This window comes from Zootoca vivipara, chromosome 7 (assembly GCF_963506605.1).
Source record: "Zootoca vivipara chromosome 7, rZooViv1.1, whole genome shotgun sequence".
In the NCBI taxonomy this organism is placed as follows: Eukaryota; Metazoa; Chordata; class Lepidosauria; order Squamata; family Lacertidae; genus Zootoca; species Zootoca vivipara.
The window spans coordinates 93,362,819-93,478,317 of NC_083282.1; the positions used below are offsets into that span (position 1 = coordinate 93,362,819).

Sequence of the window (115,499 nt, forward strand, 5' to 3'; positions counted from 1 at the left end):
GCGAGGGCGAGGCAAGGCATGGCCGCACCCACGACGGCTCCGAACAATAGGGTGAAGTGGTGAGCTGTCAAATCTTGCCTGGGGATATCTGCTCCATTGTCTTAACTGCTTAACTACTGGTAGCCACTTTGCTTTATTTATTTGATGTGTTTTTGTTACAGCTGTGTGTCCCCCCCCCCCCAGCAAGTGGAGACTGAGCTGCTCTTGCTAAAGCAAAGCCCTTTCCACTTCAATTTTTGGAGGGGGAAAGTGCTGGTTATGGTCTGTAAAATACATTAATTTTTTGCTTCTGGGGGGGGCAGCTGCCCCCTCCTGCCCCCCCTGCCTACGCCCATCATCCCAAACCAGCTAGTTGGGGATGGTGGGAGTTGTAGTAGCCCAACAAAACCTGGGGACCAAAGGTTTTCTCTGACCTGCAGCAAAGCAGAGCAAGGTCAGTATGAGTCCATTTGGTGGTGCTTTGGGGAACCACGAGAGGGTGCTGTCCTCTCTCCGTAACACCCTACCCTTTTAAGGTTTGTCTAAGGCAGAATGGTTTGCCCCTCGTGGAGCTACAGTTCCCAGCATTGCTAACTACAATTTCCCGGGGTTTTTTGCTGGGTAAGTCATGTGCTTTCAATGAGTGGCTTGTGTGCTACCTGTGTTTCTTGGCTCAGCAGTGGCCCTTATAACTCGTGAAAATCATTCCTGTATAAGGTGTTTTCCACATCAAGGTCTGTCCCTGGAAAATGTGAAGGGCAGGAGAAAAGCCGTGTGGCTGGATCAGGCCGAAGGGGGTCCGCCTTGTCCAGCACGGATGCTGGAGGAAACAGTGAGCCCTGATGGCTAAGTACTTTCCCTCTACCTCCTCCTTCCTCAATTCTCAGATGACTGAGCAGTGAAAAAAAGATTCGTGGGTTGCATCAAAGTGTCAACATGGAGCAATTTGCATTTCAGAAAAGGAAGTTCCCCCTCTTGCAATTTCCGAGAAGAAGCCCAGGCCTCCTGTCAGCTGGGTGGGGCGAAGGTTGCTTCTCATTTGGTACCTGCTGGCCCCACAGACGGCCCCAACCAGGCTGGAAGGTGAGTCACCAGAAGAATGCACTTGTGACATCATTCCGGAATCTGCACCAACTTTCTCTCACCATTTCGGGCAAAGCTTTGCATTTTTGCAACGTGGTAAAAACCACATTTTGCGGGGAAACCCTGTAGAAATGCTTAACAAAATATTACCGTAGTAAAAGAAAAGTCCCAGGTCTTGAAGTCTTAATTCCATTGGATCACAACCCCACTGTCCACTCCCCGGACAAAAGTCTTAAATCCCCCTTTTAAATCTATACTGTTTTTTTTATTTTAAAAAATGCCTGGATAGCTCAGTCAGTAGAGCTATTAATCTTTATATTGATTTTGGAAGTGTTATGTAACAAAATTAGAGAGGAAAAGAGCATTATAGGTATACAGCTGGGAGAAAATAAATACAAATTGAGATCTTTCGCGGATGACCTCATGATTACCACAGAACAGCCAGTGGAAAGCATACGGAAAACGATAGAAATCATCCAGGAATTCGGGAAAGTGTCAGGTTTTAAGTTAAACATAGACAAAACAAATTTATTAGTTAAAAGCATACGGAAAACGATAGAAATCATCCAGGAATTCGGGAAAGTGTCAGGTTTTAAGTTAAACATAGACAAAACAAATTTATTAGTTAAAAACTTAACAAAAGCAGAGCAACAAGAATTGGAGGAAGCGACACAATTAAAAATACACACTAAAATCAAATATTTAGGGATCTGGGTAACCTCAAGAAATATAAATCTCTTTGAAAACAATTATATAAAGATCTGGGGAGAGATAAAAAAGGATATGGAGATGTGGACCAAGCTCCAGCTGTCTTTTCTCGGGAGGATAGCGACAATAAAGCAGAATGTTTTACCTAGGCTTCTCTTTCTTTTTCAAACGATACCCATTATAAGAAAACTAGATTGTATAGAGAAGTGGCAAAAAGAGATATCAAAATTTGTTTGGGCTGGGAAGAGACCTAGATTAAGACATAAAGTTCTAATAGACATCAAAGAAAGAGGTGGATTTGGTCTACCGGACCTGAAAACATATTACGAAGCCGCTTGTATGGCTTGGTTAAAGGAGTGGATTCTTCTCGACAATACGAAATTACTAGACTTGGAAGGGCATGACACCCGCTTTGGGTGGCACGCCTACCTAATATATGGGAAAAAACGGGTGCATAGTGCTTTCACAAATCATATAATAAGATATTCGTTATATAAAGTATGGGAAAAGTATAAGAGGTTCCTAGAACCAAAGACACCAAATTGGGTATCCCCACTAGAAGCGCTAGCGGTAAAAAGGAGAAACATGAAAAGGGGCTGGGCAACGTACAATAATTTATTAACAGAACATGAGGGCCAAAAGAAAATTAAAAAATATGAGGAAGTGAAAACTTACTTCACAACTTGGATTGAATATCACCAAACACACGAGTTGTACAAAAAAGACAAAGAATTAGGATTCCAAAAAAACCCATCAAGACTGGAGAGCGAATTGATAAACAATAAGACAAGGATAATATCCAGAATGTATAGGCTTCTGTTAGAATGGGGAGTAATGGACGAGGCAACTAAAGTGAGTATGATAAAATGGGCCCAAGACTTTGGCCGGCCTATAATGATGGAGGAATGGGAACACCTTTGGAAAGTAGAAATAAATTTTACCGCTAGTTATGCTATTAGAGAAAACATGTTAAAGATGCAACATCGTTGGTACCTTACTCCCTCCAGACTCTCAAAAATTTATAAAAACTTATCAAATCTGTGCTGGAGGTGTGGGGGGAGTAGGGGTACTTTGTACCACATGTGGTGGACCTGTGAGAAAATAAAAAAGTTCTGGGGGCTGATATATGAAGAAATAAAAAAAATGCTTGGAATATCATTTTCAAAAAGACCAGAGACACTATTACTAAGTATAATAGGGAAAGACATACCGAACCCAATGAAGGAATTATTCCTATACGCAACAGCGGCGGCCAGGATTCTGGTCGCCAAGAGTTGGAAAGAAATAGAGGTTCCCACAGTATGTGATTGGCAGGGCAAGTTACAAGAATTAGCGGAAATGGCCATTTTGACTAATAATATTCGAGGTAAATCAAAACAAAATTTCACTGAAAAGTGGGAGAAATATAAATTATATGTGGGAAAATATTGTAAAGGAATATTACCTGTTTTATTGCCGGATTGATACTTAAATGTGGCGGGATAGTAGACGTTTGGATAGTAAAATATTGGTGCAATAAGAAATATGAACGTATTTGATATTAGATATAGATAAGTGCATTGTGTTGTGTACGTTCAAAATTAAGACGGAATTATGCATCGGGGAAGGCGGGAAGTTTGAGGAAGGAAATAAAATTAAGCACAACAAGGAGTCAATAGGTCCACCCTCTTATCCCACTCCTTATTGGTAAGGGTGAGGATGGTGGACGGGTAGGGTTTGGGGAGGGAAAGGGAGGGGTATGATTTGTTATCATTTATTTACATCTTTATGCATATTTTACTCGGCATTTTGACTTAGATTTTGGACTGATGTTTGCTGATTGTATTTTTATATGCAAAATCAATAAAAAAAAATAATAATAATAATCTAAACGTTGTGGGTTCAAGCCCCACGTCAGGTGAAAAGATCCTACATTGCAGGGCATTAGACTAAGATGACCCTCAGGGTCCCTTACAACTCTGTGATTCTATGAAATCCTAGGATAAATGGGTCTGGCTAAGCCTAGCCTAGCAGATCTCCTTTGTGCGTTGATCCCTGGCTTTTTGAGTAGTTTGTTGCTGTTGTTGTTTTTTTAAAAAATTATTCATTTTCTATTATAACACACACACACACACACACACACACACACACACAAAACAAAACAAAACAAAACAAAGCATCACAATACAATATCAAAACCAACAACAACCACATACAATTACAAAAGAAAAAGAAAAAAAATTCTATTCTCAACTCTAATTTTCTAAACATCTTAGGGTGACTTCCTCAAATCCCCCCATTCTGAGTTCCATTATATATCATCCTTAGCAATTTTCTAAATTCATAATTTTAACCATATTTTCTAGTATAACCTTATCATAACCTTAATTTCTTAACTCCATTACCATTAATTTCCTTACAACTAATCTCTACGTCTACACCTACAGCCTATAACAACTTTTATATATTTCAAAATTTCAAATACTGCAATATTTTTTAAAGTATATTTTGAATTTCTTCCAATCTTCTTCCACCGACTCTTCTCTCTGGTCGTGCAGTCTCCCTGTCAGTTCAGCAAGTTCCATAAATTCAATCATCTTCATTTGCCAGTCGTCCACTGTTGGTACTTCTTGCGTCTTCCAATTCTTCGCTATTAAAATTCTCAACAGCAGCAGCTTTTTGAGTAGTTTGGGGTAGCTAAGAGACCATTCATCTGCACTGATTCCCAGATGAAGAAATCAGTAAATCCCAGTGTCTGTGGAAAAGAATTGCAGACTAGCAGTTTTGAGTCAGAACATGGCTATCGTATCACCCCTTAACCTTCTCTTCTCCATCTCCTTAACCTTCTCTTCTCCATCTCCTTAAGCCATTCCTCATACGGCATCATTTCCAGGCCTTTGACCATTTTGGTTGCCCTCTTCTGGACACGTTCCAGCTTGTCAGTATCCTTCTTCAACTGTGGTGCCCAGAACTGGACACAGTACTCCAGGTGAGGTCTGACCAGAGCAGAATACAGTGGTACTATTACTTCCCTTGATCTAGACGCTATACTCCTATTGATGCAGCCCAGAATTGCATTGGCTTTTTTAACTGGTGCATCACACTGCTGACTCATGTCAAGTTTGTGGTCTACCAAGACTCCTAGATCCTTTTCACATGTACTGCTCTTAAGCCAGGTGTCTCCCATCCTGTATTTGTGCCTTTCATATATATATATATATATTTTACCCAAGTGTAGTACTTTACATTTCTCCTTGTTAAAATTCATCTTCTTTGCTTTGGCCCAGTTGTCTAATCTGTTAAGGTCATTTTGAAGTGTGATCCTGTCCTCTGGGGTATTAGCCACCCCTCCCAATTTGGTGTCTTCTGCAAACTTGATCAGGATTTCCTGTAGCATTTCACAGGAGAAGTGGGGTGTGCAAAACGGCACATTAGGTCGATGAGGTGGGTGGGTGTGGGGTTCAGTGAAGAGAGAAAAATCCACCACCTCATTTTCTGCAGAAGAGCAAAGGCTTTCTGTTTAAATCTTGCACTCAGAGGCTTTGCTAGTTCCTTCTTTGAAACAGAAAAAGGTGTGGGTACGTGTATGTGTGTGTGGGGGGGGGGGTGTATTTATATAAGTAGTCCATGAAAATGATAACCAGATTTCAGCAAGAAGGGCTTGACAGAGCTTCTCTTGCCGTGGGGAAGTGGACATGGTTTGCATGGCACCAACCTCAGCTGAGTTCTTGCAGGGAACTGATGGCCTCCTCTTGTTGGATCGCAGGCATAGCTGCCAAGTTTTCCCTTTTCTCGCGAGGAAGCCTATTCAGCATAAGGGAAAATCCCTTTAAAAAAGGGATAACTTGGCAGCTATGATCGCAGGCAGGAAGGTGTCAGGCACAAGGGATGGGGAAGAAATCTGGCTCGCTTCACATTTAAAGACAAACTAACCTCGTTCACACTTTCGGAAACAATATGCAAACCAGTGCAAACCCTTCAAAATGCACACTTCTCTGGGTTTTGCAGCACCAGTAGCGTCTTCAGCTTGTCTCGCGCCCTGGTGCAGGGATCCCCCGGGGGACCCCCCCCACCCTCCCACACGCATGCCTGCAGCCTCGCCCGCACTTTCCTCAGCGGCTGCCATGGCCAGGGAAGAGCAGCACCGAAGCCTCTTGGGGAGTGCGGTGCACCTTACTGTCAGGCCCCGACCACAGTGCCTCGTCTTCCGCTGCCGCCACATCCCACAATAGGCCTGCCGTGCTCACCGCCTCCCCCTCGCTGGGAGGCCTCAATACTCCACCTCAGCTGAGCCATCGCCACTCGGAGAGCTGCAGGGCCGGAAAGGGGAGCGAGGGGAAAAGGAGAAGGAGGCGCAGCACAGTGGCGGGACCAGCATAGGGCTTAGTGGCTGGTTGCGCCCCGCCAGTGCCCCCCAGAAGCTGGCGCCCTGGCGCAACATGCCACTGGGCCCTATGGCAGGTGTCAGCAAACTTTTCCAGGAGGGGGCCAGTCCACTGTACCTCAGACCTTGTGGGGGGACAGACTATATTTTGAAAAAAATATATGAACGAATTCCTATGCCCCACAAATAACCCAGAGATGCATTTTAAATAAAAGGACACATTCTACTCATGTAAAAACACCAGGCAGGCCCCACAAATAACCCAGAGATGCATTTTAAATAAAAGGACACATTCTATTCATGTAAAAACATGCTGAGTCCTGGACTGTCCATGGGCCGGATTTAGAAGGCCATTGGGCCACATCCGGGCCCCGGGCCTTAGTTTGGGGACCCCTACCCTATGGCAAAGACGCCTCTGTGCAGCACAGCTCTTCAACAAAGTTGAGTTGAGTTAACCTCTGTCTTTGGAGACAATCAAGTGCACCTTCTGGGATGAAGTCAAACCGCTGTGTTGGCAGCACCAAACCAACATCCCCGGGGCATGGACACAACAGCAAGCCGAACCCCATGTGAAAGGTTACTTCTTTGGCGATCCCTCGTAGCCAAGTAAGATTGTCTTCCATGAACACAGTCTTAACAGTGAATCCGTAAGAGACTGTGGAAGCCAATTCTGGATCCACACTTCCTTCCACAGTGGGGACACAGGTTTCTGGGCAGGAGTTGATCATGGTGAGGGTTTGCCAAACATGCCTTCCTCTTAACGCGTTTCTCCCTTGCATCCTGAGTTCGAGTGTCTTCAAAGCCCATGACACCTTTGGTAAAGGCTGTTTTCCAACTGGAGCACTCACAGGCCAGTGTTTCCCAATTGTCGGTGTTTATACAGCATTTTTTAATATTTGCCCTGAAAGAGTCTTTGAACCTTTGTTGACCACCAGCATTACGCTTTCCATTTTTAAGTTTTGAATAGAGTAGTTGCTTTGGAAAGGCGATAAACAGGCATCCGCACAACATGACCAGTCCAACGAAGTTGACGTTGAAGAATCATTGCTTCCACACTGGTGATCTTTGCTTCTTGCATTACACTGGTGTTAGTTCACCTGTCTTCCCAAGTGAGGTGTAAAAAATTTCGAAGACACCGGTGATGGAATCTTTTGAGGAGTTGGCGTTTAAAAGTGGTCCGTGTTTCACAAAGGTTACTTCGTGAAGAGCTATGCAATGTTTGCAGGTTGAAGAGAAATGGACAACATTCCAAAACTGCTAATAAAAATATGGCCCTGAGTTCGCCCCACGGCATAATTGAGATGAGATTGAGTAGAGTTGATTTAATATTTGGATTCCTCTTTCCCAAGTGGCTCACAAGAACCCTAGAATTGTAGAGCTGGAAGAACACGGTGATCACTGTAATATCAAACACAATAGCATATACAGTGGTACCTCTACTTACAAATGACTTGACTTACGAATGTTTCTATTTACGAATGGAGCTCCGTCTGCCATCTTGGATGCTGTTTAGATAGGAATTTTTCTACTTACAAGTTTTTAGATAGGGTTGCTTCAACTTATGAATTTTTTCTCCCAATGCATTCCTATGGGATTCGACTTACAAATTTTTTCGACTTACGAATGTGCGCTTGGAACGCATTAAATTCGTAAGTAGAGGTACCACTGTAAAGCAGACGACAACCACAACCGCACATTCATCAACACAATCAGTACAATTCAAGAAAGTCAAAGTAACTCGTAGTATTGCCAGAATACCTCCCCCAGAATGACAAAGAAGTGGACTAGCTGTTGGTTATCAGGTGCATTCACTATACATGAATTATAGACACTTACAAAGAACTATAAATTTAAAAAAAACATTTCAGGTGGGCAGGCAAATTCATTGAATCCATGGTGGCTGGTCAGCTTCAAATGTGGTTGTAGGAAAAGGGTTATCTGGACCTCTTTCAGCCTGGTTTTCCCATGTAGCAACATGTTAGAGATCTCAAAGAAGACCACACGGACTGAGCTTTGACCGAGAAACCTTGAACCAGTTGCAATCTTATCACCTGGCCCACCTCACCAGATTGTTGTGAAGGTAAAATGGGTCAGGGTGGAGAATTGTGTGCGCTACTCAGAGGCATAGCTGTCAAGTTTTCCCTTTTCTCGTGAGGAAGCCTATTCAGCAGAAGGGAATTTCCCTTTAAAAAAGGGAGAACTTGACAGCTATGCTCAGAGGAAAAGAGGAATATAAATGATAAATTGATGTAGAAGTCCAAGTCAGTTTCTTAACCTTTTGGAATGCCAGGAGTCTCAGCAACTTCCCTTCAAGCAATCGAGGGCATGACTCTGGTCCAACTGGACTGGCTCTCAATTTTTAAGAGAAACTTGAGAGCTAAAGGCAGCTATGTTTAGGGAATTTTTTAATGTTTGATGTTTTATCGTGCTTTAAATAATCTGTTGGGACTCACCCAGAGTGACTGGGGAAACCTAGCCAGATGGGCAGGCTATTATTATTATTGATAATAATAATAATAATAATAATAATAATAATAATAATAACTAGCTGACCCGGCCACACGTTGCTGTGGTTCTTTCCTGTGACCCCCACCCACCCTGTCATGATCCATGACTGGCTTATCTCATGAAGTTTTGAAGGATGGTATTAATTTTTGTCTTGTGGATTTGGGGGGGGGGGTAGTGGTGCTAAATTGTAGAGTAAAAACCCCTTGCCGTGCCCCCAAGTGCGATGCTGTAGGTTATCTACCCCCCCCCCTACGTCAGCCCATGACCTATTTGGGCTCCTCCTCCCCCCACCTCCCACCCAGGGCTCCATTTGGGATAGTATTTAATGGGCTGTAGGCAGGCCCCAACCTCCACTTGGCAATGTTGGTTTTTTGGTGGGTTTTTGGGGGGTGGTGGTGTTGCTAAATGGTAAAGTTAAAACCCCTTGCCGTGCAGGAGTCTACAGAAATCAAAGGCCGTGCTGCGGTCTGTGCCACACCCACCCCCAGGCAGGCCCCAACCTCCACTTGGCAATGTTGGTTTTTTGGGGGGTTTTGGGGGGGGGATTAGTGGTGCTAAATGGTAAAGTAAAAACCCCTTGCCATGCCCCCAAGTGCGTTGTTGTGGGTTCCCCCCCCCCGGGCCTGTCAGGGGCCTACATTAAACAAAGGCGTAGTGGTGTGATAATGGCCGCCTTGGGGGTTTCAGTTGCTTGGTTGACGATGATGTCATTTGGTTTGTGGGTGTGGCTTAGATTTCACAGGAAGGGAGGGGGTGTACTGTGGGAGGAATTCCACTTGAGGGCGCTGTTTGACTTGGTGGAAATCCAGGTCTGTACCTGCGCAGGTGTGCGATTTGAGGGATTTTTGCCCCCAACAACGCTCTGGGAGTGGCCTGGATCGTTGTGTCAAAATTTCAGGACGATCGGTCAAGCGGTTATGGAGAAACTTAAAAAACGCAGTTTCACGATTTTTACATTTATATTTATATTATATTTTTACATTTATATATATATATAATATATAATATCATCATTACTAAAGCTGAACAAGTTTCTTATCATCTTGGAAAAAAGGGACAAGTGGGGTACCGCAGGGTTCTGTCCTGGGCCCATATTTGGAGAACTGGGCCAGAACTAATAAAATTAATTTCAATAGGGACAAACATAAGGCTGGAAGAACCAGCTGCACAAATATAAGATGAGGGACACCTGAATTGCCAATAGTATTTGTGAAAATGATATAGGTGTCTTAGTAGACCACAAGCTGAACATGTGTTGACAGTGTGATGAAGCAGCAAAAAAAGCTAATGCTATTCTAGGCTGCATCAACAGAAGTCTAGAAAGTCCAGATCAGGGGAAGCAATAGTATCGCTCTAACGTGCCTTGGTCAGACCACACCTGGGATACTGTGTCCAGTTCTAGGCACCACAATTTAAGAAGGATGTTGACAAGCTGGAAGGTGTGCAGAGGAGGGCAACCAAGATTATCAATGGTCTGGAAACTAAGCCTTATGAGGAATGGTTGAAGGAACTGGGTATGTTTAACTTGGAAAAGAGGAGGCTGAGAGGAGATATTAGAGCCATCTTCAAATATTTCAAGGGCTGTCACCTGGAAGGGAGAACAAGCTCATTTTCTCCCACTCCGGTGGGTAGGACTCGAACCCATGGCTTCAAGTTACAAGGAAGGAGATTCCCACTAAACATCAGGAAGAACTTTCTGACCGTAAGAGCTGTTCGACGGTGAAAGGGACTCCCTCGGGAGGTGGTGGACTCTCCTTCCTTGAAAGTCTTCTAAACAGAGGTTGGATGGCCATTTCTCATGGATGCTTGAGTGGAGCTTCCTGCATTGCAGGGGGTTGGACTAGATGATCCCTGGGGGTACCTTCCAACTCTACCATTCTATGATTGTGGCGAGTGGGCAGTTATTTCACATCAGTGAAGTGGCACAGTTTGTGTCGGGAACCTTCTTCAGCTCGCCGCGATCAGGGCAGTGACCACATAGAGGCATGGAGGGACTGAGAAAAGAACAAAATTGTGCCTTCTTTTTCATGCCAGTGCCTTGTCAAGCGGGGGAAATGACTCATGGTGCTCTTAGACAATGACCCCCATGCCGTCCTGTTATGAAGTGTGGGAACTTGAAATAATAGAATCCCAAATATTTTCTAGCCACCGCCCGCTTGGTTCCATAAACTCATCTGCACGCAGTGGCCCTTATACAGTGGTACCTCGGTTTATGAACACAATGGGTTCCAGAGGTCTGTTCATAAACTGAAGCGTTCATAAACTGAAGCGAACTTTCCCATTGAAAGTAATGGAAAGTGGATTAATCCGTTCCAGACGGGTCCGCAGAGTACTCAACCTGAAGCGTACTTAACCCGAAGCATGGGTGTAATTGGTTCCGGAAGTCTGTTCATAAACTGAAGCGTTCATAAACTGAAATGAACTTTCCCATTGAAAGTAATGGAAAGTGAATTAATCCGTTCCAGATGGGTCCGCGGCGTTCGTAAACCGAAAATTCATAAACCGAGGTGTTCATAAACCGAGGTTCCACTGTACGTTTATTCAAAATTCAATTTAAACCATACCCTCCAACATTTCTCTGATGAAAAAAGGGGCATCCAATTTAATAATAATAATAATAATAATAAATAATAATAATAATAATACCCCACCCATCTGACTGGGTTGCCCCAGCAACTCTGGGCAGCTTCCAAAATATATGAAAACATAACATCAAACATTAAACTTTAAAAACTTCCCTCGGGGAGATCATTAACTTGTCCTTGGCACGGGGACTTTCCCAGGCGAGTTGAAGGAAACAGTGGTGTCTCCGCTCTTAAAGAAAACTTCTCTAGATCCTTTAGATCTTTCCAATTACCACCCAGTTTCGAATCTTCCGTACCTGGGTAAGCAATTGAGAGAGCGGTTGCCAAACAGATGGGTAGATTTCTGGATGAAACATCGGTGTTAGATCCATTTCAGTCCAGCCTTCGCCCTGGTTATGGGACTGAGACGGCTCTGGTCGCCCTAACAGATGATCTCCGTAGACAGCTGGATCGAGGCGGGTCGGGACTGCTGATTCTTTTAGATTTGTCAGCAGCCTTCGACATTGGTTGATCATGAACTTTTAGACCACCGCCTTGCTGACATGGGGATTCAGGGCACAGCCCGACAATGGCTGCGATCCTTTATCTCAGGTCGGGGACAGAGGGTGGCACTAGGGAGGGAGTTGTCACCGCGGCACTCCTTGGTGTGTGGAGTCCTGCAGGGCGCAATCCTTTCCCCAGCGCTTTTTAATATCTTTATGCAACCCCTTGCCCAGATTGTCCAGAGTTTTGGGCTGGGTTGTCATCAATATGCTGATGACACCCAGATTTATCTGTTGATGGACGGCCGTCCTGCCTCGCCCCGGACACACTGACCAGTGCTTGGAAGCTGTGGCTATGTGGGAGCCGGTTGAAGTTAAATCCTTCGAAGACAGAGGTCCTCTGGTTGGGTCAGGATGACATGGGGTTGGGGGGCCAACTCCCATCTTTTGCGGGGGCTCAACTAGTGCTAGCGCCTTCTGTCAAGAGTTTGGGTGCAACCTTTGACGCCTCCCTTTCCATGGAGGCGCAGGTTGCATCCACAGCAAAGGTGGCATTTTCCCATCTCCGCCGAATCAAGCAGTTGGTCCCTTACCTTTCTTGCCCTGATCTGGCCACAGTGATGTATGCGATGGTCACCTCCAGGCTTGATTATTGTAACTCGCTCTACGCGGGGCTGCCCTTGAAGCTGACCCAGAAACTCCAGCGGGTGCAGAATGCCGCAGCGAGGCTCCTTACGGGGTCCTTGCCATGGGACCACATTCACCCAGTGCTTTACCAGCTGCACTGGCTCCCGGTGGAGTACAGGATCAGGTTTAAGGTGCTGGTTTTGACCTTTAAAGCCCTATGCGGCTTGGGACCCTCGTACCTACAGGACTGCCTCTCCTGGTATGCCCCGCGGAGGACCTTAAGGTCCACAAATAACAATATTTTGGAGATCCCGAGCCATAAGGTGGCTAGATTGGCCTCAACTAGGGCCAGGGCCTTTTCAGTATTGGCCCCGACTTGGTGGAACTCTCTCACACAGGAGACCAGGGCCCTGTGGGATTTGACATCTTTCCACAGGGCCTGCAAGACGGAGCTGTTCCGCCTGGCCTTTGGGTTTTGATTTGGGCCATTTTAAAGTGATGCTGCATTTTAAAATATTTTTTAAATCTAAATTGTATTTTAATCTGCATTTTAATCCATTGTTTTTCTTTCTTTTACGTTTTATTGTAATTTTATTGATGTCAGCCGCCCTGAGCCCGGCTCTCACTAGGGAGGGTGGGGTATAATTATTATTATTATTATTATTATTATTATTATTATTATTATTATTACATGGCTGCCTTCTAAAGTTTGCATGATTACTTATCTCCTTGGCTCACAGGTCACATAACTCCATACCTTCCAACATTTCTCTGATTAAAATAGGGGTGGCCTAAGGCAAAGAGGGGCATTCCATGATCAAATCAGAAAATAGGAAGACTTACGTAAATCTGTGGAAAATAGGGACACTTGGAGGGTCTGTTTAAACTACTTAGTTCAATTAATTCAACCATGTTAATGAACTTGATCCAGGGATGCCAGCTTTTCAGAGATGGTCATTTACACCTCTAGCAGCCCTTGAAACTCTCTTGCCTCTTTGCCCCCCTAGGAATTCTTAGGGGGCCCCCATGGCTATGAATATATATCCTTTGGGCCACAGCAGCGAGGCTTGGGGTGGGGGGGGTGTCTTGTTGTCTGGGAACCCAGGAGCTCCAGACATCCTGCCCAGGCTTGCACCCGGGGAGATCACTTTGGTGCAGGAAACACCCCCAGAGGTGCACTCCATTATCTCTTGAGACGGAAAGAAGCCAACATTCGTAGCTACATAAATATAAGCAAAATTGTATTGAGGGGACGTGTTGACGGCCACCCAGCCAGGAGCTGCCGTTATGCACTGGTGCGATACTTCAGCCACATTCTGGGTTTCAGTCAGTTAAAAAAGAAATGTTTATGTCGCAGGTCCTTTGTAGGGTTCAGCTCAGAGCAAGACAAGCTTCTGTGTCTCCAGCTTCCAGCACCAGCCACAAGTCTCACACATTGCTCCTCCCTGGCCTATTGCTCTCCATTCTAGCATGAGTTGTGAAAAGTCCCATCCATTTGCCTCTATGGCAACAGAGCTCACTCTTTGCCCACGTAAACTTCCGTCTGTGCTTAACTGACCAGCTAAGGCCATTGTCTTACCAATAAACCAGTCTGACCAATTCTCCATGCTTCCTCTTGTAGAATCTAGACTCACAATGGCAGGCTCACCGATGTGCAAGGGAGTCACGGGTTGTGACTCGTGACTGACTAGCCCACAACCTATAACACTATTCTCAATGTGATCAGCTTATGAATTTCCTTTCTGTAAAGGGTTGGTGTTGGTGCACAGTTAGATGAGAGGTGCTTGTGGTTTTTTCATTTGCTTTGTCTTTTGTTTTTGTTTTGTCAACTGCGTACCCTGGGGCTTATTTCGGTATAAAATCAGCACATAAGGAACAAATAAAAGGTAAAGGGACCCCTGACCATTAGGTCCAGTCGTGACCGACTCTGGGGTTGCGCGCTCATCTCGCATTATTGGCCGAGGGAGCCGGCGTATAGCTTCCAGGTCATGTGGCCAGCATGACAAAGCCGCTTCTGGCAAACCAGAGCAGCACATGGAAACGCCGTTTACCTTCCCGCTGTAGCGGTTCCTATTTATCTACTTGCATTTTGACGTGCTTTCGAACTGCTAGGTTGGCAGGAGCTGGGACCAAGCAATGGGAGCTCACCCCGTCTGTTATGTACTGAGCTGAATCCTAGAACAATAGGATTCAGAATCAGCGGGAGCTACCCAATCCAACTCCAGGTGGAAGTGAATCCGCAACCTGATTGGCCTGCTGGAGCAGCCAATCAGGCGGCTGGCAGAAGTGAATCTGCTACCTGATTGGCCTGTAGGAGCAGCCAATCAGGCTGCAGGCAGAAGTCAATCCACAATATAATTGGCCCACAGGTGTAGCCCTGAAGTAGCCAATCACGCAAGGCCCATTGTGTAAATAATGTATATAAGCAGATGGTTTTGGGAAAAGAGCCATTCTTCTTCTCCTCTTCTCCTTGATGACTATGAGCTGAATAAAGAGCATGAAATTCACTCTCGACTCCGAGTACATTTCACTGGCGACGAAGGTGGGATCCTGCTGAGCTGACCGCCACCACGCACTGCACCGCAGCACCGCCACCTGCTGCACCGCTGCATCGCACCGTGCATCCAGGCTTCAGCTCCAGGACCCAAGGAACCCAGAATGGCAACCGACAGCAGCTTCTCGCCATTCAAACCAGCATCAGGAGACTGGGAAGGGTACGCCGCCCGTTTCAACTTCCTCCTGCAAGCGAAAGAAGTCACCAACGATGCCATGAAGAGGGCGACATTCTTCAGCGTCTGTGGAGAGGAGACGTTTGAAATCGCCCGGGCTCTCCTTGCACCTAGAGATGTCGCTACCGTCTCTTACAAAACAATAATGGAACGGCTGAAGGAGCACTTCTCACCACAGCCCTCGGTGGTAGCTTGCCGAAATGCCTTCTACGCAAAGCGGCAAGCCCCGGGGGAAACCATAACTGGGTTTGTGACCTCCCTCCGCCAAGCCGCCCGGCTATGCAACTTCTCAGAGTTGGAGAACATGCTTCGTGACCGCCTCGTCGGTGGCCTGAGGGACGAGATGTTGCAACGACGCCTCTACGCAAAAAAAGACCTCACGTTCCAGATTGCTCTGGAGGAAGCCCTGGCAACCGAAGCCGCCGAGAAGTCAACGCAAGAGGCACGACCGGCCCCGCCATCCCAACCGAGGGTCTACCACGAAGACCTCACCGACGAATCCGAATCTGACAGGGAGGAAGTACACCGAGTACAGCGGCGCACTCAAGCAGCACACACACCACAGCAGCCTCGACGAGAAGGAGGGAACTGTGCAAGCTGCGGGGAGAACCACGAGAGGAGGACCTGTCGTTTCCGCAACGCAGAGTGCAGGCAGTGCCGAAAATTGGGACACATCGCCCGGGTGTGTCGGGCTCGACTCACCCGTCGACAAGCATCAGATGACCGACCCAGGAGCCCCAGGTCACACGGCACCATGCACCAAGGCAACTCGACGGAGATCACGGACTACCAGGTATTCCAGTTGCCCCATCCCAGCACAGAGAAAATTTATATAGAGGTACAGATAGAGGGAGCCCCATGCCGCATGGAGCTGGACACGGGTTCAACTCTATCCATAATCTCGGCCCGAACATTAAGGGAACTGTGCCCTAATGGGGGTCCCAAACTAAGGCCGGCCCCATTCACCCTCCGGGACTTCCAGAAACGTAAGGTCCCTACAATGGGGGTGGGGACCTTCAGGGTGCAATATCGAGGGCGAAAGCAACAATTGGACTTGCTGGTAGTTAAGGGCCCCTACGTTAGCTTACTGGGACTGGCATGGTTTGGACCTCTGGGGCTAGCCGTTACCGGGGTGAACCGCACTAGCTTACAAGTGGATGTGGACGCCATATGCAAAGAGTTTCCAGGGGTTTTCGATGGGGCATTGGGACGATATACAGGACCCCCCATTGCCCTACAGCTAGACCCCGCTGTACGACCCATCAGGCACAAGGCCCGCCGGGTCCCGTTCGCCCTGAAACCCCGCATAGACGAGGAATTGGACCGGCTCGTGGAGCAAGGAGTGCTGGAGCCGGTGCCCAACGCCCCCTGGGAAACTCCAATTGTCACACCCGTCAAGCCTAACGGTTCGGTCCGCATCTGTGCAGACTACAAATGCACCATAAACAAGGCTCTCACGGCCCATGCATACCCAGTGCCAGTGGTCAGCCATGTCCTCGCCACCCTGGCTGGGTCAAAAATCTTTGGCAAACTGGACTTGGCCCAAGCGTATCAACAGTTACCTGTGGACGAAGCCACAGCAGAGGCTCAGACGATTGTGACGCACAGAGGGGCATTCAGAGTAAAGCGGCTGCAATTTGGCGTTAGCGTGGCACCAGGCATATTCCAGAATCTAATGGACTCTCTCCTTAAAGGGATTCCTGGCGTCACCCCCTTCTTCGATGATGTACTGATCGCCGGGCCCACACCAGAGGAATTTGAGGACCGCCTCCGCTCCGTCCTGCACCGTTTCCAGACGGCGGGCCTCAAGGTGAAGCGGGAAAAGTGTTTACTGGGAGTGCCGCAGGTGGACTTTCTGGGATTTAAGGTGGACGCAGAAGGGGTCCATCCAACCGGTGACAAGGTACGGGCCATTTGTGAGGCCCCAGCGCCCAAGAGCAAGCCCGAACTTCAGTCATTCTTGGGACTATTGAACTTTTACCATGCCTTCCTTCCCCATAAGGCAGCGGTAGCGGAGCCCCTACACAGACTCCTAGATAAAAGGGCCCCTTGGGTGTGGGGCCATCGACAAAGGGCCGCATTCCAGGCAGTCAAGGACTTGCTCGTCTCGAACTCGGTCTTGGCACACTTCGACGAGAGGCTGCCAGTGGTGCTGGCATGCGACGCCTCTCCCTATGGCATCGGCGCTGTCCTGGGACACCAACTCCCGGATGGAAGAGAGGTGCCGGTGGCATACTTCTCCCAGACGCTTGCTGCAGCCGAACGAAACTACTCACAGATTGACAAGGAGGGTCTGGCAATCGTGAAGGGCGTAAAAAAATTCCATGATTTCTTGTACGGGCGGCCCTTTACCATAGTGACTGACCACAAGCCGTTGCTTGGCCTGTTTGCCCCCGAGAAGCAGACCCCCCAAGTGTTGTCTCCACGTGTCCTCAGGTGGTCAATTTTCCTTGCCGGCTACCAGTATGCACTAATCCACCGCCCTGGGAAGGCGATGGGCCACGCAGACGCCCTCAGCAGGCTACCACTACCAGAAACAGGCCCCGACCCAGCGCCTGCGCAAGAGGTTATGACCCTGGAGCTGCTTCCCGACCGACCCATTCAGGCACAAGAAGTTGCGCACCATTCCACAAAAGATAGGGTCATCTCCCGGGTCCTGGACTGGGTGTGGCGAGGATGGCCCAGCAGCAGCCCCGGGCCAGAATTCGCTGGCTACACAAACCGCAAACATGAACTGTCGGCCCACAAGGGGTGCCTGTTATGGGGAAGCAGGGTTGTTGTTCCCCAGCCCCTCCGCAAAAGGGTCCTCACAGCCCTACACGAGACACACCCAGGGGTAGTGAGGATGAAGGCCCTTGCCAGGAGTTATGTGTGGTGGCCGGGGATTGACAGAGAGATAGAGGCCTGGGTCCAACACTGCCAGACCTGCCAAGAATCCCGCCTGGATCCCCCAAGGGCCCCAGTCCAGCCCTGGGAGTCCGCCCGACATCCAGGGTCACGCTTGCACGTGGACTTCGCTGGCCCCTTCCAGGGAAAAACATTCTTCATAGTGGTGGATTCCTACACCAAATGGCTGGAGGTCGCACTGGTACCGTCCACTTCTACGGCGGCAGCCATCCGGGTACTACGTAAGCTTTTTGCAACCCACGGGCTCCCTGACACCCTCGTCTCGGACAATGGAACCGCATTCACGTCAGAGGAGTTCCAGATCTTCACAGCGCAGAACGCCATCCGCCACATCCGCTCAGCACCATTCCACCCGGCCACCAATGGCCAAGCGGAGCGCATGGTGCGGACCACCAAGGACAGCCTCCGCCGCATGACACAAGGGGACTGGGAATACCGCCTTGCCGCATTTCTTCTAGCACAGCACAGCACCCCAAGCACAACGACGGGCCGGAGCCCAGCTGAACTACTAATGGGCCGGCGCCTTGCAACTAGACTGGACCGACTTCACCCCGACAGAGCTCAGGATGAGGTAGTGGTGGGGAAAGGCAGGAACCCCCGACCATTTGTGGCCCAGGACGCAGTGTACGCAAAGAATTTTGGGGCAGGCCCAGCATGGGTACCCGCCACAGTCACCAAGGTGACCGGTCCCGTGTCGTACGAGGTACTAACGGAAGGGGGGCAATGTTGGCGCCGCCACTGCGACCAGCTACGGCGACGATTCCCAGGAGGAACCCGGGAGGAGAGTGGGACAGAGGGGTCCCAAGGGGACAGCAGGGCAGTGAGGCCTGTAGAGCGAGAGGGGTGGACAGGGGAAGCAGAAGCAGTAGGCACAGAGGGGCGCCCCGAGGCTGGAAGGACACCGGAACCAGAGCCACAACCTAGTGGTTCAGTGGCGCCAGACCAGACAGCCCCGGCACAGCCAGCAGCCTCGGAACACGAGCCAGAACCAGAACCCCTGACCAAGGAACACCCCAGGCCACAACGCACACGGAGGCGGCCAGCAGACCTTGGGGACTACGAATGCAACTTCCCGGGCAGGACTGGAACTTAGAGGGGAGGGGTGTTATGTACTGAGCTGAATCCTAGAACAATAGGATTCAGAATCAGCGGGAGCTACCCAATCCAACTCCAGGTGGAAGTGAATCCGCAACCTGATTGGCCTGCTGGAGCAGCCAATCAGGCGGCTGGCAGAAGTGAATCTGCTACCTGATTGGCCTGTAGGAGCAGCCAATCAGGCTGCAGGCAGAAGTCAATCCACAATATAATTGGCCCACAGGTGTAGCCCTGAAGTAGCCAATCACGCAAGGCCCATTGTGTAAATAATGTATATAAGCAGATGGTTTTGGGAAAAGAGCCATTCTTCTTCTCCTCTTCTCCTTGATGACTATGAGCTGAATAAAGAGCATGAAATTCACTCTCGACTCCGAGTACATTTCACCGTCACAGGGATTCGAACCTGCCGACCTTCTGATTAGCAAGCCCTAGGCTCAGTGGTTTAACCACAGCGCCACCTGGGTCCCTAAGGAACAAATAATGAGCCCTTAAAAATGCAGTGCATTTTGGTGGGGAGGTGGCCTGCAGGACAGCAAGCAGCCCAGGCTTTGCTGTGGCTTCTAATGCTACCCCAGAGTAGTTCTGCTTCAAAGTGCAGCTGCCAGAGCAGCCTCCTCCCTCTATTTTCTGCACGTTCCTGTTTTAAACTTTTAACAGAGAAGCAAGTCAGCAAAGCTCCCTTCCTCAGTGACCCCGGAAGATGAAACTCCCGTGGGTGGGGGCTGGGGGGGTTGGGCTCCAGAGTTGTCATGCTTTTTTGAGCTAGAGAGGGAAGTACTGTACGGGGGAGAGGGATGTTTCCTCTTTTCTTCTCCCCAGAGAGTGCAAGGTTATTTACCGGTATTTATGCAGTAGAAATAGACTGAAAGAGCATCTTCACCCCCATCATTCAGCCCGGATACCGAGGTCCAGCTCCGAGGGCTTCTGGTGGTTCCCTCACTGTGGGAAGTGAAGCTACAGCAGGGATCCCCAAACTAAGGCCCGGGGGCCAGATGTGGCCCAATCGCCTTCTAAATCTGGCCCGCGGACGGTCCGGGAATCAGCATGTTTTTACATGAGTAAAATGCATCTCTGGGTTATTTGTGGGGCCTGCCTGGTGTTTTTACAGGAGTAGAATGTGTGCTTTTATTTAAAATGCATCTCTGGGTTATTTGTGGGGCCTGCCTTGTGTTTTTACATGAGTAGGGTGTGTCCTTTTCTTTAAAACGCATCTCTGGGTCATTTGTGGGGCATTGGAATTGGTGCATTATTTTTTTTCCAAAATATAGTCTGGCCCCCCACAAGGTCTGAGGGACAGTGGACCGGCCCCCTGCTGAAAAAGTTTGCTGACCCCTGAGCTACAGGGAACCAGGCAGTTGCACCCTCCCTGTGGAATCCCCTCCTGTCAGATGTAAAACAGATAAACAATTTTATTACAGTACTTTCAGGAGTACAGGGAAGTTTTTTAATGTTTGAGGTTTTATTGTGCTTTAAATATTTTGTTGGGAGCCATCCAGAGCAGCTGGGGAAATCCAGTCCGGTAGGTGGCATATAAATAATAAAACGAAAATCAACATATAGATGGTCATTAAATGAAGGATTATTAAAGAAGCCAGAGGTATTGGGGAAAGTCCTAAAAGATTGCTTTGAAATTAATATAATTAATATAAGCAAAGGGACAGACTTAAATATGGTACGGGGTGCCGGTAAGGCAGTAAGTAGTAAAAGAGGCTTCTTTATATGCAACAAAACACTTTCCAAAAGAAATCAAGAGAAGCCAAGAAGCAAGAGATAATAAAAGAACTTACTCTGAATGAAAATAAATGAACTGAAAAACGGGGAAACACGGTTGTAATGCAGACTATTAAAATGCTACAAACACAGTTATCAATTCTGACTCTACATGAAATGGATCGGAAATTAAAATATCCTAAACGGAAACAGTCTGAACTTGCAAACCAACCTGGAAGATTGTTGGTGTGGCAATTAAAGGAAGAAAAGAAATCTAATGTGATTAACCCACCCACCAGCCACCGACACTCCGGAGGGAGAAAAGAAAGTGACGGTTTGGTTTTAAGTGACTAACAAAGCAAAAATTGCAACACCGAACTGGGTATTTGGTGGCTGGATTGTCCGACCACAGGCGGCCCATCTAGCACAACATCCTGCTCCCAGAGTGGCAAACCTGGTGCTCCAAAGGGAAGGCCATGAGCAGGATGAGGCCGCAAGAGCATTCAGAAGCAAACTGCCTCCAGCAGTGGAGATAGGAGCCAATGGTGGCCTTATCCTATGTGATTTGGGGGTGTTCAGAAGGGGCAAACAACTGCATTTTGGGGAGAGGCTCCACCCCACATTTCTGAAAGACGAACAGCAGCACATTCCACACAAACACCTGGCGCTTATTTTCTCCGAAGGAAGTCCTGTTGGTTTTTTTCAGGAGTTAACGTTCTAGTGGTTAAGGCAGCAGCAGCACCCTTATTTGAATTTGCAGTTTGTGATTTGGATACTGAGCAGTGCAAGTAACCGCAGGGGTCCAGTTGTGGGGAGGGGCAAGCAGAGAAATAAGCCGCTTGCCAGGGAGGGAAAGCCCCGTTCCCTCCCCCCCCACCTGCCATAACCCTTTAACCTCTTGAGAGGTCAGGTGCCCCCATGGGAAGCACACAAGCAGGATCTGAACCCAAGACCCCTCTCCCCTCCTGTGGTTTCCAGCAACTGGGATTCAGAAGCATTTCTGCCTCCAACTGTGGAGGCAGAACAGAGCCATCATGATTGATAGCCATCAATACCCACGAATATGTTTAATCCTTTTTAATTCTTAAATGTATATCCCTAATCCCTCTTTAAATCCATCTAAATTGGTGGCCCTGTCTCCCTGTGGGAGGGAGTTCCACAGATTTAATTCTGCCTTGCATGAAGAAGTCCTTCCTTTTTTCTGTCCTGATTCTTCCAACCTTCAGCTTCATGGGATGCCACAGAATTCAAGAATTGTAGAGTTGGAAGGGATCCCAAGGGTCATCTAGTCTGACCCCCCTGCAATTGCAGGAATCTCTCGGCCATCAGGACCCTGAGGTTGAGAGTCTTATGCAGCTCCACCGACTGAGCTAAAGAGTTCTAGTGTTAGGAGAGAGGAAGGAAAACTCTTCTATCCAACTTAGCCATGAATTTGCCTAGTCTCTATCCGAAGTGGCGACTGCCCTTCGCCTCTTGGGAGAGTGAAAGGGAACTATTTGCTGAGAGAGAGCCCTCTTTTTAAAAAGTGGAAGGGCTGGTGGGGACAAAGAGGCTGGTGGGGGCGAGGCCTTCGGGAAAGAGGCGCGGCCGCCGTGGGGCTGGGCGGTTCTTAAGCGCGCGGCTTCCCCATCGCGGGCGCGTCGGCTGGGCTTCTGGGGCGCGACGGCTTCTGCTTGCGGACCTCGAAACCGTCGGGGAGCCGCAACAACCGCTGTTTTCCTGCTTTGCTGCAGCAACTGCACGGGGCAGAGACCTTTCTCCCCCCCCTTGCCGGGCATTTTTGTGGGGTGCGTCCCGCCCGAGGACTGCGTACAGCAGGCGAGAGCCACTCTGGAGATGTTCCTGGCCCCCGAAGAGGCACCAGCGAGCGCGCAGGAGCGGCCGGGCTGCTGAGAACGCGCCGTCGAGGGAACGTCGGAAGGCAGCAGGCAGGTGAATCTGGGGAGAGACGGGGGGGGACAGGGGGCAGCCGCGACCCTCCGCTCCCCCGGGAATGGCAGGAAGGAGATGGGCCGTACGAGGGAAGCGTAGAGAATGCTTAACCCGGAGTCTTGTCTGTGTGCTTATGGTCCTGGAGCCTGTGAAATGCTAAGGCAGCGGGCAGCGTGCCCTAGAGCATGTGCAGAGTTTGTTTTCCTCTTTCCCCGAGTCATCACTCACCTGCGCTTTCGGCTCATCTGGGCAGTCGTGAGCCCCGGTGCTTCTCTGTTGCGAAGGCTCTGGGAGAGACGTCTCCCTTTTTAGGGGGGTTTGTAGGGGACATGCCAAAAAAAAAAAAAAGCCCTCTATTGTTTGCATTGTATAGCTCACAAGTCACCCCACTGAATTTCAGCGGCTGTCGCGGCAGGAGCTGAACCTTGCAGCTGTGTGTTCCCCCTGTTGTAGTTAAAAAAAAACTGGAGCCTGGAGGGCACCGAGTTGGAGAAGGCTGCTGGAATATGTAGCCAGGTGGTGAAAGAAAGCAGTTTCCCAAGGACTCAACTCACCCTTTCAACGAAATTTTGAGCCCTCATCCATGCTATTCAGTGTGCACATGATGAGAATGCGCTGCACACTGCAATTGAACCGGAGTTAAGTCGCGCAAGCTCTGGTGCCCTAAGGCCTTTCAGCACATCATAGTTTCTAGAGGCACAGCGGAGATATTCTAAGGGAGGGAACAATGGAGGAAATGTAGCATCTTGATTCTGTTTTAGTCTGTATCGCAGCTCTGGGGGAGGGATGTCTAGCTCTGTCCTCCTGGTTGTTTATACACACCTACCCCTACTCCTGCAAAAGCTACAATCCACTGGGGGATACAAGTACCTGTATTTTTCTGCCAATAGTTGTGTGAGGAAAGGCTAACCATTGGCCTGGCTGCCTCAGAATGTTAAACCATGGTTTATTAAAACCACACACACAAACTTTGTCCAGAGGCATAACTATGGTTTCCAACAAACCATGGTTTGTTATTGGTTTCATGAACCTTGGTTTGTTTTAACTGCATGCTTGAACTCGACACCCTTCCTGAACCAAGGTTTGTTTGGCCACTCCACCTCAATTATAGGAGCAACTGGAAAAACAACAACAAGCCAACAAACTTTGGATAAATAAGCCATTGTTTGTTTGATTGTCTGTGCAGCAACTCATGGTGAACTTGTAGTTTGTTAAACCACAGTGTGGTGTTACATGCAAACCAAACAATTTTCTCCTCCCACACTGCTGCTTTTGGGGGTAAAAAACTGACCCCACCTCTCCATGCAGGGTTTCCAAGCAGTTTGGACTGGAATGTGCACCTAATATTTTTATTGTTGTTTCCTTAGGTTTGGTATATTTGAAAATCATCTCTCTTTCATTTTCATAAATAAAATGAAATATTGGTTTGCTTCTGTGACCCAGATGGCATGTCACAGTAAACCATTGATGGTGGGTTGTCCTGTCCCCTCAACACACAGAGGAAACAAACCATGGTTCCTAGTGTCAGGCGCATTGCACATAGGTCTAGGGCACAAATTTACATTAGCTATTGCAAATGTATGAATGCTTCTGAGCAAATTGTGCAGAGTGTGTTGTGTGTGTCATAGATATATCTCCACTGGGCATACCTGCCATGTTCCTGTCGGAGAAATAAGGGATTGGACCAGAAGTAGCAGACCGGAAGTAGCACTGCTGCCATTTTGGAACTGGGCAGAGCATGCTCAGAAGCGACTTTTGATGCTGCTCTGTCCAGTTCCAAAATGGCCACCACGCCAGAAGTCGCACTGCAGCCATTTTGGAACTGGGCAAAGCAGCATCAAAAGTCGCTTCTGAGCATGCTCCGCCCAGTTCCAAAATGGCCACCACGCCAGAATAAACCGGGGGGGGGGGGGAACAAAAAAAAATCCGTTTTTTCAGCTGGGCACAGCTGGAAAAACGGGGGTTTCCCGGGGAATACGGGGGACTTGGCAGCTATGCCACTGGGCCACCCCCTAACAACTTTCCTGCTGGGTGAAGTATGTCCATTGTGGTTGGTTTTGCTCCAACAGAGCACGAGGTCTCTTAGAGGCCAAGGGATGCTCATGTGAGATCTTGCGGGAACTTGGAGAGCCCAGCAAGATCTCGCAAGAGCATCCCAGAACTGGTGCACCAACAGGGCTTTGCCCGCCCCCCCATCCCCACCCCCACCCCCCAGAAAGGCAGAGAGCTGAAGAGCTCTTACCACACTGTTTCTGCTTGGCTTACGTGGTGTGGAAAGAGTTTTCAAGCTCTCGGCTTTGCTTGCATTTAACTTGCAGAATTTCAACCAGACGGCCCCTAGCTACATATGGTTGAAATTGCGCTATCTAAATGGCCAAAAGATTTGATTGTACTGTATAGCACACTCTCTCTGCAAATGCAGGCGGCTAAAGCATGACTCGGCAGGTTTGATGTATCAGGCAGGGGAGCCCCGCTGTCACTCAACTTCAGCACACCTTGAAAATATTCCCCGTCCCGTCAGCACCATTTTCTTCGAATTGATCTCATAATTTGTACTTGCACATGTTTTTGCCAATTAAAAAATATTTGTGCAATGGTGCTTAAGTGGAAAAAAAAATCTGTTGGTGCAGGTTTAAAAACAGATTTCCTTCTTTCTTTTAGAAAAGAGCAACAGGCACCCTTTCCAAGTGGGACAACTTTAGGCCACATTCATGCCATATTTTAAAAGTTCTGTGATACCACTTTAGACAGCCTTAGCTTCCCTCGAATAATTTTGGGAGCTGTAGTTTGTGAAGCTTGCTAAGAGGACTCCCTCTTTTCTGCTGCTCCAGAGAAGCGGACACGGAGCAATGGATTCAAACTACAAGAAAGAAGATTCCACCTAAACATTAGGAAGAACTTCCTGACAGTAAGAGCTGTTCAGCAGTGGAATTTGCTACCAAGGAGTGTGGTGGAGTCTCCTTCTTTGGAGGTCTTTAAGCAGAGGCTTGACAGGCATATGTCAAGAATGCTTTGATGGTGTTTCCTGCTTGGCAGGGGGTTGGCCTGGATGGCCCTTGTGGTCTCTTCCAACTCTATGATTCTATGATTCCCCTCACAGAACTACCATTCTCAGAGTTCGCTGTGAAGAGAGCTCGGCTTTTAAACCATTCTGGGAATTATAGCTCTGTGAGGGGAATGAACCTCAGTAATTTTTTGGTCTTTTCAGACAGGCCCCCTGGAGTTAGAAAGTTTGAGAAGCCTTGGCCTAACCCCCTTTTAAAGTCACAAAGCTGTGGAGGCCATTATGTCATCGTGTGGCAGTGAATGCAAACAATTAAATTCCCCACCTTTTTTTGGCCAACAGACCCATTTGGAAACTTCAGAAGGCTCCGTGGGTGCCAGTCACAAAATGGCTGCTGTCAGGCAGGGTGTAACACCTAATAGCTGCCACATCTAAAAGATCAGAAAAAAAGAGAATGGGGACCCAAAATGGAGCAAGCATCCCCTACCCCCCTGTCTTGGGCATTGTAGATTTTTGAGGGTATATTTACTGGGACACTTGTGGCCACCATAGGAAAGAGGTGGTGGCAGGGCCCCTGAATCAAATTATGCACTGTGGGGGAAAGTCTTAATTTCCCGAAAAAGTTCTCCTTCCTCATGCAAAAGCATGATCAGTGCACAGGGGCTGCCTTGTCTGCAGATCTGATGAGCCAAAAAAACCAACTTCTCTTTTTAAATGTATTTTTAAACCACTGCTAGGAACCAAAGGTGGACCTGGCTCTCTTGAGACAGGAACACTGTGTAGCAGAAGAATGAAGGAAGGTAAACGGCATTTCTGTGCGCTCTGGTTTCCGCCACAGTGTTCCATTGCACGGTTTAGTCCTGCTGGCCACATGACCCAGAAAGCTCTCTGTGGACAAATGCCGGCTCCCTTGGCCTGAAAGCGAGATGAGCGCCCCAACCCCATAGTTGCCTTTGACTGGACTTAACCGTCCAGGGGTCCTTTACCTTTTACCTACAGTATATGCAGAAGACACTGCAGTCTCTGCTGACCTTCATTCCAAGGAAATTGAACCGTGGGTAAGCACCCAGAAAGCCTTGGAGTTTCCCCGCTCAGAGATTGAGGTAGCGTGAAACAGCACTTTATAGCAAAAGAGCTTCACGTTTTGAAAATCTGCTCGTGCGAACCCCTGCAAAGTGGCAGGCTGAGCTACGGTAGATGGGCCAGCGGTCTCTGGCTCTGTGAGTGGAGCGGCTTATGACGGTGCTGCGAACAGGGCTTAATTGCCCCGAAACACACAGTTCCACCCCGGCAGTGCCTTGGTCTATTGTTGCAAGTACGGTATTTTTCAGAGGCACTATTGGCCTAATGTTGCATGTTGCCCCTCCCTGGCTTCTGACCAGCGTTTGAAATTAGCCAGGTGCCAGGCGCATTTTGCGACTGGGAATTGTCCGATTGCAAGCAGTTTGAGAAGGCTCAAGATTTAAAACTGCTGCCACTGGCACCGAGGGTACAAGAGAAGTGCCTCCCCGATGTTTTGGGGGCAACTCGAAGCCGTGCTGGCCGGAGCTGGCGCGAGTTGTCATCCAAACGCCTGGAGGTCGCCATTGCAACAAATGCAATATGTAAATATTGAAACCCAAAATACTGGCAGGCAGAGGCCAATTGAAACCAGTAGCTTGTGTGTGCTTCTTCCTGTCCCCGGAGAGAGAGAAGAAACTTTCTCTTCCTCCCAACCAACTTCCGCTGCGCCGAGGAATGCTTATCTCGTATCCTTGTGGTCAGGGCCGTCTCAAGCCGGTCGGGCGCCCTGGCGCCGTGGTGCGGAGATCGCTCCGGCACCCTGGCGCCCCGCGCCACCAAGACTACCCAGAGAGCCGGGCCTGCTTCTGGTGCTGCTTTGGGCCGGTGGCCCAAATTCTGTTCCCTGTGTGCTGTGCCTCTACTGAGCTGAGAGCGCCTTCTGCTTTTCAGAGGCTGAGAGGGGGGGGGGTCAAATGTCTACAGGGGATCATGTCAGCGGGGAAGGAAATGGCCTTTCCCCACTTGCCTCCTATCACAGCTCTGTGGAGGTTGTGGTGGCCATGGTTCGTAAGGAGATAATGCTCTAGGGCGAGTGTTTTTCCTGAGAGTGTAAGGTATTGAGAATAGTCTGCTGGATCAGGCCAATGGCTCATCTGGTCCAGAGTCCAATTGTGTAATCCGGATTCGAGCGCAAGGGTGTAGCACCTGAACTTTAAAAACTTTAAAAACAAACCATAAACACACAGCCAACACTTCCCTGCACACAGAGAAGACATTGGGAAAAGTTGGAGGCAAGATCATCTTCCTGAAGGGCTTGCTTTCTGTGTGCAGGGAACTTGATGTCCACTCCCAAATTTTTCACCTGCTGGGCAGCCTCACAACTCTGACCATCTGTGAGGGGGGGAAATCCTGTTTCTGATACCGGTAGCAGCAGGAGCACCGTTGCTGGCTTAGTCTTTTAAATATTGCTTTGCCTATATCAATGATGATGGACGGGCCACAGGGTTAGCTTGAAGCCACCAGAATTACGTTGACTTTAGTTCCGAGGACAGAAGAAGAAAGCGTCTGTTTGGGATGCAAATTGGATGCCGTTCAACTCGGACGCTGAGGGTGCTGCGCTCAGGATGTTTGGCCTGTGGATGCTAACGCTGAAGCTTATGGCTGCCCATAAAAGCTCACAATGCTACTATTGGTTTGTAAAGCCCTTAGCGGCTTGGGACCAGTTTACTTGTGGGATATTCCCTGTTGACTGCTTTGATCTGGCACGACATCATACTAGTTCTGCATTTGCAAGAAACCAGTCTTTTAGTGTGGCAGCACCTGCACTTTGGAACTCCCTGCCTCTTGACGCCTTGGCTGTACTTTTTGACAGTTGCCTTAAAACATTTTTATTTAGGCAAGCCTACACAGACGTGTAGAAGTTGTTGTTGTTGTTTAGTCGTTTAGTCGTGTCCGACTCTTTGTGACCCCATGGACCATAGCACGCCAGGCACTCCTGTCTTGCACTGCCTCCCGCAGTTTGGTCAAACTCATGTTCGTAGCTTCGAGAACACTGTCCAACTATCTTGTCCTCTGACGTCCCCTTCTCCTAGTGCCCTCAATCTTTCCCAACATCAGGGTCTTTCCCAAGGATTCTTCTCTTCTCATGAGGTGGCCAAAGTATTGGAGCCTCAGCTTCACGATCTGTCCTTCCAGGGAGCACTCAGGGCTGATTTCCTTAAGAATGGATAGGTTTGATCTTCTTGCAGTCCATGGGACTCTCAAGAGTCTCCTCCAGCACCATAATTCAAAAGCATCAATTCTTCGGCGATCAGCCTTCTTTATGCTCCAGCTCTCACTTCCATACATCACTACTGGGAAAACCATAGCTTAAACTATACGGACCTTTGTCGGCAAGGTGATGTCTCTGCTTTTTAAGATGCTGTCTAGGTTTGTCATTGCTTTTCTCCCAAGAAGCAGGCGTCTTTTAATTTCGTTACTGCTGTCACCATCTGCAGTGATCAAGGAGCCCAAGAAGGTAAAATCTCTCACTGCCTCCATTTCTTCCCCTTCTATTTGCCAGGAGGTGATGGGACCAGTGGCCATGATCTTGGTTTTTTTGATGTTGAGCTTCAGACCATATTTTGCGCTCTCCTCTTTCACCCTCATTAAAAGGTTCCTTAATTCCTCCTCGCTTTCTGCCATCAAGGTTGTGTCATCTGCATATCTGAGGTTGTTGATATTTCTTCCGGCAATCTTAATTCCGGCTTGGGATTCATCTAGTCCAGCCTTTCGCATGATGAATTCTGCATATAAGTTAAATAAGCAGGGAGACAATATACAACCTTGTCGTACTCCTTTCCCAATTTTGAACCACTCAGTTGTTCCATATCCAGTTCTAACTGTAGCTTCTTGTCCCACATAGAGATTTCTCAGGAGACAGATGAGGTGATCAGGCACTCCCATTTCTTTAAGAACTTGCCATAGTTTGCTGTGGTCGACACAGTCAAAGGCTTTTGCATAGTCAATGAAGCAGAAGTAGACGTTTTTCTGGAACTCTCTAGCTTTCTCCATAATCCAGCGCATGTTTGCTATTTGGTCTCTGGTTCCTCTGCCCCTTCGAAATCCAGCTTGCACTTCTGGGAGTTCTCGGTCCACATACTGCCTAAGCCTGCCTTGTAGAATTTTAAGCATAACCTTGCTAGCGTGTGAAATGAGCGCAATTGTGCGGTAGTTGGAGCATTCTTTGGCACTGCCCTTCTTTGGGATTGGGATGTAGACTGATCTTCTCCAATCCTCTGGCCATTGCTGAGTTTTCCAAACTTGCTGGCATATTGGGTGTAGCACCTTAACAGCATCATCTTTTAAAATTTTAAATAGTTCAGCTGGAATATCATCACTTCCACTGGCCTTGTTATTAGCAGTGCTTTCTAAGGCCCATTTGACTTCACTCTCCAAGATGTCTGGCTCAAGGTCAGCAACCACACTACCTGGGGTGTACGAGACCTCCATATCTTTCTGGTATAATTCCTCTGTGTATTCTTGCCACCTCTTCTTGATGTCTTCTGCTTCTGTTAGGTCCTTACCACTTTTGTCCTTGATTATGGTAATCTTTGTACAAAATGTTCCTTTCATATCTCCAATTTTCTTGAACAGATCTCTGGTTTTCCCCATTCTATTGTTTTCCTCTATTTCTTTGCATTGCTCATTTAAGAAGACCCTCTTGTCTCTCCTTGCTGTTTTTTGGAAATCTGCATTCAGTTTCCTGTATCTTTCCCTATCTCCCTTGCATTTTGCTTGCCTCCTCTCCTCCGCTATTTGTAAGGCCTCGTTGGACAGCCATTTTGCTTTCTTGCATTTCCTTTTCCTTGGGATGGTTTTCGTTGCTGCCTCCTGTATAATGTTACGAGCCTCCATCCATAGTTCTTCAGGCACTCTGTCCACCAAATCTAAATCCTTAAACCTGTTCCTCACTTCCACTGTGTATTCATAAGGGATTTGATTCAGATTGTATCTTACTGGCCCAGTGGTTTTTCCTACTTTCTTCAGTTTAAGCTGGAATTTTGCTATAAGAAGCTGATGATCTGAGTTACAGTCAGCTCCAGGTCTGCAGAGAATATAATCAATCTGATTTCGATGCTGCCCATTTGGTGTTATCCATGTGTAGAGTCGTCTCTTGTGTTGTTGGAAGAGAGTGTTTGTGATGACCAGCTTGTTCTCTTGACAGAACTCTATTAGCTTCATTTTGAACTCCAAGGCCAAACTTGCCAGTTGTTCCTTTTATCTCTTGATTCCCTACTTTAGCATTCCAATCCCCTGTAATGAGAAGAACATCCTTCTTTGGTGTCATTTCTAGAAGGTGTTATTTCTAGAAGGTGTTGTGGGTCTTCATAGAAGTGTAGAAGTTACACGTGCTTTATTTCTTTTTAGCTGCTGTTGATTTTAACCATCTTTTGAATATTTTAACCACCTGCTTTTAATTGTTTTAATCAGCAATGTTAATGTTTTATTTTATATTTCTGTAAACCGCTTGGAGATTTCCTTACGCTCAAGCACTACATAAATTTTGTTAGATAAATAAAGAAAAATAGGTATTTTTGTCTATAGCCTGGGCTTAAAATCTCTTCTCTCTCTCTCTCTCTCTCTCTCTCTCTCTCTCTCTCTCTCCCCTTTCAGAATGGGCTGCATGAAATCCAAAGAAATCAACCTTAATGAAAAAGGTTCAGGAACTCGTTTGAGCTTGGGTGATCAGAATAATTACATCCCAGACCCCGTAAGTCTAAATTCCTTGCCAGTCTCAAAGAGAAAGTCAAGAGAGATATTTTACGGAGTGTTAAGGGTATTTAATTGAGTGTTAAGAACTTTCTGATGGTAAGAGCTGTTTGACAGCGGAACGGATTCCCTCCAAAGGTGGTGGACTTTCCTTCCTTGGAGGTTTTTAAGCAGAGGCTGGATGGCCATCTGTCATGGATTGTTTAGCTGTGATTCCTGCATTGCAGGGGGCTGGACTCGATGACCTTTGGGGGTCCCTTCAGACTCTTGAAGCATTAGCTTTAAAGGCTGGTATATTTGTGATGGGATAAGCTTTTGGGGGGTTAGAGGTCACCATTAGAGGAAGAGCTGATGCCACCTTCCGTAAGGCCGGCAATGATGTGACTTGTGTCCTGAAACAGCTGGAGGGCACCAGTTTGGCAAAGCGTGCTGCAGAGACTGTGGAGCAGACTGAGGATTAGAAATGTTGTATTGTTGAGGTACTGTTTCCCTGTTCATAAATTATTTCTGTTCTCTTGCATCCCAGCTTGGCGCAGCACCCAGCAAGCCAAAGCCTTCCGGAACCGATGGTATGTACGCCTGCCTCTATGGTCTGTCTTGGCGGGAGAGAGGCCCATAGATCTATAGCCCCTGGCCTACACCAGAGAGCTGTGTGCTGCTGTTCCCTTGTCAGCCCAAGGGCTCTGTCAAGGAGCCCGGCTTTCCACGTCCATACCTGCCCGTCAACCAACTGATTTTATTTGTTTTACTTCGCAACGTTTATACACCGATTGCAGAAACAAAAATTAAAAAAAATCAGAGTGGTTTACAAAAAAAGAGAGAGATAAAACAATAAAATTATCAATAAGGAAATTCTCAGCAACAATAACTTAGCAATAATTTAGCTGCCGGCGAAGTGAGGTTTGTCCCTGCGTCCAGAGTAAACGCTGAGTTTGTGTGAATACAACGCTTGCTCACTCTCGCAGGACCAGAGGAGTTTATTGTTCTGGCTCTTTACGACTATGAAGCCATCCACAAGGAGGACTTGAACTTCCAGAAGGGCGACCACCTCAAAGTCCTAGAGAAGTAAGTACTGTACCAGACCCCCCCCCCAGTGCAGCTGTTTATTGAGCGAAGGTGGGGGGGGGGTCTAATCTGGGAGTAAGTGGGAGGGGGCCCTAATCTGCTGCCTGCTTTCTTTGGGAATCTGGTTGACCCCATTTGTTATTTCCTGTCTATGCTGGATCCCCATAAGTGTTAGGGCAGCTCTGCAGGGGTGGGTTTTTTTTGCCTGCTTTCAGTTTGGTGTGGCAAATCCACCCCCGCCCCTCGCAAAGTAAGGGGTAAGGGCTATCTATTAGTTCGTTTGTGTTCTTGCTAAAAAGCGTAAAAATATGTTTTATAATACAGTACACTTCCATGCTACAAGTCTAAGACACAGAAAGTATGTAGAGGCATTCATATCTCTACACCAGGCATCCCCAAACTGCGGCCCTCCAGATGTTTTGGCCTACAACTCCCATGATCCCTAGCTAACAGGACCAGTGGTCGGGGAAGATGGGAATTGTAGTCCAAAACATCTGGAGGGCCGGAGTTTGGGGATGCCTGCTCTACACTATGAAGTAACATTGGTTGTATACCTCTCTACCTGCTGTCGCTTCCTCCCGAGGATCCAGGGAACTGTAGTTTGTTTATGGTACTGAGAAGTCTGTTTCTAGCTCCCCTCTGACAGAGCCTAAGCTTATGTAGTAGAGGCATTTCCCCTGGGGACAAGGAAGGATTATAAAACCTGTTTAAATACATAGCATAGATAGACTTGCCCCCAGAGAATCCTGGAATTCCCAGCACCCTTAACAAACTGAAGTTTCCAGGTTTCGTCGGGGGAAGCCATGTGCTTTGAATATACAGGGTGAATGCAGCCATAGACCTTTGAGGCCCATTCAGACAACTACGTAGACACGTGTTGGTGGACCCTGGGAAAGTCTGTGGCTCATAGCCCCTGAACCCCTGCCAAACACCCTGCTAAAATGCATCTACCCAAGCACATAATAATAATAATAATAATAATAATAATAATAATAATAATAATTTATTATTTATACCCCGCCCATCCGGCCGGGTCTCCCCAGCCACTCTGGGCGGCTTCCAACAGAAGAATAAAACACAATAATCTATTAAACATTAAAAGCCTCCCTGAACAGGGCTGCCTTCAGATGTCTTCTAAAAGTCTGGTAGTTGTTTTCCTTTTTCACATCTGTTGGGAGGGCGTTCCACAGGGCAGGTGCCACCACCGAGAAGGCCCTCTGCCTAGTTCCCTGCAACTTGGCTTCTCGCAACGAGGGAACCGCCAGAAGGCCCTCGGTGCTGGACCTCAGTGTCCGGGCAGAATGATGGAGGTGGAGACGCTCCTTCTGGTATACTGGACCGAGGCCATTTAGGGCTTTAAAGGTCAGCACCAACTCTTTGAATTGTGCTCGGAAACGTACTGGGAGCCAATGTAGATCTTTCAAGACCGGTGTTATGTGGTCTTGGCGGCCGCTCCCAGTCACCAGTCTAGCTGCCGCATTCTGCACAGCATCTTATATCACGCCTAGAATACGTTTTGGCCTTTGGCAAACCTCAGCAGCAAGCAGCCTGCATTGCAGGGGTGTTGCTGCTGGGAATGGCTCTCTGGTCTCCCGTTTCTGAACTTGCCATTTGGAGCGTGTGATTGCTACCCCTCAGTGACAGAAGATGACCTCTTCCCCCCCCACCTCCTCTCTCTTTCTTTCTCTCTGCAGCTCGGGCGAGTGGTGGAGAGCGAAAGCCCTCTCAACAGGCCAAGAGGGTTATATCCCCAGCAACTATGTCGCCAGAGTCAACTCCCTGGAGACAGAGGAGTGAGTCTGCTCTGGGACTGGGGCGGGCGGGCAAGGGGTTTTTCTCTGCATGGCGCTTATCTAGGGCTGCAATTAAAGTGGCCTTTATGCTGAACAGGGGCAAAAGAGTCTCTCCACCTAGCCCTTCCAGCTTCCACCAGCATAAAGGTAAAGGTAAAGGGACCCCTGACCATTAGGTCCAGTCGTGACCGACTATGGGGTTGCGCGCTCATCTCGCATTATTGGCTGAGGGAGCCGGCGTACAGCTTCCAGGTCATGTGGCCAGCATGACAAAGCCGCTTCTGGCGAACCAGAGCAGCACACGGAAACACCGTTTACCTTCCCGCCGGAGCGGTCCCTATTTATCTACTTGCACTTTGACGTGCTTTCGAACTGCTAGGTTGGCAGGAGCTGGGACCAAGCAACGGGAGCTCACCCCGTCACAGGGATTCGAACCGCCGACCTTCTGATCAGCAAGCCCTAGGCTCAGTGGTTTAACCACAGCACCACCTGGGTCCCTCTCCACCAGCATAGAATTCCCTAATAATAATAGTACAAAATTGCAAACCGATGTGGAAATGTGGAGAACAAAACTAAAGTTTGGGGAAATGAGAAACTGAAATGGACCGATTTGCCCCTGCCTGCTTGGGAAGGTGCACTGCGCATGCAAAGCCAGATCTGGCTTGCTCACCCTCCTGTTTTGTGACTGTTGCCCCCCCCCAGGTGGTTTTTCAGAGGCGTCAGCAGGAAGGATGCTGAGCGGCAGCTGCTGAGCCCTGGGAATGTGATAGGCTCCTTCATGATCCGAGACAGCGAGACAACCAAGGGTAAGTGGTGCTGGTTCGTGTGTGCATGTGAGAGATCAGCTCTTCCCCGCAAACATCTGGACCCACTGGAGAACAGGTGCCCTGTTGTTCAGAGAGGAGCTGCTCGGGCATAGAAAGAGCTTGCAGGATGCCTCTGGGTAACCCACAAGTGGGGCAGAACGAATGTTGGCCTCGTTCAGTTTGCTTTCCTCTTCCACCATCCAGTGGCGTAGCAAGGCGTAGCAGTGGTGTTTCCTGCTTGGCAGGGGGTTGGACTGGATGACCCTTGTGGTCTCTTCCAACTCTTTGATTCTATGATTCTAAGGTCAGGTGCAGAAAATCTCTTGTCACCCCACCCCCACATTGAATTTTTTTTTTAAAAAAATTGCCTGCGAAAATGGTTTGACTTTATTTCATTTTCTTTTGCGGGGCCAAAGTTGTGGAACTTTTTAGTTGTTGAGCTTTCTTTGGGCAAGCTGAAGTTGTTGAGCTTTTTTGGGGGGGGGGGAGATCACATGCCTTGCGACCGGAGTCTGCCGCCCACACTACAGCCTGTGCGCCAAAACCAAAGCGTCTCTCACAGCGAGGTGGCACCCACCTTGCAACGCCTCTGCCACCATCTTGATACACCAGCTTCCTTTCCTCTCTCTTCCTGTGGGGCAGCCCCAGAGTGGAGGGTTTGGGCAGGCCCCACTTGTTATGTCAGCCTCTTCAGTTCAGGGGGCTGAAATTGGATTGGGGAGGAAGTGTTGGCGATCCAGCGTCACTTTCCAATTCTTCCTTCTGCTGCTGCTGCAGGAAGAGCTTGACCCACCTCTGCTTCCTGCAAGCTTTTCCCTGTGTATGACTTGCAGGAGGAGGAGGAGCTGACAGCCACAGGGAGGTTAGATGGCCAGGTCCCTGCCTGGTGCTTGAGGACAGCTCCTGCCCGGCGCTTGAGAACAGGTCCTGCCCTGCCATCTGTATCTCTTGCTTGAGCAGGATGCGCTTCAGCAAGGACCGCAGGAGAACCCAAACGGCCACTTGCCATCTTCCCCAACCCCTGGGTGAGTCAAGGCAATAATAGGGCGGGGGTCAGTAGGCTGACTTATGAGGGTGGGGCTTGAACATAGGAAAGGCAGGCTCTGGCCTGGTTTGTGTGTAACACACAGTTTAGGACAATGCTTTTTCATTGTTCAAACCCAGCCTACGGTAGTGGTTTAACTATGGTTTGTTTCCTGCCAGCAAACCACAATGGGGAAAGTCATGGCTTGCTGGTTTACAAAACCTTGGTTTGTCTTAACTATGGCTTGGCATTGCATGTGAAGCATGGTTTGCTTGGCCAGTCCACCGGAGACACTTGCCAAGCTAAACAGGCATGAGGGGAGAGCAGCTGGTAAACAAACCATGGCTTAAACCAGCCTGGTGCCCTCCAAACATTGTGTGCAAATCCCATCAGCAGTGCGGCTGGGGCAGATGGGAGTTGTAGTCCAAAACTTCAAGAGGGCATACCAGGTTGAGGAAGGCTGCCTTACACAAACCATGGTGTAGTGTTACATGCAAACCAGGTCACTGAGCCCAGCCTGAGGCAATGTCTATACGGTAGATATCATCAGTAGTTTTATTTGTTTCTCGTTGAAGCTGGCTCCTTAGAAACACTCCCCTCCTCCCATTCATAGTGGACTGGATCCAAAACCCCAAGAGCCGGTGTGGGAGAACTGGTGTGAAATGGTCATGTGAGCACCCTTGCTCAGTTAGCATTCCTCACTCTTGGCCCAGGTTCTTACTCCTTGTCCGTGCGAGATTTCGACAACCAGAACAAAGTGGAGACGGTGAAGCATTACAAGATTCGGATGCTGGACAGCGGCGGCTTCTACATTTCTCCTCGGAACACCTTCAGCACCCTGCAGGAGCTGGTCAGCCATTATAAGGGTGAGCCTGGACTGGGTGCTCCCTGATTTCCACTGGGGGAACACCCCCATCTCTTTGTGACTGGCTCACGGTCACACGGTCGAGGGAGGATTTGAACCCTGGTCTCCAAGGTCTCTAGTGCAGATCTCTAACCACTACTCCACGCCACTCTCTCACGTATCTGCGATGGGTTCATATAAAGGCTTCTCCATAGTGGCACAAGCGCTGCTCTTCTCAGTGTAACAAAATTTGTGTTCCGTTTGGGGCCTTGTTTCCAAAAGTGCCAGCCTGCAGCCTTACCTTGGGATCCTGCGGGGTAGAACAACCTGTGTTCTCTTCCAGGGCAAAGCGATGGTCTGTGTCAAAAGCTGACTTACCCGTGTATCGCTCCGAAACCTCAGCAGCCCTGGGAGAAAGATGCCTGGGAAATCCCCCGCAGCTCTCTGAAGCTGGAGAAGAAACTGGGAGCTGGGCAATTTGGAGAAGTCTGGATGGGTAAGAATATCGGAACCGGCCTGTCAAATGATGAGGCTGAGGGTTCCTTTAGTTCTCTATGTTAGTTCCCTGTTGTAAAGGGGAAGGCTTATAGGGAACAGCCTCCACTCATCAGATCAAAATAAAAAAATTCCTTCAGTAGCACCTTAAAGACCAACTAAGTTTTTATTTTGGTATGAGCTTTCGTGTGCATGCACACTTCTTCAGATACAGTGAAATAGAAGTCCCCAGGCACTTATGTAGAGAAGGGGTGGGGAGGGGTGGGGAGGGGGAGGGGGGATCACTCAGAAGCGTGGTGGAAATGGGTGATTGACTGACTGATAGCTGTTGATGACCGAAAACGACTGCAAATGGTTTTGCATGAAAAAGCAAGGGTTGAGATGGCTGAAGATCGCTTATCATGTATAATGAGATAAGAATCCGATATCTCTGTTCAAACCAGGTCCCTCCATGGTTTTGAGCTTGGTGATAAGTTGCAATTCAGCAACTTCTCTTTCCAGTCTATTTCTGAAATTCTTTTGTAGTAAGACAGCTACTTTGAGATCTTGTATAGAATGTCCTGGGAGATTGAAGTGTTCTCCTACTGGTTTTTCTGTCTTCTGGTTCCTGATGTCAGATTTATATCCATTTATCCTTTGGCGTAGGGTTTGGCCTGTTTGTCCAATATAGAGAGCTGAAGGGCACTGTTGGCATTTGATGGCATACACAATGTTAGAGGATGAGCAATTAAATAGTCCTGAGATGGTATGTTGGATGTTGTTGGGGCCAGTAATGGTGTTGTCTGGGTGTATGTGGCAGCAAAGTTGGCATCTGGGTTTATTGCAGGCTCTGGTACCAGTGTCCATGTTAAGTCTGGTGGTTGTATTAATGTGGGTGAGGGGTTGTTTAAGATTGGGTGGATATTTTAGTTCTAAAAAGGTTTGCTGTAGATCTCTTAGGTGAGCACCATTTCAGATAAAACCACAGCGGACTTTGCTACCAAACTCTGCCACTTAGAACTAAAATATCCACCTGATGAAGTTAAACAACAGATCAACAGAGCCAGACAGATACCTAGAGAGAACCTGCTGCAAGACAGACCCAAAAAAGAAAATAACAGAACACCACTAGTCATCACATACAGCTCCCAAGTTAAAACAGTACAACGCATCATCAGAGATCTACAGCCTCTCCTGGACAATGACAGCTCCCTTTCTCAAGCTCTGGGAGGAAGACCTTTCATTGCCTACAGACAGCCACCCAATCTTAAACAACCCCTCACCCACAATAATACAACCACCAGACTTAACATGGACACTGGTACCAGAGCCTGCAATAAACCCAGATGCCAACTTTGCTGCCACATACACCCAGACAACACCATTACTGGCCCCAACAACATCCAACATACCATCTCAGGACTATTTAATTGCTCATCCTCTAACATTGTGTATGCCATCAAATGCCAACAGTGCCCTTCAGCTCTCTATATTGGACAAACAGGCCAAACCCTACGCCAAAGGATAAATGGACATAAATCTGACATCAGGAACCAGAAGACAGAAAAACCAGTAGGAGAACACTTCAATCTCCCAGGACATTCTATACAAGATCTCAAAGTAGCTGTCTTACTACAAAAGAATTTCAGAAATAGACTGGAAAGAGAAGTTGCTGAATTACAACTTATCACCAAGCTCAAAACCATGGAGGGACCTGGTTTGAACAGAGATATCGGATTCTTATCTCATTATACATGATAAGCGATCTTCAGCCATCTCAACCCTTGCTTTTTCATGCAAAACCATTTGCAGTCGTTTTCGGTCATCAACAGCTATCAGTCAGTCAATCACCCATTTCCACCACGCTTCTGAGTGATCCCCCTCCCCCTCCCCACCCCTCCCCACCCCTTCTCTACATAAGTGCCTGGGGACTTCTATTTCACTGTATCTGAAGAAGTGTGCATGCACACGAAAGCTCATACCAAAATAAAAACTTAGTTGGTCTTTAAGGTGCTACTGAAGGAATTTTTTTATTTTACTTCGACCCAGACCAACACGGCTACCTACCTGTCATCAGATCAAGTTCCTCTCAGAGCAGTAAGTCCAGCAGCGGATCAGATTACAGGAGGCAGGAAGCAAAGAGTGAGGGACAAGGCTCCAGCAGCATCAAAGAGCCTCAACTCCAAGTAGAGAGGGAGGCAGAGGGGCAGGAAATGAAGGGAAAGCAGTCAGAAGGACAGCCCTTCTCCCCAACACCTGAATTGAAGCGAAAGGCACCCCGTAGGACAAGGGGGAGGCGCTTTGGGGTTCCCAAGCTGTTATGTTGGGAGCGAAACAGAAAGAAGCCATTGCAAGGTTCTGACTCGGACTAAGCAGACATGTTTTCCATAGACTTTGCACTGTAAATAGAATGCACCATAATAAACACCTTAAGACAAGCAGGCGTGGAGCGTCATTACTTAAGAGTAGCCACAAAAACCTCACACCTGTGATGGCCAGCCAAGTGGGCTTCTGGGAAGCAGAGTTATGCTGCCTCTGAACATGGAGGCTCCATTTGCTAATCCTCCATTGGTTGCAGCCAATTCCATATGTTCATGAAGAAACCCCAGGAGAGTCTGGAACCGTGCTTCCTGATGTGCTAGCTTTCTTGATGCAGGATGTTTCTGACACTGGGTCTTGCCAAATAATGCCCGTAGGCTTTGGGGGCCTGCTGTTTTAGTCTAGAAACTGTTCTTAGCTAAAGCTGAAGAATTCCATAGCCCATGCCACATTCTGCTTTGACACCGCACCCCGTGCTTGCCTGGAAATCACAGACTGCACAACATCCCTGCCTCTGTAGGGCAGGACATGAGCTAGGATAGTGTTTTGAGTCTCACATGGTTGCCCTGGATATGGTGATGGATAGTTCTGTTTTCCATAATGGATAGCTCACTTGGTAAAGCATTAGACCCTTGACCCCAGGGTCATGGGTTTGAGCCCCACGTTGGGCAAAAGGATTCCTGCATTGCAGGGCGTTGGAATGGACGATGCTCTGTGATTCTGTCGCTCTGGAAACAGCCCCGTCTCTCCTCTCCAGCCACCTACAACATGCACACAAAAGTGGCCGTCAAAACTATGAAGCCAGGGAGCATGTCTGTGGAAGCCTTCCTGGAAGAAGCCAACATCATGAAGACCTTGCAGCACGACAAGCTGGTCAAGCTGCATGCCGTCGTGACCAAGGAGGAGCCCATTTACATCATCACCGAATACATGGAGAAAGGTGAGACGCAGGAAGGAGCGGAAGGTTCCTCAGCAGCCTTGGCCAACCTGGTGCTCTCCAGATGTTTGGGGCTACAGACTCACCCAGAACATCTGGAGGCTGCCAGGTTGGTGAAGCCTGTTCTACACTACAGCAAGCTTCTATCCCCAAAAGGAGGCTTTCGCAAAAGACACCTGCCCAACAATACCTTTTTCACTCGTCCTCTATCTGTTTTCAGCCTTCTCATCCCAATCAAGAAGGCTAGAAACGTTTTTTTTAAAAAACGACATGAAACCCGAGTTCCTTAAGAATTGGAGTTATTGCCTTGTTCTCGGCAGCAGGCAGCCTTCCTTGCTGTCCCCAGCATCTGCAGGGCTGGTACAATTTAGCAGCATTCTGCGGAGGCGCCGTCCGCTCCTAGGACACGACTGCCACATGCCACAGAGGTTGCTCAGGATGCAGCACACAGCTGGGAGGAAGAGATAGCTGGGTGGGGAGTCAGATGCAGCCTGGGAACGAGGAGGAAGAAGGGAATGGAATGGCAGGGTTGAAAGGGACCCCGAGGGTCTTCTAGTCCAACCCCCTTGCAATAAAGGAATCGCAGCTAAAGCATCCCTGACAGGTGCTTCCCCCCCCCCAACCTCTGCTTAGAAACCTCCAAGGAAGGAGAGTCCACCGCCTTCTGAGGGAGCCCATTCCGCTGTCTGACGGCTCTTGCTGTCAGAAAGTCCTTCCTGATGCTGAGTCAGAATCTACTTTCTCGTAACTGGAAAGTATTGGTTCAGGTCCTGCCCTCTAGAGCAGCAGAAAACAAGCTTTCTCGGTCTTCCATGCAACAGTCCTTAAGATATTTGAAGTCAGATATTATGAAAGTGCTTTTATCTCTAAGGTGGGAGTAAAGCCCCTCTGGATCAGAGGATATTACTCCGGAGTCCAGGTGCAGAAGAGTAGGCAGCATAATTGAGAGGCCACCTTACCAGACGTCCCAGCAAAACTCTTTGGTGCTAATTATGATATAGGGCAGTCCAGCAGTTTTGGACTACAACTCCCATCAGCCCCTGGGAAAGGCTGATTGTAGGGAGACAGGGTGGGGTAAGCCAGTGTCTCTGAGCATCCAGACAGCCCATGTCTACATGAGCCTGGGAACTGTGGCAGCTAGACTGGTGATTGGGAGCGGCCGCCGAGACCACATAACACCAGTCCTGAAAGACCTATATTGGCTCACAGTACGTTTCCAAGCACAATTCAAAGTGTTGGTGCTGACCTTTAAAGCCCTAAACGGCCTCGGTCCAGTATACCTGAAGGAGCGTCTCCACCCCCATCGTTCAGCCCAGGGAATGAGGTCCGGTGCCGAGGGCCTTCTGGCAGTTCCCTCGCTGTGAGAAGCCAAGTTACAGGGAACCAGGCAGAAGGCCTTCTCGGTAGTGGCACCCGCCCTGTGGATGTTGGGATATTTGTACTCCGAGCTGTGAAGCAGGAGGGGGTACTAAGACTGCTATTTGTCACATGAGAGGTCTGCCTTCAGCGTGAGAAAGGAAGTGTGTGTTTATCTCAGGCATCCCCAAACTGTGGTCCTCCAGATGTTTTGGCCTACAACTCCCATGATCCCTAGCTAACAAGACCAGTGGTCAGGGATGATGGGAATTGTAGTCCAAAACATCTGGAGGGCCGAAGTTTGGGGATGCCTGGTTTATCTCCTTTCTCCCCGCGTGATGTTATTGTATTCTCTTACTTTCGCTTCTGGCTCTCGATGTGACTGGAAGCAAGATGTTGAGCTCTGAATTTTATTTTGTATATAGCCCTTAATAAAGTAGTTGCAGATCTACTTTATGGCTCTCTTTATCTGTGTGGGCTGTTCTTCATGGACACGGAAGACAGTCGCATATCACCGTGCCACTGGTCTGCTCTTAACTGGGCAGCCAGGGAGAGGCACATCGGAGTGCCTGGGGCAGACTCACCGCCAGCCCCTGTCCGGCATTTCAGCAGTGGAATGCCCTCTCACCAGATGTCAAAGAGAAAAACAACTACCAGACTTTTTAGAAGACATCTGAAGGCAGCCCTGTTTAGGGAAGCTTTTAATGTTTAATAGACTGTTGTATTTTAATATTCTGTTGGAAGCCACCCAGAGTGGCTGGGGAAACCCAGCCAGATGGACGGGGTATAAATAATAAAATTATTGTTATCATCATCATCATCATCATTATTATTATGTGCTGCTCCGCTGAGCAATGGGTCCCTTCCTAATGGAAGATCTGGCCCCCTCTGAAGAACACAATGGACTACGCCCTGAGTTTCTTTCCTCTCCGCAGGTAGTTTGCTGGATTTCCTGAAGAGTGACGAGGGTCACAAGCAGCGGCTCCCGGTTTTGATAGACTTCTCTGCCCAGGTGAGTGTAACCTGATGGATCAGGCCAAGAGGAGCTCATCTAGTCTAGCACCCTCTTCTCACAGTGGCCAACCAATGCTTGTGACAAACCCACAAGTAGTACTTGGTTGCAGGAGCATCTCTCCTCTCCTGTGGTCTGCAGGAACTGGGATTTGGAAGCCCTTGATAGCCCTCTTCTCAATGAATTTGCCTCATCCTTGTTTGAAGTCGCTGGCCCTCCCTGCCTCCTGTGGCAGCAAGTTCTGTAGCTTTAGCTACGCACTGTGTGGGAAAGGACTTCCTTTCATTCCTCCCATGTCTGTCCTCTCATAGCTATAGGTAAGAGAGACTTTTTTAAAGCCTGACCCAAGGTGACTCAACCCAATGGGGCCTTTGTTCCCTCTCTGCAGGGCTAGAATTCCACACCTGCCCTCCATCCTGGGCAGCCAAGGAGCTCCTGCAAAACTGCATAGAATCATAGAATTGCAGAGTTGGAAGGGACCACAAGTCGTCTAGTCCAGCCATGCAGGAATCTTTCACCTGACATGGGGCTGAAACCCACGACGTTGAGCTTAAGAGCCTCATGCTTCACAAACTGAGCTATTCCAGCTCTTGAATTATTCAGCTGACACTAAATTCAGTCTGGCTACTAAAAAGTCCCCTGTGCTGCAGCCTTTCTTTATAAGGTGTCAATCATTTTGGGCGCCCCTTTCTGAACCTTTTCCGACTCTGCAATATCCTTCTGGACAGGGGCAATGCCCCGTTTCACCACCTGAGGCGAAGCAGGAAGGTGCCACCTTGCCATCCCACTTCTGCCCAAGCCTCCCTTACCTGGTTTGTGTTGCGGCACTCGCAAAGTGGCAGTGGCAAGTTCTGGCGAGTTCTTGCCGGAAGCCGGTACTGCTACTGGCGCCACTTCTCTGCCAGCCTGCTGGTGTGGTGCTTTTGGGCGTCTTGCCCAGCTTTTTGAGGTCAGGTGGCCAGAACTGTGCAGAGGCTTCCAAATGCAGTTGTACCCTAGATTCTTATGGCGGCAATATGTTTCGCTCACTGCGCAAAACAGTCTACGAGGATTGTTCCACCTGTGGCAGGGCCAAAGAAGCTGCCCAACAGGTCTTTAGTTATATGTGGGTCATTGGGCCATGCCAGCCACAATGGTTGCTGGGAGTTGGAGTCCTGTGACATCTGAAGGGCCACAGATTCCTTCCCCCAACCCTGCAGGCGTGAGAGTTCCTAGGTTTAGAGACCCTCCAGTGATCAAGACGGGGGTTCCTAACAGCCAGACACCTCTTGTTTGGTGGGGTTTCGTTGCATTTAATCTCTAGGGATGTGAGAGGGTTGGGCCATGGTTGTGAGAACCCATTGTGCCCTGCAGTGATGCAGATTTGAATATGCAAATCTGCCTAGTGTGCTTTGTTTGTTTGCATTGACTCCTAAGGAAGTAGGAGACCTGGAACGGGTCCACGGCTATTTCCTTCCTCTGGGTCTCCCTCCGTTGCGGAACAAGGAGGCCTTTGTCACTGTGGTCTGTGCTCTCCCTCCCTCCACCAAAACCAGTCCATCAAAAGAGCAGGTGTGCCCAGGGTGCCATCTGTCTTGCTAAGGTTGGTGGGGCTGACAGTTAACCCCTTGGCTTCAGGTCTCTGCAGAGCCCCAGAGCCATGTCGTCCGATAATTGCTCTCAACGTGAATCTCCGGACCAGGAAGTTTTGAATCGAAATCTCGCCTCACCCATGACATTACATGGCTTTCGACAAGCCAGTCTCAGGGTGTAGAATCGTAGAATTGTAGAGTTGTCATCTAGTCCCACCCCCTGTAATGCAGGAATCTCAGCTCAAGCATCCATGACAGATGGCCATCCAACCTCTGCTTAAAAACCTCCAAGGAAGGAAAGTCCACAACCTTCCGAGGGAGACTGTTCCACTGTCAAACAGCTCTTAAGGTCAGAAAGTTCTTTCTGATGTTGTCAGAATCTTCTTTATTGTAACTTGAAGCCATTGGTTCGAGTCCTACCCTCCAGAGCAGGAGAAAACAAGATTGCTCCTTTCATGTGACAACCCTTATGATATTTGAAGATGACTATCATATCGGCTCTCAGTCTCCTCTTTTCCAGACTAAGCATACCCAACTCCCTCAACTGTTCCTTATAAGGCTTGGTTTCCAGACCCTTGATCATGGTTGCTGTCCTCTGCATTCATTCAGCTTGTCAACATCATTCTTAAATTGTGGTGCCCCGAATTGAACACAGTATGCCAGGTGTGGTCTGACCAAGGCAATATACAGTGGTACTATACTGTACTTTTGTAGAATAGCATTAGTGTTTTTTGTCGCTGCATCCCACTGTTGACTCTTGCTAAGCTTGTGGTCTACTAAGACCCCTAAATCCTTTTCACGCGTACTACTGGCATCTTTGGGTACAAGTAGTTATACTTTCAACTGGGTTTATAATGCTGTTTCTGGGTTTGAAGTTGGCTTATTTGACTCTCACCATAGTTGAGAATGAACATAGTTCTTTGGGGTTTGGACGGTACAGCAAGCTGCAGTTGACTGAAGCTTTAGAAGTATTCAATGACTGCACTGTGGGAAGAGAAGGTGTTATTTATCAGCCAGCCCATGATTTGGCACCTCACCTTACAGGGTTGTTGTAAGGGTAAAATGGTGCAGTGAGGAGAACCATGTTCACTTGCCCTTCTGTAAATTATTATTTATTTCATTTATTAACTGGCTTCCCATGAGGCATCCCAAAGCAATTTAATATAGCAACATATATACAACTGTTGCATACTAGAAGGGCCAGCTGGTGTCTTGATTTGCTGTTCTGTTGTGGAGGCTGCATTGGTTTGCATTTGGGGGGGCGCATGAGACTTGTTCCATTAACATAGTCTGGAAGCAAATTCCCCCTCCCAAAGGGGGGAATTCCATGCACCTGCAAGAAAAACGTGTTTAAGGAAAGCTGCAGACTTTGCAGGTCACCCTAGATTTCATTTCACAGAACATACTTGCCAGAGGCTGCTGCAAAGATTTACTGGTGCTGAGGAGGGATGTGAACCGGGTTCTAAGGGTGTATCTAGTGAACCCCAGTGGTACTCTCAGCACAGTAGTCATTTATGTTGCCCCAACCTCCCCAGGTGCTGCACCATCGCTCCCCTTAGAATAGATCTCGATCTCTCTCTTTACTGCAGATTGCAGCAGGCATGGCTTTCATTGAGAAGCGAAACTACATCCACCGCGACTTGAGAGCTGCCAACATCTTGGTCTCGGCCATGCTGGCGTGCAAGATTGCCGATTTTGGCTTGGCTCGGGTGATTGACGACAACGAATACACAGCCCGGGAAGGTACAAAGGGAGGCTTTTTGTATGCTGGTTGCACAAGCCAGCCCCTCCTGCTTTTGTCCTCTTGATCTTTCTGTGTACAGTATGCATTAGGGTTTAGACACTTAATAAGGATGGAGGGCAGAGAAATTTCGACCCAGTTTGCACTGAAAGGCAGACCTACCCAATTTGCACTTTCTGAAGCAACACGTGAACCAAAATTCACACTTCTCCAAATTTTGCAAGGCGGTTCTCCAGAGTAAACGCACATAGCATATCACTTGCTTTTTCTCTAAACTGTAAAGGTAAAGGGACCCCTGACCATTAGGTCCAGTCGTGACCGGCTCTGGGGTTGCGCGCTCATCTCGCATTATTGGCCGAGGGAGCCGGCGTGTAGCTTCCAGGTCATGTGGCCAGCATGACAAAGCCACTTCTGGCAAACCAGAGCAGCACATGGAAACGCTGTTTACCTTCCCACTGTCTGTAGCGGTTCCTATTTATCTACTTGCACTTTGACCTGCTTTCAAACTGCTAGGTTGGCAGGAGCTGGGACCAAGCAACGGGAGCTCACCCCGTCACAGGGATTCGAACCGCCGACCTTCTGATCGGCAAGCCCTAGGCTCAGTGGTTTAACCCACTGCGCCACCTGGGTCCCTTTCTCTAAACTAATAAGTCCCAAACACTGCATCCAGAGGAGAATCGCTTCATCCCCTTTGGGATGCAACTTCATGAACCTTTAGGAGGCAGATTTCCTTGCAGTAAAAGACCAGTAGTGCAGAGCCTGCTTGTGTTCACAATGCAGTTTGGGAAGCAAACCTGTTATCTGCTGGTAAGCCACTTATTGCTGCGCATACCATGCCATCTTCCTGAGCCTCACCTTCTTTGTTTTGACCATTCTGGGCAGGTGCCAAATTTCCCATCAAGTGGACTGCGCCCGAAGCCATCAACTTCGGCTCCTTCACAATAAAGTCTGACATCTGGTCTTTTGGGATCCTCCTGATGGAGATAATTACCTACGGGCGGACCCCATACCCAGGTGCGTAATAAGAAAAGTCTCTTTGCAGAAACCCACACCAAACATTTAAGGCACGTGGATTTTCCTTGGAACTGTACTTTGTTAAGAGTGAGTTTGAGGGGTAAGCTGCATTTCTCAAGATTCTTGGGGGGGAAGCTGTGACTGTTAAAGTGCTATCAATGTTCTTTAGATATATGGTGTAGTTTTGATGTTCAAGTCTCCAGAATTTTTTGGCTCGTGGCTGTGAAGAGTAGGGATACTTGGTGGAAAGCAGGAGCAGGTGATCCCCACAAGAACTTTATGGGCTGGGGCAGCTAGTTATCCACCCTTGGTAGAAACAAACGTTCAAGTAGCTCCACCAAGAGATCTTAGTTTAATAAGAATAGCATCCTGATTGATCTTCCCCGAGGAATTAGCTAGGAAATAAACTGCTAGGTAAGAAAATGATTTAACCTCTTGGATGGGGCTATTTTAAACTGTCCGATTGTTGTTGTTGTTGTTGTTGTTGTTGTTGTTTAGTCACTTAGTCGTGTCCGACTCTTCATGACCCCATGGACCATAGCACGCCAGGCACTCCTGTCTTGCACTGCCTCCCGCAGTTTGGTCAAACTCATGTTCGTAGCTTCGAGAACACTGTCCGACCATCTCGTCCTCTGTCGTCCCCTTCTCCTTGTGCCCTCCATCTTTCCCAACATCAGGGTCTTTTCCAGGGAGTCTTCTCTTCTCATGAGGTGGCCAAAGTATTGGAGCCTCAGCTTCAGGATGTGTCCTTCCAGTGAGCACTCAGTTCTGATTTCCTTCAGAATGGATAGGTTTGATCTTCTTGCAGTCCATGGGACTCTCAAGAGTCTCCTCCAGCATATTTAAACTGCCTGATTAAATATGGGAAATTGTTTACAAAATACACCCATGTGCCCTCCAAATCTGTTTGGCAGCTTTGCATGCCGTGTTCCAACTTTTCTGCTTTCAGAAGGGATGTTAATTGGTGAGCAGATGGGTCCAATTTCACTCCATTTTTTAGTGGGTGATATCCAATGCACTTGTTTCCATGAGCAGAAGGACTGCACTAGCACATCCAAAATCCCCCCCCGGCATGTGGGCTGTGGCCTCCTCAAATCTGCTCCAAAGGGTTGGGGGCAACTCCTAGAACAGATTTAGGGGGCACTCAGGGAAAGGTTCAAGTGCACAAGGAGAAACCCTTGTGCTGATGGGATGAGTCACATAGCTCTACTTTGGATGCAACCCTTAGCTTCTTCTACAAGCCCATAGGAAGCTAGGAAGCTGCCTTATACCGAGTCAGACCATTGGTCTCTCTAGCTTAGCATTGCCTACAATGACTGGCAGCTTCTCTCCAAGATTTCAGGGGTGGGAATCTCTTCTCAGCCCAACCTGGAGGTGCTGGGAATTGCACCTAGGACCCTCTGTGTGCAATGTAAGGTACACAACCACTGAGCTATGGTTTCTCTCCCTTCCGCTTAAATTCAGGGATGTCGCACCAGGAAGTGATCCGTGCCCTAGAGCGCGGCTATCGGATGCCACGCACAGAGGACTGCCCAGAGGAGCTCTACGAAGTGATGATGCAGTGCTGGAAACGCAAGCCTGAGGACCGCCCAACGTTCGAGTACAATCAGAGCATCCTGGAGGATTTCTTCACTGCCACCGAAAGCCAGTACCAGCAACAGCCTTAAAGTAGATGGAGGACCGGACAGCAGAGTTGGACAGTCACTGCAGAATGATGCTGGAGAGAGAGCCAGTATTTGATGTCAAGATCGCCCTGTGGCTTCGGCAAAAGTAGCTGCTTCCATCTTGGGAGATTACAAGGAACATTTTATTGACTGCTGTTGTTGTGCTCATAGCTAAAATGCCTTTTAAAAACTGCATTCAGTAGATGCCATTTCTGCTGAAGCATGCCATGCACTTTTTGTCTCAGGGTTTTGTTACCTGCTGGAAAACCACTGGCTGTTGGTCTAGAAGTGTCATGTGTGTGTGTGTGTGTGTGTGTGTGTGTGAGAGAGAGAGAGAGAGAGAGTGTTTGTCATTTGACTTGGGGGGGGGCATGAATCTGACTAATTGACCAGGCAAATAATATAATAAATATACAGTACCACTAATTACAGGCATTCTAAGTAAGCTTGCCACCTCTTTCTTAATGCAAGGGATGGCTGCTTATTTAGCAATATGAAATTTTAATGCTGAATAGGAAACTGTTCCCTGAAATAAAGCACAGATGGTGAGCCTAATTGGCTTATATTGATCGCAGCACCCCTAGTAGCAATAAGATTAAATCCTAAACTATTCTAATCAATGTATTATTTATAGCGTATAATATTATAGAAAGATCAGTGTATGCCAACAATATTCAAAGGAACAAACGGTTATTCCTGGTTTTTACTTGGAGGGGAGGTCTGACTGTTACAGACGAAATGCATGCAGCAATGAGAAGCAGGTTTATTTTTTAATTATGGTTGCAGTTGTATGTGTTTGTGAATCTAGATTCCTGAAGTAGGAAGGAGTTGCTGAGAGTACACTATCCTCTTTCAACTTGAATAATGCCATGATGGCATTAAAAGGGCACTGAAAAGCTATCCTTAGATTCATGGAATACCTGACTGCAGTCAAATATCAGGCAACTCTGCTGCCAGTCTAAGTAAACAATATGCAGCTGGGTAGAGAAGCAGTCTGCCCTGGTGTAAGGTGACTTCCTACAATCATTACAGGTGGACTGGACATTTGTATGGTGCTGAATCAGGAGTTTGCAAGACTCTTGTGGTTTACGCACCCTTTGATCCTCGTACAAGAGAAAGGGCACTAAGACCACATCTGTTCACAAGAGCAGGACTGCGCTGTTTTCACAATTGCGTTTCAAGTTAGGGGCATATGTATTTTTATAGAAAATTTTCCCAAACCAGGTAGCAATAAAACAACATAGAAAATAGAACTGCAAAATTGGAGAATCCTAAAACGTAAGATTGAAAGAATGAGATTTTTTTTAAAAAAAATGGCAGAGAAGTAGCATAAGGAGCAATAATGGATCAGTGCTAGCTCATGGTATGTTTGGAAAAGATGACCTCTGTAGATCTCCTCCCAAAGATGACCCACCTCCTCCTTAGGGCTGTCCCCACTGCCCATTCCCTTGCCCCTCCCAGACTCAATCCAAACGGAGGGAGAGTAGCATTCCTTCACTTGCCTACTATTCACTCTCTCTGGACCAGAGGGAAAATGGAAAACCATTCAAGGCTGCTGTTCCATCTACATGATCTTGCATGTTCAGAGGAGTGGCGGAGCCAGGAAGCTCTGGGGGTGGACAATCCTCCCCCCCCCCAAAAAAAGAGTGTGGATAATGAAAGTTGACCAGCAATGCTGACCCCTGCCGCCGACCCTGTATCAGATAAAACAGCAGATTAAAGAAATTCAGAATAAAAATTAGCCAGTTAAGTATCCATATTTCTAGGTTCTATCTTTTCAGATTCAAGGTAGGTATGGCTCACATTTCATGCCAGATTATACATTTTCACAGTTGTGATTTAAAAGGGGGGGGGGAGTTGTCAAAGGGTTATTTCAGCAAAAGGGCTATATCAGTTTCCTCTTTCCTCCACCCTTCTGCTTTGCAAATTTGTTAATGTTTTTCTTTAAAAGTTAAATTAAAACATGAGGTGTAAATATACATATATTTTATCTAGTGTAGAAGGGAGGAAGAGGAGAACCTTGCATTTTTCACACATCCTTCGTGTCTGTCCATTTTGTTAGTATCTTTGTGATGTCATCTGGTGAGCTATCCACAGGCTGGATCCAGAGGTGGTGAAATCCAGAACCTCCACAGCTTGGAAGGTTTGCATTTTTAATGCCAGTGAAAGTTGAGGAAATACTTTCCACAGCCAGCCTCTGCCTTGTCCTTATTTTTGTGCCTGATCTTAACAGCGTAATAAATAAAATAGGATTTGTTTCAGGATATTTAGTCTATATGTTGAAATGTTTGGTTGTGAACTTTTTTGCATGTTTTATAATGATAAAAATGTTAAGAAGTCAAACATTTGTGTGTGTGTGTGTTTTGGACACAGGTTGTGATAATTTTGGAACGGTGCATTTGGAAGCCAGTTTGTATTGTCAGGATCTAATTAAAGTTAGATCCTATGTCCATGCGATCAGAAGCAACTCACCGAGTTCAGTGTGGGATACACCCCAATGTAAATGTGCCTACACTTCTCTTTAAGGAACTGCAGTCCTGACGATCCTAAACGTCAATAGGATACCCTCTTACTTTTTCTAAAGGTTTTCAGGCCTTAAAATACTATAGATACTATAATACCACAACTATGAGCAATGTCCAGCAAAGGGTGTCATTTAACATATACTAGATTGGATTGTCCTCTCCCTTAAAGATCAGGTCAGCAGCTATGTATATACATCCTATGTCCTTTTAAAATATAGGGTTTGGGGGGTGGGTGGGTTATTGGGTTGTTTTTATTTTGATTATATATTTTGTGGTTTTATATTTTGATATTGTTCTGTGAACTGCCCTGAGACTTCCGGGCATAGCTGCCAACCCTCCCTTTTTTGCGGGAAACTCCCTTAATCTAAGCCACAGCTGTCAACTTTCCCTTTTTTTGCTGGAAATTCCCTTATTCCAGCGCTGTTTCTCGCAGCGATCTTGGATTGTTAGATATACTGTAGACCAGGGGTGTCAAACTCAAATTCATCAGGGGCCGCATCAGCAGTTTGGTCACCCTCAAAGGGCTGGTTGTGTCTGTAGGACTATGTGTCCACTCTTTATTATCATAAATTATTGTCACTGCATTCAATTATTACTGTTTTTTGTAATAATGTAAGCTCATTCCCGCCCCCACGCGGATCACATTCCTGCGTCGTGGCGCGTGTGTGGGAGGGGATGTAAACGAGGGAAATTTGAACAAAAGATTGACAGCTTGGGGGGGGGGCTCAACTAAACCTTCGGCAGGAAGGAGAAAGCCACTGCTGGGATTAAAAACCTGCAGATGGAAAGAGGGCTTCCCTCTCCCGCCCTGCGCACACCCAAACCCCGCTAGGCAGGATGCCACACGCTGCAACCCACCCCATGCTTTGGAGAGGGGCAGGAACATGCGGTGCAGCGCCAACTCCCTGCTTTGCTTTTGCATCCTCCCTCCTCAGCGCCAGAGTCCCTTCCCCTCGCGCTGAGGGAGGGCAGCGGATTTCCCGAGGAGGAAGGCGGCGGCAGCCCCAGCGGACGTGCATCTTCGCCTCAGAGCTGCTCTTCCCCCCACCCGCACTGTTGTCGTCTTCGCCGCCGCCTCTCCCTACCGGGACTGCAGGCAGAGGAGGCTTGAAAACCTTCCCCCCCCCAAAAAAATTCCCCTCCCACCTACTCAAACCGCGAGGCGACTCCATCTGGAGCCCTACATCACGAGGGGCTGAGAGGAGGCGGCGGCAGAGCGGGAAGAGCAGGAACCCGTGCCGTCGTTGCCGCCTCCCTCCCGGCCGCCCCCCGGGGAGCAGCTCCGCCGGAACTGAGAAGCCAAAGGGCGGCTCGGGGGTGGGGGGCAGAGCAAAAGCCAGGCACCCTCCCGAGTGTCTATGAGGAGAAAACGGGGAAAGAGGGAAGAGAAACCCGGCTCCATCAAGAGCGGCTGTTGCGCTTCGCCTACTTCCCCCTCAGGCTCACTCCGCGTCCCTTTCGCTCGCTCGCTCGCCCACCTCCCGGATGCAGCCGAGGAGAGGAAGGGAAGCGGCGGGCGGCGGCTCCCCAGTGCCGCCTCACTCGCTCTCGGAGACAACAGCAAAGCCCACCCCAAAAAAAATCCAGCGCTGCTCCGTCCCGGCACCAACTTTGCCGGCGGCGCCTGTAGGGCTTTCCTACCTCCTCGGCAGGCTTCCTCCTCCTCCTCCTGCATCTCACTTCCCCGTCTGGCCGCTGTGCCACCGCCTCCCTCAGCCTCATTCAAAATTGAAATTCCCTGGCCAAGGCCGTCAGCGCAGCTCCAGTGCCCCGGCCTCCGCCTGCAGCCCCGCCCCCGGTTTTGACCCTCGGCCAATCGCAGGCTCCAGAAGTACTGTCAGCGGTTAATGTCGGCGGCGGCTACGCGGGCCACATGACGAGGTCTGGCGGGCCGGATTAGGCCCCCGGGCCTTGTGTTTGACACCCGTGCTGTAGACTGTCCCCAGGACAGGTGAGGCTGCGAATTATTCCCATATTTTCAAATCTGAAAGTGGACAGGTGAAGCTGCTGATCCCTTATTTTCAAATCCGAAAGTTGACAGCTATGCCTCCGGGTATAGGGCGGTACCTAAATTCAACAAATAAAATAATAATATACTTTGAGATCTAGATGCTTGGGGTTCTCTGGTGCTTTCCCAGTGAACTGCTGTCACTCCTAACAAATAATATCTGAAGAAGTGTGCATGCACATGAAAGCTCATACCAAAAGAAAAACTTAGTTGGTCTTTAAGGTGCTACTGGAAGGAATTTTTTTAATTTTGTTTCAACAAATAATAATTGCACATGGCGTCTGAAGTGCCCAGGGAACGTGGCTTGAAGATCAAGGAACTAATGTTCTTTCAACTGAGTCTAGCATCCTTCGGGAGACACCTGCCCTTTGCAGCGCATACCTGCCGCCCTTCCCAAAGATGGCGACTATGCTTCGACGAGTAAGGTCACGGTGGGGTAAAACGCCCCCAGCAGCCAATGACGCTCCACGCTCTAACCAGCGCGCGCGTTTGCCAGCACTAAAGATGACGTTCCGGTCAAACCGCCGCATCTTACCCACGAAAAAGATGGCTGCCTAACTTATCACCTCCATTGCCCCTAGTAAAGATGGCGAGAAGGTTGGTAGCCGTTCTGCCAATACCCAAAATGGAGACGCGGAAAGGAGCTCCTCTTATTTCCTCCCTTCTCAACAACAACAAAAAACTCCACGGCTAAACAGTTCTCGCGAGCTGACGCTCCTTTCGCGGAGGCCGAGCGGCTTCCCGCCTTTTCCAGCAAGGCGCGCGGGAGAAAACGACTCCGCCGGACAGAAGCGGAAGGCAGAAGGCCCTTCCCCTCATCGGCTACGGCCTGCTTCCGTCTCCATGGCGACGAGCCGCCTTGGCCAACCGCGAGCCGCTTCCGCTGACGTCGGCGCCGACACGTGGATCCAAGATGGCGGCGTCTGGGGTGCTGGTGAGTGAGGAGGCTGGGGACCCTCCTTCCCCTCGCGCTCCCTCGCGGCCTCCGGGGACCCCTCGGGCCCCTTTCTGGGGCGGGGGTCGCTTCACATCGCGGGCCCAAATCCCTTCCCGGCCCTTTTCGGAGGCGGTGGGGTTGGGAGGGGGCGTGGGGGTGGATATGAGGGGACCGCTCGGGGGGGGCTGCCTTGTTTGCGCGCCTGACGGCACTGAGGCGACACACAAAGAAACCCCCCACCAAACCCCCGAAGTAGCCGGCGAAGGCGTCCCTCTCTCCCGTGTACAGCGCCGGGCGCTCCCTCCGAAGGTCTCCTCGGGAGACGCGCGCGGAGCGAGGCTGGGTGGGAGCCCGGCAGAGGCGTCCCCGGCTGTGGCTGCTCTCGCGCCGGCCACCCGATGAGCAGCAATCCCTGAGGGCTCGTCCCGGTGTTTGCGTCCCGATTCCCCGGCAGCCGGCGCGTCCCTTCCTTGCAGGGGGTTGGGCTGGATGACCCTCGAGGTCCCCCCCCCTCCCAGCTCCGCGGTTCTGCGACAGGAAACAACGGCTCGTCCGCATTTTGTTGCTCCGGAGTAAGGTCCCGCGTGGCGATCCTGCGACTTTATTGAATTGCGTTAGATTGTCTTGATGAATTGAAAAACCAACAAGACATTGCGATCTCTGTAACGTCAAACACGGTAGCATAGAAATGAAGCCAATGCCAATGAATTCATCCAAACAATGCAAAAAAGGGCTAGTAATTCGAAATGATATTCTGTTGCAACTTTTTCAAAAACGATGAGTAGCAATGCTTTGTCACCTGTTTTGTGAGGTCTGCCTGAAAAGCAGTGTATAAATAAGTGCTGGTGGCACTTCCAGCCGAAAAGCTGGAAACTGCAACTGGAACCAGATGTCAGCTACTAATGGGACATTATTTTCCCCATCCTTGCTAGCTGAATTTCGTAACATGCCTTGCTGGTTTACTGTGTTCTGTGTGCAACTGGATTCCAGTCTCAAATCTCACATTCCCCATAGAGGTCTTGTTTTACACACCCAGATTGGGCCAGAAATGATGTTGTATTACCTCAAAAGAGGTTGCCATTTTCAAGGACTCCTGCTGTGTTTAGACAGCTGTGGTCCTGCTTGCAGGAAGTTGTTGGAGGTGGGTGACCATTCTGAGGTTTATGTTCCTGTCTCGAGGATAATTACTGGTGAATTTGCTCTGAATCGAGATTGTGTTCTGAATCCCGTGTTGCAGGGACTCCTTGCACACCCTGAGACAAAGTTTGTGTCCTTTGTCAACCTTGTCTTTGCATTCAGAACTTTCTTGCAACACGCCTGGAGGCAGAGAATAGCAGCACTTCCTTTTCTGCATGCTAACAACCAGAAGCACTTGAGTTTCGGTGCACTGCACACCAAAGCTCTGCTATAAACTCGATAAGAATCACACAGGCTTGAGCTGAAGCAGCTTAACGGGCTCTGTCACGGCAGTGGAATTTTGTTGGGCAGGGCACCTTGTGGTCACTTGATGATCTCAAGGCTGAGACCACATGTCTAAAGGCAAACAGTTTTGTGTAACAGTTTTTCTAATGCTGATGCTTGTCTTCTCTACTGTTAACTTGCAAAACACGTTATTTCTGCAAGAAGGATGATACTCAGTGATGATGTGAGAAGGTATAGAGAGTTCTTATCTCATCCCCTTTCTACAGAGGATTATCTCTGTGGGAAGGAGGAGGGGAGGCCTTATTCCTATTAATGCAAGGCCAGAAGTCCATCTGCTCCAGCACCCTTTTCATCACAGAGGCCGGCCATATACTTTGGGAAAGACAGCAGCTCTCTCCTGCTGTTGCTGCCCAGCAGCTGGTATTCAGTGATATATTTGCTTGGAACATGGAGTTTCCTGATTGGTTGTTCAGTCTATCCCTTTCCATGAACATGCCTAATTCACTTTTGAAGCCATCCAAACTACTCATTATTATTTTTATTATTTACTGAATTTCTATACTGTCCTTCATCTGAAGATCATCAGGTGATTCACAACATAAAAATAAAAAACGAGTACACAAAATACATAATAAAACAAAAGTGACACTCCCACAAACACATTTAAAAGGCCATAGAATGGTTAATCAGCCAAAGGCCTGGTTACAGAGAAACATTTTTACCTGGCCTCCAAAGATACCGTATGTAATGATGGCACCAGTCGAGTCTCCCACAAGGGAGAGCCACTGCAGAAAAGGCCCATTCTTGTGTTGCCACCCTCCAGACCTCTTGTGGAAGAGGCACACAGAGAAGTGCCTCAGAAGATGAGCTCCGGGTCCAAGTTAAGTTGGTTCCTATGGGGAGAGGCGGTCCCATGAGGTATTGCGGTCCTGAGCTGTTTAAGGCTTTATAGGTCAAAACCAACACTTGTAGTTGGGCCTGGAAAATAATTGGCAGCCAGTGCAGTCCAGCCAGGATCTTGTGACCATCTCCTCACCTTGTGACAGCAGATGCTATAAATTAACTATGCATAGTGTGAAAAGGCACTCTTTTATCTGCCCTGAATCTCCTGCCAGTTTCATTAAGTTACCTCTGCCCACCTTCTCCACACAATGCTTACTGGTGTCCAGCTTTTGTGAACTTGGTATGAGGAGGTGAGCACAAGGAGAAATTGCCAAGGGAGATTCTGTTCAACAGTTTTTGCAACAGTTTAGAAAGCCCCATTGGATGCAGTGGAACTTTCATCTCAGGATTGCCTTTGCTTCAGAGAGTAGGACAATATGTGGAAACACTGAGGAAGCAGATATAGGTTAAATGAAACAGTAAAAATGGTTTGGCAGTGGAACCTTTGGGTAGGTGTGGGTCTCTCTTGCTGGAAATGTAAACACAGGCTAGGCATCAATCAGTGAGGCTGTAGATGCAATTTTTTTTGTACTGGGCCAGGAGTTGGACTAGATGCCCCTTGAGGCTTCTCCCATCTCTGAAATTATATTATTCTAACTCCGTACTTTGAGACCTGAGTTGTCTCTTCCTTCCCTACCACACCCTCAAATTTTCTTACCTAGTTACATTAGCTTCTTGAGTTGTGATGTTTGCATAGTTTTTAACTGTCCTGGTTTTGGAGAAGGGCGGGTTTATTTTATTTTTTTAAATCCACATAGCCTTAAAATGCTATATATGGTTGAGACTTTTAGTGCGTTATTCGTAAAACAAGTGACTGCTCTACAGTCCCAACTTGAGGCTCACCTTTGTTGTCTTGCTTCCACTGCTGTTCCCCTGCCTCCCCTCTGTCTTCAGTTTTTTTATATATAAAATTTTTGATCCCTGTTTTTGTTTTGAGCCACGTTGGACGCAATCAGTGAGGAACTTTGCCTCACATTCTGTTGAATGAATGTGACTTGAGCAAGAGCTCACTTCCGCTTCAAATGCAGCTGTTTCTCACACTTGCTGAAAAGCTCCTTAATTCTGACACTTGCTCAGCAATCCAAGTGTGGCCTAGAAAGGTTGCTGACCCTGGTAATAGATAGGTTGGTTGGTTAGGAGTCAGGCTGGTGGTTCATCTAGCTCAGTATTGCGTACACTGACTGGCAGTGGTTCTCCAGGGTTTCAGGCAGGAAACTATTCCCAGCCCTACCTGAAGATGCTGAGAATTGAACCAGGCATCTTCTGCATTCAAGGCCAGTGCTTTACCACTAAGCTGCTGCCCTTCTCAGTTACTGTTGTCGTTGATTTCTAGAAGTGGCTGCCAGTGTGTTTTGTAAAAAGGGTATTTTGCTACTCTTGCTTGGTTATGGTTTCTAAAGTTTTGGACAGGAGTTGCTGTCTATCCTCTGTTGCTTTTCAAGACTGTGTGTACACAGTGTACCACTTGATGTGTCAAGATCTCTTTAATTACTTTTTTATTTAGTTCATTCAGTTACACATTTTTAACACACTTTACAATACATTTGAATTATAACTGTTTTCAATACCGTGTGTGTGTGTGTGTGTATTCCTTTTTCTTATCCTTGTGACTTCCCTCCACCACATTACAGCTTCTTCTACTTACATTTCTATTGTGTTGTGAATATTGTTTTTGTTTTTATCCATAAAACATCTATCCATATTTTAGCTTTACGAAATTTAATCAATGCATATCAATGGTTTTGTTTTGGAGCAATGTTTTGTCACATATTCTTCCACGCATTCCCATTCTTTCCTAAATTTCTGATTTGATTGATATCTAATAGCTGCTGTCATTCTGGCCAATTTTACGCATTCACATACCTTATTTTGCCAATCCACTTTTGATGGGACTATGTCCCCTTTCCAATTTTTAGCTATTGATATTCTGGCAGCAGCTGTGGCATATAAAAACACTTATTTCTTGTTGTTAGGGATATCTATTGATAAAATACCTAATAGAAACGCTTCTGGGTTTTTTTTTTCCAAATGATGTTTTGAACATCTTTTTCAATTCTTCATGTACAGTATACGACTCCAGAATTTTTTAATTTTTTCACATCCCCACCATACATGATACAGTACATCCTTCCTTCTACCATATTGCATCTCCAGCAAGTTGTTGTTGTTTAGTCGTTTAGTCGTGTCCGACTCTTCGTGACCCCATGGACCATAGCACGCCAGGCACTCCTGTCTTCCACTGCCTCCCGCAGTTTGGTCAAACTCATGTTGGTAGCTTCGAGAACACTGTCCAACCATCTTGTCCTCTGACGTCCTCTTCTCCTAGTGCCCTCAATCTTTCCCAACATCAGGGTCTTTTCCAAGGATTCTTCTCTTCTCATGAGGTGGCCAAAGTATTGGAGCCTCAGCTTCACGATCTGTCCTTCCAGGGAGCACTCAGGGCTGATTTCTTTAAGAATGGATAGGTTTGATCTTCTAGCAGTCCATGGGACTCTCAAGAGTCTCCTCCAGCACCATAATTCAAAGGCATCAATTCTTCGGTGATCAGCCTTCTTTATGGTCCAGCTCTCACTTCCATACATCACTACTGGGAAAACCATAGCTTTAACTATACGGACCTTTGTCGGCAAGGTGATGTCTCTGCTTTTTATGATGCTGTCTAGGTTTGTCATTGCTTTTCTCCCAAGAAGCAGGCGTCTTTTAATTTCGTGACTGCTGTCACCATCTGCAGTGATCAAGGAGCCCAAGAAGGTAAAATCTCTCACTGCCTCCATTTCTTCCCCTTCTATTTGCCAGGAGGTGATGGGACCAGTGGCCATGATCTTGGTTTTTTTGATGTTGAGCTTCAGACCATAATTTGCGCTCTCCTCTTTCACCCTCATTAAAAGGTTCTTTAATTCCTCCTCGCTTTCTGCCATCAAGGTTGTGTCATCTGCATATCTGAGGTTGTTGATATTTCTTCCGGCAATCTTAATTCCGGCTTGGGATTCATCTAGTCCAGCCTTTCGCATGATGAATTCTGCATATAAGTTAAATAAGCAGGGAGACAATATACAACCTTGTCGTACTCCTTTCCCAATTTTGAACCACTCAGTTGTTCCATATCCAGTTCTAACTGTAGCTTCTTGTCCCACATAGAGATTTCTCAGGAGACAGATGAGGTGATTAGGCACTCCCATTTCTTTAAGAACTTGCCATAGTTTGCTGTGGTCGACACAGTCAAAGGCTTTTGCATAGTCAATGAAGCAGAAGTAGACGTTTTTCTGGAACTCTCTAGCTTTCTCCATAATCCAGCGCATGTTTGCTATTTGGTCTCTGGTTCCTCTGCCCTTTTGAAATCCAGCTTGCACTTCTGGGAGTTCTCGGTCCACATACTGCCTAAGCCTGCCTTGTAGAATTTTAAGCATAACCTTACTAGCGTGTGAAATGAGCGCAATTGTGCGGTAGTTGGAGCATTCTTTGGCACTGCCCTTCTTTGGAATTGGGATGTAGACTGATCTTCTCCAATCCTCTGGCCATTGCTGAGTTTTCCAAACTTGCTGGCATATTGGGTGTAGCACCTTAACAGCATCATCTTTTAAAATTTTAAATAGTTCAGCTGGAATATCATCACTTCCACTGGCCTTGTTATTAGCAGTGCTTTCTAAGGCCCATTTGACTTCACTCTCCAAGATGTCTGGCTCAAGGTCAGCAACCACACTACCTGAGGTGTACGAAACCTCCATGTCTTTCTGGTATAATTCCTCTGTGTATTCTTGCCACCTCTTCTTGATGTCTTCTGCTTCTGTTAGGTCCTTACCACTTTTGTCCTTGATTATGGTAATCTTTGTACGAAATGTTCCTTTCATATCTCCAATTTTCTTGAACAGATCTCTGGTTTTCCCCATTCTATTGTTTTCCTCTATTTCTTTGCATTGCTCATTTAAGAAGACCCTCTTGTCTCTCCTTGCTGTTTTTTGGAAATCTGCATTCAGTTTCCTGTATCTTTCCCTATCTCCGTTGCATTTTGCTTGCCTCCTCTCCTCCGCTATTTGTAAGGCCTCGTTGGACAGCCATTTTGCTTTCTTGCATTTCCTTTTCCTTGGGATGGTTTTCGTTGCTGCCTCCTGTATAATGTTACGAGCCTCCATCCATAGTTCTTCAGGCACTCTGTCCACCAAATCTAAATCCTTAAACCTGTTCCTCACTTCCACTGTGTATTCATAAGGGATTTGATTCAGATTGTATCTTACTGGCCCAGTGGTTTTTCCTACTTTCTTCAGTTTAAGCTGGAATTTTGCTATAAGAAGCTGATGATCTGAGTTACAGTCAGCTCCAGGTCTTGTTTTTGCTGATTGTATAGAGCTTCTCCATCTTTGGCTGCAGAGAATATAATCAATCTGATTTCGATGCTGCCCATTTGGTGATATCCATGTGTAGAGTCGTCTCTTGTGTTGTTGGAAGAGAGTGTTTGTGATGACCAGCTTGTTCTCTTGACAGAACTCTATTAGCCTTTGCCCTGCTTCATTTTGAACTCCAAGGCCAAACTTGCCAGTTGTTCCTTTTATCTCTTGATTCCCTACTTTAGCATTCCAATCCCCTGTAATGAGAAGAACATCCTTCTTTGGTGTCATTTCTAGAAGGTGTTGTAGGTCTTCATAGAATTGGTCAATTTCACTTTCTTCAGCACCGGTAGTTGGTGCATAAACTTGGATTACTGTGATGTTAAAAGGTCTGCCTTGGATTCGTATCGAGATCATTCTGTCATTTTTGAGATTGCATCCCATTACAGCTTTTGCCACTCTTTTGTTGACTATGAGGGCCACTCCATTTCTACTACGGGATTCTTGCCCACAGTAGTAGATACGATAGTCACCCGAACTGAATTCGCCCATTCCCTTCCATTTTAGTTCACTGATGCCCAGGATGTCTATATTTATTCTTGTCATCTCATTTTTGACCACATCCAGCTTACCTCCACTCATGGTTCTTACATTCCAGGTTCCTATGCAATATTTTTCTTTACAGCATCGGACTTTCCTTTCGCTTCCAGGCATATCCGCAACTGAGCGTCCTTTCGGCTTTGGCCCAGCCGCTTCATCAGCTCTGAATCTACTTGTACTTGTCCTCCGCTCTTCCTCAGTAGCATGTTGGACGCCTTCCGACCTGAGGGGCTCATCTTCCAGCGTCATAACTTTTATATGCCTGTTGTCTTTGTCCATGGAGTTTTCTTGGCAGGGATACTGGAGTGGCTTGCCAGTTCCTTCTCCAGGTGGATCATGTTTAGTCAAAACTCTCCACTATGACCTGTCCATCTTGGGTGGCCCTGCATGGCATAGCTCATAGCTTCTCTGAGTTATTCAAGCCCCTTCGCCACGACAAGGCATTGATCCATGAAGGGGATCTCCAGCAAGTATTAGATTTTAATTTATAGATCTTAGCTAGTTTAGTGGGAGTCATGTACCACCTATACACCATCTTCATGATATTTTCTCTTATTGTATAACAGGCAGTGAATCCTATGTCTTGTTTCCACAGTTTTTCCGATTGCTCCATCTGGATGAGGTGTCCAATATCTTGGGCTCACTTGTGTCAAGATCTGTGAGGGTAGCTGAGCGGCCGTTCTCTAGTGCAATGTCTGAAGATATGTCATGTTGTTTATGGATACATGTCAACTTTGCCTTCTTTGTATTAGCGGAATTAGTTACTAGATCAGTCATCTGGGTCCTCCCCTCCCCTAGTCATCCTGGAGTTGAAAGTTGCCCACAGGGGAATGTGGCCCTTGGTTTTCTCTCCCTTGCTTTAAAGTCTGTAGTTTGAGATGATGACCTATGTGATGGGTTTGTTGCTGTACCATTTGAGCCTGCAGGTAGGTGAACAAAATGTTGGAAAGTGTGTGTGTGAAATGCTGTAGTCCAATGACACATAATCACATGGTTCTTCCACTTCTCTGCTTTAGCTCACAGTTATAAGTAATACGCAAGTGTGTATGAGAAAGAAAATGCTCGGGGAAGCAGGTTTAAGGCAGCAGTGGGGATCTCCACCCTAAAGGCCTACTTAGGCCCATGAGGTCGTTTCTCCCAAACCTCAGCTGGCTGCCCAACACATGAGATATGGGACTTGCTGTTGCCAGGGGAAGTGGTTGGTGATGTGGATACTAGAGAGGAGGCCTTCTCAGTGGTGGCACCCCACTTACGGAACAGCCTACCCAGAGAGGCTCACCTGGTGCCCTCTGCATGGTCGTTTCAGCATCTTGTTATTACCTAGGCATTTTAAAACAAGTGCTGGGCTTCTTAAATAAACTGTGCATAATCTTGGTCCTCGAGTATGCTTTGTAGCTGAGCTGAAAATATGTTTTGTTCTAATTTTTTTCTGATTCCCCCCCATTGTTTTCAATTACTGTATTTCTGAATACTATTTGCTTTTTGTCTTGTAAACTAGAGAATTTTAGTGATTTTAATGATGGATGAATGTATAATTTGAATAAATAAAGGATGTTGAAATGACTCGTCTTGAATGGGTAGACTGGATTCCTGCCCCCTAAACTCCAGAGTTGCATTCTTATTGTAAAGAAGGCAGAGAGAGTGGTGGTGGATGAGAGAGCTACACACTGACTTCGATACCCTGCATTTCTTAAGGGTTTCTCTTTCCTTGAGAATGAAAAGTTTTCTGTCTCCAGTAAGACAGGGTCCAGCTTCCTGACCTGGGCTACACCTGACAGGCTTAGATTTGTTGCCTTCTGCGTGAGGTCTTACGAATGGTCTCTGTTTCTCAGCTAGAATTCCCTCTTTCTTTTAAAGAAACAAGTCTTTCAGGGTTTTAGTGGCAGCAAGTAGATTAGGTATCACTCTTGGTTTTCCCTCTGTCTGCGACTTCTGCAGTTCTTGCAGATTTGCCCAAAATTACTGAGCCAGCTTTGTGGCTCAGTTTTGTGTTCAGACTTAAAAGCAAACAAACAGCCAACCAGTGTTGGGAATTGCTTGCATCTCCCTGAATGCCTTTGGCTCTGGAGACAAAATCTCCTTTCTCGTTGCAGGAGAAGCTCACGTGTCCAGTGGTGCTACTGCTCTTGTGCCATGGGGTGAGCAGCTTCTACGTGCCGGGGGTGGCACCCATCAACTTCCACCAAAAGGATCCTGTAGAAATAAAGGTAGGTTGGTGATGTGGTTGACCATTTGAAGTATACACACACCAAGTATGTGTGTGTGAAATAACAACAGTGGTACTTATGCCAACCTGGAAAACCATTAGTTAGCTGTATTTGCACTTTTTAAAAAAAGGATGAATCATTACGTTAAACATTTTGTACTTTCCTTCCTCATAAGAGCTCAGAGTGGAATACATAGGTTTATTATTACTTATTATTTTATTTTTATTGCATTTATATCCTGCCCTTCCTCCCAAAGTTGCCCAGTGAGGTGTGTCTCATAACATCCTCCTGCTCTCACGTTGGGCTGAGTGTCTGTGAGACCGGCTTGATGCCATCTAATGAGAGAGGGTTGCCTTCTGGTTTGGAGATGCTTGTAGCTCTAGCCAGCAGCCGGCAGGAGGAGCGTCTGCTGTGCATCTAAGTTGGCCCCAGCTGCCATAGGGCTAGCGAGCAAGCTGCCCTTAGGAAAGGGCTCGCGAATGAAATTGTAAGGAGAAAAGGTACCTATGACCACAATCAAACAATGGATGATCAGTCGGCTATATTTGACAGTTTGGTTTGGGCATTTGTGAACCCTCGTGGGAGCCTTGAAGGAGCTGAGAGCACTTTGCAAAGTAGTGACAGCATTCCCAAGGAACATTTTCTTGAGCTGTGGCTTTCGGACACCAATGAGAGGAATACATCTCTCACGGCCTATAACATGAGCTGCTAGCATGGCACCCGTGGGTGCACGTGGGCCTTCAAAGTCTCTTCGTGGTGCTGCAGGGTCTGATCCCCCGAGCCTGTTTGTGGTGTGGGGGTACAGCTGATCAGGGGGCAGTCGGCTCCCAGCATCACTGACCATTGGCCATGGTGGTTGGGGTTGGTGGGAATTGGAGCCCCACAACATCCAAAAGGCCACCACGCTGATTTCCCTTCCTCTAAAGTGTAGGTCTGTGTAGATATGCCTGGCAAAAGAGAGAGTGCAAGAGAAAGGGCAAAGGGACATTTGCTTTAAAAACAACAACAACTGGGAATCATGTTGCAATAAAACTGCATCCCAAACCTGGAAATGTTGAAGTCTGTTCTAAAGTGTTGTAGAAATGCTGAATGTTCTGTGAATCCGTTTAAAGAATTGTAGGTTCCATTCCCATAATGTTTTCCTTGCAGCTATAACAAGCTGAAAACCACAGTGGTTTCCTCTGTCTGTGCTTCAGCATTTTTGAGGGGTGTGGGTAGGATCAAGTACTACAGGAAGTTAAGTTCTCCAAGACCATTAATACATGGTTCTGGGGTTGTTTGCAGCCTCTTGGGGGCGGGGTCAGACATAGGATCAAACCTTCCGTGGCCTCTTCGTTTTATTTTTTACTAAAGCTGTGGGCTTTATCTTGCCATGTAAGCTTCCACACCGATGCCAGCAAGGTTTGGCAAGTCCTGCTGAGCATAAAAACATTTTTATGGGGCCAAGCCCTGGTGTCTCGGTGGCCACATTGTGTCTTGTATGTTTCCTCTGTGTTGCATAATTTATCTCAGTGGAAGGGGTAGAGGGGCATTGGTCCAGTTGTAAACTAGGGAACTTCCTTCCCTCTTGGTAGAGCTGGAACAATGAATCTGATAATTCCCCCCCCCCCTTGTTTTTCCAGGCTGTGAAGCTCACCAGTTCACGAACACAGCTACCTTATGAGTATTACTCCTTACCTTTCTGCCATCCTCAGACAGTCACATATAAAGCTGAAAATCTAGGTAAGGGCACAAAGTCCTCCACTTTTCTTTGTGTACTTTGGTGTCTGTGCAGGATCCGTGCACTGTGTGCATGAAGTGGGGGCACCCATTCCAGCCCTTTTCCCAAGGCCCTGGCTCCAGCATATTGCAGTCTCCCCTTGCTCTACTATTGCCTGTAGTCTAGAATGCAAAGGGCAATCAGTTATTCGTTTGGGCTGATGCTCTTTGACTCTCCTTGCATGGAATGCTTTAATCATGGAGGGGGGCGGATCTCTCTAGGGAAACTGGTAGTTTCTAAAGGGAGGGATGAGATGCCAGTTCCACCCAGAATGCCTGGTAAAGAAGAATAAAGTAAGCACATTGTCCTCCCAATAACACGGATGGTATATTCCAGTGGTTCCCAAACTGTTTTGGTTCACTGCCCCTATAAAATTCAAAACAGCAAAACAGTAACAATTAATTGCACATTTATTCCAAATCCAGTTGAAACTATTTAGCTGAGTTAATTCAACAACAGCAATGAACTGGATTCGGTGATACCAGCTTTTCAAAATAAGATTGCCATTTAAACCTCCAGAGCCTTCCTGCTACCCTCTTGCCTCTTAGTGCCCCCCCCCCCCCCGGTAATCCCCCCGCAGTGGTGGTCCCGTCCCCTTTGGGAACCACTGGTGTGTTTGGATGATTAAACCTATAAAGCTGCCTTGTCCTGAATCTGACCATTGGCCCATCTAGTAGAGCGATGGGGGAACCTGTGTCTTTCCTGAAGTTGCTGGAGGGCAACTCCCATCATTCCTGACCATTAACCAAGGTGAATGTGGCTGATGGGAGTCATTGAAATCCAAAAACTTTTGGAAGGCCACAGGCTCCTGATCTTGCCCAGTAGAGTCTGCTCCAGCTGTCAGCTTGATTCTTGAGATGTTTACAGCAGGAGATGCCAAAGTTTGAAGGCTGGGGGTTTGCTCTGCCACTCAGTGCTGTGAGCTCTCTCTCTCATTCTCATTCTCATTCTCATTCTCCCTGCCTGCCTTTCATTTGCAGGCGAGGTCCTTAGAGGGGACCGGATTGTCAACACTCCATTCCAGGTGTTCATGAATGTTGAGAAGAAGTGCGAGGTCTTGTGTGAATCTCCCAGCAAGCCTGTAACCCTGACCAAGGAAGCGAGCAAGCTGATTGCCGAACGGATCCAGGAGGAATACTATGTCCATCTGTGAGTCTCTGTCCTCTGAGCATGAGAGAGAGCAACTCAGCGGGAGCCCTCCTTACTTATGATGAGGCAAGGTGGGACCCTCTGGGTGGCAGCAGTGGGCAAGTAGCTCTAACTCGGGGGGCTTATCTTTGCAGCATCGCTGACAACCTGCCTGTGGCCACGCGGCTGGAGTTCTACTCGAACCGTGAGGAGGAAGAGAAGAACAAGGAGAAAGATATTCAGTTTGAGCATGGCTATCGGCTCGGGTTCATGGACAGCCATAAGGTGAGGGTGCCTGTTCTTTTGCCTGCAGAAGGGAGGGGATGGTTCAGGGGTACCAGAACAGCATGAACAAGTTTTACTTGTGGGCCCCTGTTTCAGTTGTTGTGGAAAATAAAGCAGTAAGCACAGCAGCTCCCTTTAAAGCACACTTTATTTTGCATTGTAATATTGAATGTACCAACCATAAGCCTTTGAACTTTGCTGTGAATGTTGTATGAAAATCTGAATGCGCATGTGCACACATACCAGAAACTGAAAGGTGGCAGTGAGGAAAATTCAGGTGGTGTTTGCCACAAACTTGCATGCTGCTCTCCCAGAGTGTGTATTTGAGCTGCCTGGACACTAAGCCTGCCCTCTCCTTCATGCCCTCTGGAGATCAGCTCAGGTGACACACAGGCTGGTAAATGTGTGAGAGCTGGGAATTACTATTTATTTGTCAGGCACCTAAAGTTTTTCCTTCTGCGTGTACAAAGGTTTTTGTGCTGTGCAGGGATTTTTAAAAGCCAAATGCTGACAGACTTGCCGTCTAATATGCTCCATACAAAAAAGGAAGCCTGGATTTTGAGAGCCAAATAAATATTAGTCCAGTGGTTTGGTATGGGCAATTAATTCTGATGTCCAAATTCTGAATTAACTTCTGCTAGGGGGAGTGGGGGCACCATCCTAAATGGGTTATTTAACTTGCACGATCACAGCTTAACATGCTGGGCGGCTGGCCAGCTGCGATTGCACAAATTAAATGCACGCAAGATGGATTTTCCATGCTGGGTTTTCCTGCTGTGGAAAGCACTTTTAAGCTCTCTGGCTTGCTTTTGGGGCTCTGGGAGGCTCTTCCACGAGACCTAGCAGGAGCCTCCCAGAGCCTGATAAGCAAGTCAGAAAGCTTAAAGGCTCTCCGCCTTGCATGGTGGGCAAGGCTCATTCAGTGTGTTGGCTCTGGAATGGTAGGTAGGGGTGGTTGCACAGGGGGTTGTTCTGGCTATATGTGATACCAGCTTTACACACAATCCCTGGACACACACACACACACACACACACACACACACACACCAGGGGAAGTTGCGAGTCTGTAGTTTGATGTATCTTCTAATCTGCACTGCACTCCCTTATCATGAAGAGTTTAAGGAGAAGTGCAACACACGAAGGAGACCTCTGAGCCTGAGGTGTCCCGGCTGCAGACCACTTGGAGAAATAGCGCACATCACCCCAATTAATCTGTATTTTCTTCCTCCAGGGCTTCTAACATCTCTCTTGATATCCCATCTGTTCTAGTTCTACCTGCACAACCACCTCTCCTTCATCCTTTACTACCATAGAGAGGACGTGGAAGAGAACCAAGAGCCGACCTACAGGGTGGTCCGCTTTGAGGTCGTTCCGCAGAGCATTAAGCTTGCTGGTAAGAGAAGAGAGCAAGGACTTAGTGTTGATAGGGAGGGCCAGGCTCTGGACTTGAACTAAGAAGGAAGTACGGGGGGAGAGGAGATCCCCTTGTATGATGTGTTTGGGGTAAGCTATGGGAGGGAGGGAGCAGCTCTTGCTTGATCTTGAGGGTTTCTTGCATGTTCTCTTTGGCTGGCTTTAGGCGTGGACCCACAAAGCAGAAAAAATGCACTGATTGGGATTGGGAAACAGGAGCTGTTTGGGACCCCTGGGGATTCCTGTTGCCTGGTACTCAAAACAACTCTTATCAATCACAGCTCTGACTTCACTCATTGGCAAAAAACCCCACTTGGGTCTAACTCAATGAAAAGCTGTTTCATGCGTTGCTGCTTTTGCAGCAGGAATATGGTAGGGATATGTAGCTCAGGGCCATAGCTCAGTGGTAGAGCATCAGTCCTCAGCATCTCTAGTCGAGTTGGGAGACACTCTGTGTCTGAAATTCTGGAGAGCCACTTCCAGTCAGTGTAGACAATACTGAGCAAGATGGACCAATGGTCTAACTGTAAGGGCAGCTTCCTACATTCCTGTGTGCGTGTTTGTGCAACCAAAGGAACGTGTGGGTCAGCGGAACCCAGAGGATTGCCACGCGAGGCTAGTTGGGGGTGAGGGGGCTCCAAGCTTGTATAGGGGCCTGGGTCTCTGGAGTCAGGCTGCTTCTCCTGACGCGTGAGGTTTTTTTTTGCCCCCTAGATCTGAAGGCCGACGAAAATGGTGCCTGTGTCCTGCCTGAAGCTGCCAACTCCGCTCCTCAAGAGATTGACCCCACGAAGGAAAACAAGCTGCTTTTCACCTACTCTGTGCATTGGGAGGTGAGGGCTGGCTTTTTGATTTGTGGGCAGAGGGGAGAAAGAGGGAAGGAGGTGGAATTGGTGTAGGGGAAATGGTGGGGAGAAGATGTCCGAGGGCTGGGGAACCCTAACTAAAAGAAGAGTGGGAGCCAGTGTTGGGACATGGATTTGGAGGGCCTCAGCTGTCTTTAAGGGAACTCCTTTCATCTCCTGTACATTTCTTTAAAAACAAGTAGGTTCCCCACCACAGGTTAAGACTCAACAGGAGAAAGCTTGCTTCAGGTGCCACCTTCAAAGAAAAAATTATGGAGTCTCAAAAACACCCTTCCCCAGGTTAGGACTACAACTCCCATCGGTCCCAGCCAGCATGCGCTGATGGAAGCTGCAGTCCAAAGCACCAGGAGGGCGCCATGTTGAAGAAGCAGAGCTTTTTAGGTGGTGGCACCCATCTCGTGAAAAGCCCTGCTCCATTTCAGCCTTTGGGGAACCTGTTAGGGCATTTCTGGCTGGTGTGCCTTTTTGTCCCCTACAAAAGTAGTCTGCTGCTTTGGAATTGGGTGTGATTTGCATTTTCTTGTCATTTGTTTATTTATGTACAAGATTTATATCCCTCTTTCTGTCAAGTGAATTGTAGCATGAACTTAGCTGCCTTTAGACCTCTGGCTGGTGCATGGGCCCAGAGTTTGCAATCCCAGGGAATCTTGTCAGTTGGAGCTGAGTGTACATGCTAACAGGGAAGTGAGTGGAGGAGATGCCAGCTCCCTGCAGTTGCTCCTTGTGGCGAGATACACCGGTAAAGGGCCCCCGGACGTTTAACGGTCTATTGGCCCAGTACCTCCCTCACCTATGTTCTTCCCTTGCTGCCACCAACCAGTAAGTCTGTGTAAAAGGTAAAGGTAAAGGGACCCCTGACCATTAGGTCCAGTCGTGACCGACTCTGGGGTTGCACGCTCATCTCGCATTATTGGCCGAGGGAGCCGGCGTATAGCTTCCAGGTCATGTGGCCAGCATGACAAAGCCACTTCTGGCAAACCAGAGCAGCACATGGAAACGCCGTTTACCTTCCCACTGTAGCGGTTCCTATTTATCTACTTGCATTTTGACGTGCTTTGGAACTGCTAGGTTGGCAGGAGCTGGGACCAAGCAACGGGAGCTCACCCCGTCACAGGGATTCGAACCGCCGACCTTCTGATAAGCAAGCCCTAGGCTCAGTGGTTTAACTACAGCGCCACCTGGGTCTGTGTACTGGTACACAATTAGTGGATTCCAGAGAGGAGAAAAGTGAACCAAATAACTAAGTTTATTTAGGTGATGATCTTACAAGTATATAAATTATTCACGGTTTCTCAAATACGTTTACTTAAACTTAACCTTTAGTCTTAGTTCCCCCCCCCTTTTCCTCCCTGACTGAAGTTCCCTTATTACTCTTATAGATTCTGCACCACAGCTCACCTCACTAGCTTCTCTAACCCTCTCTCTACCTCAAAATCCTCTCCACCTCTCTCATCAAATCCCTCAACTCAACTCCCCTTCTGACTGACTGCTTCTCCTTATATACCCCTGCTTTTGCCTGGAGAGCTCCTATTGGCTATTTACCTCCCTTGCAACTTAACTCTTGCTAGACCCCTAGAGGTGAAACGCCACACTCCTTCCCTGGTCAACAGCTGAAGCAGAGCTGATCTTCTCTTGATCTTCAGGATTATTGTCTTGCTCTTTTCTTGGGTAGTGGGGTGCGTGTGTTTGCATCCAGGGCCAGCCATGCTCTGAGTAGACCCACTGAAATCCATGGGCATGGCTAACTTGGGCCCGTTCATTTCTGAGTGGAACCTAGTTGAATACAACTCCTGTGGGTTATTTCTTTATTTGTAAAGCACTGATTTGCAGGAAAGCAAATATTAGAGGGTTGTTGGGCAAGCCACTTACCCCTTTGCCTCAACTTTCCATCTCCAGCCTGGGAATAATAGTGGACCAACTCAGTGCATAAAGATTAACCTACTAACCAGCTAAATTTCTCCTGTAGGAAAGTGACATCAAATGGGCTTCCCGTTGGGACACTTACCTCACAATGAGTGACGTGCAGATCCATTGGTTCTCCATCATTAACTCAGTCGTGGTCGTGTTCTTCCTTTCGGGTAAGAGAGAAGCCAGGGGGTTTTGTTGGGTGGTGTAGGGAGGGATTATCTTGCCGCTATACGGTATAATAATAATAATAATAATAATAATAATAATAATAATTTATTATTTATACCCCGCCCATCTGGCTGGGTTTCCCCAGCCACTCTGGGCGGCTTACAACAGAAAAATGAAATAAAACAATTAAACATTAAAAGCCTCCCTAAACAGGGCTGCCTTCAGATGTCTTCTAAAAATCTGGTAGCTGTTTTTCTCTTTGACACCTGATGGGAAGGCGTTCCACAGGGCGGGCGCCACCACCGAGAAGGCCGTCTGCCTGGTTCCCTGCAACTTGGCTTCTCGCAACGAGGGAACCGTCAGAAGGCCCTCGGTACTGGACCTCAGTGCACGGGCAGAACGATGGGGGTGGAGACGCTCCTTCAGGGAGACTTCCTAGCCAAGTCATGTAGACCCAGCTGGGCTATTATTTATGTTTATTTATGCTGAGTGAAAGAGTAACAAATCAGAAATAGTCCAGTGGGCTTGGGTTCAATTCCTAACCTCACCGCGTGGCCCTATGATCCTGGCTGAGTCTACCCATGCAGAAGGACTTTGGAAGACTGCCTCGTAACAAAACAAAAGAGAAACCCTGTGCCAGTAGAAAACCAACGCATAAAGGCTACAGTTTCTAGCCCACCTGTTTTTTTTAGCCTGTTGTGGTTGCAAGGAGTCCTTGGTGTAGAAACACAGTCTCAGGCCTAGAATGGCACGTTCTGCTCTGCCACCTCATTCTGCTTCATAGGTAGACTCTGAAACATTGTGAGGGTATTGCAAGGATTGGAAGCTGATTGTAAATATGTACTGAATGCTTCTGGCACCCGGTCTGGTCACAGCAGTTTTCTTCACTAGCAACTTGTGTATCCGTCAGTGTCCTTAGCTGCTTGTCTTTGCTCAGTGCTGGTGTCTGTGTCTCAGTTTTGCTGCCTGCAAATGGGGTTGAGCTGCAGGAGGGCTGGTTTGTGCATCACTTTCCCTTCAGTTGTGGCCAAGCAGTGTAGGGTAAGGGCCACAGTCCATGCTGCACCCTGCATGTGCCACTTCCATCCTCAGCATGCCTGTGTCTTTGGGCAACTCACCGGCCCTGCGCACTGGATGGAAACTGCTGCAAGCAATTGTGTGGTGCTGCCTGAGGGCAGGCCGAGGCACAGGTCTTCCTTTTGACCTGTTTTGGAAGAAGGAGCACCCCCTGGTGCACATTGAGAGCATTGCGAGAAAAAGAATAGGTTCAATAAAGAACATTATCTGCTTAGAATGGAATGGAATATAACCTTTAGAAGACATATGAACACATATAGGGAAGCTTTTTAACGTGTAATGTTTTATAATGTTTTTATATACAGTACTAGTGTCAGTCAGTCCGTTTAATAAACGGGCGCTAGAGCATTCAGCCTTTGGCGGCGGCGGCGCATGGGGGGGCCGATTGGCCCCTCCCACGGCCGCCGCTTCGTTGGGGTGCTCCGTTGAGCCCAGCTGGCCGGCGGGCGCCCAGGAGAAGGCCGTGATTCTTCTGAGGACTATGAGGGAAACGGTATGCAGAGGGGTGGGGGGGGGAGAGAGAGTGTGTGTGTGTGTGTGTGTGTGTGTGCGCGCGTCAAGTCTCTGCGTCCAATCCGTGTCTGTGGGGCACATGCGCAGTAGCGCGGACACAGGGACACAGGTAATCTGGACGCAGAGACACTTGCACTTTATTATATAGGATGTTAGAAACCTCCCAGAGTGGATGGGGCAACCCAGTCAGGTGGGCAGGGTACAAATAAATTATTATTATTATTATTACTATTATTAGTGAGAAATATATGAAATACTTCAAACAGTCCATACATAGGACACAAGTCATTTCACTACTACACAGAGTTACTGTTTACCTGGTTAAAAATTGGTGTAAGGGTATTAACACTGGTGTGATCATAATAAAGTGCTGGGAGTTACAGGGCTTGTAACTTAATCTTGAGTATATCCAAGAACAAGTATAGATCCCTCTGGCTTCCTTTACATGGCTACCTTGCTTTTCCTCCCCTCCTCCCCTTGGGCCCCACTGCCCAACATGGCAGCCCAAGAAAGAGATGCTTTAAAAATGCCTCTGAAGAAGAAAACAATGGCTTGCACTGAAATCAATCCCCCTGCCCTGCAAGGGCCTGTCCAAGTGGCAGCTTCCTCTGCTTTTGCTGTGGCCCCATGTGCGTTGGCAGAAGGCGTGAGAAAATGTGAAAATGAATACATGTAGCAGCAGCAGCAGCAGCAGAACCTCCTTTGGTGTAGGGGACTCAAAAGTGCAATTCTTGCTGTGAGAACCCAACCTCACCCCTCATTGCTACTGTCTGAGGACATGGCTGAAGCTCTGTGGGCAAACGTGGACTGTGGGGGACTCTGTGTCGGCTGACGCACCCCCCCCCCATATGACCCTCTGCTCCCATATGCTGCTGGCTTGCAGATGCTTAGGTGCTCAGTGGAATAAACTGCAATTCATTCATTCCAGGTTTTATTCATTTCAGGTATTCTCAGCATGATCATCATCCGGACGCTCCGGAAGGATATTGCCAACTACAACAAGGAAGATGACATTGTACGAGAAGCATGGTGTGCTTGGGGCTGGTGGGTGGGGTGGGGTGGAGAGGGAGTGGGGACCCTTCCTTGCGTCTTGAGAGTGTTCCTAGAATCTCCTTTTGAGAAGGGTAGAGGGGAGGTAGCCAAGGAATCAGGTAGAGAATGTAAGAGGAGCTCAGCTGGATTAAATCCTACTTTATTCAGCACTGGGTTTCCCATGTCAGCCAGGCAGATGCCTCTGGGAAGCCCACTGGAGCAAGGCTGAACCTGGAGGTAGCACATAGCTATAGTGTCCAATAGCCACCCGGTCCCTTTCTGCTGTTCACCTGCCCAATCCCTTTTTTAAAGCGCTGCTGTGTCTTGTGGCATCAAATTCCATAGCTAGTGATGTGGGTAGAGAGTCCCTTGCTAGTCCAGAGTTCATACCGAGGCTTAACCACTTACGGCAGATTCTTGGCAGACCTCGCCAGGCCTGCCTTCTCATTCCTTGCTGGGGTGAAACACTTTTGAGGTGCAAGCAGTACCCAGAAGGGCTTTAAGGTTTTGTCAAATTTGGTGATTTGCTGCAAAGAGGGGAGAGCCCTTGGGGGGAGGAGAGGACACACTCTGTACATCTCTGTAGCAGTGTAGAGGTGGGGAGAAGCGCATGCGGCAGTCCCTTTTGTGGGGCTTGATTTCAACTCTCCCCCCCCCCCCCGTGTGTCGCTTCCCCCTACAGGAAGACACCATGGAGGAATCTGGGTGGAAGCTGGTGCACGGTGACGTTTTCAGGCCGCCTCAATATCCTATGATCCTCAGCTCCCTCTTGGGCTCCGGAATCCAGCTCTTTTGCATGATCCTGATTGTTATTTGTGAGTTTCCCACCTGGGGAGCCTGGGAGTGCTTCTTTGTGAAAAGGGAGCAGGGGAGAAGAGACTCTACAGGCTAAGCAAGAAGGCAGCTTGTTGAACAAGCTGGTGCCTCTGGGCTGGGAGGTGTGGCCTGACATCAAAGCCCTTATGGCAATTGCCAATGTATACCTTGTTACATCGGCTCTGTCTGCATTCTGATGCTCAGGTGTCAATTTCCTCTTGTAGCCACTTACTGACGGCCCCCACCCCCTTGAAAGACCCCTTTGCATTCCAGGGAATCATGTGCTGTTAATGGTTGTTTGCTTTAAATGTATATCGGAGCTGTTTAGGGATTGTGTCTTGTTCTTTTTTTCATGACTGCTCGCTAACCCACTTCAAGCCTGTTTGAAAAAACGAGTGGGGATGGAATATTTGAAAAATAGTGCCGCGGTGAACAAATGTGCTTTGGGAATACTCAACAAAGCACCCTCCCCCCTTCTCAGTGTGCAAGGGCTCTCTTTGAATTCCAGTGTAGCGGAGTATTAGTTTGCGAGTGGTGGCACTTAATCCTCCTTGCCTTGCCTTTCAGTTGTGGCCATGCTGGGGATGCTGTCTCCTTCCAGCCGAGGTGCCCTGATGACCACAGCCTGCTTCCTCTTCATGTTCATGGGGTGAGTGGTGTGGCTTCTCCATTGCTTCAGCCGCCATCCCTCTGCCTGACCTGTGATGGGAGGTAACCTTTTGTTTCTCCACTCTTGTGTCCTCTGCTCTAGGGTTTTTGGTGGTTTCTCTGCTGGCCGACTCTATCGGACACTGAAAGGCCACCGGTGGAAGAAAGGGGCTTTCTGCGTAAGTGATACTGATCTTCACAAACCCCAAGGGACTTGGGAAAGGGCATGAGGGCAAACTGCGGAGCCTCATTTGTTTCTGATGATGAGTTAACCACTGTGCCTGTTGGAAGGGACCCTGGCATAACCTCAGGATAGAGTTGCTGGGGGTGTGATGCCTTGCCATCTGACCTCTGCATTACAACAGAAAACAGGCATAATAGAAGAAACCAGGCTTTGGGGAGGGATAAAGAGCACAGTGAAAATGATTTCTTGCTGCCACTGCATGTTTTATTTATTTTTGGTAGGTTTTATAACATTGTTTGATTTATTTGTTCTAGATTTTTATTAGTATTTGCGATTTTAATGTTGCTTGCCACCCTGGGGCTCCAGAGTGAAGAGAGGACTACAAATTCCTTAAATAAATAAGTCACATTTGGCTGTTTGAATAACTCATGCAGCTTTGCAGGTCCCTGGTGCTTTTGCTTCTGACTGACTTGGCAAGGCCTGGCTGCTTCTCCACATCAAATCTTTGTTTAGTCTCTGCTCTGGGACTTCACTGTTTGCTTCTGGGATGCTTTCAGGCTTTTACCCCACAGCATCAGGAGTGCAAACTGAGATGAGGATGATTCCTAGCGTAGGTAGGTAGGTAGGTAGCAATTTTATGTGTCTATTGCCGAAAGTCCCCTTTGATAAAACTGAAAGGTGAGTTGCATCCACATGTTGCAAAGTACCTTTGAGTACTTTGAGCAGAGACTTTGCACTCCTTCTCCCGTTGCAGCCTTTACAACAATCCCGTGTGGCTGGTCAATATTGTTGTCACCATGTTGCAGGTGCTGAAGCAGTGTGTGTTGAGGGAACTAATCTGTGGCACATCTGGAATTTGAATTGGGGGCTTTGTGAGTCATAGCTCGGTTTGTGGATCACCGGCTATGCTTGCCTTCTGCGCCCGGTGCAGTGAAGTGACGCAGTAACTGCATTAGGTTCCTTGGATGAGCTGACACCCTCTGCCCCACTGTCAGTATTCAGTCCTGCTTGCTTTGCTCCTTGCAGACAGCCACCCTGTACCCGGGAGTCGTCTTTGGGATATGCTTCATCCTGAACTGTTTCATCTGGGGCAAACACTCGTCGGGAGCAGTATGTATCTTCCCACCTCTCTTTGCTCTCTCTGGAAACACTTGGCTTGGTCTACTCTTTTCTAACTCATATTCATAATTTGTGTGTGTTTATATGTTCTAAGAAACAATAAATGTTGGTTAGCTCCTTTTAAGCTCCTCATATGTTTTGCCTTCCCCAATATGCACAAACAATGCATCATTCTTATTCTTATTCTTTTGTTTCTCGCACCCCGCCCATCCGACTAGGTTGCCCCAGCCATTCTGGGCAGCTTCCAACATGAGACCTTAAAAGCTTCCCAATACATTCTGTGAAAGGACATTATCTCCCTCCCCTCAGGCCCCACCCCCAAGAGGATGTTGCCATTTCTGTAGCTATTTAAAAAGACATTTAAGGAAAAAAATTCTAAATCTTTGAGCTTTCCAAAATATTCTGTGAAATACCCAAGCAGGACACGTTTTGAACATTAGGGATTGTGAAACCACGTTAGCTGCCTGGTTTTGCATTCATTTCCCCCCTGCCAGGCGAGTTCTCTTAGACTCACCTTCACCAATCTGGAGTCTTCCAGATCAGGAGCAGGGGACCCTTTCTGGCTGGTGGGCCAGATCCTTATCTCCTGGCTGCTCTTGGGCCAAATTTGGCAAGTGTGCAGAGCCCGGGATCCAGTTGTGCCAGTCGCACCAGTCTTTTCAAGTGCTTTTGCCCAGCAGGGAGTGTGTCTTTGAACTGTGACAATGCCTCTTGCCTGCCAAGTTGGGGAGAGGGGTGTGTGGCTGTAACTGTGCATGGAAACCTCTGGCTTTTACGTGGGCTACTGCACCAAAAAGAAAAGAAAAATCTCATCTGTTTCTCTAGCTTCACTGCCATTATTATGTGGTCCCCCCAAAGGCTTCCCATCAGGGAATGAGGTGCTTGGGCTGCGAAAGGTTCCCCACTCCTTCTCTAAAGAAATGCTAGGCAATAGTATCACCTTGTGAACCTTCCGTCTTGATGCTCTGGGGCAGCGTTTCTCAACCGCTGTTCCGCGGCACACTAGTGTGCCGCGAGACGCTGGCTGGTGTGCCGCGACGTGCGGCAACGAGAAGGGCGATTTGCATTGTCACGTAAGGTGCCTCAAAAGGAAACACTGGCCACCGGAAAGGAAGCCGGCCGGGTCACGACGCGAGGCGAGCGCCCGCGTCGTGACCCGGCCGGCTTCCTTTCCGGCGGGCTAGCGCTGCGTATTGGCGGCCGCCAGGCACGTGACAATGCAAATCGCCCTTCTCGTCGCCGCACGTCGCGGCAAAATTTAGACAAACTAAACTAAAATTTAGACAAACTTAAAGAAGCTGGCTGGATGAGCTCAACCTGAAACTTGCTGAGCAAAGGATTGTGCTGGCAGAGAAATCAGCGGCTTGTGAAGCCTTATTACAGGAGATTGCAACCAACACAGCAATTGGCAAGTGTTTCTTACAGTCATAATTATATAGTCAATATAGGGCGGCACAGAGTTAATTTTTTTAAACTTTTTTAATGGTGGTGTGCCTCGTGATTTTTTTCATGGAACAAGTGTGCCTTGGCCCAAAAAAGGTTGAGAAACACTGCTCTGGGGCAAAGGGGTGGCCCCAGGTACATCTTGCCTTGCCAGGTCCCATTCACCTATTGCTGTACCTTCTGCCAGCCACCTGTTCTAAGAGTTGGGTTGCCATTTGCAGGTCCCTTTCCCCACCATGGTGGCTCTCCTTTGCATGTGGTTCGGCATCTCCTTGCCCCTAGTCTACCTGGGATACTACTTTGGATTTCGCAAGCAGCCTTACGACAATCCTGTGCGGACCAATCAGATTCCAAGGCAGATTCCGGAGCAGAGGTGGTACATGAATCGATTTGTCGGGTGAGTGACCCAGAAAACCCTTTCCTGCGCAGCTGGGCCAAATGACTGTTGGGTAGCTCTTTCTCTTCTTCTTTTTGGAGACCAGTGAGCAAATTGCTGGAGAAAAGCTTGGAAAGATCCTTACGCCCTTCCACTGCCAGCTTAGTCAGTAAAGCACGAGACTCTCAGAGTCATGGGTTCAAAATCCACAGGGCAAAAAGATTCCTGCACTGCAGGTGGATGAGCCAGGTGACCCTTGGGGTCTCTTCCAACTCTGCAATTCTAGGATTTGATGATTCTAAATAGGAGCTGGAGCCCTGATGCTGCTGCTGCTGGCTGGGTTTCGGATGGTGTTCATTTGAGCTGCCCAGAATTTGATGGCTCCATCTAAGGCTTATTTCTAAAAGGATGTGCTGTTCCATTGCTGGAAGGGAAGGCTTTCTTAGTGAGGGCAAGCAGTTCTGCCTCTCGGACAGCTTATCTTGTCATATTGCTGCCACTACCAGTACCCCAGTCAGCTTGATCGTCTGCTGACTAATCATCGGTTAATTTAATTGTACACAGGTTGTTTATTGACAATAAAGGTATAATAATACATTGGTACCTCGGTTTATGAACACAATTGGTTCTGGAAGTCTGTTCATAAACTGAAGCGAACTTTCCCATTGAAAGTAATGGAAAGTGGATTAATCTGTTCCAGACGGTCCGTGGAGTACTTAAACTGAAGCATTCATAAACTGAAGCGAACTTTCCCATTGAAAGTAATGGAAAGTGGATTAATCCGTTCCAGACGGGTCCGCGGAGTACTCAACCTGAAGCGTACTTAACCCAAAGCATGGGTGTAATTGGTTCTGGAAGTCTGTTCATAAACTGAAGCGTTCATAAACTGAAGCGAACTTTCCCATTGAAAGTAATGGAAAGTGAATTAATCCGTTCCAGATGGGTCCGCGGCGTTTGTAAACTGAAAATTCGTAAACCGAGGTGTTCATAAACCGAGGTTCCACTGTAATAATAATAATAATAATAATAATAATACCAACCAGGGTGGGGCTCAGGCACTTTGAGTGGCAGAAAATAAAAAGTTATAACTGTAGTTCAGTTCCAGATCATATGTTTTGGAGCCAGGTGATGCCAGGTTCAGTCCGGGTCATGTCCTGTTGAAAACAGTCTTGGATTACAGAGCTCAGAAAGCTGCTGTCTGTCAGAGTTGTCACCAACTCTGTGGCTCAAAATGCTGGCAGTACAAGGGAAGCTTCCTATAGCATATGCATGCCCTGTAACTTTCTTACAGCCCCAGAGCTGGAATAGATGGGAACATAGATTTATGGATGGCCGCTCTCCATAGCAGCTGAATGAAATACTAGTTTCTGGGGGAGGAAAAGCAGCCTAGAGATGTTGCCTTCAGGCACTGCTCGTGGGCTTCCTGGAAGCAGCTGGCTGGCTGTTGTCAGAAACGGTGCCTGACTAGATGGCCTTGGATCTTATCCAGCTGGCCTGCTCTTAGGTTTGCAATGTGTGCAGCCCTAACTAGCATCACTGGATCTAAACCTGTTCCCACAGTAACCAAATTCTGTGTCTCATCCTTAGGATCCTTATGGCTGGAATTCTTCCTTTCGGAGCCATGTTCATTGAACTTTTCTTCATCTTCAGTGTAAGCGCCATTGCTGCCCTCTTCTTTTCTGACGTGGGCTTCCCAGAGAGGTGCACCATATGCCTTTTAAAGAGTGGTGTTGGGATGGGGTCTATCAGAACAAGCAGGGCTTTTTTCAGCTCAGCTCCAGCACTTCTCAAGTGGCTGCCATTGCTATTTTAAGAGAACCAGGAAGAAGTTTGTGGTGAGCTCCGGCCCCTTTTTCTAGAAAAATAGCACTGAGAACAAGAGTGTTTTTGGTGTGTGTGTGTGTGTGTGTGTGTGCAGGACGAAGGATGCCTGCTCTCCCTTGTCAAGTCTTCTGGGCTTTGCACTCTAGGTTGAGATGTCGCCCTGCAGAGCCTTCCAGTATTGGTTGTGGCAGCCCCAGAGATTGAGCTGCAACATTTTGCTTCTTTAACTGTCTGCTATTGGAGAATGCCTTGCGAGAAGGGATGGGTGTCTGGCTGCTGTGCAGGACAGAGATGCCTTTCACAAGTGTAGAAAGGATCCAGGATCCCTTACAATTTTCCTGAGGAAATGGTCCAGCAGAATAGAAAATGCAGCTTAGTTCTGGGAGACCTGTCTAGAGCCAACTCGGTTACACAATTGAAGAATCCCCCGATTCTTTGAGGAAAGCCATGGTTAAAGTGGAAAGAATTGGATAGAGGTTTGTGATGTAGGTTTGCTTCACTGCCTTTTTCTGTGAAGTGATAAGCTTCTTGCATATCAAGAGCTGTCCCAATTCAGATAGGTAGCCGTGTTGGTCTGACGCAGTCGACATAAATTAAAAAATTGTCCAGTAGCACCTTAGAGACAAACTAAGTTTGTTCTGGGTATAAGCTTCCGTGTGCACACAAGGTATCTGAAGAAGTGTGTATGCACACGAAAGCTTATATCCAGAACAAACTTAGTTGGTTTCTAAGGAGCTACTGGACAATTTAATTTTTTTTCATTTATTAAGAGCTGTCCCATTATATTCATGTCTCCTTTGTGCACATCTTCTCTTGCATCCAGGCAATTTGGGAGAACCAGTTCTACTACCTCTTTGGCTTCCTCTTCTTGGTGTTCATCATCCTCGTGGTCTCTTGCTCCCAGATCAGCATCGTCATGGTGTACTTCCAGCTCTGTGCAGAGGTAATAGAGCAGATTAATCTTGGGGTTGTCGTTGTGGGGTTGCAGGGAATGGAACCCAGTTCTGTAAGGTGCCTCAAAAGGAAACATGGATCAGATTTAGGCAGAGAGACAGAGCTCCTGTTCTCAAGTATACAAACCAGTTAATATATCCAGCTGAATTGATCAGTAATGCTTTTCCAGAACTGCACAAAAAAGCCAGCATGTCCTGGAGGAAAGTTGGCTTTCCCCCTGGCATGCTAATTTTCTGTGTGCAATGAGGGTTTTTGGCTTGTGTTTCTGTGAGGAAGAATTTACACTTTCACCTATCTGGAGAGTCTGGCTTCAGCTTGCAGTCTTGCCTAGTTTGAAGAGAACCGCAGGGATGAAAGCAACCTGGCTCTCCTTCCCCTGTCCTGTGCTGCAGATCCACTGCCCACCATACCTGAAGATACCAAACCTGCATGCTCTTGGTCACAGCATGCCACTCGCAGAGCTTGTGTGGGCAAAACGGTGGGTGCCCAAACATGACTGGGCACCTGTGAGGGTTGTTGAGAGTGTTGGCAGAATGATGCCGTGTGTCTTTCCTCCGTTTGCCAGGATTACCGGTGGTGGTGGAGGACTTTCCTAGTGTCCGGAGGTTCTGCCTTCTATGTGTTGATTTACGCAATCTTCTACTTTGTGAATAAGGTACTGCTGCTATTTACACCAGATCTGAATCCTACACTCAGTAACTATTGAATGGGCTACGATATTTGGTCAGGGAGGCTGTCGAGGGGCAAAACTTGCTGTTCTTGAGCACTTCAGGTGGGAGATGTTCCATGATACACAACATGGTTGAGGTGGGAGGCCAAGGGAGGTTCCCACCCTGCTTCTCCTTGGGTTTGGAGGGCCATTGCAGAGGCTTTGGTGCACGCTTCCTCTGCCCTGACCTTTTGGTTCTCTCTTGCAGCTGGACATTGTCGAGTTCATTCCTTCCTTGCTGTACTTCGGCTACACAGCTCTCATGGTGCTGTCCTTCTGGCTCTTGACGGGGACCATTGGCTTCTATGCAGCCTACATGTTTGTCCGCAAGATTTACGCTGCTGTGAAAATAGACTGAAGATGCTCTGGCGCCACGTGGCACAAAGCAGCTGGTCCCCTCTGTTTCCTCCTAGGAAGGAAGTGGGGAACTCTCTCTCCCTCCCTCTCTCCTGTTTCTCCCAAGGAAACAACCCGGCTGGAGTGGGGGACACAAGGAATAAAAATAGTTCAATTTTTTGGAATGTAACCTTTGGCACAGCGTCCGTGGAATCGGGTTTCTTGGTGGGGAGGGGTGTGTAGATACTTTGCATTTTAACTTTTATCCTATTCTGGTTATAAGGGATTTATTTTCTTTCTCTTTTTTTTTTTAGCCGAGACACATTCCCCTCAATGAATAATCTTTCTCCCCTCCTCCCTTTCATCTAATTCATTTTCTGTAATGACAATAATAGGAGATCGCAATGGTTACAAATTCGTGAATGAGTTTGGGGAGATTCATCCTTTGGTGATTGCACAGCGTAGCCTTTTGCTGTGCCTTTGCTTGGAGCAAGACGGTAGAAAGAAGGTTGGAAATGGGTCGGCTGCCACCTCATCATGCTCCAGTTCCGGCAAGCGCAGTTTTCTCTCGGAGGGCTCTCAGACTGCCTTCCCCCGGGGTGCTTGACGCTGGGAGTGTCACAGTGCAGACGGTGGCAGACACCTATGGTCTTAGGACGCTCACTTGCTTTCAACCACGATAAACTGATGATGTGGAACCACTGCCTGCTGAAAAATGAAACAGGCCTGCAAACTGGAGGAAGGCTACTTGGAAGTCCTGGGGAAACACCAGGGGATTTCTCAATGCTCCCCAGTAACACTGGGATCTGGGTGAGGTTTAGAGACTGGAAAATGTGCTCTGTTGTTCATGTGCCAAGGAATCCATGGCTCAGATGTTGGGAACTGCTGCTGTAAGAGAGGGGAGGGAACTGGGAGAGTTCTGTTCCCCTGACCCCAGTGTCAAAAGGAAGGAATTGTTCTCCCTTCCTACACCACTCCCCTGCATATTTGGCCGATCCCCCTTTTCTCACTTGTTCAGTTCTGTCTCTCCCTCCAGAAATTGAAGTGCATTTGGCAGCTTTACTCTTGACTTCTATGTGAACGAGGTCACAAGACCAAGGTTAGACTATCAAATTATATTTTAGCCAAGCACAATGGATCTCAGTCTCCCTTCTCAAGAGACAGGAGCACCCCACTCTCTCATGCTCGTAGTGCGCTGCGCATCGCAAACGAGCCTGACATCAATTTACTGGGAGATGGTTGTAAACACTTCCTTTGAAAACAGAAACTTGCTTATTTGTAATCAGAATTACAATACTGGATTATTTTTCTAATTGCTGGAAATTAGTTCTAATTGTGGGGTGGTCTAGTTGCAATGTTCTGCTTTATGAATGAGCTATTCCGGCAAAAGTGGGTATGCCATGGGTGGGGTGGGGACGGGAGGCATGCACCGGGGGGGGGCATTTTTTCCATGGAAAATTAATCTCTTTGGGAACACATATTTAAGATCACATATTTATTGATGCATTTGTCATCAATGATTGATGATGCCTCTTATGTGTGTCTTAATTTACCTGCCCTGTGGTAACTGCAGGAAACTACAGGGAATGAGGGCCTTGCTCCTGCATTTGCGCCTCTGCCCATCATTGCTTCCTTGCCCCCCCCCCTCAATGCCAAAGCCACACCAGTCACAAATCAAGGTCTGACAAAGGGGCAGCCGTGGCACTTACTACTTTTGCTATGGATCCCTTGGTGAACTCTGATCTGAGCTACCATTAGGATACTTGACTAGGGCCTGGAGTCTACTAATTCTGCGCACTAGCAGAAGCCGAGTTACGGAAGAGCTCCAGCTAGTGCAACAGGCTCCCCCACCCAATGCGCCCTTGCAATTCATTCCGGTGAATTGGGAGAAACCCCAGAACAGCAAGGCAGGGAGGAGGGTGGGTTGTTCCATGTGGGAAGTAGGAAGGCTTGCGCTGACATAATTATCAGAAGAGTGCAATGTTGATTTCTTCCCCAAGTCTTTTCTCCCCCTCCCTGTGATTTTCTTTTTCCAACCAGAACTGCTCTATCCCTGCCTTCCACTATGTTTCTTGTATTTTTTTAATGTATTGTTTGAGCCCAACTGTAAATAAATATGCTGTTGTTGTCATTGTGTCTTTGATTGTGCAACTTCAGCCATAGGTGACCTGTTTTAGGTTTTCCAAGTTGCAGGTGACATAACTCACATTTGCTCTGCTGTTAATCATTCTGATCATATCATTTGCCAAAAACTGTATGTTCCGTAAGAAGGTAAACTTTGCCATGGACGTCTGAGCTGGCAGGAGGAAGAATGCCCATTTTCTCCCTGCAGGACAGCCATTCTTGAAGCTACATGACGGCTTCATTCTGTTTCTGGGGTGGGCGTGTCTCCTTCCCACTGGAGTCCCTACTGCTTCTAGCCTTGAAGGGGTGAGATTCTGATTGGTCCCTGTCTCGTTGAAACCATATATGGAGTGTTGGGTTTACCATTTAGTTTCTTAAACATTGCCTTTAAATATGGAATAATTTTGACCCTGCCACAGCTGCCAGTACAAACTTGAAAAGGTCTTATGTCATTCAAGGTGGTATTTCAAAGCCCAAAAAGAGATGAAGACTTGGGGAATATCTCTTTATCTAGACTTCTTGAATTTTGAGCAAGGGAGAGAAGTCTTATCAACAGTAATTTTATTAGTCTGTTATAATTCCATGTCACTGGCATTTAATATAAACAAGTAGGACCAAAAACAAAATGTTGCCGTACGTCCCAATCTAAACACTTGTTTGTTCAGGGCTGAAGCAGCAAGTTACTTCCTCTACCCTTGTTCAATCAATCCCGCCCCCCCCCCCTGTCTTATACTTTTCTAGCTGACACTCTACGAAGGCTTCTTGAGCCCACTAAGTATGTTCAGTCTACATAGGAGTCTATCTAGGAACCACTATTTCATTTGCAGGTGTTTGTTTCATAGTAGCGCACACTTAACGTCTTGTGGCTGGCGAGTGCACCTCTGGGGGGAAAGTCAAACCTCTGGAGAATCACAGCACCTGCTGTGGCTGCAGAAAATGGTAACTTGGACCTGCTACCTCCCACATTGTTTTTGTTGTTAGCAGCACTGAAGTGACCTTCCCAGGGTGCAAGCCTGGACAGTGTGTATGGAGGTCCTGGGCTGCCCAGAGAACAGGACATTCCCCCCCCCATTGGATTAGATGCTGGCTAGTGAAGGGATTAACATGGAACACTTGCCTCACCCTGGGCAGTGGCAACCCATACTACACCCCTGGGATAGCTTTCTAGGGAAGAGCCAGAGGCTCCAGCAGGATGATGTAGAATATGGATCCTGCGTATATACAACCTGCGTTGTTCATAGGTGTTCCCACTCCCACAAACAAACAGCATAGCTTGTACTTCAAACGTTTTTAATAAGCATTTTCATTTTTTTAAAAACACACCCTCTTTCATTTTGGACTTAATTCTGTAAGACAAAGAAAAGCTAACTGAACAATGATGAACTGTACACTTCCTAATGGCACTTCAATCTTTAGTTTTAAAAACCTGGACTTGTAAGAAGTCCTACAATACTTTTCATCAGAGGAGGTTATTTGCTGTATTTAGAAAAAGTGCTAGATTTGTTTGAGAAGTCCCAGCTTCAGGCCTAGAGGGCCTTGGTGGCTCTTATGGCGGGCGGGCAGGCAGGCTTGGGAGATGAGGCAGGTACGGCTCAGGTGAGCCAAAGAGGTCAACTCCCGCTTGCAAGGTGCAAGGTCGGAGAAATTCCAAATGAGCCCTTGAAAGTTCAGCTGTTAGACCACAGCCCTGAGCAGGAGAGCAAAGAAACAACAGTCTCGGGACAGACACTTTCAGGCAGAGGGGCCACCTGTGAGTTCAAGCCATCAGTTCTCCTTGTGCTGTTCAGAGGAACAGGAAACTTTCCCATGAAAAATGACGGCGAGGAATACAGCAATCCTAGATGCTGTCCCAAATCTCAAATTCCAAAGCAAGAATCATGCCCCACTGAAGGCAGATTATGTTGTCCTCTGCCCATGTTCCCTGCCCCCCACCCTGCCCAGTACAAAGCACACTAGAGTCACAGTGTATGCTATTAAGGCTTTTGCAGGAGCAACCAGAGCTCAGCTGTCTGACCCGGGGCACGTGCCATGCCAAGTGCAGACACAGGCTTTAGTTCTTCTCTGGTGAGGTGGAGGCCACTAAGTCTTGTTTTCTTCCTGCAATGCCTCCATGGGTGACAGCAGTTGCCCTGTTCCCTTACCATCCTTTATATGCACACAGAAGTACAATGAAATTATGAGAACATGGCCACCATTGCAAGCAGCAGCAGGTACATGGGAGTGATGGTCATTGCCTTGAGGTGGCAGATCACAAAGTGTGTGTGTGTGTGTGTGTGTGTGTGTGTGTGTGTGTGGCAGGGGGTATAGCCCCACAGCCTGCTCTAAGGCAAAAGCATCCTGTTTAGCAGGTAGGGTAAAATCTTGGTTAAAACACATTACAAAGCATTCATTTTTAAAAACAAACAAAACAAACCACAGCTCTTAGTTATTAAGACTAAGCAAAAACCCAGAGTTTTAATGAGATGCTCCCTAGAGGTTGAGAACACACTAAAACTGGAAAGGCGAAGGCAGCCATTCCCAGACTACCTAGATTTGGGGGAGGGGTCAGTTTAAACAGCCATGAATAACAGCAGAGAGCTACTTAGCTCATTGACACGACACATAACATTTCTTTCTTTGGGTGGATGGTGAGAGGAAGCACTCCGAGATGTCCCAAGCTGTTGCAAAAAATGCAGAAAGACACAAACCAAGCCAGAATCACAGAGGGTTCGACAACATACGTACTCACTCTCTCGGCCACAAAACTCCCACTTTTTGATCACATACTATTTTCACCATTTTTGTTAAGATCTGGCAGTCTAGGGGACCTTTCCGCTAGGACCACCAATGCAGAGGGGAGGGGAGCATGCAGTGCACATGTGGACAACACCCTGTAAGTGAAACTCTTTGCACAGAACTTGCACTTGCAGTCATTCATTTTATCTGGCATAACTATTTAAGCCAAGATTCCTATGTATCACTAATCCAAAAGATGTTAACTTTTCCTCTTCTAATCCCAGGAGGCTGCACAACTTTTCGCTTTTGCCCTTTCTAATGGGCAAGTCTAGAAATAGTGGTATCCTAAAATTTAATTCCACTGTTGTGAAGGACATTCTTCTTGGGGACAGTCAATCCCACAAAACAAGGCAAGAAACAAAAGAACTTGCAAAGGCAAAATCTGAACACAAAAGGACGGGAGAGCAAAGCGTATTATTATTATTATGTTAGATTTTATCTGCAAATTTCTAGCAACTTGCCACCTCAGTAAGAAAATAAAATGAGTTATGAGTTTTAAGGTGTGCCAGTGAAAGGAAGGGACGGTACAACCCTCCCTGCCTCCTGATTAGTTTACTATTTACAGAGAAGAGGTCAATGCTGGTAAAATAAAGCCATTGGGCTTATTGCTAACTAAAAGGGAAATAAACAGCTTGGTCAATAGGAAAGAGTCCAACACATTGAGTCCAACACAGAGAGCTGCGATGTTGTAGCATTCGGCACAAGACAGGTGGCTAACTGGTACAGGAAGAAACCGCAAAGCTAAATGGGAGACAAACATATGGCCAAAAGAGCCTTGTTTGGGGTGCTGTAACACTGGCATCACTAAAGCTAGGAAGGTCTAAGTACCAGCTTCCTCAAGAGGGCGGCTAAAAAGGTAGACCAAGGGTGATCAAATGGCCAAGAGGATCCAACAAACTGCAGCCATTTTAGCCAATCCCCCCTTTGACATGGTAGAAATCTCCAACAGGTGATCCTTCCAGTCTTTGCGCCGCATGAACTGGCATCTGCCACACAAGAAAGAGAAAAACCTTTTGCCTTCAATGGTTCATGAAAGGGTGGTAAATATCAGGTTGGACTACACAAGAATACAAGTGGCATTTAACAAGACAGCTGTCAAGATCACCTCATCATGACCTGAATCAATTCTAAAGCTCCGGGGAAATAGGGGAGAGGGGGAGATGAAGGAATGGTCTTGGTTAAAGCTGAATTCTCTCTGCAAAGAAGAATGAAACCTCTTTAACTCCAAGGCCCAATTCCACTTTCAATTCTACGGGCATCATCCTATGAAACAAGCCATGTGAAATTAAGTCCCCTACAAATATGCCACATTTAGGATCGAAAGGAAGGAAACAACTGAAGAATTTGTTGTTGTTTTTAAAAAAACCCACATGCCAGCTGGAAAGGGTGAATACAGACTAGTTGTTTACCTTTCCAAATAATATGGGCCTCAAAGAAATTAACTTACAGTAGCTTAACATATCCTTATTTCCACCGGCTATAAGTTTGTAGAACTAGTTGTCATTAAGTATAATAATGGTATATGGATAAACAGCTACTAGATAAGATCATCAGCTCATCTAACTTTTCAAGGTAACCTGAAAGCTGTGTCCTGACGAGCAGTGAGAATGGAAGACCCTTTCCATTTATTATACTATCCACCAAGGGGAGGAACCTGCTAATTCCTATCTTAAGTGTTGCCTCCTTCCCACTGCCTAGTTGTGACAATGACTAGGTTACCTGCCAAGCAGATTCGTATTCAGACAATTTCACTCCTGAGTAAAGCTAAGGGGGTGAAGGAAGTCCCCCCCCCCACACAAAAAAAACCAACCTTCTGTGAAAACTTGGTTCTGCACAGAGAGAATGCCCTGGTAGTGGGACAGAAGATTCTGCAACATTCCTCCTCCTCACCCCAGTTTGAGCTGGTCTCTGCTTTTTCCTCCTGCAAAATGCATCCGGGCTGAAGAACACGGGGACATGGTGGCAAATCTTACATATGTAACATGAACATGGCTTCAGTGGATGGTTCTCACTCAAGTTCTTACTCCACCCCAAATTATTAGCAGAGTAATATTTTGGTATAAATGTGAATACTAAGCTTGGGGTCCAAGTTGGCTCTGAATTACTAGGCGGGGTTGGGGAGAACAGAAATCTCACCTATTCTTACCTTCGGTTAGGTAATAGAACAAAGAGACCCAAATCATGGAGACACATTCAAAAGAACAAGGGCTAGTGGCTGACATATTCTCCTTAGTCAGACTTTTGTCAACACTCAAGGCTGGAAGCAGTAAAGCAGGCAACAGACGAGGCAGGAATTGCCAAAAAACTGGAAGAGTCACACAACACAAAGGCAACTCAACCTGGGGAAATCTTGGATCAGTTACGTTCAAAAGTCTGAAGAAGGTAGAAGTATGGAGATTTATCACGAGTGTCGAGGTAGGGATGTGGTGAGGATTGCATAGGAGACTGCAGCAATTTCTGGAAAAAGAGAGGAACAGGAAACGCAATTGAGGTATTTAAAAATACTGAATGATAAGGAGAAGCCCAGACACTCTCCTATTTACCCAGCGCAAGGCACTCGCTGAAATTAGAAAGGCAACGTCTTAAAAACAGATCAAGAAGCATGGCTTGTGGAACTTACTTTCACATGCTATTGTTGAGGTAAGTACAATGCAAAATACTAAAACTGATATGAAAAAAATCCAGCTAGAGAAGGGCTAGCTAAGCCTACAAAGCCTGTCCTTCCAGCAGGAGGGGAAATCCTGTACAGAAAGCAATCTAAACACTGGAAGGCAATGGGAGAAAAACCCATACCTTAAAAGCAAACTGGAACTAACATGAACTAGTAGAAAACAATTTTCCTTTGTATCTGCTGAAGCAAAAGGGGCTCCAGAGAGACCACTGACTACATCTTAGGATGAAGGCAGAGGTAGGCTTATCATACCCAGGCAGCAAGAGAAACAGATCCTACTGTCTTAACTCCTACTCCACCCCATATATCTCTTTATTTATTTATTTATATATGAATGTATATATGTATGTATATATCTGAGGTATGAAGAAGTGAACATCCGGGGCTCATGAAGATACCCTGAAGTGCCACACAGGCAGACTGACCCCAAACGAGGTTACCAAGTGCGAATTCATAAGGACAGGGAAGAAGGGAACCTACATCATGAGGTATTTGCTGTGATACAGACAGAATAGTCCAGGAAAACAGCTTGCTGAAACAGCAAGGGGAAAAGGAAGTGGAATCTAAGCAAGAGGGAGAAAGGAAGCAGCAAACACAGCACGCAAATGCATGATGGAGAAGCAGAAACCCAGGAGCACCAATGGGCCCAGTTCATCACCTTGCCTTGGAAGGCAAAGCACGCAGGGACCCTGAACTGTCGCAGCAGAAACAGACAGCAACCCGGACAACCACTGCACTCTTTGCATGTCCCAACCCTTTGGTTTACTGTGTGGGTGCAAGATCGCAGAAAACACTATGAAGCAGCCCTCATTTTAACTGGGTAACACATTCCTGGAACACAGGGAAAACGCTAGGAACAGGCTGGGCGGGGGGGGGGGGCAGAAAAGCCCAGGGGGTCTTACAAAGGAATGCAAGGTCCCAATGAGACAAAGGAGCACAGGAAGTTGTGGGAAGCATACCCATGGCGCAGGAACAAGGGTACGAAGGCATATTGAGAACACGACACAGCTAGGTCAAAGTTGCCACCCACAAATGCTACCAAACTTCCTTCAAGAGGCAAGTGGCACAAGTCTTGCTAAGCCACTGGGAGAGCAAGACTGTGGCCCTATTCCTTTGGGCAAAGGAACGGTTTGGGCAAGCCTATGAGGCTGAACTATTAAGCTCTGTGGGCAGGGCTTATCAAGAGTGGGAGTGGCTACTGCAAAGCACAGCCCAATGGCTTCCTCCAACAAGCAGTGGGGCGAGGTAGAAGGAAGCTTCTTCTCAGGACTTGTTGCTACTGGGCTTAAGCGCTGGGTCCTCTCAGCAAGCTCCTTTGTGCTTCAAAGCCAAGGACCAAGTGTCAATTTGAAGGCATTGTGGCAAACCGCAGTGCTGAACTTAAGTAAGCCAAAGAAGTGGGGAGAAGCCCTCAAGCAACAAGCTTCCATTAACAGGTGAGGCCGTGGTCCACTCCCCTCCATCCCTGCGTATGCTTTGGGAAAGAGCGCTCACAAACACAGAAAAGCAAGCCTGGCTGTTTAGGCTGCAGGATCCTTCTGACCCACGCGAGATTTAAGGAAACATGACCTACAGAGCAGTCAGCTAAATTGGCAAAAGCAATCCATAGTCAGTTTTGCTTTCCCCACAGGGGAAGAAATGGAAGTAGTGAAGTGAAATCAGGGCGACCCGATTCCATTGTGTAAACAGTGTGCGAGCTGTGCCAGAAACAAGGACGGTGTTCCTGGCACTTCCTGATTTGCAATAGTGGTGGGGGTGGGGGGGAAGACTTTTTACGGGTGCGTAAACACGATTCGGTTGGAATGAGTCTTAATGAAGCGGCTCTGAAGAAAGGAAGTGTTGACTCTGCACACACTCAGTACTGTATGGGCGCAACCAGCAGAGGTGATGTGGGAGGGGCAGCAGGCGACAACAGGCTCTTCCAGCCTTCCCCGTGGACTGAGACACTGAAATGCAGAAGAAATGTTGAGCCCTAACGTGAGGCAGACCCCCGATTCAATCACCTCCTAAAGTGGAATGAGGACGGAAGCCCCAAGGAAGGTCAGTTTTGATGCCTGATTTACCAAACAAACAAGGTGGGGAAATACCTGAATTTCTATTTGCTGCAACCTACTCACTGTCTGGGACTGAGGCGCACATCAAAGTCCGCGTGGCAGTTCCAGTCCACACAGGCACTCCTCCCCTCAAGCCTTCCCAGCCTACGGTAGGAAGGAGAACAAATCTGGGCACCTTTGCTGTACCCAATCCACTTGCCGAAGGAAAGTCCCGTTCTTTCCCCAGCTGCCTCACTGGAACGCTTGGTGAAAACGTGGCAAGGTGGTTGCACCCAAGCCGGGAGAGAACATGGAGGGCAGCGAGTGAAGTGCTCCGAAGCCAAGGGAGGTCGCAGCTCCTGGCGTCTCTTGCGGTGGCAAAGTGGAGAGGAGTGACTGGGTCTCTCCCTGTGAATAGCCCATGACTAGACCCGCCGATGACACGGGAGGGTTGCATGATGGGAGGTTCAAGGGGAGGAAGCCCAGGAGATGGGAGAAGTCCATGTTAGCAGCACAGAGAGCTTCAGAAAGCAGAGCAGGACTCTTGGAGAGCAGAGTCTCCTCCAGGGTGATAGGCTGAGGAGAGGACGAGGATGGCTCACCAGGCACAAGGGACAGGCCTGCAGGGAGCTCTGCCAAACAGCTGTCCACCTCTGTTTTGGGGAGCTTGTCAGGCAAGTATGAGGTAGATCCAAGCTGGTACTTTGGGGGAGGTTGTGGTGGGGAGGATGACTCCAGGGGGTAGCTCATTCCCATTGGCAGAGGATTGGGGACTAAAGAATGGGGCATTCCTGAGCTGGGCATGGTGGGGACATGTGCCCCATACATCCCCATTGGCAGCATCCCAGGGAAGCTCTTGCTGTTCATCACATCCCGGGATGCCATGCACAAGACGGGGCTCAGTTCCTCTTTCACTGCAACGGATGAGCTGCAGCTGAGGAGGCCTAGCATGTCCACCGGCTCCGTCTTGATCTTCAGCAGTTCTTGGGAGTGGCTCTTCTTCATGTGTCTGGTCAGGTGGTCTTTGCGGCCAAATCGCTGGGCGCAGTACTGGCACAGGAAGTCCTTCCGGCCCGTGTGCACGACCAGGTGCCTTCTCACATCTTTGCGAGTGTAGAAGCGGCGGTCACAGTGGTCACACGGGTGCTTCTTCTCCTTCACGCTGCCTGACGGCCTCCGGGAGTGGGCCTTGAGGTGCTCCAGCAGGACTTGGGTGCTCTCAAACATCTGCAAGCACACTTTGCAGCTGAGATCGCCACTGGCGGCAGCATGCATGGCCAGGTGGCGCCGGTACCCGAGCTTGGTGTTGTAGTTCTTACCACACTCTGGGCAGTGGAGAGCTTCTTTGTTGGGGTCATGTGTCTGCAGGTGGTTGCGAAGGTGGTCCTTGCGGTGGAACATCTTCTCACAGTACATGCATTGGTGGGGCTTCTGGGCAGAATGGGTGGCCAAGTGCCTTGCGGGGGAAAGAAGCACAGGTTATAAGCAGCTTACTTGTCCCCCACCCCCCTGCCCCTGCCACAATTACCACAAAAGCTGGGCAGGTTAGCTTGGGTAAGGAGATTCTCCTTTGCCTGGTTTTAAGAGTTACAGGAGAGCAAAGAATTTGACGTTTGCCACACCCATCCACACATCTTACCATTCGGATCATAAATGGGACCTTGGGGTGGGGGGAGAATGCTATGGAGCCTTGTGTGGTGAAGAAGAGTTTGGATTTGATATCCCGCTTTATCACTACCCGAAGGAGTCTCAAAGCGGCTAACAATCTCCTTTCCCCTCCTCCCCCACAACAAACACTCTGTGAGGTGAGTGGGGCTGAGAGACTTCAGAGAAGTGTGACTAGCCTAAGGTCACCCAGCAGCTGCATGTGTAGGAGCGGAGACGCGAACCCGGTTCCCCAGATTACGAGTCTACCGCACTTAACCACTACACTACACTGGCTCTGGTGAGGTCTGTTGCATTTCACCAGCAGCCCCAAACTTTTCATCTATGACCGCATAGTGTAAGTTATCCTTCCTATGCTTAACCAACCTCTACCCCAGAAAAATCTGCTCTTCTTCTTCTATTATTGCCCATAATAATAGGCAATAACTACATTCAGTGACGAAAGCTGTATTTGCACTGGTGTTTACTGGGGTGAAAGCATCCAGTGTTTGTCTATTTCTTTTTTAAATGAAAGGGAGTATATAAATTCTTAATCATAGCAACAACCCTTACCCTACAATGAATTTTTCCCTGGAGCATTTTAAACTGGAACTTAGCATGGTAAGCTCTGCTGGGCTGGTATATTGTTTTCTGACCACTGGAAGACACAGCCTACTATCTACCTTCAGAATGTAGGCAGAACCCTACCCCAGAAGAGGAGGCAGTTCAGAGGACAAGTGTCTCCTTATTCACTTGTCCTGGTTTTTGGGAGACCATTTTCTTCCCTCCTCCCATCCCTTGATGTCCAGCTGAAGTCAGTTTTGTGTAATAATAAAAAGAACCACAGCTTAACAGTTTGTTGCAACAGAGCTGTTTTCTGCTCTTGCAGTACTAATAGCAAACTCAGATTACATTTCAGGGAAGGTCTCACACGTTACAAAATAAAGGGAGGAGATGTTTACGCTCTCATATAGACCTCTGTGCAGGGGAACAACCCTCCACACACACCCTCTCTCTCTCTCTCTTTCTCTCTCACACACGCTGTTTTAACATTCAAGCATGCAGTTGCCAATGAGTGGTGCCAGACAAGGATCTGGGAGAGCTGTGTTTGAAGCAAAATTCAGACAACAGGCTGGCACAGCAAGCCATTATTTCTCTTTCTCAATCTCAAGTTTGGTAGAGATACTACAAAAGGCTATTGTGAGGTTGAAACAGAGTACCTGCCTTGAAATGTGGGGAAAGTGTAGGCTTTTCAAGCAAAGATGGGGTTGATTTGAAACACTGTAAGGTTTCAACAGGCCCGCAAAAGTGGAATGCTTGCATGGTCCTCCACAGTGGCTTCTAAAACACCATGCCTTCTTATAGAACTGCTCCTCGGTATATTTGCACTAAGGCAGTATGCCTCTGAATGCCAGTTGCCGGGAACCCCAATTAGAGAGATTACCACTGTGCTCAGGTCCTCCTTGTGGGCTTCCCATAAGCTTCTGGTTGGCCACTGAAAGAAAAGGAAGCTGGACTGATGGTTCACTGGCCTAATCTAGGAGGGCTTTTCTTATGTTCTTAATATGGCAGCAAAGACCAAAGCAGGAGCTTGGCCGCATAGAATTTGTCAAGACAGGTGCCAACCAGAACACATGTGTTTGTTTTATACCCCACCTTTCCTCCAAGGAGCTCAAAGGAGCCTGGTTTCCTCACCGCTTCTTTAAATCTCTAAAACATTGTTTCCCAAACTTGGGTCTCCATCTATTTTTGGGCTGCAACTCCCATCATCCCTACTTAGCAAGACCCGTGGTCAGGGATGGTGGGAATTGTAGTCCAAAAGTAGCTGGAGACCCAAGTTTGGGAAACACTGATCTAAAACAAACCTGCTCCATGGCCGAGTTTGAACCCGAGGCTGCTCCACCCTAGCCAACCCTCTAACCCAGGGGTGTCCAAACTTTTTTCAAAGAGGGCCAAATTTGATGAAGTGAATATGCGTGAGGGCCGACCAAAGTTGTTGACCTTTTAGGATTGAAGCTGTTGAGCTTTTTTTAGGATTTAGGGGCCGGATTAAACTGACCGGCAGGCCGGATTAGGCCCCCGGGCCAGACTTTGAACATGCCTACTCTAACCCATCCCCACACATACCTGTAGAGCTTGTACTTGGAAGCAAAGGCCTTGCCACAGTGCACTTGAGGGCAGCCGTAGGGTCTCTGCTCTGGGTTTGCTCTCAGCTTATCCACACTGGGGAAGGAGGCTCCTGACGGTTCGTGCTGGCATTTCCCTTGGCTCTCGCTTTCTCGGCCCTTGGGGCGGGGGACTAGTTTCCAACCCGTCTCCTCCTCCTCCTGCTTTGCATCTTGAATCCAGTTGGGGACGCTGGTGAAGAATGCGGTCATGGCAGGCCTAACAGAGGAGGGCCAAATGAAGCAGAAGTCCTGCCCATGGGCATCTCACTGGTATAGTCACATCCACTGACAATTTTCAAAAGTTTCAGCAAGAAGAGGTTGCTACCTGGAATGATGAATTGCATGCTTAAGGTAAGTGAATGGACACATGCACAGAGCAGGGGGGACAAGACTCCACATTTTAAATCTACTTTTAGGCACCAACCCTATTTTGAGTACAGGAAAAGATTTAGATTCCTAGATGTCAACATCAACCTTTAAAGAGCACTTGTGACTTGTTTTCAGTTTCAATATTTAAATAAGAGATTATTACCACATTCATAAATGCCAATGCTAGTGTACATTTATTGCAGCAGCAGTGGAAATCTGTCTGCATTTTTTTTTAAAAGGCTCAGGACAAGGTCCAGCTCCTCTTGAGGTTTCATTACTGACACAGTGTGTCTTGGATTCAGTGTATGACACTTTTGCAAATGCCTGATAAAGGAGAAGGCATTTACCTTACCCAACACTTACCCACTGAACTAGTACATTGCTTTAATCAGGTGAGCTGCATGATGTAAGGGCAGGGGTGGGAACCTTTTCCAGTCTCAGGGACGCCTTGCCTTCTGGGCAACCTTCAGGAGGCAAAAGTGGAGAGAGCAACTCATGTAACTTTTGACTCTGTACAGTGTGCTAGTAGCTGCACCCCCTCTCACACTTCTTTATATGCTCTACCCAGGCCAGCAAGAGGCATAGCTAGAGTTCAATTATATATTCCAGCCAGGCAAAGCAGTGGGTGAGGGGGGAAAGCAGGACCAGTAAATTCCCACACTGCTATAAGGCCTGCAACACTCCCACTTGGGCAATGGAAACTACATAGTTACAATCTAAATTCCAGAAGTGTTGGGGGTGACCTTTCAAAACCTGAGAATAAAGTATCTTGCCTGCTCTACCCCATTCCTCTGTTGATCTTCTAAATACAGATGTCACTTTTTCAACTGCTATTGGGAAAATGTATTTTGGGATGAGACAAGTGATCTGGGAGCACCAGCCCCATAGCAATGGAAGCCAAGGAGGTGGGGGAAAGACCTGATAACTGCTCAGCTGGTAAGAGCAAATGAACACTTTCTACAGCAGCTCTGAGATTTCTGAAGTAACAAAAAAGTCACAGCACCTTCATGTCCTCATCTTGGCCTACTAGGTACATAATTATTGTTTACATTTTACATCTTGGAAACTGAAGCATGCCCTTGTTTTTGTTTTGTCATTTACATTGTTAAATTTCAAATGCCTTTTGGGAAAGATTGGGCTACCGTACTCTGCAAAGCACCACAACGGTGATGGTCCTATGTAAACATCACATCATTTTCAGAAGATGCCTGTGTCAGAGTTCTTCATTGTACATGCCCTGGCACCTCTCAGTTGCTTTCTCATACTAAAACTATGCCCCTCAACCAGCTTCAAAAGGAGGGCCACTGAAACGAAACAGCTTAGAGGCCCCAAACCTTCTGACTATAGCCTCATCCCTGCCATTTCACTTGATTCATAAAGCTTACTGTTGATCCTTGTTCAAGTGACGTTCCCTACTTGCGTCACCTGCCAGAGGGATGCCAAGATTTATTTTTAATGTGATTGTTATGTTTGCACATCTGCCTGGGAATTTGGCAAGCCAACAGGGCAGGCTGCCATTCTGCTGGAGCCAAGTGTTTCCATCCAAGTAGGTCAAATCAGGACAAGGCCATGTGACCTTCTCAGGGGAGGTGGGCACAAAGCCAGAGCTCCAGCACTTTTCTTCGCTCATGCCCTTCCCTCTCCAGGCAGAAAAGGAACTGCCCATCAGCACTCTGGACAGTGAGCATGCAGAACCAACGGAAAGCCTTCTGCACATAGCCAAGGGCTCAAGGAAGACCTGAGCGGCTAAAATGCTGTTTGTGTGGCTGACGCACATTGCTTCTACTACATCAAAGCCGCAGGAAACCCTCTACGAACAAACAGGTGCAGAAAGTGCTTAACCTAGTTTTATGGAAGAAATGAGGATTGAAGGGGGGAGGGGGAGAACAGGGCAAGCAAAGTTCATAGCACTAAAATCTCATACACTCCTCTACTACAGGAAGCTCCAAGTTTTTCACCTTTATTTTAAAGGGAAACTATGGAGTTCTCTGTGTATTTTCTCTCTTGGCAACGAAATATGGGAGTCAGCCTCCTTCCAAGCCGATTACTGTCTCAATCAGGCCCAAAATGGTCTGCTCTGATTGGCAGCAGCAGCTTAGGAGCAGAAAAGGTATTTCCCAACACCTCCCACCGGATCCTTTTCACGCCAGAGGTTGATCCTGGAGCCTCCTGCATGCCAAGTACCCGCAGCCACATCACTGAACCTTCCCTCCAAAAGGCACAGACTCGAGGCTGGTGTCTTCCTAGCTACGACCCACCCCCCCCCACTCTGCCCTTCTTCAGCACCAAAGCTCCTTCCTCCAGTCCGGTTCCCGCTTCCACCTGCAACGAAGTAGAGCTGCACCTGCTCTTCCTGCCCGCCCGTTTCCCACCTCAAGTCTAGAGACACTCGGGGTAGGGAACTGACCTTTGTTGTTGTTGCTGCTGCTCTGTAAACACGCGCGCACGGCGCTACTGGAATATTATGGCCGCCCTCACCTATCTGGGGGAGGGTGTTCCACACAGCCCTAACATTGGAGGGGGTGCTTATGCTGCCGCCCTGAACTCCATTAAGCCCCCCCCCGCCACCCCCGCGCATGCGTACTTTCGAGAAACCGTCCTCACCCCCGCCACTAATACACAACCCCTCAAGGCCGCTCGCTCGCTCACCCCCACCCCGCGAGTCGCTCCCCTCCGCTGGCTCGTCCCGGCCGGAGGAAAAGGCGAGGAAGAAGACGACGAAGGCGGGCCCAGCTCTTGTTGTGGTAACTGAGCGGACGGCGGAGGCCCCATGTCCGGAGGCTGCGGGGAAGAGGAACCGCTCCGTGAGGGGAAGGCGGCGGCTGCTGAGGGGACTGAGGCGGCGACGGTTCGTTCGCCTTTATTTTCCTCTCGCGGGCTCGCTCGCGCCCCTCAAGGCCTCCATGGCGCCACATCCGGCTCAGACCGGAAGCCGCCTCGGTCCGGCCGCTCTGCACTCACGAGCGCCGCCGCGGGGAGTGCCGGGAAAGGGGGCCGGTCGCCATGGAGACGGGCGCGGCCTAGCCCGGCCTAGCGAGGCAACTTCCCTCCCACTATACTCTACGAGCCGAAGCCGCTTCTTCCAAGCCGGAGGAAGAGGCGGAAGGAGGCATGGCTGTTCCCGGGAAGGAGCCGGTCGGCGTCGCGGGCCTGCAGGTGCTGCTCGTCCTGTTCCACCTGGGCAGCGGAGGCGAAGGCGGCGGAGGCGCCTGGGACCCGTCTGGATACTTACTCTACTGCCCCTGCATGGGTGAGGCGGCGGCGGGGAGCGCCTCTCTTCCTCCCCTCCCCAGCTCCACGGCGCCACTCGGGTCATCACTGTCCCCTCTCCCCCCCCCACCTCTTTTCTCTTTCCTCTCGCAGGCCGTGGCTCTGTAGGCCGAGGGCTTTGAGGAGCCTGAGGGGCCTTCCCGGTGCCGTTGGACTACAACTCCCGTCATCCCTCACCGCGGACCGCGCTGGCTGCTGGGAGTGGAAGTCCAGCCGTACCTGTTTTTTTCAGAACTTATTCAAAATCAAGCAAATATTTCAAGTGGAGATGGAGTAATAACCACACTTGCTGTCACTGTGAATATGCGTTAAGGTTCACTTGGGGTTTGTTTATTTGTTTGTTTTGCTGAATGCAGGGATGTAAAGGGGCAGCTGATGGATAATCATTTTGACAAATGCGGGAGGATGTTAACTAGAGTTTAACTGAGAACAAAACACAGAGCTAGGGGCACATCTTGGACATATCTCATGCAGGGAGTGGGAAACCGGTTTTGGAAAACTGTGTTAAATTGAATTAATTTGGTAATGATTTGTAATAATTCAGAAAATCAATAAAAATAATTGGCAGTGAAGTGCAGCCATACCTGGAGGCCGCAACCTCACATCTTTTTTCTCCTCTGTTCCTTTTACCTTTGTGTAAAAAGAACAAACAAACAAAAACCACACCAACATTTATGTCGTTTCTTCTGCTGCGCTTTTTTGTAACTTGGGATGCTGCCTTGCCCTCAAGGAGGGTTGCGGTCCATCTAGCTCAGTGTTGCTTGCGCTGACTGGCAGCAGTTTCCTTGGGTTGCAAACCAAGAGTCCTTCCCAGGCCTCTATGGCAGGCATCCCCAAACTGTGGCCCTCCAGATGTTTTGACCTACAACTCCCATGATCCCTAGCTAACAGGACCAGTGGTCGGGGAAGATGGGGATTGTAGTCCAAAACATCTGGAGGGCCGAAGTTTGCGGATGCCTGCTCTGTCGCCTTTTAAATTGTGTGTGTGGAAGGCTGTTATTGTTTTGTTTATTACATTATGTATTTTTGTGTTTTTAATACTATAAACTGCCCTGTGATCCTTGGATGAAGGGTGGCATCTAAATTTAATTCATATTAATGATAATATTGGGCATCGAACCTGGGACCTTGTACAAGCAAAACAGGTGCTCTGCAGTCAAGTTATGGCCTTTCCTAAGGCTGTTTCCCCCTGTCTGTCAGATGATGGGTCAGAGGAACATGTTCAGTCCTGCTGGGTGCTGCTGCACTAGTGTGTTTTCCACAGGGCAAAGCAGACCTGTGCTGCCAGCAGGCTTGAACCTTCTGCTCATCATTTGGTGAGCAGAGAGTTCCATCCTGCTGGGTGCTGCTTCACCAGCATGTTCCTGGTGGGACTGCTGCCCTGTAGGTTATTGTTACGATTGCTGCATGCTACTATTGCGTTATAGGTTAGGGAGTGACCTGCGTGTGATTCTTGATCAACCTGCAGTGTGTTGGACTCCTTTGTAACGGTTCCTCTTCTCTGCAGTGGAGTGCACAAATTAGAAGATAAATGTTAAAAGTCAAGAAAATAATACAATGGACTTAAAGTGTGTGTGTGAGAGAGAGAGAGATTGAGATTTAAAGACTGCTAAACTATTATAAGCTCCCCGGGCAAGCTTTCAATTAAGGTAACAGCAACTGTGATTTTTATTTCAGCTTTGTAAATAGCCACTTGATTATTCGCTATGGGTATAATTTGCCTCCAGGTTATCAGATGTCTCATTGCCACCTTACTTGATACCGCTTTCTGACAGCTTTCCAAATAAATCCACAGAGGTCAGAAGTCTTGCTATCCAAGTGTACTTTCTTCTGTTAGTTCTTTGTGCAATAAATTTCTTAAACTTTTGTAAAAGTTTCCTTTCTTGTTATTTGGAAGTACAGTAATTATTGGTTGCCATTGATTACTAGGGCTTTTGGGGGGGGAGTTGGTTTGCTGCTCATTCATCCTGCACCCTGGGTAAATTTTCTTATGGGGGGGGTGGGACTTCTGCAAGCTTCTGTGGGTCGGGAATAGTTCCAGAGTCCTAGTATTGTTGCTCTGCCCCAGCCTGGTGACTAAGAAACAGGTCTTTATGTTCTATTTCAAGGGAGATTTGGGAACCAAGCAGACCATTTTCTGGGTTCTTTGGCGTTTGCTAAAATGGTGAATCGGACCTTAGCTGTGCCCCCCTGGATTGAGTACCGGTATCACAGGCCTCCCTACACAAATGTAAGTAGTTCTGAGAACTTCTGAGGTATATTTGGGTTCTGTGCTTTTGGAATGCCAGGTATTTTCCCAAAGCCATACATAAGCAGGCTCAGTGAATAGGTCCTTGCAACAGATGAGTTAATTCTGCTAGTGTTGGGTGCTACCTACATTTTGTATATCTTGTACAAGCAAGATCCCCTCTAGTCTTTAATTAGCCAACTACAGGTCTTGAAAGCTCTCTTGGCCTCTGCTTCAAGCCGGATTTTCATGCATAGGGAAGGAGTCGATAGTACATCAAACCTGCAAATCTGACAGACCAGGGTAGACCAGGTTTTGGAAGTCCTTCAGCCTTTGAAGTCATGCTGCTCGCTTTTCCTTCAGACGGTTGTGGATTCACTATTTCTGGAACAATTATGTGTGCGGACAGGCTCCTAAACTCTGTTTTCTTTGCATTGCAGCAGCACGTTCCCTACAAAGAATACTTCAAGCTGGCACCTCTCCTGGAGTACCACCGGGTCATCACTTTGGAGGAATTTATGGAAAAGTTGGCACCCATCCACTGGCCTCCTGGCAAGCGAGTGGCCTACTGCTTTGAATCAGCAGCTCAGAGGAGTGCTGACAAAAGGACTTGCCCCATGAAGGTAAGAGTCCTCATCCCTGAGGTGCCTTCTGTAACCCTGGGCTCCTCTGCTGCCATTCTTTTAGATCAGGCTTCCTCAAACTCACCCCTCCGGATGTTTTGAGACTACAGTTCCCATCATCCCTAACCACTGGTCCTGCTAGCTAGGGATCATGGGAGTTGTAGGCCAAAAACATCTGGAGGGCCGAGTTTGAGGAAGCTTGTTCTAGAAAATGTTCTGTGGATCATTTCAGTGTTTTTGTATTTAACTTCCTTTCATCCTCTCTATACTTGGAAAGCTTCTGTTAAACTTATGCACAAGTTTCAGTGGGGGCGGGACTATGGAATATGTTGTGTCAGCCAGGAGCTTGCGGCTCCCGTAGCAACTGCAGAGCTGCCTGTTCCTCTGGCCTGCCTCACCTTTCGTCTGCCGCAGTGAACGAGCAGGTGCCTTTGCTTTTGCAGGATGGAAACCCCTTTGGCCCCTTTTGGGATCAGTTTGCTGTGGATTTCGATAGGTCGGAGCTGTTTGGAGGCCTCTCCTTCAGTGCCTCTTACAAGGACCACTGGATTCGAAGGTAGCAAGTGTCGCTTGGGGGGCATGGTTAGGCACTGGGCACATTCCTCCATGGCTGCTCTGGCTTGTAAAGGGTTCTTGGAAATAATAATAATAATAATTAATAATAAACTTTTATTTGTGTCCCGCCCTCCCCGGCTGAAACCGGGCTCAGGGTGGCTAACATCAAACATAACATTGGTATAAAATCAAACAGCAATTAAATTACCTCCTAAAAACCAAGTCAGGATCAAATTAAAATCGAATTAGATGGCTTTCTGCAGGATTAGGGTTGGGAACAGTAAATGCTCATCAGGCCCATCTGTTTACGCTGTTCTTATACGGGCCTGTGAGAATGCTGGGAGGCCTCTTTCATACTAGTTCTTATACAAAAAGAGAAGGGGATTCAAGCTGAGCCCTGACCAAAGGCCTGGCAGAACAACTCCTTCTTGCAGGCCCTGCGGAAAGATGTCAAATCCCACAGGGCCCTGATCTCTTATGGCAGAGTGTTCCACCAGGCCGTGGCCAAGGCCAGCCTTATCTCCTTGAGGCCTGGGATCTCCAAGATGTTGTTATTTGCAGACCGTAAGGAAAGAAGGACAAGTATCCTGCCTTTCCGCACAAATATTTTAGAATTTCTGTTTTGTTGGAAGCCGCCCAGAGTGGCTGGGGGAACCCGGCCAGATGGGCGGGGTATAAATAATAAATTATTATTATTATTATTATAAATGGCAACCAAGGTGATTTAACAACAAGAAAACACAAAAACAGACAAAATATAACAACAGACAAAAACTGAGCAGCTAAAAATGCCTTGATAATAACATTACATTTTCCATTGAAGGTGGGAGAAGAAGCAGTGGCTTTAAAACTAGGGTTTTCCATCAGTTTTTTTTAAAAACAATTTGTAAGTAATTATCTGCCTAGCTCTTAGATAATAGTCAACTCTAAATTAGTATTATCAAAACCTTGCTTTAGGTGCCTGTAATGAATAAAAGCACCAGTCTGTGTTAGCTGCTAGAAACCAGGTTTTGGGTGGCCAAGATCTGCCATCTTTAATGTTATCTCTTTATTCTTATTCACTACAATACCGGTAGAAATTCACCCTTAAGTCCACACAAGTAATCATAGCTCAGGGAAAGAGTGCAAGGTCTCAGATTTCAATCCCTGGCAACTCTAGCTAGTTTGTTTATTTTTGATGGTAGTTCTATGCTGCTTCTTAACGGTCTTTACATTCATTCTTTATTTAGGTCCAAAGACCCACAAAAGCATTTTCAAAAGCAAAATAAAACAGAAATGCAGGGAAAGGATTCCAAGGCAGTCACTATGTTTTATCCAGAGCAAGTAGGTTTCTATTTCTTAATACTTCCAAGAGGAACTTAGCCACGGCCAGGGTAGTATCACCTGACATATCTCCAAGGAGGTACTTAAGGCAGCTTTCAGATTTTCCAGTCAAGTTTACCAATAGGGGTTTAGTTAATTGACCCCTGACTTGTTTGAACTGCTCACAGTGTAGTAGGATATGCTTCATGGAGTCAACACCCTGAGAGCATAAGCAGAGCCTATTCTGATAGGGTATACCAGACAGTTTGCCGTTTAGTGCTTCAGATGGAAATACGTTTAGTCTGGCTTTGGTGAATAATCAGTGATAGGTACCGACAGATTCATGAAATACAATGGTAACTGAAAATCACAGTCATAGTGGATTCCAGATGCAAACAGTCCACAGGCTACATAAGATCTAGAGCGAAGATCGCTTTGTGAAATATCCCATGACCTCTGCTTCAGGGATTTAAGGGCAATATCATAGCCCAGATGATGTAAAAAGGATGGCGAAAGACCAACCGAGGAGGCTTTTGGGGCCATAGTTTTCAGCCATGAGCTGATAGACTCCTCATTGGTTAGATGTAAAAGTAATCCCTTCCCCAATCTTTAGCCAGTATTTCAAGGCAGCCCCCCACACTTTGGTGGAGAATGGACGTTCACCTGTTTCCAACAATAGAATTGAGTCAGGGACACAGTTTGGGACCTGAAGTAGGGACTGTAGGAACTTAGCCTGGAATCTATCCAACTTAGAAAATAGACCATGTACCAGACATTTGAAGCACAAAGGAGTTGGGAAACATATTTCACATTAAAGACCCTTTATGGCTGATGGAACATAGTGACCTCTATTCGTGAAAAAGAGATGGAGTAAGGCAAGTTTGCTCATTTCCGCCTTATGACAAATAGTCTGCCAGTGGCAACTCCAGGACTTTTTGTGGTGAAACAACAGCACTAGGTACCGGAAGCATTTAGTCTGCTCCAGATTATGGCCTTCTAGTACCCATTTACAAGGGGAATATCTTTTAGTGAAGACCACAATTCTTGATTTCTCATAGTTGATAGATAACCTGTTTACAGAACAGTAATCTGAGAACCTCCGTAGTTGGTGTTTCAAGCCCGGTTTGGAGCAAGAGAGGATGGCCGCATCATCTGCATATAGCAAAATAGGGGTCTTTCTGGTTCCTATTTTGGGGAGATGACCATCTGGGTCCATTAGACTTTCCGCTAAATCATTTAGGAGAAAGCTAAACCATGTGGGGGCCAAAATGCAGCCCTTTCTCACTCCCCTTGCCATCTCAATACAATCCAAAAGTTGGCCCTGCAATTTGCTATCACTGCACAGAGCTTTAATAAGGAAGACAAGTCGCATAACAGTCTTTGGGTGGTATATGTTTTATAAGAAGTTCAAGGATCTTGGGCAGTAGAACTAGGAAAGACATATCCAGCTCTGTGACTGTCAGACACTGCTGCCAGTTGGCATGCGTGGGACAAAGGTCTGTGACAGTATTAGGCAGATGCATGCATGCATAACTAAAGTCTGCTTGCTTAGTCTGTTGATTTTTCAGAGATTGCTGTCATAGTTTAAAATACAGGGAGGTGCATTTTGCAACTCCCCCCCCCCTAAGGAGGCCCGCCTAAGCTCCAGTATGCAGATATTTGGGAGGTGATGCAAAGTGTCTGGGGAATTAGGAAGTTCTTATTAGCTGAAGAGCATGACAACAGAAATGCAAAATACAGATTAACTTTATTCAGGTTAGCATATTCTTCATAAATCTTGTTAGTAATCCATCCCTTTGTTGTAGATGTGTTTTAAAAAAAAATTAATTAAAAAAAGCATTTGCAATAAAAGTTCCTAACAGTAAAAACAGAGCAGCACTAGTATGAGTAAACATGGCAAGCTGTAGCTCCTGTTGATCTTTCCACTGTGTCTTTTACTAGGTTTCCCTCCTCTGAACATCCTGTTGTTGCTCTTCCGGGGGCACCAGCCCAGTTTCCAGTTCTGGAAGAGTACCGGTCCCTGCATCAGTACATGGTCTGGTCTGATGAGATGGTAAACAAAGGCGAGTCCTATATTAATTCGTTCCTGGTCAGACCCTACGTGGGAATCCATTTGCGTGTCGGTTCAGACTGGGTATGGTTCTTACACTTACTTCCATGGGGGCTGTAATGTGGGCAGGGTTGTAATAGCGTCTGACTGGCAGCTTCTAGCTCCATATGAATAAAAAGGGAGAGGTGTGACTGTTAAGAACATACGCTGGTTCAGAACAAAATACTACCTAGCTCAGCATCCTGTTGCCTACCTAGGGCCACCCTTTGCCAGCTAGGTGCCTCTGGGAAGTCCATAAGCAGGAGTTGAGATCAGGTACCCTCTCTCTGTTTTCTTCCCCAGCAGCTGGGGATATTCAAAGGCATGCTGCCTCTGATCCTGAAGGGGTGTACACATTGTGACTTGCAGTTATTGACAGCTTCGTGCATAGTTGAACTAGACTGTTTGGCTGATGAGAACATAACTGAAGCTAACCATCCATTAGCAGTGTTTTTTTGCCTGCTTTGGCGAACTGTTTGGAATTCTCATTCTCCATTGTTATGAAGTCCCCCTACCTTTGTATGATGCTCTGTTTCTTACCACTTCTACCTGTGTGTGATGTTCTGTTTTTCTCCTCCCCCCGCCTTAGAAAAATGCATGCAATATGTTGAAAGATGGCACTGCTGGGTCTCATTTAATGGCTTCGCCACAGTGTGTGGGCTATGATCGGAACACTGCTGCACCCCTTACCATGGATATGTGTCTGCCAGGCCTGAAAGAGATAAAACGAGCACTAAGACTCTGGGTAAAGAAGACAGATGCAAAAGCTGTGTACATCGCCAGTGACTCTGAGCCTTATACGAGGGAAATACAGCAGCTTTTCAAACAAAAGGTAATGTCCTGCTGCAGCTGGAGCAATGAGTAGTTATTGGTGCAAACTTCACTGCTTTTCTCTCTCTGGGTGTATGCACTGGAAATATTCATGTCTTGTCTTTCTTCTCAGAGGAATCAGCGGGGCTTACAGCAGGGATAGGCAGAAGAAAGTTTGGGCTCTACTGGGTCTTTGAGTGATTTGACACATCTTTTATTATTATTTTTATTATTCATACCCCGCCCATCTGGCTGGGTTTTCCCCGCCACTCTGGTCGGCTTCCAACAAATACCAAAGTACATTAAAATATCACAGATTAAAAACTTCCCTAAACAGGGCTGCCTTTATGTGTTTTCTAAATGTCAGGTAGTTGTTTATCTCCTTGACCTCGATGGGAGGGCGTTCCACAGGGCGGGCGCCACTACCGAGAAGGCCCTCTGCCTGGTTTGCTTTTGGCAACACAGTTCTTTTGCTCAGAATATATGGTGCGGTTGCATGAGATATAAAGGTAGCTGAACACTACTTCGGAAATCATTCAGGTGACTTCTTTCCACATGGCAAACCTGAGGTAAGACATTGTGGTGGTTCTTGAACCAAGGACTGTGAGACAGAATGGCATTCAACAGACTCCTTCTGAAAGATACTCTGAGAACCTTAAGGCGCTATAGAAAGGTGCAGCTTGATTAAACAAGTTCAGGTGGAGGGATAGAGTGAGTAGATAGACAACTTGTGGCAAACCCCACGTCTTGCTTGTGTGTGTTCACTTTCAGTAACTGGGCTCTGCTTGTTTCCCCCCCTTTCAGATAAAAGTGGTGTACCTGCAGCCTGAAGTGCCCCAGGTAGATTTGTACATTCTCAGCAAGTCTGACCATTTCATTGGAAACTGTGTTTCTTCCTTTACTGCTTTTGTGAAACGAGAACGAGATGTGCATGGGAGACCCTCGTCCTTTTTTGGCATGGACCACCCACCCACGTCGAGGGACGAATTGTAGTCCCTAGAGGAAGAGATGCCTTTGGACCCACTATTTGCATACAGTTCTCATAAATGCAAGGTCGTCCTCGAAGCAAGCACTGGATATATCTGGATTCTACAGGTTCACCCTCATGGTATTCCTTGACTATTACTAGAATGTGACCTGAAAGGAGAAGTGGATGACTTCCAGGAAACATTCCCTCCTCCCCCAGTTGTGGTTCAAATAAGCCAACCCACTCCACTCATCTCTTCTCCTTTCTGTGCTGCCTTGCTACCTCTTCTGGAATTAATAACTCGTCTGGTGCTTCCTTAATGCACAGTATTCTCAAGACAGCTTGTTCACTGACAAGTAGTGTTCTGACATTAAGAACTGGGAACCAGCAAATACGTTCTCTGTTGTGCAACTGACTGACATTTGCCTTGTGTGCTTTTGTTTTCTGAGCTGCCAAATGGATTTAATTCCCATTCCTCTTGCTGGGAGTGGAGAGACTAAGGAAATGATTTTGCTATCAGCTGTGACACGTTATGGGACTTTCAGAGGAGTTTTAATCCTAATAACACTGGTGCCCTGTGGACCAGCAGTTCTGTTTGCGGCAGTTCCCAGGTAGCATAGCGATACTTTTTTTTAAAAAAAAAAATCCTATTACATGAGAGCCTTTTAGAGCAGTTTTGTATTTTACCAAATTGGCAGTCTAAGCACTGTATACAGTATAAAATAGAAGTTAAGAAATAATCTGCTTTTTGAAACACCATAATAATTCGTAAATCAAATATTATGCACCTTTTATTGGGCCCATTTGCAACTTCGCTGAGAGCTCAGTGTATCAGTTGCATTTGAATGGCTTGTGGTGGGTCAGCAATCACGTCTTTCTGAGCTCTCTGTTCTGAAAACCCAGCCTGGCTGTCATCTTGAAACGATTTTGTTGCATTGAGCAGGGGGTTGGTGTGGTGAGCCAGTGTGGTGTAGTGGTTAAGAGTGGTAGACTCGTAATCCGGGGAGCCGGGTTCGCGTCTCCGCTCCTCCACATGCAGCTGCTGGGTGACCTTGGGCTAGTCACACTTCTCTGAAGTCGCTCAGCCCCACCTACCTCATAGGGTGTCTGTTGTGGGGGAGGAAGGGAAAGGAGAATGTTAGCCGCTCTGAGACTCCTTCGGGTAGTGATAAAGCGGGATATCAAATCCAAACTCTTCTTCTTCTTCTTCTTCTTCTTCTTCTTCTTCTTCTTCTTCTTCTTCTTCTTCTTCTTCTTCTTCTTCTTCCAACTCTTGATTATAGGAGCAATCAGAATAGATAGTCTTTTTAGTGTACACTCATTCTTTGAGCATCCTTTTTATGTTTAGAAGCTGTGACCTTTTAAAAGTCTCTGAAAGGAATAACCACTTGGTCCACTTTGAATTTCAGATATTTACTTTGAGTCTCTTGAAAAGTGGAGCCAACAGATAGTGGATTTTGATTTTGTTTGTTTGTTTTAAAGTGTTTATGCACTTTTCTCTGCATAATTGCTCTGAAATCATGATTCAGCTTTCTCGATGTACATCTGAACTATGCTCACTAATTTCCCTATAGAGTTTTCCCACAGAAAAATTCTCAGGCAGGAGATCTGCAAACTGTCAGGTTACCTAGATCTTGTTATGTTTCCTCATCACATCAGTAGTAACTTTCTGTGGTGATAGTACAGCATCTTACCCTCTGATAATTATCTGCTCCTGTGCATTCAGAACATGTTGACAAATTGTCCTGGCTACTGACTGCATGCCCTATGTCAAAGCCTCTGCACTCTATATTAAGACTGAATATGTTGTGCTGGAGGAGAGAATTTTCAGGAGCTTTCTGCTTGCTTTATTGGGCTTCAGTTGCAATAGCAGGATTGAATTGCAAATGAACTTTTGCTAGGTTTGGTTGCTTGCATAGCAGCACTGCCTCCAGTTTCTTTTCTGTCTTCCTCTGCCATCTTCTGAAAAGACTCTGATTCATAAATGCTAACAGTTTCAGCTGACCAGCAAACACTTTTATAAGCAGCAAGTTCATTAATTTAATCACTACCTTGCATCATGGTAGTGATCTCTTCCAACTCTACGATTCTATGATACTTATTTTATTGATAGTGAATTATCACCGGTAAGCTACAAATCAGAAACCAGCATTGTATTTGCTGGAAACATCTTTGCTCATCTTTATGAAGTACTGAAGACGTTTGTTTAAAAGTTCAGTCTTAAAAGGTGTCGAGAATCACAAGGCTTGGAAGAAATGCAGTTCCCGTGTACTAGTTTGGTAGATTCTGCAGTGAAACCACCTGTTCCGAAGCTACCTGTAATATGGATGATCATGATTGTGATGATTGAATGAAAAAAAGACTCTCAGTAAAATATCCAGGAATGTTTATGAAGAACTAAAAAAGCAAGAAAGGCTGAGGCTGTGGCAGCACATGGAGATGATCTCTGACTTCATCCGTTAGGTGGGATCCTCCCTTCTGCTTGCTTGAGCTTCTGAAAGAATACAGTATTTTGATTCCAAAGATCAGTAAGTGCCACAATATTTCCATCTGGAGCAGCAAGAACAAACAGTTACTGTTCTTCAATTTGTCAATAAGCATAAGAATATAGCCATTTCCTTGATGGATCAGGCAAAGGTCCATCTTAACAAAACCTTTTGTTCCCAACAGCAGCCATCCAGAAGACAATGGCAGTTCCTCACCAGCTTGCCTCCATCTTGTATATCAAGTTATATTGCCATATGGAGGTTCTGATGAGTTGTTATGGCTAATGGCCGTTTGTAGGTTTCACCTCCAAGAATCTGAAAAAAAAAAATCTGTTTTACTGCCTGATAAACCCATGGATAAGCTCCACATATTATCAAAGGAAGTTCCATGGATTCAGTTATGTCCTGTGACAAAACTTACTTTTTTGTCTGCCTGGCAGTAGGTGGTTAGGTCTGTTTTGTTAGACGAACCTGGGTTCCCAGTATTATGAGAGGTAAGGGGAATCTCCCTTTTTGCTCTCCACGCTATTCATAGTTTTGTAAACTCTATCATGTATGCAAAGTTACTCTGTAGTTAATATATTTATATATAAAGCCCATTGTTTCTTAGCCAGCACTGAAGCATCAACATTCATATCTGGAGGCTTCCTAATGGGCATGAGAATTCTCTGTGCTATACCTTCAATATATCTTGCCTCTTTGTGGGAGGAAATGCCAACCTCTGCTTTTAAATGCAGCTAATGAATTTTTTTTAAGGTGGCAATCCAGGCTTCCTCAACCTCGGCCCTCCCAATGTTTTGAGACTACAGTTCCCATCATCCCTGACCACTGGTCCTGCTAGCTAGGGATCATGGGAGTTGTAGGCCAAAAACATCTGGAGGGCTGAGGTTGAGGAAGCCTGCTGTACACCATTATCTGGAAGTAAGTTCCAGTGAACTCAGTCTGGATACTCCTAGGGCTGTGCTGTTAATGATGTTGACCATGGGCTGCAGCTACACCTTGCCATGAGGAGGAGGCAATTTATCCGTGGGGTGCAGTCTCACCAGCATTTCTGTACATTGGTACCTTGGGTTACAAACACTTCGGGTTACAGACTCCGCTAATCCGGAAGTAGTACCTTGGGTTAAGAACTTTACCTCAGGATGAGAACAGAAATCGTGCGGCAGGAGCGGGAGGCCCCATGAGCTAAAGTGGTACCTTAGGTTAAGAACGGTTTCAGATTAAGAACGGATCTCCGGAACAAATTAAGTTCGAAACCAGAGGTGCCACTGTAAACTCCATTTATGTGGCTGGCTCAGAATGGAGGACATCTGGGGTATTTGTGTGCTATGCACAATATCGGAAGCCATGTTTTAATTTTTTTTAAAATTAATGTACAGAGGATAACTTTGTGATTTTCTTTTTCGTAATAAAACATCAATCTTTCTCTCGAGTGTTTTTATGACTTGAAACATTCCTCCTAGCTTTGGCTATGGTTAACATCCACCTGGTGAAACCACATGCTGATGTTTTCTCCTTTTAGAAAAAAGGAAGTTGTTGGCCCAGATGGCTGCCTTTCACCCTTCAATTTAGGGATCTCCACGTCTTGCTGCCGTGGAGCTGATTAGGCTTATGCCATTGGCAGAAGGACCCAGCTTAGAAGTGAGGTCATGGGCTCTCTCTTTCCACACAAGCTGTGCGCACACTTCCAAGCATCTGTTTTTAAAAGCAACAGATTCTTGTGCAGAGTGGATTAACCAAGTGCTTCTTTGCACAGTTGAAGATTTTATCTGATTGCCCAAGAACTGCTTTTCTTCCATTGCATTTAGTAGTGGTAATAATAATCACCTTGAACAATTTGATTTTTCCAGACAGATGATCAAATTCTAAATGCACTAGAGATGGAATGAAGTTCCATTGATTTCTGTTACTTGCAAGTCAGCAGTTTAGGGCAGCAGCTTGGGCAGGCAGTGTTGACTTAAGATTGGCACATTGGGCAAGTCCCCTGTTAAATAGTGCCAGCTGACCACCCACTATTTGAGTGTAGTTCTTAGAATGTCATTATGTAAAGGGCAGCACACCACCTTACTTCATTCAAGTGTAAATTTGTTAGCTGGGGCACAAAGGCAGCTCGACCCCTCCGCCAGGAAGTGGTGAGTGTAAACCTTGCAGAGAACCAAAGCTTCCCTCCTTGAACGCCTCTTATATGTAGGCATTTCTGTACAGGAACGCGAGCAGCCATCAGTGGTCTGGCCTAGAGAGGAGCCGCTTCCGTTTTGAGAATGTGTGTGCCTCTTAGGGGTGGTGTGCCTCTGAAGACCGAGGGAGTCTGGTGGGTTCCTGGCGGCTCTTGGGGAGTTTCCAGCTAACATAGCTGGTACTTCTGCAGAATGTGGTGACGACTTGGGTGGTTGGCTTGACTGCGTCCTCTCCTGTGGTACAGGACCAAGTTAGCTCTTTAGTTCACTAAAGGCAGGTGGAGAAATGGTTAGGATTCACAGGTGGGTAACCTTTGAAGAGCTAAAAGCTCGTTATCAAGCCTATTTTTGACAATGAAGAAACCCTGCGGGGATTTAGAGTCTTCACAATCCTTTCACCTGTATCAAGCGAGGCACTGGTAATGTGTTGGATGAGGGCCAACAAAGAAGCTCAAAAACAGGCTCAACTGTTTGAGGAGAATGATGTTCAGTCAGTTTGGGGTGTGGTCCACTCCCCCTGAAGGTTCAGGCTCCTCCTTTAAGGATGCTGCTAGTTCTAGCTTTGTCCATTGGTTCCTAGTCCTAAGAACATCATAAGAGCCTGCTGGGTGAGGCCAGTACGGTAGCCCCATCTAGTCACGTATCCTGTTCTCATGGTGGCCAACCAGATGCCTGTGGGAAACCAGCAAGCAGGATCCAACCAGAAGAGCCCTCTGCCCACCTGTGATTCCCAGCAGCTGGCATTTGGAGGCATACTGCACAGAGGCGAAGTTCAAATAGCGTCTTTCCAAGCCCCATGCAAGGTGTAAAGTTCCGTGCAGCTCCTGTCTTGAGTTGAGGCCAGTGGTGTCTGGGGAGAGGTGAGCAGCCCTCTTTTAAATGTCGCTCTTTGTTTATACTGCATGGTGTCCTGCCCCTTTTTTAACCATGCTGGAAACTGAAGTTGAAAGGAAGTATATGAATTAACAACGTTGTGATAGCTTAACCAAAAAGCATCTCTGCTTCTCTTTCTTTGTCAGTTGTCTCCCCTTCCCTAATGGGGCTTCACACACTCTTTAATGAATTGGGGACAGAGAAATTGTGCACAGCAAGATAGCAAAGTAATGGAGAAATTGCACCCAGCAAGCATAAGGCTGTGGGCAACAGGCCAAGTTCTGGAACACTGAAGGCTTTATAGCCTCAGATGCAATTCCCCTGTTCTCTTCCAGAAAGTCCCATAAAACACATTAATCACAATTATTTTTTTTTTATCAATACACTCCTCCAGTGGGCACTTGCGCTTCCATTCACTTGATGTTTTCTCTGCCAGAACTCCCATAAATTATGTTCCTTCCCCCACTTCCATTCTACCAGAATTGCTTCATTGGGCGCCAGTGCCAAATTTGAATTCCTAGAAGTCTTTTTGCCCTTAGGACTGAGATCAGATGGCATTTCTAGCTGTAAAACAAATAACAAAGATCATCTGCTGTGCAGAGAAGATGAATTAGGATCGTAAAGCTTTTTAAAATAGTTTTAAGAACAAAAATTATATACCGGTAGTAGATTTATTTAGGAAGGGGCTTTGATGAGCCTAAACAAAAATTACTTGCATTGGACTTTAATACGGATTGAATTCTGATGGACACAACACATGTAATTTTTCTGTGTGTAGTGTGTGCTGAGGCGCAGAGGGACCACATTTTTGCCAGCTCACTTCAGATAGTCATTCAAATCGCATAACTTCTTACACTTCTTCAATCCCATGTGAAGCAATGGTTTGGAGGTAGCACCAACCATAGTTTTCTGATGTGGAACAGCACGGGAAGCAGACAATCACAATGCAAAAATGGAGTAGAGCATCTAGTAACGAAAAGGGGAGGAGAAAGCAACACCTTCCTGATCCTCCAAACCATGGCTGGATGATTGTACAAATGGAAATTACTGGTTTGGACTGGTTTGGTTAATATAATGTACAAACCATCAATAGGTTAACCTGAAGAGACTCAACTTATATTTTCAAGAAAAGCATTTCAATGCGGGTTACCACACATCAAAACATCAAATCAAACAATCCAGAGCAAAACATTACTGACAAAAGTTAAATATAAAATATACGTTCAAAGCAACATAATTAGCATGAAACTAAAATATTAAAGATTTCAAAACATTACAAAAGAGATGAACTACATAATGAACACTGAACGCAGTGAAGTTAACCAAAAAATCCGAACCATTATTTCGAAAAAAAACATTACTAAAGGAATTCAGATACAAAATTATCATTTAAAACAGCATAATTAGCGAGAGGAGCAGGGCTGCTCTTTTAGGGATTGAGGAAGCCCCTTGATGCCACCCCCCCCCCAATCCTTGTCTGCCACAGGGAGAAGCCCCATTGCTGTGGGGTTTGGGGGAGCGACTTCACCTGTCCCAAGCTGCAGAAGCTGACCCAAAGCCCAGGCTTGCCTCTGCAGTCGGAGCAATTTCCTGCCAAGGTGCCACCTCACTGCAACTTACCCAAATTGCATCCCATCAGCCATTTTCTTGCCCAATTACCTGTTTTCGCGAGATGACTTGGCAGCTCTCCCATCCTTCCTCCTGGCTAGACCGCTCTTAATAAATTTGC

General features: G+C 47.4%; 4 protein-coding genes across 9 annotated transcripts; 3 read left to right on the plus strand and 1 right to left on the minus strand.

The window, feature by feature from the left end:
• Positions 1 to 22,413: 22,413 nt before the first annotated feature.
• Positions 22,414 to 51,732, plus strand: HCK (HCK proto-oncogene, Src family tyrosine kinase). 2 transcript variants are annotated; one of them, XM_035123652.2, is made up of 13 exons: positions 22,414 to 22,708; positions 31,371 to 31,467; positions 31,993 to 32,035; positions 32,432 to 32,531; positions 34,226 to 34,324; positions 35,027 to 35,130; positions 36,868 to 37,020; positions 37,342 to 37,494; positions 40,549 to 40,731; positions 43,020 to 43,096; positions 46,257 to 46,410; positions 47,291 to 47,422; positions 48,887 to 51,732. In XM_035123652.2, the coding sequence occupies exons 2-13, from the start codon at positions 31,372 to 31,374 to the stop codon at positions 49,087 to 49,089; spliced, it is 1,497 nt and encodes a 498-aa protein (XP_034979543.1). In that variant the 5' UTR covers positions 22,414 to 22,708; position 31,371; the 3' UTR covers positions 49,090 to 51,732. The 2 variants fall into 2 exon arrangements, with proteins under 2 accessions (XP_034979543.1, XP_060133371.1); XM_060277388.1 differs by having other exon boundaries at positions 22,414 to 22,704.
• A 2,782-nt stretch (positions 51,733 to 54,514) lies between these two features.
• Positions 54,515 to 86,429, plus strand: TM9SF4 (transmembrane 9 superfamily member 4). The gene is made up of 18 exons (XM_035122558.2): positions 54,515 to 54,553; positions 63,936 to 64,049; positions 65,672 to 65,771; positions 66,789 to 66,957; positions 67,092 to 67,221; positions 68,491 to 68,614; positions 69,349 to 69,467; positions 71,467 to 71,578; positions 74,111 to 74,181; positions 74,881 to 75,013; positions 75,582 to 75,663; positions 75,766 to 75,841; positions 76,873 to 76,956; positions 78,630 to 78,805; positions 80,372 to 80,435; positions 81,432 to 81,551; positions 82,128 to 82,217; positions 82,480 to 86,429. Exons 1-18 carry the CDS (start codon positions 54,533 to 54,535, stop codon positions 82,627 to 82,629), a joined length of 1,935 nt encoding a protein of 644 aa, XP_034978449.1. The 5' UTR covers positions 54,515 to 54,532; the 3' UTR covers positions 82,630 to 86,429.
• A 68-nt stretch (positions 86,430 to 86,497) lies between these two features.
• On the minus strand, positions 86,498 to 99,651 carry PLAGL2 (PLAG1 like zinc finger 2). Of its 4 annotated transcripts, none has more exons than XM_035122824.2 (4): positions 99,624 to 99,651; positions 96,755 to 96,855; positions 95,982 to 96,347; positions 86,498 to 93,666 (listed from the first exon to the last, which is right to left on the minus strand). In XM_035122824.2, the coding sequence occupies exons 3-4, from the start codon at positions 96,230 to 96,232 to the stop codon at positions 92,463 to 92,465; spliced, it is 1,455 nt and encodes a 484-aa protein (XP_034978715.1). In that variant the 5' UTR covers positions 96,233 to 96,347; positions 96,755 to 96,855; positions 99,624 to 99,651; the 3' UTR covers positions 86,498 to 92,462. The 4 variants fall into 4 exon arrangements, with proteins under 4 accessions (XP_034978715.1, XP_060133372.1, XP_034978713.1 ...); XM_060277389.1 differs by lacking the exon at positions 99,624 to 99,651 and adding an exon at positions 99,047 to 99,332; XM_035122822.2 differs by lacking the exon at positions 99,624 to 99,651 and adding an exon at positions 99,041 to 99,332.
• On the plus strand, positions 99,388 to 112,150 carry POFUT1 (protein O-fucosyltransferase 1). Of its 2 annotated transcripts, none has more exons than XM_035122825.2 (7): positions 99,388 to 99,641; positions 101,770 to 101,891; positions 102,329 to 102,511; positions 102,955 to 103,067; positions 106,310 to 106,502; positions 107,047 to 107,289; positions 108,072 to 112,150. In XM_035122825.2, the coding sequence occupies exons 1-7, from the start codon at positions 99,503 to 99,505 to the stop codon at positions 108,258 to 108,260; spliced, it is 1,182 nt and encodes a 393-aa protein (XP_034978716.1). In that variant the 5' UTR covers positions 99,388 to 99,502; the 3' UTR covers positions 108,261 to 112,150. The 2 variants fall into 2 exon arrangements, with proteins under 2 accessions (XP_034978716.1, XP_060133374.1); XM_060277391.1 differs by lacking the exon at positions 99,388 to 99,641 and adding an exon at positions 99,703 to 99,985 and having other exon boundaries at positions 101,774 to 101,891.
• The last annotated feature ends 3,349 nt before the right edge of the window (positions 112,151 to 115,499 follow it).

What these genes read in the sequence shown, in the direction of transcription:
- HCK (XM_035123652.2), top strand. Translation starts at nt 31,372, where the DNA reads ATGGGCTGCATGAAATCCAAAGAAATCAACCTTAATGAAAAAGGTTCA. An exon ending in AAAGCCTTCCGGAACCGATG is followed by an intron (nt 32,036 to 32,431) that starts GTATGTACGCCT and finishes TCACTCTCGCAG; the next exon opens with GACCAGAGGAGTTTATTGTT. An exon ending in CGAATACACAGCCCGGGAAG is followed by an intron (nt 46,411 to 47,290) that starts GTACAAAGGGAG and finishes CATTCTGGGCAG; the next exon opens with GTGCCAAATTTCCCATCAAG.
- TM9SF4 (XM_035122558.2), top strand. Translation starts at nt 54,533, where the DNA reads ATGGCGGCGTCTGGGGTGCTG. An exon ending in TTCCTCTTCATGTTCATGGG is followed by an intron (nt 75,664 to 75,765) that starts GTGAGTGGTGTG and finishes CCTCTGCTCTAG; the next exon opens with GGTTTTTGGTGGTTTCTCTG. An exon ending in GCAAACACTCGTCGGGAGCA is followed by an intron (nt 76,957 to 78,629) that starts GTATGTATCTTC and finishes TGCCATTTGCAG; the next exon opens with GTCCCTTTCCCCACCATGGT.
- PLAGL2 (XM_035122824.2), bottom strand. Translation starts at nt 96,232, where the DNA reads ATGACCGCATTCTTCACCAGCGTCCCCAACTGGATTCAAGATGCAAAG. An exon ending in TCCAAGTACAAGCTCTACAG is followed by an intron (nt 93,667 to 95,981) that starts GTATGTGTGGGG and finishes TTCCCCCGCAAG; the next exon opens with GCACTTGGCCACCCATTCTG.
- POFUT1 (XM_035122825.2), top strand. Translation starts at nt 99,503, where the DNA reads ATGGCTGTTCCCGGGAAGGAGCCGGTCGGCGTCGCGGGCCTGCAGGTG. An exon ending in AAGGACCACTGGATTCGAAG is followed by an intron (nt 103,068 to 106,309) that starts GTAGCAAGTGTC and finishes GTCTTTTACTAG; the next exon opens with GTTTCCCTCCTCTGAACATC. An exon ending in AGCAGCTTTTCAAACAAAAG is followed by an intron (nt 107,290 to 108,071) that starts GTAATGTCCTGC and finishes CCCCCCTTTCAG; the next exon opens with ATAAAAGTGGTGTACCTGCA.